This window comes from Clytia hemisphaerica, unplaced genomic scaffold, assembly GCF_902728285.1.
Source record: "Clytia hemisphaerica strain Z4C2 unplaced genomic scaffold, Clytia hemisphaerica genome assembly, whole genome shotgun sequence".
NCBI lineage: Eukaryota > Metazoa > Cnidaria > Hydrozoa > Leptothecata > Clytiidae > Clytia > Clytia hemisphaerica.
Genome location: NW_027104378.1, coordinates 1,275,035 through 1,382,616, shown reverse-complemented (window position 1 = coordinate 1,382,616; position 107,582 = coordinate 1,275,035). Strand labels below are relative to the sequence as shown.

General features: G+C 36.3%; 3 protein-coding genes and 1 long non-coding RNA gene across 5 annotated transcripts; 2 read left to right on the top strand and 2 right to left on the bottom strand.

The window, feature by feature from the left end:
• Window positions 1-7,952: 7,952 nt before the first annotated feature.
• Window positions 7,953-69,467, top strand: LOC136819063 (uncharacterized). Of its 2 annotated transcripts, none has more exons than XM_067075228.1 (19): window positions 7,953-8,001; window positions 19,508-19,723; window positions 20,187-20,430; window positions 20,910-21,105; window positions 57,263-57,335; window positions 58,002-58,166; window positions 58,825-59,023; window positions 60,011-60,179; window positions 60,439-60,675; window positions 61,693-61,808; window positions 62,427-62,536; window positions 63,970-64,252; window positions 64,740-64,919; window positions 65,976-66,258; window positions 66,647-66,697; window positions 66,910-66,960; window positions 67,160-67,198; window positions 67,648-67,695; window positions 69,086-69,467. In XM_067075228.1, exons 5-19 carry the CDS (start codon window positions 57,301-57,303, stop codon window positions 69,163-69,165), a joined length of 2,046 nt encoding a protein of 681 aa, XP_066931329.1. In that variant the 5' UTR covers window positions 7,953-8,001; window positions 19,508-19,723; window positions 20,187-20,430; window positions 20,910-21,105; window positions 57,263-57,300; the 3' UTR covers window positions 69,166-69,467. The 2 variants fall into 2 exon arrangements, with proteins under 2 accessions (XP_066931329.1, XP_066931328.1); XM_067075227.1 differs by lacking the exon at window positions 7,953-8,001 and adding an exon at window positions 9,949-10,110.
• On the bottom strand, window positions 8,506-8,815 carry LOC136819064 (uncharacterized). The gene is made up of 2 exons (XR_010848390.1): window positions 8,783-8,815; window positions 8,506-8,563 (listed from the first exon to the last, which is right to left on the bottom strand). It is a non-coding gene; the product is annotated as an uncharacterized lncRNA (long non-coding RNA).
• Window positions 46,672-48,504, bottom strand: LOC136819090 (uncharacterized). Its single transcript, XM_067075258.1, has one exon. It carries the CDS (start codon window positions 48,502-48,504, stop codon window positions 46,672-46,674), a length of 1,833 nt encoding a protein of 610 aa, XP_066931359.1.
• Window positions 69,468-70,275: 808 nt separating the features above from the next.
• On the top strand, window positions 70,276-78,590 carry LOC136819015 (uncharacterized). The gene is made up of 4 exons (XM_067075173.1): window positions 70,276-71,230; window positions 73,218-73,521; window positions 75,374-75,673; window positions 76,309-78,590. The coding sequence occupies exons 1-4, from the start codon at window positions 70,277-70,279 to the stop codon at window positions 77,466-77,468; spliced, it is 2,718 nt and encodes a 905-aa protein (XP_066931274.1). The 5' UTR covers window position 70,276; the 3' UTR covers window positions 77,469-78,590.
• Window positions 78,591-107,582: the final 28,992 nt, after the last annotated feature.

The following is a 107,582-nucleotide window of genomic DNA, read 5'->3' as shown; positions in this document are numbered from 1 at the left end:
TTTGTGGAGAACACGCTCTGCCTCTTTGATGCTTTCGTCAATTAGGGCAATATCGTCTGCGAAGTCTAAGTCGGCAAGATGAATTGAAGGGTGACGGCGGCTTCTTCGTCTAAACAAAGTCAATCCATCAGAACTCTTTATGGCCTTTCTTAGTGCGTAGTCCAGAACGATGATAAATAAGAAAGGTGCAAGTGGATCGCCTTGTAATACCCCTGTTTCGATTTTAAAGAACTCAGTTTCACCTTCCTGAGTAAGAACTGTCGCAGAGTTGTTTTCGTACATTATTCTGATGGCATCAACTATCTTCGGTGGAATTCCGTATGCATGCAGGATTTTGAACATACGTTTTCGGTCGATGCTGTCGAAAGCCTTACGGAAGTCGATGAATGTGATAACCCCTTCCATTTTGTGATTTTTCATCTCTTCAATTATTCGTCTGAGGGCAAGGATCTGGGATGATGTCGATCGAGAGCTACGAAACCCATTTTGGTTTGGTCGAAGTACTTTATCAATTTCAGGACGCAGTCTATTTAGAATCAAGCGATTATAGATTTTAACCGAGACTTGACTGAGACTGATTCCGCGATAGTTATCGGTTTTAGTTAAATCACCCTTCTTCGGAACAGGTACGATAGCAGACAATCCCCACTCAGGAGGTCGAGCGCCATCTAGAGTTGCATTGCAGAAGTGAAAGATGTGTTTGTGGAGAATAAGTTGAATTCTGCAATGAACTCTTGGAGATAATCACCATTCTGGTTGCAGATGCTATGGTATGAAAAGTTGCCGGTTATACGGGCGTTGAAATCTCCACATATTGCGAGGAATGAATGACTTGGTATAGTAGTATAGTCTGTTTCGTAGACTCCCCTTTGATTTCTTGGCTTTCTCTTTTATTTTGTACTTTTGAATGATATCTCTAGCAAATGAAAATGAGCGCACTCTAACATACAACTCTATCAAACATTTGAGTAATTCTCTCAAAATATCTTCAGGGACATTGTCAAAACTTTGAATGATATTTTGATAATGGCCAACAACAGTATCATTTTTAGACAGAACACTTACAATGAAGGGTATATCGATCGATCTTATATTAGCCTTAGAGGTCTCTTTTCTGAATACTTTTTCTGTTTCAATGAAAATGGCTTGAAAATCTTCATTTACACAACATAAACCACCCCTGTTTTGAGCTTCAATCAATGTCTGTCCTTCATCGCTAACGATACCATTTTCTAATATACTTATAATGGCCTGGTTACGTGTTTGGGAAAAAATTTTGTTTCTTGCCTTTTTTACTAATTTACGCACAACATATCCTGACAAGTATTGCAGGGCATCTCTCTCAGTCTTAGAAATGGGCTTGACTTGGTTTTTTTCTTCATCAGGCTCAGCTTGAGGTGATTTATAAAAATGGACAATCTTCTCACCTAACCTTGTTATCAAAAGAGTAGCAGCAGGAAATGATAAGGATGGAAAGTAACTGCAAGAATCAAGGGCAAACGCATCAAAAAAGCTGTCGAGAAACTTACCAACATTTCCAGATTTTTCAAGGATTTTGAAAATTTCTTTGGCTTCTTTAATGAGCGTTTCACAGACTTGGTTGTTATAGCACTTGAAATTATCTCGAACTTCTTTTGGATAGCAGAGGTCTTTTTCAAGCTCTGCTATGGCTTTCTTGATCAAGTCATGCAACGAGCCACGATCTAACTTAGATTGATAGTAATTTACATAGTTGTACTCTACATGCATGCAAGACATGTGCCTCGTTAACCCCCCTTTTGATTTTACCACAATATTTACAAACAAACTGAGGTTTTGATGATTCCCCCTTCTCTTCTGAAGAAGCTTCACTAGTGGAGACTTCTTCGACCATGCCCACGACAACCTCACCCAATTCGAGATCCTCATCTAAAACCTCAAAGAATGCAGAAATATCCTCATTGGGGTCCAGTAAGTCAAATTCTGTGTCAGATTCAACCATTTCTTCAAAGATTTCAGTTCCAAGGTGCTCAGCCATCTTGTTTCCATGAAAAACAAAAGGTAATGTTTACTTTTTTGAACAGTCCTAAGGTAGCAGACTCGCCTCCGCCGAAAACCTACCCATGCGTTTCGATCACGTGACCAAAACAAAATGAACTTCAACCTTTTACCCGGGACTTCCTGACCAGGTAGAGAATTCAATTGACATTGCTTCCAGGTTTCGATACATCTTCTGTTAAACCTGAAGTCACCATCGATGGAATCGAATGTCAAGTCAAATATGTTTCTTCAAACAGCATCATTTGTACTACACAACAGTCCAATGTGACGTCATTAAATGCTGACGTCATCATTCAATTTGCAAATAGTGGACGTGCCGTCGTATCATCACAAGTCACCTTTCAAGTTGTCGATGTTTGGTCTTCCAAATTCACATGGGGAAATAATGGTCCTCCCAAGAAAGGTAATAATTCTATTTAACTCTCTTTCAATCAAATTATTTTGATCGCCCGACGGGGGTGCTCCGTTGAGGTTCGAAAAATGGACCCTACGTGGGACTAGTTTTTTTTTAAATTTGCTGAAATTTTGCGAAAGAAATGACGCTGAATGGGACTGAAATTCCAAAGAATTTTCAATTTTCTACTTTTTCCCAAAATTTTCCAAAAAAGGCACCCTACGAGGGACTGATTTTTCTATTTTGGTGTTTTTGCGACCCTACACCTGGGACTTTGGGAGGTTAAAAAGGTACCCTGACCAGCGGCGCATCTCCGGAACCCATTTAGCACCCACCCTCATCGAGAAAATAGTTGTATTGGATAGTTTTCAAAGTTAGCACACATGCAAAATAAATGATTAGCAAATGACACAAGGTTGGTACTCTCTTTGATTGGAAATAAAAACGTCTTTTTAAAATCTAAAATAAAAAGTCTGTAATAGTTACATCATAGAAATGTCGTCAAAATCTATAATAGTTACAAAGCTATCAACGAATGTACTAAAAAGCACCAAGCAATTTCTTCAGCAAATTTTAAATCTAAAACAAAATCAGATTGTTTTGGAATAATATACCAAAATGTGAAGCCGTTAAAGTTACGATACATTTTGAACCAATTTTTGTTTTGTGGTACGTTCAATCCAGTCCACAGCTCGTTTCACATTCGCATAAACTCCAGGAAAATCTGGTGACGCACAGCCTTGACCAAACGATGTCACTCCTTTAAAACAATGCAATGTTAATTACTGCTGCCACTCCCTACGAATTGCTTCTCGCACATTGTTTAAAAGACATGATTTGTAGGCTGAAAGTGGCTGGCACACAACGTTGTTTCAACGTTTATTTAACGCTATATGGACTTTGTGAACATTAGATAAACGTTGAAACAGCTGGGAAGTAACTCCTTTTCCACTCAGACTTGGTTTATGTCTCTAGTGAGAAGGACAGGAGCAACCTCGTCCTCGTCCTCGTGTATTCCAAGCTTTATTTACGTTACTGATAGACGCCAGAGAATATTATCTGGTGCTATCAGTAAGTATTAAAAAGCTGATAATACGTAGGGAACGAGGTCAGAAAATGAGTCAACTCGAACTGTGGATTTTACAAAATAAATTTAAACTTAAAATTGTTTGAAAATGCCTACGAACGAATTTTTTTACTCTTAGAACATTTAGTTTTCTTTGTAATCGAACGCTATTGCTATGAATCTCGTGCAAAGTTTTGGTTTTAAAATGTCGTAAATTTGTGATATTCATGTTACGTAATGTTTTATACAGAAACACCCAAAAAACGGAAAAAAAAAACACGAAAAAAAAAATTGGAAAACTCACCTCTCAGATAGTATCTGTTATCTCCTTTCCGTTTGCTTTTACACACCAATGGGCCACCACTGTCACCTTGGCATGCGTCCACTCCTCCGACATCTAAGAGACCTGCACATATCATGTTTTGTGTGATCTTTGTGTTTAGTATGGCGTATCGTTCTCTGCAATCTTTTCTTTTAACGATTGGTAATCGAGGTTCTTGTAGAATCTGAATGTTTTTCCAAACAATTCATGATTTGCACCATTGTAATGTCTATCACGAACCCAATAGCTGATTGGTTGAAAGTGACGTATTAACTGATTTTACGTCACTTTCAACTAATCAGCTGTTAGGTCCGTGGAAGACATTGTAATTGTGCATTTTATGAATAAGAATTCATTAAAATGATACGCAGTTTCAGACCATGCTCACAGGTGGGACCATGTTCGCACGTTACGGTTCCGTTTCGCTCCGAAACGAAATGAAGCCATTCTATTGGTTACATTCAAGTTTTACGTCACTTCCAACCAATGTTTATGTTTCTTTTCTTTAAAGTTGATGCAAAGTAGTACAATGTGTACTTAGCTCGAGGCTAATCAATATCAACTATTAATTACAAATCTATCTAGAAGGTTGATACTCAAGATCAACTATTATTTACAAATTAATTTAAATTCAATCAATGAAACCAACGCCATGGATAAAAGTGCGAAAATTTCGGCAAGGACAAGTAGTTGGGCCTCCATTGCTTGATTTCTTTTTTAAATTCATCTAGGTTTTTAAGTTTTTTAAAGTCATCGGGAAGGGTAGCCCAGATTTTAGGTCCCAGGAAAGCTAAAGACGATTTTCCATTCATTTCACTTTCAACTACTCTACTACGAAAGGAATTCCTTTTTCTCGTTTTGATCTTACATTGGTTTTTGAGAAATATTTTACTTTCTGATTCATTGAGTTTTGATTTAAATAGCTCTGTGGATAAGGATTGAGTTGCTCGTTGATGGAAGGTGGAACCGTTGTCAAGTTTCAACAGATCATCGAATGATGAGTTGTAGTCTGAGTAAACGATTCTCAAGCATCTTTTATGTAGATTGTTGATTTTATCCTCTAGAGCTCTGCTATGAAACATCCATATGAGAGGACAGTAATTGAAGTGGCATTTAATGAAAGCATTCATCAAGCGTTTCTTTTTTTCTAAAGTGAGATATGTGCTCATTCTGGCTAAGGCGGTTATTTTCAAACTAGCTTTCATGCAAAGATTTTCTATATGCGATTCAAACGTCAAAAGATTATCGAAGGTTACTCCAAGGATCTTTGACGTTTTGGTATTGAAAACAGTTTCTTCTCTAATATTTAGATAGAGCGAGTCGTCAATGATGTTAACTATTAGCTGACATTTGTCAGCATTACCAACCATTTGATTAATCGAAAGCCATGTGAAGATTTTTTCTGCTACAGAGCTTAGTTTACCACTTACTTCAATCCAGGTAGGAGCACTAACATAGGGTGTCGTATCGTCCGCATAATTCGCAACCTTAGTATCCTCAATGATGAAAAAGAGGTCACAGATATAAATATTGAAAAACAGAGGGCCAAGGATTGATCCCTGGGGAACACCATCCTTGATCTTGATCCAGTTACTCAGTTCGTTGCCTACTTTTGTCCTTTGTTGCCTATTTTCTAGATAACTCTTGACTAACCCAGTGGAAAGGTCATCGAACCCGTATGCACTGATCTTTGCTACAAGTAATTTGTGGCACATGCAGTCAAAGGCCTTAGAAAGGTCGATGAGCAGTGCCCCAAAAACATCTTTTTTGTCATTGGCTAGCTTCCAGAGCTCTTCCATTGGGAGAAGAGAGGTTTGAGTGGAATATCCTTTCCTGAAACCACATTGTTGTTCATCAAAGTAGTGCTCAAAGTATTCTGATATTTGATTGTGATATACTCTTTCGTAAATTTTGGATATTACCGGCAGTATACTTATTGGTCAATAGTTACTTTTATCGTTTTTAGAATTTTTCTTGTAGACTGGGGTGACTGTCGCGAACTTGGAAATGTTGGGAAAAATACCTGAGCTGAAGGAGTCATTTATGCTTATAGAGAAGCAGCTTGCAAATAAGTGAGAGTATTTTTTAATTCTTTTTGCTGGTATATCATTTTCCGCTTGAGACTTATTTGTCTTAAGGTTACTAATTATCTTCTCTAATTCGTCTTCGGTGGTGTTTCTAAACTTGAAGGAGTTTTCGTTGTTTGATACCTTTTCTTTTATTTTGAGTATACTAGGGTGGTTTCTAAAAAGCATTATTTCATTTTGAAGAATATTATCAGAAAGTTCATTGAGAGGCACTGGTTCTGTTGGTGGTTGATTGAGATCTAATTTTTCAGTGATATTTATGAAGAACTCATTAAACATTTTTCCAATTTCTTTATCATCTTTAATCAGTTCATCATTTTCGACTAAGGTTATTTTCTCACTTATTGGTCCTTTATTAGAGAAAAAAGGGCGCACAGTTTTCCAAAATCTTTTATTGTCAGTGATTTGCTTTTCATCCAGAGATTCATAAAATCTTCTTTTAGTGTTTCTCAGGAGATATAAGCATCGGTTTCGCTGTTGGTTGTAATTATATTTGTTGATGTTAGAGGGGTCTTTTCGTTTAATGTTATTAAGTCGAGATCGATGCATCATGGCCTTTCGTAGTGATTTTGTCATGAAAGGTTTATCATTACCTCTTAGTATTTTAGTTTTTATCGGTGCTTCAGCGTTTAGAAGATTTACTACACTTTTCATTTTATGTTCAAAGTTGCGATTCGACTCTAGTACTTGTGTTAAAAGATCTTCGTTAAGATTTTTGTAGCATCTATATTTAATGGCTTTAGGTGGACACTTTTCAAAAGTGGTTTTTAAGACGCTTATTGTGATGTTGTGAAAGTCCGATAGGCTATTAGATACAGAGGAAGAGCCCTGAAAACTTCTTTGGTAATTTGTTAGCATCAGATCAATGCATTTCGGATTTTCTGCGTTTTTGAAGCACGTAGGTTCATTTATCAAGCTAGAAAGCTCCCTACTAGCAAGAAACTCAGGCATTTTATGTTTGTCGATTTCACAATTGAAATCCCCCAGTAGTAAAAGTCGGTCATGATCTCCTATAGAATCAAGGCTATTTTGTAAAAGCTCTAAATGTGAATTTATATTGTCTACATGCGGATTATAAGAGCAACCCAGTAGCCATTTTTGCTTCTTCAGATTGACCTCGATGAATATAGCTTCATAATTCTTGTCTTTTAATACGAGTTTAGAAGGAATGCCCTGACGTACGTAGAGTAGAAGACCTCCTCCCTGCTTGTCCCTGTCCAAGCGATATGGACGCGAGTAGTTTTCAATAATGAAATGATGGTGATTTACCCGTGACGTCATTGGGTCCCTTTACCCCTTATGTTGTCAACGGTCAATTCGCAAATTTTGAAAATTTTGCGGTCAACAGGTACCTTATGCCCCAAGGGTCCCAAAAAACTAAAAAACGTCAATTTTTTCCAAGGGAAAGTGGGTTTTTAAATTTGCGAAAGATTGACACTGCAACGACTTCTTCTTAAAAAACGCTAATTTTCACGAAATTTTTAAAGTTGAAACATTCCAGAGGCTAAACATGTTGGAATAGCGGCTAGACGAAAAAAAAGGTGAAAAAAACAAATTGAATTTCCATTTTTAGTACCCGCATATCATTGAAATTTTGTAAATTTTGCTTACGCGCATGCATGCGTTTGCCAAAAGAGTCGCACTCCGCTCGCTTACGCTCGCTCGGTGCGTAATGAAGCAATGTTTTTATTTGAGAATAAGGGATTGCAAATCTGTTATTGATGTTTGTTTCTCATTTTTGGTTATATCTTTCAACTCCAAGTAGTTTTTTTGTTATTTGGATTTTAAACATTCTTTTTCAAAATGGCGACCTCGCCAAATGCTCCTAGTCCTACTCTACTCAGCGTCATCAAAAATCATCAAAAAGCAAAGTTCAGCCAGAAGCTGACTCTAGTCTAACCAGGAATGTGAGAATTCAAGGTTCAGAACATGATGAATGGAATGGAACCATTACAGCATGTCCGGCAGAATTTGATCCTGACCAATTCGCCACACAAACCTGTTTTGATGGCAGGTTCGGTCAGGAACGTGAGTCGGACGAGTGGACGAGTTTGGTGTGCAAATCATGATACACTCGGATCAGAAAGATCAGGTAAGAGTTTAAACCCTTGCTATCATAAGATGTTGTTTCAACGTTCACTGAACGCTCTACCAGAGTGTTTTCTAAGGGTAGGTAGAAAACCTGGCCCACCTCTCTGGGACGGGCCATGGCCTACCCTTGGTAGGGTGCGCACTCGTCGGGATTTTTTGCGCGGAACGAGGAAGAGTTTACAAAAATGAACTTCAATGCATTAGTACTTACCTTTAAATCATCCAAATCTGTTCATTCTTTTTTTAAATCAATCAGGAATTATCAGGGAAACAAGTAAAAAAAACTGCATCCAGGTATCTTTTTTCTTTCCAAAGATATTCATGTTTTTCGACGTCAAGGTGAAAACGCGATTTAGCGCTGACCACGGCTACCGTGAGTATCACAGCGCGAATAAATTTTAATATTTTCTCTTTGAAAACTTGACCTCTGATACTCAGGGTAGACCCATTGAGTTTCAAGCCGAAGGTGTAGCGTCAGGATGAGATTGAATAAACAATAACGCCGTGTTTGTAACACTGTTCAGTGCATTAATTTATTGATGTGTAGTAATGTAGTGTTCAAACTGAAAATAAAAATTGAAAAATACTAAGTCTAATGAATGAAAATAAAATAATCTAACTTAGGTACAAAATGATGTAAGTCTATGAGAACAAAAGTAGAAGTAGAAAACAGCAAATGTATAAATGAATGATTGAAGTACTAATATAATGTAAAAGAAAATCTAACTTAACTTAACTTAGGTGCCACAAATAGAGACAGAGAAAAGAAACAAAAAACTCACCAGCTGGCCTGAGGTAGAATGCTGTAAGCAGGCTCGAAGCAGGCAGCAGAACACAGGGTGTGTCAAGACTAACACCAACTGTGTGAAAATGAAAATTGAATGTGCTTGTATATGTGAGTAACTAAAGAGACTATTGATTGATTTCATTTGATTTGAGTTGACATCATGTCAGAGGAGGTCTTCACTCCTTGAAGTCTCTGTTGAAGTGAGGTCTGAGTGATGATGTGGCATTTATATAGGCAGATCAAAAAGTCTAATTTACAGACCAAAATAAATTATAACAAAAGGAAATGCATATCAAATTGACATAAAATTAATGAATAAAATACTGACCAAATGCTTATCAAACACAGAAAAATGCAGAATAACCAAAATGGTGGGAAAAGTGAAATAAAATGCAGACCAAACAAAAACAAACAAAATGGCTGCACACTGAAAAAGGTGAGAGTGTTTGATTGACCAAAAATGGATTGAAACTAAGGTTTATGCCTTAACAGAAGGCTAGAGGTCAATCTCCTTGGTAGGATTTGAAGCCAACAAATCCTACCAAAGTTGCGCGGCCTTGAGCGACCCGCCTGGTTTTTACACAAATGACAGATTGAAACTAAAATTTACCGCTTAATTTCGAAAAATATATCACTCGAAAACAAAGGAATTGCTAGATTCAATCCGTCATCAAAAATACGGCGCATATTTTAAGGCTTCAATTTTTCTTGCCTGAGAAAGGTTAGAGATTGACCTCTAGCCTTCGGCTTGAAACTCAATGGGTAGACCACGGCACCGGAAAATTGTCGACCCACATTGAAACAAATGGCTGTCGCTATTGAGCTGGTTCATCTTTTCAATCGCGGTTTTTTTAGTAAACCCAGGGTAAGATTAGGCTACAATCTATCACAACCTGCTTTATTTGAAAATCTACAGGCCGTCTGGAATTTTGAAAAACAAGAAGAAATTGCGATTTTTTAACAAGATTGCGGATTTTTTCATTTAAGCAGCATACACCATCTGAAAGCTGAGGATTTTAGCTTTCTAGTGAAATTTGTTTTTAGCTATCATTTCCAGCTCATTAGCGATAAGCTAAAGTTTTTAACAGTCATCGGGCCGATTTTCAGACTGCGCCAGCAAAACTCCTCACGCCCCGCCACGCGGAAGGCTAGAAATCACCCGCCATCTTTAATGTTTTTCGGTGCTGTCCAAAGGTCATTTCTTGGTTGCGCGTGGTAGGGAGACGATTCCTTGAAAATGTGGTTTTTTGTGGTTTGAAAATGGAATAACTTTGGAACTACTTAACCAATTTTAACAAATGACCCCTCATTTTTCTCACAAAGGTAAGGACTTTCAAATAAAATTAGTTTGGTTTTCAAAATTTGAGGGGAAAATTTTGACCTGTCCACCCAACCCTAGCTGGGAGACCCGACTTCTCTGTCTATGTGGTTTCAAAAAAATATCAAAGTATAGACAGTAGTAGCCGGGAATTATACAAGATGCAAGAATTAATCGCAGAATTTGATTGGCTAATATCTTATTGTTATGATTTGATAAACAAAAGTATGACGTCAAACAGCTCTATTGTTTCAAGAAGTGGCGCGAGCTTTTGAATTGTTTTGAAAAAATAACGGTTTTTTCTTTTGTGATTTGAAGTGATTTGAATCGAGTCAATAATTCCATACTCTGTATTTCAGTGAAGTTGTTGGGATTTTAACAGGATAGAAATATTTTTGTAACAGAGTATGGTCTCCAGACTAACCCAACCCTTGACCTACCCTTACAACTCTAAAAAAGATTTGATTCTTATCAATCTGAAAATCTGCAAACCAATTCTGAGGTTGGACTTTGGTTTTTCTGGCATTTAGAAAAACAATGAGACTGAAATAAACAAAAAAAATAAAAAGTTTTGAGTCTGCATTTTATACACCTGACATAGACCAGGCGGTGTCAACCGAACCCTATCGAACCGATTTTCGTTATCGAACCATCAAACTTTATCGAACAAACTCGAACAATAGCTGTTCGATTACCAAACCCGATCGAACAGCTATCGAACTTTACGAAAATTTCTTGATAAGTTCGATTTAGTTCGATGAGTTTTCTTTGTTCGATGAAGTTGGATTGATGTTCGATGAGTTCGATTTAAGTTCGATGTGGTTGTTCGATGGTTGTGTCGGATAGATTCTACTTTTCTTTACCTTTCAGAAAATTACGAGGTTGTTTAATCAAAACACAGGCACCGAATGCTTCTCTCTGTAAAGAAAGTAATAAAGATTAAAATCTTATTTTTTACAAATTAAACTACCAAAGAGCTCGTAAGGGGCGACGTCCATATTCAATCTTGCCACACGTAACGGGAAAAGACCGTTAGTTTTCAAACATACCTACCCACCACCTTAACGGTCTTCATGATTTGACCAAAATTTTACCGAAGCTTTCATTCCCGCTAAAATCAAAACAAACGGCCCGCTACAAAGGTCGCCATTTTCAGAGGGTTTACAACGGCCAAATTCCATCACAATTTTTAAACGGCCTTTGTTTTTAAAACTCCCAAAGCAAGAATGTTATACTCTGAAACCACCCCTAAATTGCTCAGGGAAAGGATTTTGGATAGCATGCTAAAGGAAAAAGCGAAGAATTGAGCGCTACGATAAGCGATTTTTGATTTTTTCCTTGGAATTTTTAGTGGAGTTTCATTTTGGTCATCAATGCCACAGCTAACTCTCAACATTCCGATATACCTACCCACTAACGGTCTTTTCCCGTTACGCGTGGCGACTTTGAATATGGACGTCGCCCCTAAAAGCTCCAGCTTGTCCCATCCGATGGGATAGATATAGGATGGCCCGCGAGAATGGGCCGTGGGCGGCCGCCAATACGCCCTCGGAATATAAATAAAAAATTGGGCGGCAAGGTATAAATCGATTTAATCGAACCAATCGAACTTCATCGATCTTAATAGAACTGATCGAACCTCAATCGTAGACATCGAACTGCGATCGAACTATAATCGTATACCGTGAGAGGTCCTAAAGCCGACAGCCCAGCCTAATTCCGACCCCCCAAATAACTGTTATGAAAAAAAATTCTATGTTTACAAACATTCCCTCTCCAAGTTGAACGATAAACTATTGCTAGAACTCTTGAAACGAAACATCTAACAAGATAGCTGTAATGTCAAGATGTCAATTAATGTAATTAAAAAGTGCGAGTTGTAAAAATAATTACCTTTTATTCTGGATCAGTTGCTCGTGTTTAATTAATACGATAACAGTTTTGTAATAAAAGTGACTTGTGCGGGAAAAATACGAAACAACTTGGACTGGTTTCCATCAAGAAACAAACAGACTAAATTGTAAAAATGGCGCGAAGTTGAACAAAGGGCGGATGCGGTAGCACTAATTTGAATAACAAACATCGAATCAATGAGGCGGCAACCATCAACGCCCTCTTTACCACCTATAAGTCCGGATGTTTATTTACGGAAGGCCCGCAATTGGACAGCTCTTCATTTAAGTGTACTCTTTGATGAGATATATTATCTTTACTAGAATAGGGGCAAGGTGTCATGTAATACATAATAATTGTAATATACATCGTCTATTTCTATTCTTATCATGTAATATATAATATAATGTAATATACGTCGTCTATATGTATCCTTACACAAAGTCCGCAATCAAGCCAAGTTCTAGTGTAAAGTAATAGAAACCAGGCTTGATTACGTAACGTTTCAAAATGAGCACGCTCGTACACAGACCTCTTTTATATTTTCGTGTGGAAAATCGAAACATCTCGTTACTTTTTATGATGCTGTTATGTTACTACTGTTGTCATTTATGACGTTGTGCATATTGCAATAAAAAATATGTTTTGTTATAATAAGAAGCAATCATTGTTATTTGGTTCAATTGGTTCAATGTATCAAATCTCTCAGTTTAGTTGACACTTTGGTATCTTCGTTGCGTCACAGCGAAAGGTTTGTTTTTATTTTAGTTTGTATCTTTGAAAGACCCCATCGGCTTTAGGCTGGGCTGTCGGCTTTAGGACCTCTCACGGTAATCGAACAGTCATCGAACTTTACAAAAGTTTTCCCGGTTCGATAGGTGTTCGATTGGGTTCGGTAATCGAACAGCTATTGTTCGACAGGGTTCGATTAAGTTCGATTAGTTTGATAATCGAACAGTTCGATTGACACCGTCTGGCATAGATTGGGAAGTCGTCAGTGAAAGAATTGATACGGATCGAGTGATTGATAGTGTAAAACCCACCAAAGTGTTAATGTACTACTCTATAAAATATAAACGTAAGATAATGTAGAAACAACAGGAATGTTGACATTCCCACTCTTTCTTTTGTCCTAGAGAAATATATCAAAAGAATATACTAATATAAACTAAAGAATGCAGCTCCAGAGCTGTCCTTATAAGCAAACCAATGACAACAAAAACAAAGCCAGACAAACCAACTTCTATCAAAAACATATGGCGACATGCCTACTTTTACATGCCCCTATGGCAGCATTTTTATAAATGCTCCGAAAACACTTTCATAACGCTTTTATCAATAAGCACCAGTATTATCCAAATACTGTAAGTAAATTTCATCAAAACCATCAAGTATCAAAACAAGCCATCAAAACATTCAAACAATACACTTTCCAGATTCCAAAACATTCAACAGCTTTTTCGCATCTGCTCCCTGTTTTGTAAGAGAGTCAGCAAGTTGGGACTCACTAGGCAACCATTTTAACGATTCAATTTCATTCTTTGTCAACATATCTTTGATGATCGCGATATCGACACGTAAACGACGCTCTTCAGCCATTGTCGTAGAATGAGCATTTCGGTAAAGTGATTCATTGTCCGTCAATGCGTGGATTGGTATGGTATTAAATCCTTTAGGCACCAGGATTTCGGTTAAGACGGTTGAAAGGTAGAAAGCTGTATCGAGGGTATCCACCATAGCACTTGTTTCAGCAGCCAGTGTGCTACGAACAACTCGACGTAGTGTTTTACTTCTCCAGGATAGCGGTGCAGCATTCCCTTCATTATCGTGAAGAAAGACGATATATCCCCCTGAACTTTGACTGTTTTGGAGATTTCCCAATGAAGCATCACTGAAGCAAGTAATGAAGCACTTTTCGAGATTAATTCTTGGAAATTTGATTTTCAAAGGATTGGATTTGACTTTTCGTAACACTTTGTTTGCTTTCAAAATGTCATTGACGGTAGGTGATTTCATTGAAGAACTAAGGCGAGATACATCAAATGAAATATCTGGACGGGTTTGTGTTGCAATCCAATTTAGTTTACCGACTAATTTACAGTATTCGTTGGCTTCAGACACGGTACAAGGTGAATCCTTCAAGGTTTGACGATTCCTCTCCATCACGATCGGTTCAGTTTTCTCAATATAGTCTAGCTGGTCAAGAGTGATACTGCCATCACTGTTTTGCTGCATATTGGCACCGACATACTTGAAGGATTTTGAAGCTGTGTGACTAACTTCAAAACGATTACAGATACTATCAATAATTTGTTTGAACTCAGGTGTACCCGCCCAAAGAAAATCGTCTACATGGGCAAATATCACACCAGAAAGTTTATCATTTGAGTCTCTCCAGTAAAAGATTCCATAATCGATGGACGATCGCTTACATCCGAGACGTTCCAATTCATCCCAAATTGCAAAATACCACATACGGGCTGCATCGTTTAGCCCGTAAACACATTTTTCTAGCTTCCACAGTTTATTCCCTTTGGTTTTGATTGGAGGGACAATATAAACATCACGTTCGATAGGTTTACCTTGTAAGAACGCAGCTTTAATGTCTAGTGTTTGTAGCGTCCAGTTCTTACTAGCCACGATGGAAAGAATTAAGCGATTGCTTTCTTTGCTACCAGTTGGCGAGTCAGCAGGGATTGAAGATTTCTCTTGAAAACCTTTCACAACAAACCTTGCTTTAGGGACTGTTTCACCATTAACAGTTTTACGAGTGCAAACCCATCTGCCTGACAATGTTTCTTGGCCGACATCATCAACTTCAGTGTATGCTCCATACTTTTTCCACTTTTCAAGTTCTTGTAATTTAGCGTCTCTGAATTCATCAGGAACGGAAAAGGCTACGGAAACACAAATCTCATCTTTGGAAGGATCGATATTGCTAGATAGTTTCCACTCGTCCACCAAACTCCAATCGATCGAATAAGTTGATTCGTCACTTCTGACATTCAACCAGTTTTGATGGACTCCTCCTTTCTTTCCAGCCGGTCCTAGAACTTTAACGGTTTTCCATTGACTGGTTTCTGGACATTTGTATGACACGGTCTGGTTTCGTTTTGGCAGCATAATTTGGTCAATGATAACTGGAGCAGTTTTGTGTCCGTCAGCATCTTGAACCACATCCTCAGTTGGCTTTTCGACAGTATTTTCAATACTTTCATCAGGAATTGGAGCTTCGGGATCAGTTTGGGTCTCAATGTTTTTTATTTCAGTTTTTTCATGTTTCTCAGAAGTCTTTGGTTCTGTTGTATACTGCAGTCTACATGGATGTACTCGACGAACAACACTTCCATGTCTTAGCATAACAACCTTTCCGTCTACTCCAATTACTGTGGCGGGTCCTTGCCATCTACGGTCATCGGGCAATTTATAAAAAACATGATCACCATATTGATACACACGATCACAATATTCACGAATGGGATGTTGTAATGCTTTCCTGAGTTTCGAGCTTGTCTGGGCATGAATGAAAGCTTTCCGAGCAGAAGCAATAGCATTTAGATGGGTAGCAATGTTTGGACTAGTTGTGACTCCTTCCAGAGCAGGCAAATCGTCATGGAGTGCTGATGGTAATCTTGGGTTTTGTCCAATGGCGAGCTGTGCTGGGGTAAAACCATGTACAAACATGCACGTGTTACGGATGGATGTGGCATATTGCAGGGCAAGAGATTCCGAGAGCTTTGGATTGTCCTCTAGCATTTTCTCCATCATAATGTCTATGGTGCAATGATTTCTCTCGTTAAGACCGTTAGCCCACGGGCTGTATGCTGCGGTATGTTTGATCGATATGCCAAATTGATTTCCAAGTTCTCTCATTTCATCATTTGCAAATTCTCCCCCGTTATCCATATGAAATGTATTTGCAGCTCCAAAAATTGGTAACCATAGTTCAATAATTTTTGAAATAACAACATGCTTTTCCTTTGATTTGACGAAATCTGCTCGAGTGTAACGCGTTACCATATCAATGAGGTATAGTATATGTTTACCGTTTCTTTCTTTGAGATCAATGCTGACAACTTCATTAAATTTCATTTTATCGGGAGTAAACAAATTACCGACAGCTGGTTTTGGAATCGATGGTTTGTAGCGTTTACACACTTCACAGTTCTTGGTGTAATTTTCAAGGATGTTCAAAAATTCCTTGTCAGGATCATTCAAGCCACTCAAGACTTTTTTCATAAATTCGAAAGTTGGATGGCAAAACTGTCGATGAATTTGTTTGGCTGCATGCGTTTTTTGCTCTCTGGACATTTCTTTGACGGAAAACATAACATCAACTACTTCAACGGGAAATCCAGGTTGAATATTAATACACCAGTGACCAGACGGAGCATTAAACAGCTCTACATTGTTCTTAACCGAATTTATTGTAATTTCTGCAGTGTCATCACCTGTATTTATCAAAACGTTCCACTCTTTCATGTTGTGTTTCCCAAGAAGTAGTGGAAGATCGGTTTCAACAACATCAAATTCGATGAATGTTATTTGATTTGAAATCATGATAGGTGCTTTGATTTTCTTTATCGATTTAAAAACTCGTCCACCACCAAATTTGAATTTATTACTACTACTCTGTTCAGTGACCTTTTTACGCATACTGTCACTCATTGAATCAAGAAAGCAATCAGTCCATACAGATCCTGCAACATTCTGTGGGCAACCTGTGTCTAGGATCATGTAATTCAAAGCTCCTCCAGCAGATGTGTCAGCAGATCGACATTCAATGATGTTGTCGTTCTCGGTTTTACTCATGGATGCAACAAATGTATGGTTTTCATCTGAAGAATTGTCTCGATTTTTCTTCTTTTCACGATGCGGGCAATCTCTTGCAAAATGTGCGATGGATCGGCAGATACGACATGTTAACGGTCTACCATCCGAGTTTAGTGGATTAGTGCGAATTGGGGAGCGTGGGGTATATCGGTTGTTTGGTGGCGGTTTATCCTTTGATCGATATTGTTTCCATGCCACATACGATTCATATTCTTCAACGGATGTAAACAATGTTTCTGTTTTAACATTTACAGCTGCAGATTGCTCTGGTTGCGGTTGGTTACTTGAAACGGCAGATAACCCAAAATATTTCTTTAGTGCTTTCTTAGCTTGTTTATACATCTCATTTGGTTGGTCACCGTCAACCTCTCTCATAGCTAATCTTAGGTCAGAGTCATTTAGATTGGCCCCACAAAGAAGATTCAGGCCATGAATTCTATCACCCAGGTTCATGTTGTATCTTTCCATTCGAACTTTGTACTTTTCATAGTGCATTATATATTGTTCAATTGTCTGTCCTTCTTTCCGAGAAAGAGTTCGAAATTCCTTCCATGTTTCAAATGCGGAAGTATTATCATCCTTACTATAGTAAGTCTCAATCAATTCAATGACTCTCTCCCAGCCATTATCTCCTTTCATTTCATTAGTATCAAAGGTGTCAAAAACCTGGCGACGAATTTCACTATTGTTCGGTAAGTGTAATGCCAGTTGTAAACCATGAACATTTTTAAGTCCTGCAACTCCTGCAGTAGCCTCTTTCCAGGCTTTCACTTCACGTAACCATAAAGAAAACTCCTTGTTTTCTTCGTCCCACTGAGGTGGGTTTAGAAAACCACTACTTGCCATCACAACCACCCTCTGCTACCATGAAAGAATTGATACGGATCGAGTGATTGATAGTGTAAAACCCACCAAAGTGTTAATGTACTACTCTATAAAATATAAACGTAAGATAATGTAGAAACAACAGGAATGTTGACAGTCAGTAGTCCGACACTTTCTAGTCCGACAGTAAAAATGCCCGTGCCGACGTTGGGTTTTGACAAATGCGTCAGTATCCCGACAGCAATTTTGTCCGACATAAAGTAAAAAAAAACATATTAATGGCCAAAGATGAGGCACATTTTTTATAAGCAACCACGTGCTTATAAAAATCCAAAGTTCCGACTTTGAGGTTGGGCCCCTAAACCTGACTTAAACGAGAAGCTTATTAGGATTAGGCTTTCAAAAGTCAAGAAATTGGATTAAGCTGTTTTTACGACTCTTCTTTTTTTGGCGGGGAGGAGGTGGGGCTAGAATTAAAGTTTGCGATGTACAACCCTTATATAGCATAATTCTGAACATGCAAAAATTGGTCCTTTATGCCGCCAAAATGAACTGTTATTAATATTATCTCAGTGAAAAACCCTTATTCAACATATGACACTCTAAAATCTTTCGTTTTTGGATAAAAGTGACGTCGGAAAAAAAGATTTCTAAATTGTAAATTTATTTTATAGATTCGGACTATTTTACTGTCGGGCTAGAAAGTGTCGGACTAGTGACATGCACCCCATAGATTAAGGGGACCCCCGGGAGAGGGTCTGGTTAAGTCCTGTACGGGTGCCAAAAACCCCCGTAGCGCTGTTTCTTCAACTTTTCAGGACTTCCCTCTTTTCGGAATCTTCACCCAAAAAAACATAAAGTATCAAAATCTGGCGAAAAACTTTGATGTTGACCCGAACCCGACTCGAACTCGGGATCCCTAGTGCAAGAGCACAATGCGCTCCCATTAGGCTGACTTCTATAGAAATAAATTAAAAAATTTAAGGGTCTTATCCCTTGGTCAGATAAACAAGACCTACGTTAAGAATATTTCACCCTCAATTTTGGCACTTCTTAAGAATAATTGACGCTCTCATCCGAAGTACACTATTCTTATAAAAAAAGTGTTTAATTCTTAGAGCATTTAGAAGATTTGACCAATTGTTTGTCGTAAAACGGTAAAACGGCTGATGCAATAACGCCAACGCGCTTTATGATGAAATCATAATGAAATTATAGATAGCGCATCCCGATACGCACACATATCATTATAACCTGGCTGTCCGAGAAAAAAGTCGGGGAAAAAAATGTTTGAAGGTGGGCCAAAGGGTGGGCCAAGGGTAGGCCATATGGCCCGGGCCAGAGAGGTGGGCCAGGTTTTCTACCTACCCGTTTTCTAAAGTGTTTATCTCGCTTTTAAGATTATGGAATAACTAAAATTGTGCCTATAAGGTTACTGCCGATAAAGAAAATAAATAGTAATATATTTTATACAAAGAGAAAACTGTGTATAAAGAAGTTTACGGTATCAAATTTCCATTCAGGGGGTGGACGAACTTTTTCAAGTCAAGAAAACATTTTTTGGAAATGTGTGGATAACCACTGTAAAACTGTAAAATTTGAAAAAAAAACTTTTAGAAAATTTCCTTTTTACTTTAAAGTGACGTTGGACGAACTAAAATCAGTCTTTTACCCCTTGGAAATTTTGAAATATATAATTCTTTATCCCCTGGAAAAAATGAAAAATCACTCATTTAGACATCTTTAAAATGTTCGTCCACTCCCTCCCCCTGTAGGGGTATAAAATGGAATGGCCCATTATAAATACAACAAAGTTTAAAATGATTAATTTCCAAAATAATCGTTCATTAGGGACTAGCGGTTGCACATTTCAACCACATTGAAAGAAATCACGAACGCTGGACAAGCGTTCCGTCTTGGTCGTTACCCGATTCATTTTCACATGGAAGGCGACGTCAGAATCGTACGTCAAAGGATGTGCTATCCACCGTTCCTTCAATCGTGCGGTGACCATGCATCACGTCCATAATTTGGTAGTAGAAAGAAACGTCATTTATGATATCAGAGGTAAGTCAACGAAGCTCTCAGTCTGTTTCTCTAAAGAATCCTGCATTATAATACGCATGTGTAATTTGTCGTTCTTTTAAACCATATGTGGTTCTTTGTTATAAACAAAGAGGAATGAATTCGTAGGGTTGGGAAAACTAACTGGGTCGGGGTTGAGGATGGCAAAATTTGTAGATTAACCCCCTCTCTAACTACGTCACTAAATCGGGGCACCATTCAGTTGTTCATTATTAGAGAGTTACTCGTGGCTTTCAAGACAAGAAATGACATAAGATATCTCTAAAATCCTCAACTACCTAGTCATGAGCCTTTTGCTTCGAAACAATACCAATTCATCAACCTTTAGACTACGATCAATTGCCAGATCAGTTAGATCAAATAAGTTGCTCAAGAAGTTGGAAAAAGTTTTCTGCCTTTTCAATGTTTTCATAACACCGACATATGATTTTTTTTCCTCACACAGGAAATGCCTACTTTATGGAAGATGGAATCAAAACGGGCAACGTAGTACGTTACAATCTAGCCGTATTTGTCATTCCGTCAAGTTCTGGCTTAAATGTGGATATTACACCAGCGTCGTATTGGGTTACCAATGCTAATAATACTGTCAGCCACAACGCAGCTGCTGGTGGCAGCCATTTTGGATACTGGTACCAAATGTTTAAGCACCCTGATGGACCATCATTCGATGTCAACATTTGTCCTAGGTATATTTTGATAATTGAGCTTTAGATTTCTTAGCATTAGCTGGTACTTTTCCTTGTTTAAGTGAAGAAAAGTTGAAAAAATGCACCGGTTATCTCTTCAGCACATTCTTTAAGAAATCTAGCAGGTTAGGTAGCGTGAAAAGTGTCTGTAACTAATAAGACATTCCAGCCGTTTTTGTAGTACAGAGAGATCTTTGAACAGCGAATCTTAATCACCTATGATATGGAAAATTAAAAAAATATCGGCCTAAGTTTCATCTCATAAAAATCTCAAAGAAAGTTATCTCTGTATCTTTATATTCATTTTGCCTAACAATTTATTGGTCTGTTAGTGCTGTTAGTCTAGAGGGTCAAGAACTGGAACAATGCACTGGTTTCCTTTATGACCTCGAGAATTAAAATTTGGCTCAGAAATAACCTCTAAGCTGGACAGCGTTAAAAGTGTCTTTTTCTAATCCTACGGATTTTCTCCTTTTTAGAAACGTTCCAATGCTTGAGTTCCAAAACAATACGGCTCACTCGTTCGGTCGTTATGGTTTATGGATCTTTCCAATCTATCATCCGATGGTCGGAGGGGACTGCAATTCAAGAGTACACGAACCGGCTCATTTCCATTCGTTGACCGGTTTAGAATAATATGAAAACTGTGGAATGCGTCGAATGCGGTTCCGTCAGGTAAAGATTTTTATGATCGTGAAATCGTGAGGTTAATTAACTTATTAATTCTTACGACTATATTTGAGACCTTACTGTCGCACACGGAGATTTATGTGTGGAACTCCCTGGATATTTCACCAGACAGTTTCACTAAACCCCGAGGCGCAGTGTACCCTGAAAGAGTACAATTTAAGAAGATAGTAAATGGACGATAGTAACTTCGATCGAATGAATTTTATATTTACATAAAAGTGATCACTAATATTTCAATAACTCCAAATAACTGTTCCTTAATATAGTTGTCTAAAAAGTCGATAACACGATAATATCTGCAATTGATGTTATGGAAGGTTCCAGATCTAAATCAGTAACAAGTCTCTGTTACTAATAGTACGGTTCGTAACTCTCTAGCTTTCCAGCATGTTTCAACTCTCAGCACGCTCTCCGACTCCAATAATGATTTTGTGATTCCGGTATTTATAGTTTTTAGTTCTATGAGTATTTAGAGGACTGGATTTAGAGCCTGGGATCAATAGTCACGTTGGTTTAGTTGTCCGCGTCCATTCATTTGGTTGGGATTGCTTCCTCGATCCCAACTCATAAATCTTTCAGTGTTGTGCGTAGATTGATTCAGTCTCTTGGTTTTGTTCTCGATTATCTCAGTGTGTCAGTGGTATGAAAGATATTAGTCACGCTTGGGCTAACGGGGTTGCAGTCCGTTTTCCTCGATGATCTTCATGCGTAAATCTATTCAACGTGAATGGTATATGATGATTTTCCATTGACTGAATGCTGGTAGCTAGAGAATGTCTTTTCATGGTCTATTCCTGCGTAAGCACGTTGGACTTGAATGGATAATGTAGATTGTTTATTTTGGGATGAGTGATGTTTTCTCAAAATATCTCTACTGTCACACCTCCATATAATGATAAGTGACGTCCTCGTCACTAAAGTATTTATTTCAAGTATAAAAACGATTCTCATACCATGTGCACCTTTTCAACATCCATTCCCATATGTATATAAAAGTCACTAGTATATGCTAGCTTACCAGTGTCTCGTCAATACACATCAAAATGAATGTCTGGTATATGAACATCATTTCGTATTCTTAACAATTCGCTTGGGTACCCTTTCCAATTTCGACTGTCTCTATTATTCATCATGTATTTTTGGCCTTATCTATTATTTATCATATTTGATGCTTATCGTGAATTAGTTCGTAATACAACGCCACGTTCATCGAAACGATGTTTATCGTGAATTAGTTCGTAAAAATACGCCACGTTCGTCGAAACGATGTTTATCGTGAATTAGTTCGTAATAAAACGCCACGTTCATCGAAACGACGTTTATCGTGAATTAGTTCGTAATAAAACGCCACGTGCATCTTTGTGTTATCATCGACTTTGATTGTTTACCAAATTAACTAACCAGTTTCCAATTTTAAATTTAATTCACCAAAATTTTGCTTCTTTAAAAATTATTTCCCATTCTCAGTAAAATTCAAAAACAAAAACAATTAAAAATCCTTAAATTATTCCACAACTTACGAAAAAATAATTAATAATAACGAAAACTCGAGTTCCTAAAATGCCAAATCTAAATATCAAATTTTACGTACAATATGTCAGAAGAGAAGAAGTTATGAAAGAAAAAAAAGAGTTAATTTTGAAGTTTATCGGCAGTAGGACACCCATTCATATTGATTTCATTCCTCTAACCGTCTTTTTAATGTAGATGTCATGTCCCAAGGTCTTCTGTTGTAGCTGTAAATTTCTAGCTGTTGTAGGTCTACTTCGGAAAATTCAGGGAGTGAGACATTTGGATTAAAGTGGCTTGGGTTCCAATCCATTCGGTTGGTGATGTGAGGCCTGTTTTTGTATTTCGAAAAACGGCTGCTAGGATGGCCTACATTTGATTTCAACATATCAGCCGCTCTCAGGCCAATATCAATTAGTAGCTCATGGTTGTCAATGTTGCAAGGTTGTTTTGGAGGTGTCTCATCTATAATCAGGATGTTGAGAACTTTTTCCGCAAACTCTTCTCCATAGCTTGAATTCATAAGTTGGCAAAATACTACTTTTAACATTTCGAACACTCCAAACCACTTTTGTCTTTTGATTGATGACTGTATTTTAAGTTGGTGAAGTTGGAGCGTGTATATATTGGTGACGTAGGTATCCCAGTAGTAATGTGGTGTAGCTTTGCCATATCGGCACATTGTGTATGTTAGTTGGTGTCGAATATTAAATAGTAGAACTATGTATTTCTCCCTAGATATTTTACGGGAATTTTTTATGTGGATGTTTTTACAGTCTGAGTCAATCAGAGCCATATAAGCGAGCGATTGAAGAGCATATGGATCCGTTCGTGGTCGTTCGTTTGCCCATACCACTTCCTCGTAGCATTTTAGCCAGGTGAGTTGATCGAGCGATAAAAGTTCATTTTCTTCTCTTCTTTAAAAAATTCAAACATTTATATCAAAGTTCACATTAGTTACAATTAAATACTCATACTTCTCTTCTTTTACAGTAACTTCCAGTAGTAAAACAAAACAAAACTCCTCAAAAAAAAATTTTACCCATATAGTTATATATACAAAGTTTTTCCTTTCTTTCATTATTCATGTAGGGTTCGAATTCGACATTTAGCATTCAATCTCTGGTATTCGGTTGTACCATTGGATTTTGATGTATTATGCATGATACCAAGGATCATTTTTTCGGAATTAGATATGTATTGGTTTAGAATCCTTGGTACCGGAAATTCGATAACCACAATATGTTTTGTTCGCTCTGACAACACTTTTCCAGCTCGAACATGCAAAATGGTTGGTATCTTGACAAATTTACTTGTGAGATTTCCATTTGGTAAATATTCTTCGTCTGATGGATTCTTGATCAAAGTGAGAACGTACAGGGTCGCAACCGTCAATGCAGTAATAGAGGCTATAACTGCTAGGATACTCCAAATTCTGGGTGTTTCTTTTCGTTTGTTACTCGCAAAGAATCTCTTTCTCCTGCTCGCACTGGTTATGGTTTGTTCCGAAAAGTTGATGATAGCCTTCTCCGAGCTCAAAATATTCATTCCAATGATTACATCTTCTTCAATGTTTGGGACAACCATAAATTCCTGGGTTTTCAATGACAGTGGTTCTGCTATGCTAGCTGGTATGATTGCACTTCCAGCAGTCTCAAGGATACCTCCAGTAACTGATGCTAATATAGTTCCTTCATTGTGGCTCAGGAATGGAGCGATTTCAGCCTTATCCCAAATTCTTTTGTTCAATAAGGAATGACTAGAACCAGTGTCCACCAGAGCAATAAAGGTCTTTGTTTCTCCTTCTATGGATAAATAGACTTCTGTCTTGATGCCATGTTTTTGCTTTTCTTGGTCAGTTGATCGGCAATGTATTGCCAGTACATGTCCATGGTGTCGTTTGGTCTTATGGATGTGGCTTCTTTTCTTTCCAGTATGAACGTACGTGAAGAGATCCCTCGTAGCAGGTTCTTCTGTTACTGTTTCGAATGTTTTCCCATCATTAGGTGTTTTAAAGCGATGTCTTTGATGATGACGGTGGTGACGTCGTTCCCTATGCATTTCTTTATGGGAATGTTCTTCGTCTTTTTCTAACCGTTGCTGGGCTGGTGAGAATTCCATTTTGGTATTTTTCTTGAAAAGTTTTATTATGGAGCCTCGGTTCAGGTATACAAAAGCTCCAATTAAAGCTAGAAGGACGACCCATTTAATAGTTCCACCGATTCCACCAAAGATGTTGAGGATACTTCCTATTCCTTTCCCAGCAGATTCCACTGCATCGCCAGTAGAAGTGATGATATTACCTGCAGCTGAACCAAGAGAAGTAACAATCTTTTCATCCAAGTTACCAACTCCAGTTAGGACACCTTGTATTCCACTTCCTAAAGCTCCAATGATTTGGCTTGTTCCTCCTGCAGCGGCTTCTAAAGCTCCTCCAAGTCCAACTCCAATACCAGTGAGAAGGTCGCCATTTCCACGTTCTATCTGTAGTTGTTTTACTTCCTCCATAGCATCATGGATTTCGGAGAAGATGTTTAGCATGGAGTATGGTGCCAGGTGTTGAGGTGGTTTCTGAATCATTCTTTCATCGAATCCTCTAATCTTTTGCAACTTCACAAAACTGGATCCATGGAATTGCTTCTTTGTTTTTGTCTTGGTTACTTCTCCTTCTTGGTCTATCACATCATATGAGCCTTCGTTGTTTTGTAAATACGTAATAGGGGGTCTGGCTGAGCAGTTGATTTTGTGAGATTTTTCTACTACCTGTCGATCCATAATTCGTAAAAATTTAACTTGGTTATGATAGGGTGCTTTTACTGGAATATCGAAGTAACATGAATTTTCTACTCTTCGATTGGTGATTAGACGGTAGTTGGAAATTTTCAAACAGCGATGTACTTGAAGGGCTTCTCCGACTATGTGGACGGTGACTCCACTTTCTTGGTGAATCCATCGGGCTGCAGTTGTAGGAAAAACTGCTATTATCCATCGTTGAATTCTCGACACTTCCTGTTGTATGAAACAAAGTCTTTCCCATTCTTGAATAATGTCTAATTTCTGGTTAATAAGGGTACGCACAATATGAGCTTGTAGGATAGGTCCAAGAGTGTCGGATACCATTCGTTTGGAATATGCAGTCACCATGTCTTTAAGGGCTTCGAACATGTTTCCTTTCATCACTGGGTCCTTCAGTAATAGACCGTTATCAAGCAAAAGAGTAGTTTTGCTTTCGCCATATTCATTTTGGATGCTTCCACCAACTTTGAGAGAAGGAATTAGAACATGACTCTCCATTTGCTTTACTTCATGTTTTCCTAGTGAATGCCAATCGATTGCTGGATGATGTGGGTCATTCCAAATTAGAGCACTTTTTGGTGCATCTTTCATGGTACAAGAGCCGTATGATTGTCCTTTTGGAATTTCGCTTGGGCATTTGCTGTTGGTTAAGTGTTGTTCAATGTACTTTTCTTTACCAACGACTTGAGCATCGAAGGTTCTAAGGGTCAATTCCTTGATTTTTAACGTTGTCTTCTTCCAATACTTGCATTTAGCCACTTTTCCATCAGGGTGTGTACTGACAAAACGATGTCCACTTTTTCTTTCAAGAGGGTTTCCATTGTATGTTTTCGTATTGAATGCTTGGATACAATCAGATGGACTGATAAAGATTTCCTCCGAATTAGACGTCTCCTTTTTGGAGGAAACTTTTCTGCTCCAGGCAACTCTTGGTTTCCAATCGCAAATTGTGGTGGTTTTGTATAACGTGCAGTAATGGATGTTAAAGTGAGTGATGTTCGGCGAATACTTAAAGACTTCCATTTCTTTCGTTATAAGCTCTGATTTTTTTGTCATAGAATGAGTACATGTCGGTATTTTTGGGAATTCGTATATTCCTAGTGGAGTAGTGGTGGTGCAATCGTAGAGATTTCCCAGTCTTGATCCAAATATTATTGGCATGAACATAAGGACCAGAAATAATGACCATTTCAGCGAAGTGGGCTGGCTTCTTCTGTATGAGATGGTGTTAATCGATAGATTGGGGTCTAGGAATCTCTTGACCAACTCCGCGTTTAAGTTCTCTTCAGGTTCCCAGGTGTTTTCGTCGTGAGAATATCCTTGCCATTTTATTAAGAAGTATCTTTTGTTTCTCTTGAGCTTCATTTTCAAGATTTCCTCCACCATGTAGATCGGTTCATCTGCTTCCATTTCTTGAGAAGTTTCAAAAGTTTGGTCTGGATCAGGTTGAGTTTTATCTTCTACAACAGTGTCATTGACCTCTTTTGGTCCAGTCTGCTCTTGATTTTGATTTCCAGATGTGGATGAGTCTGTCTCTTCGTGTTTTGATTCTTCATTCTCTTCAGATACGTCACTCAAGTCATCAGAGGAATCATCGTTATTAGCACGAAAGTTTGGATCATTAAATGGCTTCATTCGGTTGACATGGACCACAGTCGTTGGTTTTCTTTTATTGAGGGGATCATTCAGCTCATAATTTACTTCGGATATCTTTTTCGTGACTCGATATGGACCAATCCACTTTGCCATCAATTTTGGACTCAGGCCCTTATAACGTTTTTTATTGTGTAGCCAGACCTTATCTCCGACTTTGAACTGAGTGTTAGTGGCCCCTCTGTCGTAGTAGTACTTGTCTCGTCGTTGGGCTTTTCGTAGGTTCACTTGTGCTAGCTTCTGAGCGGTACGCACTTGATCAACTATCCTTTCACGATGATCCTCAATTAACGGTGATAATTTTCGTCCAGGATTGAACTGTAGGTCACTTGGTAGCGTAGCCTTTCTTCCAAACATTAAGTAGTATGGCGAATCCTGTCTGGATGCATTGATACTTGTACGGTAAGCGAAGAGTACTGAGGGAAGATACTGGTCCCAATCATTCTGTCTTGAAGCAACAAAGTGGGAAATGCCTTTAACAATGGTTCCATTAAGTCTTTCTACAATGCCATTAGATTGAGGATGGTATGGCGTGGTGCTAATTTGTTTGATATTCAACATCGCACAAACTTCTGCCATCAAATGAGACAAAAAATTGGTACCTTGATCAGTGACAAAGTATCTTGGAACGCCAAAGCGAAATATGATATGATGTAGTAACAATTCAGCAATAACGTGTGCTTCGGTCGAGGCAGTCGCGAATGCCTCAGGCCAAGAGGTGAGTCGTTCAATAAAAACCACTACGTATCTGTTCCCAGCGTCTGTTCTTGGGAAAGGTCCAACTACATCACAGTGAAGTGCGCTCCAGGGTTCTCCAGTTGCTATAGGTAGTAATGGTGCTTTCTTTGATGGTGTTCCTTTATCCTGTTGGCATATAATGCAGGTGTTGACCCAGGTTTGGATATCAGTCAACATCCCTGGCCAAAAGTACCGTCTTCTGATTTTGTCAGCGGTCTTGGCAAAGCCAAAGTGTGCTGCGTTGGGTTCATCGTGATTGTACCTCATGATAGTGGCGCGGAACTTCTTTGGGATTACCAATTGTTTCCATACACCTTCGGGTGTAGTGGTCTTTGGGCTATAGATGTGGTAAAGAACTCCTCCATCCATGAGATAGTTGTTTCTCAGAACAGTATCTTTTTGCTTGCCTTCGGGTAGAGTCTTCTTTTGCAGATATTCGATTTTTGCTTTCAAATCAGGATCCGCAATTTGGTGTCGTTGAATTTCGTCTTTGTCGAAGGTATTATTCGTAATAGCAGCGAAGAAGAGGTTGTTGGCTGCTTCTGATGGACTTTGAAATGTTTCCTCATCATTGATATTTGAAGGACCGTCTTCAGCCTCTCTGGTTGTATGATCAAAGGAGTTTATTTCTTCGTTCATTCTTTCCGGAATATCTATTGGTTCGTTTGGTCTTTGATCTTTGACGGTTCTTGGCTGTGGGAACTCTCGTACTCGTCTGGTGTTCTCCTCGTTTGGTCTAATGCCATCTGATGAAATGATGTGGCCTAGAAATGTTATTTCCGTCTCTGCAAGGTCACACTTTCCAGGGTGAGCTTTAAGATTGGCTTCAGCTAGCTTGTCAAAGACAAATTTGAGATGGATAAGGTGCTCCTCAAACGTGGATGAATATACGATAATGTCATCCAAGTATATGAGGACAGATTTCCACAGTTCTTCCGTAAAAACGTGTTCGATAAGCCTTTCAAACGTCATAGGACTGTTTTTAAGTCCCATTGGCATGATGACACATTCGTACAGTCCACGGTGCGTGCAAAATGCTGTCTTTGGAATTGAGGACTCTTCCATAGGAATTTGCCAAAATCCACTTTTTAAGTCAATTTTACTGAAGTATTTTGCGCCTTTTAGATGATCTAGCAAGTCGTCTACACGTGGTAGAGGATGACTGTCGACGGTTGTGACTTTATTGACTGCTCGATAGTCGAAGCATACTCTGACCCCGCCTCCTGGTTTCGGTACAACGACCACAGGTGAGGCCCATGGGCTCGTTGACTTTCGGACCAAACCTCTTTCTATCATTTGGTCGAGTTCTTTGTCGATAACTTCTCTTTGTTTTGGGGAAACTCTGTAGGGGCGTTGTCGTACTGCGGCTGCGTCGCCAGTGTGAATTATGTGTTGAACAAGTGGCGTGAGTCCAATTTCTTGGAGGGTGGCTGCAAAAGTTTCTTCATAGGTGTTAACCAGCTCTTGAATCTGTCTTGTTTGGCTGTCTGACAAATCGGAATTGATTTTCACTTGCGAAGCATTCTTTCCACCTGCCGTCCGTTTGCTACTCGTTGGAATCAAGTTTGGTTCGTGTTGTAAGTTGTCTTCTGGACCAGTTACTCTCCTATCAATTTGGCTTGTCTCTTGGATCGGTGCAATTGTTGTTATCTTTGTTAGGGTGCCCAGAAGAGAACCAGCAGGAATTTTGACGGGATTCTCATTGAGACTTGTAACTTTCAAGGTAACTCTTCCACTGCTTCCCCGGAAAATGGCCGGAGTTATGTTCAAGGATGTTTGTTGTTTCAGTTCCTCTGATGGTTCGAAGAGATAATCGTCTCCAGATGAAAAATCATATTCGAATTGCCAAATCGTCTCGCAAAGTGGTAAAATGTTCTTCTTCTTTCTTGAAAATAGTTCAGTCGTAGGCTTGCGTTTAGACATTGAACGTAAAGGTATCGCCTCAAGGTGTTCTTTTGGTACCGGAAGTGATGGTTTATCAATTTCGAGAGTTAAACTTTGTTCCTTGTAATTGATCGTTCCATTGTTTTCAGTAAGAAAGTTATGCCCCACCACTATGCTGTGGCTCAAGCCTTCAACGATGTATAGATTGGTCATATACTTTTCCTTTTCGATTTCCAAGGGTATAAATATGGACCCTTGTATTGCTAGTTCTTCTTGGTTGGCGGTTACGACACTAGGAAGATTATTTGTTGAGGGTGAGATTGTTGTTAAGCTCTTGATTTCATCCCAAAAATCCCGACTGATAGCTGTTATGGCAGCCCCACTGTCTATCAGAAATTGACAATCTAATCCAAATATTTTACCCCAAATTCGGACTGAGGTAGGACTTTCTTGGATGAAGCGACTTTTAACTTTCTTCATCTTTTGTACAAGGACATTTTGAAATAGAGTTTTGTGGTTTCCATCGACTGTTGTTGTGTCCTTTTCATAAAACTGTTCCTTTTGAACGGGGATCAGTTCGATGCCAAATAATGCTTCATTACTGTCTGTTGTTGATGTTCCCTCGACCGTCTGGACTTGAAAGTTCTTCGATGTGGACTGAACTTCATTTTCGTCGTGTAAAGATGCATTAATGTCAATTAAGTTTTCAACTTCATTGGTCTCACTGCTCTTTGCTGCAAAGTCAGATTCTTCTTCATCATCGTATGTTGTGTCAAAGTTGGCCTCTTTTCTATCTTGATTGTCTTCAAATGATACTTTGAGTCCGTCTGGTTCGGAGTTTCTGCTTTGAACATCATCTTCTTCATTCTTTTTGTCTCCAGAGCGAAGGTAAGGGGTGTCGGAGTGGGAGGAATAACTGGGAGGGGGAGAGCGTGGAGTATATTCTATTTCAACATCAGAGTCGCCACTGTCACTACAAAGTTCAAGCTCTTCATATTTGACAGGCTCCTCAGGTTCCATTTCATACCAAGGATATGGGGGATCTGGAAAGTTGGGTTGGGAATTAGCATTTAAATCGCTTTCACTCGACGATCGATGGATCATACAGTTGAAAGTGTTCCTTTTAGTCGTATATGCATTGTTGTTGCCATCTCTTTTCGTATATAGTTGTCTAAAAAGTCGATAACACGATAATATCTGCAATTGATGTTATGGAAGGTTCCAGATCTAAATCAGTAACAAGTCTCTTTACTAATAGTACGGTTCGTAACTCTCTAGCTTTCCAGCATGTTTCAACTCTCAGCACGCTCTCCGACTCCAATAATGATTTTGTGATTCCGGTATTTATAGTTTTTAGTTCTATGAGTATTTAGAGGACTGGATTTAGAGCCTGGGATCAATAGTCACGTTGGTTTAGTTGTCCGCGTCCATTCATTGGATAGAGTGCCTCGTATCATTGGTCTTAATATATAATATGCTATACTATTATACCTACTACAATATACTATAATACTGATATATAACATAATATCTACACATCTATGTATCTATGTATCTATGTATCTACATATCTACATATCTATATATCCACGCATCAATGTATCTATGTATCTATGTATCTATGTATCTACATATCCATGTATCTACATGTCCACGTATCTATGTATCTATATATCTACATATCTACGCATCCATGTATCTCTATATCTACATATCTACGCATCCATGTATCTACATATCTATGTATCTATGTATCTATGTATCTACATATCTACACATCCATGTATCTATGTATCTACATATCTACATATCTACGCATCCATGTATCTATGTATCTATGAATCTATATATCTACATATCTACGCATCCATGTATCTATGTATCTATGAATCTATATATCTACATATCAACGCATCTATGTATCTACATATCTACATATCCATGTATCTATATATCTACACATCTACACATCTATGTATCTACATATCCATGTATCTATATATCCACGTATCTATGTATCTACATATCTACGCATCCATGTATCTCTATATCTACATATCTACGCATCCATGTATCTATGTATCTACATATCTACACATCTATGTATCTACAAATCCATGTATCTATATATCTACATATCTACGCATCTATGTATCTATATATCTACATATCTACACATCTATGTATCTATGTATCCATGTATCTATATATCCACGTATCTATGTATCTACATATCTACGCATCCATGTATCTATATATCTACATATCTACGCATCCATGTATCTATGTATCTACATATCTACACATCTATGTATCTACATATCCATGTATCTATATATCTACATATCTACGCATCCATGTATCTATATATCTACATATCTACACATCTATGTATCTATGTATTTATGTATCTATGTATCTACATATCTACATATCCATGTATCTACATATCGCTACCTTAATTCAAAAGGGGCCTAAGTCCTGTGAGCCTTAATTCAAAAGGGGCCTAAGTCCATTTGGGTCATTTTGAGAAAATTGCAATTAAAGTTTTTCCTTGATTCTGAAACCATTTTTGATGGTAAAGCTTTGAAGTAAATGTTTTCTGAAAGCCATAGCTATAAGTTGTTTCTCCAATGAAAAGGCATTCGTTTGAAAGGAATGTATTTTTGTATGTAACAGGTGCAACTTAGTAAATCTTGCAGAGTGGACTTAGGCCTTTTTTGAATTAAACATGAATTTTGAAAAACGTGTGAGGGTTAATTTCTGCCTTTTAGAGTTCAAAACCTGCACATATGACACTCCAAAATAAAACCACTTACACCTAGATTCAAGATAAAGAGAAAAGACAATCTCAGTAAAATAAAGAAAAACTCAATTAAACTTTTTAGGATGCATGGACTTAGGCCCATTTGCAATTCAATTATACTTAGGCCTCTTCAAAACTTAACAAACTTATTTTGGTGGACTTAGGCCTTTTTATTGTAAAAAGTTGATGGACTTAGGCCCTTAATTGTAAAAAGATCATGGACTTAGGCCTCTTTTGAATTAAACATCACTTTTATCAGAGCTTCAGTATGAAGTTTTGAACCTTTTTAACTTTAAAAACTACTTGTTATGTACATCAAAAGAGAGCAAATGAACCAGAGATTGAGAAAAACTAAAGATCTCAAATTTCATAAAAATGGACTTAGGCCCCTTTTGAACTGGGGGGTACCTGGACTTAGGCCCCTTTTGAATTAAGGTAGCGATATCTACATATCTAAAAATCTATGTATCTATGTATCTACATATCTACGCATCCATGTATCTATGTATCTATGAATCTATATATCTACATATCTACGCATCCATGTATCTACATATCTATGTATCTATGTATCTATGTATCTACATATCTACACATCCATGTATCTATGTATCTACATATCTACATATCTACGCATCCATGTATCTATGTATCTATGAATCTATATATCTACATATCTACGCATCCATGTATCTATGTATCTATGAATCTATATATCTACATATCAACGCATCTATGTATCTACATATCTACATATCCATGTATCTATATATCTACACATCTACACATCTATGTATCTACATATCCATGTATCTATATATCCACGTATCTATGTATCTACATATCTACGCATCCATGTATCTCTATATCTACATATCTACGCATCCATGTATCTATGTATCTACATATCTACACATCTATGTATCTACAAATCCATGTATCTATATATCTACATATCTACGCATCTATGTATCTATATATCTACATATCTACACATCTATGTATCTATGTATCCATGTATCTATATATCCACGTATCTATGTATCTACATATCTACGCATCCATGTATCTATATATCTACATATCTACGCATCCATGTATCTATGTATCTACATATCTACACATCTATGTATCTACATATCCATGTATCTATATATCTACATATCTACGCATCCATGTATCTATATATCTACATATCTACACATCTATGTATCTATGTATTTATGTATCTATGTATCTACATATCTACATATCCATGTATCTACATATCTACATATCTAAAAATCTATGTATCTATGTATCTACATATCTACGCATCCATGTATCTATGTATCTACACATCTACACATCTATGTATCTATGTATCCATGTATCTATATATCCACGTATCTATCTATCTACATATATACGCATCCATGTATCTATATATCTACATATCTACGCATCCATGTATCTATGTATCTACATATCTACACATCTATGTACCTACATATCCATGTATCTATATATCCACGTATCTATGTATCTACATATCTACGCATCCATGTATCTCTATATCTACATATCTACGCATCCATGTATCTATGTATCTACATATCTACACATCTATGTATCTACAAATCCATGTATCTATATATCTACATATCTACGCATCTATGTATCTATATATCTACATATCTACACATCTATGTATCTATGTATCCATGTATCTATATATCCACGTATCTATGTATCTACATATCTACGCATCCATGTATCTCTATATCTACATATCTACGCATCCATGTATCTATGTATCTACATATCTACACATCTATGTATCTACATATCCATGTATCTATATATCTGCATATCTACGCATCCATGTATCTATATATCTACATATCTACTCATCTATGTATCTATGTATTTATGTATCTATGTATCTACATATCTACATATCTATGTATCTATGTATCTACATATCCATGTATCTACATATCTACATATCTACACATCTATGTATCTATGTATCTATGTATCTACATATCTACGCATCCATGTATCTATGTATCTACACATCTACACATCTATGTATCTACATATCTACATATCCATGTATCTATATATCTACATATCTACACATCTATGTATCTACACATCTATGTATCTATGTATCTATGTATCTATGTATCTACATATCCATGTATCTATATATCCACGTATCTATGTATCTACATATCTACGCATCCATGTATCTATATATCTACACATCTATGTATCTATGTATCTATGTATCTACATATCTACGCATCCATGTATCTATATATCTACACATCTATGTATCTATGTATCTATGTATCTATATATCTACGCATCCATGTATCTATTTATCTACACATCTACACATCTATGTATCTACATATCTACATATCCATGTATCTATATATCTACATATCTATGTATCTATTTATCTATATATCTACATATCCATGTATCTATATATCTACGTATCTACATATCTACGCATCCATGTATCTACGTATCTATGCATCTACATATCCATACATCTATATATCTACGCATCCATGTATCTATATATCTACATATCTACACATCCATGTATCTATGTATCTACATATCTACACATCTATGTATCTACATATCCATGTATATATATGTCTACATATCTATGCATCCATGTAGCTATGTATCTACATATCTATGCATCTATGTATCTACATATCCACGTATCTATGTATCTATGTATCTACATATCTACGCATCCATGCGTCTATGTATCTATGTATCTACGCATCCATGTATCTATATATCTATGTATCTATGTATTTACATATCCATGTATCTATATATCTACGCATCCATGTATCTATGTATCTACATATCTACACATCTATGTATCTACATATCCACGTATCTATATATCTATGTATCTACGCATCTATGTATCTATGCATCTATGTATCTACATATCTTTGTATCTATGTTTCTATGTATCTATGTATCTACGCATCTACATATCGATGTATCTATGTATCTATGTATCTATGTATCTATATATCTACATATCTACGTATCCATGTATCTATGTATCTATATATTTATGTATCCATGTATCTATATATCTACATACCAATTGCAATGTACAGTGCGACCCTTTCTTCCCGCCAATTGCAATGTTTAGTTCGAGCGGCCGTTCAAGCGACTGTTCAATGCCCCTCGCAATGTCCTTCGATTCACTGGGGGAGGGGGTTTAACTTTTATATTCTACTCTTGTCTTGCAATTTTCCACCATGCTTTAGCCAGAGTGTCAAACGCGATGTCCAATCTAACTTGGGTACATCTTAAGACAAAGGATGCAATGAGGAGAAGATCCATTAAGATCTGAAAAGAAATCATGTAAACGATTTTTCCAATTCATTTTAAATGAGTAAAAAATTGGAAAATGATTTTGATAATGACGATGACAACTACTCAAATGACTTTTTTGATCAAGCTTTACTATGTAGCATGAACTTGTATGGTGTCCAGTTGAAATGTATAGACGGTGTGTCCGGAAAAAAAGTATCGAGTTTGAAAATGATTCTAAGTAGAAGATTGTTGCGTGTGTTTAACAATATGTTAGTATAATTGTTTTTACAACAGTCATTATGATTAAAAAAAGTTACACTTCTTTACAATTTTCTTGACGTTAAAGTTATTGAGAATTGTTTTTTGTAAAAGTTATTCATAAAAGATGTCTCGTGACAATTAATATGTTAATATGATAAACATTGCAAATTTAATCAAACACACACAAGAACTTTCTTTCTATAGAAGTGGTACGACTCGATACATTTTTCAAGACACCCTGTAGAAAAACCATATTCGCATTCTGTAATAAGATTTGAACCAATCAGAAGGCTTAGTGAAAATCAATTGTGATTTACAAAGGAATCGTGATGGAACCAAAAGAATTCGTGCTGTTTTCATTGTATTCCTTAATCGATTTTCCCCCAGATGTCAACCCATCCGTTGCTATTTTTGCCTTTGATAACAAAATATTTTTATTCACATTGCCTTGGGTATACCAGAGGAATGTAAAGAGATGGAAAAGAGCTTCTTGAAAACAATGGAAAACGGCTCGTCATATACCAGGTCTTTTGCTCTTAAGGGAGTTTATGTCGAGTAAATAGGTTTCATTTGTTGTCGCTATAAAAATTCTGCATAATTAGCGTGTTGTGACAAAATTCTTTTGTTTCAAGCCTGATTATGTGCTAACTTTTAGGGCTTATATTTTGGGTACACCTCTCCTATACGAAAAAGTACCTATTTCTTCTTGCTCAGAATTTCCTAGCAATTCTACTGATATAACCGCATCATGACTGCACCATAATGGGAAAGCTAGAGCTCGAGAAAATTATAACTTCATCTTGATTTTACTCGACTTCTGACAGTTTTACAAGAACCAATTTAATATCATTGTGTTAAGAATTTCTTTTGTTATACATTGGTAAAAATATTGCTCCTTATTCTTAAAAATTGAACTAGTAAACGACAAAAAAGGAAAAACTAATTTTCATTTTTATCGTCAAATCATGTAGAAACCGTCCGATTTGTATGGCAAGCCGTCTTTTCTGGACTATCATTTAATGACCTAATCAACGTTTTTACAATGGAATTTTCAATAGAAGTGATCGTTGAACTTTGAGTAATAAGAAAAGCTGTTTTTCTATCTCTTTACATTCCTCTAGGTATACGAAAAGTTTTCGGCAAAGGCGAGAATGTTTTTACTGACTTTGTATGCAACTAAGCTAATAAATACTATACATCTTTTTAAAATCAAAATTATACTATAAAAGAACCTTGAGGCCGTCAACATAGTACGTACGCACTAAGGGGGAGGAGGGTCTTCTCAGAAGCATATGCTTGCGTACAGGGTAAGGGGAGGGGTCAAAGGAAAATGGAAAGGAAATTTTTCTTTCATAGCCCTTTTTTGCTTGTATTTTTGTCGACTTTTACGCTTCTTATACGCATGAAGGAAAAGAAAAAGTTTCTTAGTAAACACTGAGTTTCATGTATGAAATAAAGATTTGAACCAAAGGATTTGAATTAGAAATTTTCTTCAACCAAGGGGGGGGGAATGAAAAATTACGCACTCATCCTCACCAGGGGTATAGCCATTTGCATACGCGTGCGTGCAGGGGGGAGGGGGTACTTGACCATTTATTAAATAAAAAATAATTGATTTTCTTATCCCAGGGCTTACTTGACCCCCCTGTGATGGCACCACGTCGCACGACGCAGGATAGTTTATTATTTATTCAGCATGCGAGGTTGAAAATAATCACGAGGCTGATTTCAATTTATGCAATTCTTATAAAAAAATTGTGTATATATAAGATAACTAAGATAAGAAGAGAGGGTTTCATGGCTGGCGGCTGGAGGAGCGGAATCAGCCCTTTTTTCGGACAAGTGACAGAATTTGACGAAAATTTAGACGGAATTTCAGAAATTACGTTCTCCGACGGAGACGGAAAATTACACAATTTTATTTCATAAAAACGGAATTTTTAGCAAAAAGTTTTGCCGAATTTCGGAATGGGATAAAAATATTCAAAATTCGCAGAATTTTTGACAAAAACCTTGAATTTCAAAGGCATATTTTCCGTGGCGGAATTTCGGTAGATTTTTAGACGGTTTGACGGATATTGGAGAAAAAGTTTGTAGAATGGCGGAATCGGGTAAACACCCCCCAAGAAGAATACAGTGGAACCTATAATTAGTGGACACCATCGGGGAAAGGGGTTAAGTGTCCGCTAATTAGAAATTAGGCCATCCCAGGGTGTCGAAAATACAAAATTGGGGTCTAAAGTACTCATCTGCGGACACTAGGCCATAGAAGAGCTCGAGTGACTGGCAAGAGGTTAAATGGAGGTGGTGGGTACGGGCTTGAAGTACCAGTGATTTATGATTTCTTTGGCCCACCTAAATTCGTTGAATGGGTCTAGGGAAAATCGGAAATTTTTAGAAATAATTTGAATAATAAGACTAATAAGTGCTTGAAATAAAAATATCTAAAAGAAATTTTTTCGATTTTGGACGTCTGTGACGCGTTTGATATTTAATGTCCGCTAATTGGAGAGCTAAAATAAATAGGGGTTTTGGCCATTTCGTGCGAAAAATTTTGTCCGCTAATCAGAGGGTCCGCTAATTGAGTGTCCGCCTTTTAGAAACTTTTTTATGAGTATTTGACTAGGAAACGGCCGGGGGAAATAAAATTGTCCGATAATCAGAGGTGTCCGCCTTTTAGAGTGTCCGTTTATTAGAGGTTTTACTGTAAAACAAATTTATTTTAAATTGCGGACATAAATTTTGCGAACCGAAATATATGAATTACCTAGAATTTTCGAAAAATAAATCCTGCGAAAATATCTTCTCTAGCTTTTTATTACACATGCCTTCACTTGCCCTAACTAAGCTTTTTCTCATCCTTTTAGGTTAATGGTGGGTAGCGAAAAAAAGTTTTCTTATCTTTAGGCACTAAAAAGGTCTGCGAATCACTACATTTACACTTGCCCGGGCGCTAAGTGGCGTTCTGTGTTGATTGTGGGGGATTGTGGGTAATCGAACGTTCGAACGTTCGAATGTTGTATATCGCCCACATGTGGCGAAACATACTTTCTGTGAAAGAACGTAAACATTTTGGTGGAAATGAAGATTATGAAGTTAATATTTTTCATAATAAACTCAGGTGTCATCAATACTTTTTTCCATGGGTGTTTCATATTGAGTGCTTGAAAGTGGTGAACAAAGGTATCACACAATTCCTTTTATGTAAATTTTGACGAATGGTTGAAGATGTCAAGCATAGATATGTAAAAGCTACGCGCTTTTTTTATCTATGCTTTAAGTTAAGCAAGCCAAGGCGTTTAAGAAAAAACAATCAATCCCAGGGAATAACATCTAAAACGAAAATGGATGTTTGAGAAGATTTCCATTTCAAATTTGCGCGGTAATTTGCCGTTGTATTTAGGAAATATAGCATAGAATACAATTTTGACAATTAGGTTTGAAAAGTACGTGACTTTCATCGATGTAGGCTGTGGCCAGCTCCCTCAAAACGTTTCACTTTTTTTTTTAATGCCGGTGAACAAGCTTTGACCATTGATGTTAGTCAATTTGAGGGTGTTGATTTGGAATTTAAATGTTACCAAGCTTGAAACCCGCAGGTTATGCGTAATTTGCGATTTTTGTGTTTTTAGTCAAAATTGTAAATTGTAAATCCTGAAAATTCGTTGATTTTTTGGGGGTCTTCAAAATCAAAAAAGACCTACACCACGTGATAGAACTCCTCAAACTGAGCAAAAAAATGTATAATATCAAAGTCTCAACTTTTCTAGATCAAAAGTTATGGGCGTTTTTGTGGTAAAAAAGTGCTATAATTTTGCATAAATTATGCACATTGTGGGGAAATTCCCTGTTTTCAATCAATTTTTGACCACAAAATCGTCTAACATTTGCATACATATTATTAAATCAACATGTTCTGCTATTGACTGATTGAGCACTCCAGGTTATATTAACTTTTTTGTGAAAGAAGAAGACGCACTGACTCGCTCCACTCGCTCAGACATCAGAACAGACCTTCAGCGCACATGTGGGTATCTATGTGGTTAAACTCTGTAGGTAAACTGTTGCCAGTACACCAAGAAAGAACATACATGGATTTGGAAGGAAGAATACAACTGTAAGTAAAGTTACCAAATATATTTATATCATTTTATATCGTACTTGACTTTAGCATTGTATAATAAAAACATTTATGTTATGGTTTAAAGTTCTTTGTACTGTATTGAATTATTCCAGCTATCTGTTTTGCCCATGTTGATGCAGAGTTATAAAGGCAGTTTAAAATTTAAGGGGTGGGGCTGGACTTAAAAAATTGTTGGTTTGTCGTCACCCGACCAACCCTACCTTAAAATCTGCCGACCCAAAAATATTTATTGCCATTTTAAAGAAGAAATTTTTTTCCCCTTCAAAAACTTCAAACAATTGAATCAATTAAAACTCGTATCTTGTCTGTCTCAAGCATGAGAATCGTGAATTCCCTGCTAGCTCTTTTGTTTTCCATTCAAAATTACCTAAATGCTAACAAACTGTTTTAACCCTTCCATGGACGAAAATTTCATAAATTGTCAATTTGATAAATAAATTTCCGTCCGACCGACCCACCTCCAAAATCTAGGGTCAGGTGACAGCAAACTAACAATTTTGGTTCAGCCTGGGTTTTTAAAGAAAAATAGGGAGTTAAGTTTTAAAGGGGGGGGGGGGGCTATTATCCAGAAAATGTCAATCTGTCAATCACATTTAACAATGAAATTATTGAGAATGTTTCATTGCTAAACGTCAAGCCAAACACCAAGTGTTTAGTAAGGTAGGTTCACCTATTATGGACACCCTCCCTATTATCCAGACGGTTGTAATCGATAAAATCGATCATCGACTGATCGATTTTATACTAATCAATACTCAACAATTTTTTATCTTTATTATTGCTATTGACTGATTGATCCAATCAAAATGTGATCGATTAGTTATTGATAAATTATTAACTGATGGATGTTGTATATACTGTGAATGGTCCTAAATGTGACAGCCCTGCCTAAATCCGATGGGGTCATTCAAAGATACAAATTAAAATAAAAACAAACCTTTCGCTGTGACAATTATCAATTATCAACGCTCAACTATCTATCAATTTAAATCAATGATCAATTTTATATTAGGATCATCTGGCATAGTTTGAACCCCCCCTTTCTTAAGGGGGGGATGACACCTTCCAAAAAAGTGAAGAAGGGGGGATCAGAAATTTTCACTAAAAAGGGGGGATAGTAAGGAGGGGGGTCGTTGAAGAAGGGGGGGCTTACATATATTGTAGATTATTTTCCAGCTGTTATGAAATTTGGTCTGGATGAAAGGAAGTTCTTTATTTTCACTAAAAGTGGTATATATTTGCCAGACTTAATTTTTCTTTACTGTTTCCCTTCCCTTTTTACCATAAAAAAATTTAGCCCGAAATCCTTGGGGATGGGTATTTCTAAAGGTTGCCAAGAAGGGGTGGATCATTTAAGAAGGGGGGGATCAGACCCCTTTCTGCACTATGTCTGGTATTGTGGACACCCCCATCTAAAAACATTTTTGCCTCTTTACCTTTTATGGACACCCAAGTAAGTAAGTAAGTTTTTCAGGGTGTAGCTCAGCTGTAATCACGAGAAATGATGTATCCATAAATTTACCTTTTATGGACACCCACCTGTTTTTTGACCAATAAAGTGAAAAATATTTGAACTTTTTTGTTATCATTACGTTTCATAATCATTATACGGTTTACATATGGAGTAATCACCCAAGTTGAAGTAATTTAAAAGAAATTTATGGATACATCATTTCTCGTGATTACAGCTGAGCTACACCCTGAAAAAGCTTACTTACTTACTTGTGTTACTTGTGTAGTTGTTTGAGCATCCTGCTTCAGGTAAGGTTCTTGGTGAACCACGCCTCTGTGTGATCAATCTGTCGAGAGAAAAAGAATCTCAGCAGATATTTTTCATGTCAATTATTGAATATGAAATAGCTCTCCTGCACCCAGTATATCCATGGATCTGGGGTTCATCTGGGATAGACTTAAGGTCAGGGGGGGTCAAGCCTCAGGGTACTAAAGCATAGCCGGTGGGGTGGGTGTTTTTCCAAAAAAAAATTTGATAAGTACCCGGGTACTTTTTGGGTGGGTGGGGAGCCAAGTTTGTTTAATCAAACAAGTACCCGGGTACTAATTGGGTGGGTCTTATTTGAATTTTCTTTGTAAAGTAAGTACCTTGACTCAATTTTGGTGAGTACTGGTGAGTAGTTTATTTTGTTTTCAAGATAATTTAAGGGCTTTGAGACTTAAGTATTGCTAAAAACCTGTGACATTTTTTATTCCATCATTGGATGGTTAAAAATAAGTTACTTCTAGCATAAAATTTGACACGAAGAACAGATAAAAACATGATTCTGCCATATAAAAATATTATCGATGAAAAGAAAGTTTTAAATTGTTTTATATTGTTGATGTAATATCAAAATATAAAAAGACCTGCCAAGAAAAAGAAATTTAGGGAAAAGTTTTGAAGTGAAAGTGAAAGCCAAGGTCCTGTTTTGTTTGTTTTGATCGAGCTCCATCTGAGTGTTTCCCATTCCTTCTATTCTATTATGTTTTCACGTGAAATAGTGATGTAATGAACTCCTTCTGAGTGTTTATTTTCACTGATATATTTTCTTGAACACCTAAGTCCTCATTCATTATGATTGCCGAGTAGCTAGTTAAGAAAAAAGAAACAATGTATCACTTGAGAACAAGGTTGATCTCTCAATGTAAACAGAGCACTAAGTACTTTCGAATCATATCATAACAAAACAAAGTGTTCGAACGTTCAAACATTTTGAAATCAAAGGTTGATCTCTCAATGTAAACAGAGCACTAAGTACTTTCGAATCATAACAAAACAAAGTGTTCGAACATTTTGAAATAAAAACAAAGAGAAAAATTTTTATTTGTGGATTGACATACTTTGAAATTGACTTTGGTGGGGCTTTTACTTATTTACTCTGGTTTATACTTTTTATATTTCCAGATATTTCAGAAACTAGATCTTTTGTTAAAACTGTTCTAAGATTTTGAAAGATTGTGAAAAAGTGCTTTTACATTGTTTTCATCTGTTTTCATGTTTAAAAAATAAGGCAATCAATATACCCGAATGTATTACTGTAAATTACGCCTGGCTTATTAGTTGGGCTAATAGTAAAGGAAAATTAAAATTAACAGTTATAAGGGTGGGTTTAATTTTGATGAGTGTAGAATTGAGAAAGATTAATAAGTAATAAATTTATTTTTTGTAGGTATACAGAGGTATAGGGTCTAAGAAGGAAAAGTCCTTAAGTACTCGGGTACTTTTTGGGTTGGTATGGGGTCTAGAAGAGAAAAGTCCTTAAGTACCCGGGTACTTTTTGGGTGGGTATAGGGTCTAGAAGGGAAAAGTCATTAAGTACCCGGGTACTTATTTGGGTAGGTGGTATGGGTCAAAAATTTTTTTAGATAAGTACCCTTTCTAGGCTATGGTTTAGTACCCTGAGGCTTGACCCCCCCCTGTTAAGGTGTGTGTCCAGGGCTCTTTTGAATTTATCGATAGAAATGTTTTTGAGGTTTCTGATGCTCTTTGGCATAGCATTAAAAAAAGTTTTGCACCTTGCACTGCAAGTGTGCTGTCTCTAAATTTTGATGTTTGGTTCTTTGGAATTGACAGTGTACACATCCGGCCCAGCCGGGGGTTTTCAGTGGTTTTGATACCATTTACAGTAGGTACAATCTTTTCCATCACCTTCCAGACATACATTATTCTGTAGCGTTCTCTTCGCCTTTGAAGTGAGTAAATTTTTGTCTGTTTTAGACACTCCCAATAATTGTTTGGGGTGCCATTTATCTTTTGTAAGAAGGACTTTTGAATATCTTCAAGTCTCTGAATGAGCAGGGTGGCCAGCGATACTGGAAATACTTGAAAATACTTGAATATACTGGAAAAAAATATTGGTAAGACTTGATTATACTGGAGTTTTTGAAAAAATGCCCATTTTTCCAGTATATACTTGAAAATGATAAATTGGAATACTTGAAAATACTTGAATTTCTTTTTTCAATCAAATCTTCTATTTCCAGGGCTCTTACAGGCTGTTTTGAAGTATAAATTTTCCAAAATTTTCTATTCGGACCCAACCATGGTGGGTCCTCTTGGTAACAATGTATTGTACCCTATTTGTAAGGTTAGACATTCTTGGTTGGTCTTATTCACTTAACCTATTTGATATGGCTTTTTTTAAAAAGATGAACCTTAATGGGCATACAAAAAATGAAAAAAAGTAAAAGCAGAATCTTAGATATTCTTCAGCTCAAGTTATTTACTGCAAGATAATCCTCATTGAGAATTTCAAAAATCTAGCCTTTGGAGCATACAAAAAATGAAAAAAAGTAAAAGCAGAATCTTAGATATTCTTCAGCTCAAGTTATTTACTGCAAGATAATCCTCATTGAGAATTTCAAAAATCTAGCCTTTGGAGCATACAAAAAATGAAAAAAAGTAAAAGTAGAATCTTAGATATTCTTCAGCTCGAGTTATTTACTGCAAGATAACCCTCATTGAGAATTTAAAAAATCTAGCCTTTGGAGCATGTATTGAAAGAATATATCCAATGTGCACATTTCCACTCTTTCTCTGCCAAATGGATATCTGATATTTGCAAATCAAGCTACTGCTGGAGGAAAATGGAGCCCATGGTAAATGAATTGTGCAGGCTAATGCTAAAGCGGTCAGGGAAAACCTGGAAAAAGGGCTATTTTTAGAAAAAGTCAGGGAAAACATGGAAAAGCCAGGGAATTTTTGTAAAATTCTTCAAAAGTTAGGGAAAAGTCAGGAAATTTCTTTCTAGAGTCCCTTGAAATTGATGGTTTTAGCCAATCTTTGAATCCCTATTTTTCAAAATTTTCTTTGTCGGACCCAACCATGGTGGGTCCTCCAAGTAATCATGAAACTCACTAATATCAGGACACTTGACCTATCTAAAATTGATGGTGATATTTTTGAAAAGTTTGAAAGGTAGTGACATGAAAAGTGCTACATGAAAAGTGCTTGCCAATTTTCTATGTTAAAAACTCTTACTAGAGAATAAACCTTCTGGGAGCAGTGAGCCATAGGGAAATGATTCTAGAAATAAGAAGTTGAAAATTGGGAAAATGTCAATTTTTCAGCAAAGTTTTTGATTTGACTGAATTGACTAAACTCTTAATTACACAGTTTCTTCGTCTGCTTGAACTGGAAATGTCTTAAAAGTCTTGAAGTCTGATATTTGAAGAAAATATTTCTGATAGTCTCTAGAAAACATTCTGGGAATATCGGAACATTTTTTTCTATTACTTAGAATTGCAAAAGAAATTCTACCCACTTCGCTCGCAACCAAATCTTCTGATTTGACAACCTTGCTGCGTAAGCTGTTAGTAATAAAATTCTAGAAATTAGACAACCGCTGTAGTACGCCATGGTGTCATAAATCCACTAGTTTCTAGAGCACATTTTGATCTGTTGTTTAATTTGAGAAAATGTCAAAATAATTCTGGCATCAGTGACATTATTTTGTGCACACAATTTTGTCATAATATTTTTAAGAAAGGGAAGCCCATAAAATTTCTGGCAAATTGAGGATCCGGATATCCCTATTCTAACGAAGCACCATACGTAAAGTTCAAAATATACTTGAAAATAGCAAAGATATACTTGAAAATTATCAAAAATGCTCCAAAAAATACTTGAATATACTTGATTTTCAATGACTAAAATCGCTGGCCACCCTGATGAGACCAACTGCATTTGGGCTCCACAGAACGGAGCAATATTCTAATATTGGTATCACCAATGATTTATATAGTACGATCATACAATTTAAAGATCGTGATGAAAAAGTTCTCAGGATCCAAGATGTTAAGTTTCTAGCCTTTTCGATTAATGCAGTAATTTGCTTCTGAAATGTGCAATTACTGTCCATCAGGATTCCAAGGTCTTTCACAACATCTTTGTTTTCAATCTCAACACCAGACGGTTATGTATAGCTTGTTTGAGCTTTGTTCCATAGCGCAAGAGTTCAAATTTTATATCATTCAGCTTCATATTGTTGTCATCCGTCCATTTATACATTCTATCAAGATCTTTTTGAAGTAGGACAGCATCTTCTAGAGTTTTGACTTCCTTTGTGGCGCGAGTGTCATCAGCGAAGGATTTGAGAAAGCTGTGCACCACTTCCTTTCCTTGTCAATATCCCCAATCAATATGAGGAAAATTAAAGGTCCCAAAACACTACTTTGAGGGACTCCTGAAATGACCTGTTGTGATTCAGAAGTGACACCATTCACTAGCACTGATTGTTTTCTCTCTGTTAGGAAGGACTTAAGCCACTGTAATAATTTTCCATCTATTCCTAGTTTCTTTATTGTTCGTAGGACAATTGAATGGTCTACTTTGTCAAAAGCCTTTGAAAAATCTAGGTACACAACATCCGCATTAGCATCTTCGTCCAATATATTTAGTATCAGGTCATATTGTTCAAAAAAAGTGACTGAAAAGGTGACTCAAACATGAACGCCCGCTTCTGAATCCATGTTGATTGGGATTGAACAGATTATTTTCATCCATGTGCTTTACAATATCAAATATCTTGATGACATGGGATGTTAGGGCTACTGGTCTATAATTTGATGCCAGTGATCTGCTACCTCCTTTGTAGATTGGTGTGATTGTGCATCTTTTAAGTTCGTCTGGGACAATCCCTTTTTCCAAGCTTTGTCTCCAGAGGATACAAAGAGGAATAGAATGTTCTTCTTTGCATTGTTTGAGAAAGGTTTCAGGGAAACCATCGGGACCTGGTGCTGCAGTTTGGGACAGATCGTTGATTGCTTTTATTAAATCGTCTTCTGTAACTTGTAGATCTGAAATGATATCTACGTTGACTTCATCATTTTCACTCTGCATTATATCAAATGGTTTTGGTGCACTGAAGACGGAAACATATTGTCTTGACAGAATTTCAGCCATTTCTTTGCTTCGTTGTGTCAATTCACCATTTGTGTTCAGCAGAGGGCCAATTTTCGTTTTTATCTTTGCTTTCTTTCTCGCATAAGCAAAGAAATATTTTGAGTTTTTCTTTATGGAATTGATTGCTATATTTTCAACATAACACTTGGAATCCCTAAATGATTTTTGTAAGTCCTTTTCAATTGTCAAAAGTTTCTTTGTTATTTTAGTCTTCTTTGATTGGGACGTGCATTTTAAAAATTGCTTTGTAATTTTTCTTCTTCTTTTCGTAAGAGAGCGGCGATATCTTTCAACTTTTGATTTCTTCCTGGTATCTTTGGTTGTTCTGATTGGTATTCGTCCTCTGCATACGTCCAAACATATTTGATTGATACTTTCAAGAATTTCTTGTGGATCATCACTGTTAAGTTTTACATCCCAGTCAATTTGATTCAAATCTTCCTTTAACTTATTCCAATCAATTTCATCTGAGAAGAAATTCAAAGCGTTGAATATGGAACGTGGTTCTGGTTTATCATCATTACTAGCAAAATTTTGAACTTTGAGCCTAGTTGATACCATAACAATACTGTGATGTGAAGTGCTTTGTAACACTGGTAAAATTGAGTAGTCATGTATAAGATCTTCATTATTTGTGAAGACAAGGTGTAGGGTGTTCCCATCTTTGTGTGTGGGTTGATTGACATATTGGGACATGAACAACTCGTTGCAAAATCGATTTAGATCATTCAGCATTGATCTTTCTTCCATAGAGCATCCAGTTTTGGGTAGTCCATCAGGCCATGTTGACTTTGGAAGATTGAAATCGCCACCAAAAATTATGTTTGGGACAGGTTCCAAGGCGGAAAGGGCTTGTTTCGCACCTTTGAGCGGTGTAAGAAGGTCTTTAGCTGTTGATGGATTTCCATTACTCTTGTCGTCAGGCTGTCTATATATTACAAGCATAGCCAAGTTTACAGTCTTTGAGTAAACACAAAGGAGTTGTACACTTGGTGATTTATGGGAGTAGATTATTTCACATGAAGCAGCTATATCATCTCTTATGTAGAAGCAGACTCCTCCAGTTGCTCTCCCTCTTGATTTTTTCTTGCGTGATGAATCACATTTGAACAAAGTATAACCTTCTACTTTTAGTTCTGCATCTTTATGGTTGTTGAGCCATGTTTCTGATAGGCCAACAAACAGTAAACTTTTATGACATATGTTATTTTCGATAAAAGGAACTTTGCTTGGTACAGTTTGCGGGCACAGTCCTTGTACATTAAAAAAAGCAAAGTTGTTGATTATTGGAACTGAATTGGATTGAAGTTTGCTTGGTGAGGAATTTGCCTGATCATCACACATTTTAATCTTAAAGTCTTAAAGGTATTTTTTGCCATAAAGCTCACAATGTAATTCAAATATGTCAACATCAATGATTGTAATGTAGATGCTTTTATCACCGCCACCCTGTTCCCATGGCTCCGACTGGGGTTCTAGGTCCCCCCGCCAAATTAAGGTCCCCCCTGAGAACAAGGTCCCCCCAGCCTGATAAAATTTTAGGTCCCAGTATAGGGGAAAAAATTTATGGCATTCACAAAGCTCTATTTACATGTGTGTACACTTTTAGAGAATGCAATAGAATGTCTTCATTTTTGCATTTTAACCCTTTAAGTGCCACGGTCATTTTTTTGCTAAGCTTTTAAAAGAAAATCGCTGGTTCAAACTTTAAAGGCTTATATCTCCAGATCTAGAAGGAGTTAGAAGCTCGTTTATAGTCCGTTGGATAGCTTAAGAGTCTCCTCTTTCTTTTAGGGGACTTCGGCGCCGCCCGATTTAGGTGCGGACCTGACTGAATGATAGAAAGGTGCCGAGTGGTAAAACTTCAAACTAATTCGCTGGATGACAGAATCAAGTTTCTCAGGGCCAAATTTGGCTTCGCCCTCCTACATAGCCCATGTCTGATATATACGACATTGGCACTTAAAGGGTTCACACTTTGCATGAAAACAAAGGTTTAGAGAAAGTAAAAACCAACAGTAAAGAAAAATATTTAGGAAGTGTTATTTAGCCCCCAGAATTACATAAACTAATGCAGGTCCCCCCCCCCCCAAGATAGAGCTCCCCCCCGCCTGTCAGGAAAAACAAGCAGCTCCCACCTCTTATATGGCAAATTTTAGGTGTAGCTCCCCCCGCTCAGTCGGGGGGGGGGTGCGAGCCATGGTTCCTAATTCCGCCACCACTCTTTGTTGCATCCAGTATCAATTATCTCTCTTTGAGAGCCAAATATAAAAATTTGAACTTTCATATTTCCACTCTCATGTCTCAACAAATTTCTTATTATCGAAAGAAATGGTTCTTTTTATAATAGGGGTGATGGAGTTGGGATTAGGGGGCAGTGATGGGGTGGAGCTGGGGCATCTACCTTTTTTAACATCTGTATAGTTTACTGTATGATTTTTCACCATAATTGGGTGTCTATAATAGTCCTGGGGTGTCCATAATAGGTTAGGGTTAGAGGGTATACTTTAAAGAAGGCAAAATTTTCAATTTTGATCCTTTATATTGTTGCTTATTCCTGTTGTATGATTGTTGAGGTTTGGAATGCTGTTAACCCTTACAGTGCATCTAAAAGATCTTGAAAATCCTACCCATAAGGTCGACAGATGCCGTAGGTCAGACCATCCCCCAGGGATTTTTTTAAATGACCAAAATTTTGCTCACGTTATAATTAATAAAAAAGTCCGAAATGAGTCAGAGCAAATTCTGTGTTAAGGTCAATACACTTCACACTTGTCAATATTATTAAAAAGTCAATATGCAAAAATTGTTACTATAAATAGATCATAAATGTTATTGAGCTAATATTGCTAAATATAAAGTAAAAAATTTAATTTAGATGATGTTCAAATTTGAGAAAGTGCTCCACTCCATTGTTCGATTATTAAGCGATAGCAGATTTAAATTGAATTTTTCAATTGAATTTTCATTCATTTTTTCTCCAAGAGAGTTATAAGATTTCTTCTACAAAGGCCAAGTTTTCCTATTGTTTGCAATATTACCTATGATATTGGAGGCCCCCCAGCGGACCTTCAATTCACGCAATCACGCAAATTGTTTTCCCAAATTCACACATTCATGCAATGTTTTTTCGCAATTCACACAGTTTTTGTTCACGCAAAGCTTTAATTCACGCATTCACGCAGCTTTTCTTTAATTTTCACGCATTCACGCAATTGAAAAAGCCCATTCACGCATTCACGCAAACCGCTGGGGGGGGGCATATTGAGCAAGTGTAAAGGGCCCAAATTAAAATAGATAAATATTCTATATATAACTGAATATAATTTAGATTATTGATAAGTGTAAGGAAGTAATCAATTCTAGATTTATATCCACATAATAGTAACAGGTTTTGAATATTGATTTGATATTGACAAGTGTATCCTTTTTTGTCTTATTTATTTGAAATTCAACGGTTGTAAATGTTATTTTTGTATGGGCTATTGCGAAACAACAATTTTTTCATAGTACAGAAGTGTTAACAAGATGGGGATGGATTAATATTAAAAAAGTTTATGATATTGAAATTTAGAATAGGAATCAAGTTACTATCTGGTACTCAAAACGCTGCAAAGTTTAAAAAAATGTTCTTTCAGTTTCTATTTACTTATCCAATTTTTAAGAATATGAGTTGAAAAGGGAGCCTTTTTCAATTTGATAGATATTCTACTCTATCTGCTATTTTGAAATTATTGGGGGTTACCCCCCCCCCTTCCAAAAATTCATTTGAAATTTCAAACCCCCGTTCAAACAAATTGAAAATTACAACTTTATTCCATATCTGAAGGACCCCCCTCCCCCCCACTTTAAATGGCAACCCCTTCTTAGGAAACTGAAAGCAAAAAGACCCCTCCCCTTACGAAAATCTTTGAAATTCATGACCGCCCCTAGGATAAGAGGGGAGTAGAAAAACTTGGCTGTCATCCGACTCTGTATATAATTGAAATTATTACTAATAGTGACTAATTCTGTTTTCAATATGATAAATATTTGATTTACTATAAGGTTTAAAAAATTTTGAACGATTATTGTCTCATGAAAAGTTTTTGATTATATGGAACTGTCAGGAATCATAATTATAGAATTTCTTATTTTTTAGGATGATTGAATGTTACAAGTTCTGCGTATACGTGCAGCTGTTGTCATTATTCACTGATTGGTGTGATACCATTTACTGTTTTTGAACTAAAGAAGGAACATTCTTTGCGATAGCTCCGATAATTGGATCAAAAACGAGGAGAAATTTTGTTTAGCCAATTATGGATAGTCTTCACGAAGTTTCATTGGAACAATGTCTTCCTTGGTTTAGTATTTTATCTTAAGTGCAGTGGATTCTGGCTTGGAAATGATGTCTATTAGGTTCCCGAGAGTATTTTCTCTGAAACAGAAAGTGACTACATGACATTAACATGATTGCAATGAAAGATCAGCCTTTAAAGTTTGAAACAAACAAGAATAATTTGGCTGTAATTTGGGCACCAAAAAAAGTATTTAATTTCGACCTTCAGTTTTTTTTAATGTGTTATATTTTATTATTTACAACCTATTCTATAATATACAATGTTCTAGGGTTTTTGTTCTCTACCAGTAGATAAGCCTTAAAAAGTACACGCTTTTCGCACTGCTTTTCTATCCTAATGGCACTTTTGCATGCATTGACCAAGTCTAAGAAAATTCAGACTTGTTATATTTCTATCAGCTAAAGGTGATAATGTTTTTTTTTTCATACTAGGCCTTACCTAAAATTGAATTTTTATGTTAGAAAAAGTCTAAATTTCAAAGCTAAAATTACATGGAGGCCAGATGTTTAATCTTTATTTAAATGTATTGGTTGCGATCTTAATCTTAGATGTCAGGATTCTAGAGGACAAAACGCTCAATTTTAACAGCCTTTAAATGTAGTAATTTCGGAAATAACTGTCATTTATAGTGATATAAATTATTAAAAGTTTTTGTATTTTCCTAATCAATAGTCTCCACTATGGAGATTTCCCGTGGATCACAGAGCGCCTAAATATACCATTGTACTTTTTAAGGCTTGTGTTTTTTAAGGCTTGTTAACTGGATTATGCAGTTTTTTTTATCTATTTTGTTTTTACAATACAGATTGAATTTTGGGGTCTAAAGCAAAGGCCTATTGTTAAGAACAATGACGAAATAAGAGTATACTGACCCTCAGCGAAAAAAGACTATTCCTTTAATAAAAAAACATGTACCAGGGGGGGGGGTCAGTACTAAAATGTAAGACATACATGAGTACTAAAAGGATTTTCACTAATTTTTGACATACCCCCACCTATTTATCGAAAATGTTATTTTAGTACATATGTACTAAAATTATTTTGAGCAATTTAACATAGATACCACCCATTTTTTGCCCTTTTACGCCTTTAAATTTACCAAAATGGGGTCATTGTTACAAACCTAGTCGAATTTAGTGCATCAATCTGCAAAATAATATAATTTTATTACTGAACTGTGCTGAATTACTGTACATAAAAATATTTTTAAATATTTAAAAAATTGGAAAAATTCTGAAAGATGTCTGAAGATTTTTCCGAAAATTCCTGAAAAAAAAATGTTAAAAATTGTTAACAAAATGCTCCATTTTGGCTGATTTTAGAACAAAATACTAAGATTTTTCAAAAATTTCTTTAAGGGACCACCCTTTTTGGTATTTTAGTACACATGGTACTAAAATTATTTTTGAGCTTTTTTGCAGTACCCCCCACGTCACTAAATGTCATGATGTTTGAGATTTTAGTACCGACCCCCCCCCCCCTGCATGTACCGCTTTTCATCATTCATTTTTTTGGAATTTTAATTTTAAAACCAACTCGCAGTTTTGATATCTTGATTTTTTAATTTGCAAATCGTAAGTTTACTTGCTTTTAAAAACAGAATAAAATGTCCAAATAATACCATATTGTCATATATTGTTTTCAAGATTTTGGCCATAATACCTTGACTCTGTGATATTGTATACTTGATATTATCCTAGTATTGTAGTTTCGATTGTTGATTTAGTAAGAAGGTAAAAGGTGAAATATAGATTTATAGAAATATAAATTTGAAACATAAAAAAAAACAGAATGATCTTCTATTCTTTTAAAACAATGGCACAGCATGTCAGAAATCATTTTAATGAGTAGCTTGACAATCTTTACAATTTCAAAAAAACTGACCCTTTCAAGGCCTTAAAAGAAATAACATAAGGACTGTTAGCTATAGGTTGTACGGTTACTTGCTGGGGAAAATTATTTTTCTAGGATTTTATTTTGGACAATTTTTTCTGATAAGTTAACCTATTACAAGACTTAGCACTATTTTCAGCTCTACATACCCAAAAATAGATAATTTAAAGCAATAAATGTTTTTTTTTGTACGTCTGATGGTTGCCGTAAGGCATTAAACTTGAAGTGATGTAGTTTTTTTAACAGCGAAATTTGGAAATAAATTTATAATTAAATATTTCCCGTTTTCCAAAAGGGAAATATTTGTTGAAACGGGCTTTCTCCATCTTAATAATTTCCAGTGTCAAAACGCCTTCCGTACGCCCTGACTGACGCCCGTTTTAGCGCCTAAAGAAAATCTACTTTATAAGAATCAAATCAATAACTCTTGATTGAAGGCAATATATTTTTCGGTAATTAGTTATTAGAAAGTAAACAAAGGATGGCGAAAAAGATGAGCATATTTATTTTTATTATAAGCATCTACTTTATAAGAATCAAATCAATAACTCTTGATTGAAGGCAACATGCCTTTCGGTAATTAGTTCTTACAAAGTAAACAAAGGATGGCGAAAAAAATGAGCATATTTATTTTTATTATAAGCATCTACTTCATAAGAATCAAATAAATTTCAGAATTTTTGGCGTTTTCACTGTGATATAATGTGAGCGATAACTTCTCTTTTTGAGATGTGAGCGACCGTCTATCCCATGTCATCTCAAAAGTAAAGTTGAAACCAAGCTTTCTTTCTCCAACTTAATATTTTATCGATAAAACAAATTTAAAATCTACACATGCGTAATTTTGCTTACTTAGGGATATTTCGATAGGAAGCTCTGCGGGGCATTCTTAGCGACAGCTACTTGCTAGTATATGTCAACAATGACCTTAATTTTTGAGGAAATATTTAGTCGCATTTTTGCGAATCTTGTTAAAATTAAAAGCAATATTATTGTTAGGTAGCTATTTTCATAAAAGAGTTATTGCAATTTAAAATCATACTTTTTTAAGATTTGCTATGCTGCCCAAAATAGGCGAAAGAACAGCCTACATTAATTCCCAAAGGTTTTAGCGCGACATACTTTTGGACAAAAAAAGTGTCTGAAGACTTGTAACGCCGAAAACAGCGTTTTTTTTTTCGTTCGCGACAGTTGATTTTAAACACTCCGAAAAGAGCAATGGCGAAATTTTATAACTGTGAAAAATGTTTGGAAAGTTAAAATTTCTCGTATTTGAAACCATAGTACGTATGAAAAAGTTAAATGGACATATTTATGTTAATTTTAAAAATGAGAGGCCAATTCACCCTCACAAGCCAGGGCCGATAAACGATTCTGCGACTTAAAGAGGCCAGTACCGTATACTTTAATGGGATAAACTTTCGCGGGGATTAAATTTCGTGGATTTCGCAGGATTTCGCGGATTTGGGTGTCATCCACGAAAATCCGCGAAATTAAGTCCTAATCGAAATTTGAAAAGGCCTGATCCGCGAAATAAGCAAAACTCAAAATATGTCAAATAAATACTATTTGAATGGTCACTTGCATCAAAGAGGCGCAAATAATGTGTATTTCATCAAAGACTTAGATTTCATCAACCAACATGCAATGATTTGACAGTAAAAGTCACAAAATCGTGAAAATATTGCCACCCAATAGTGCCACCCGCGAAATTAAGTCCCCGCGAAATTTTTGAATTTCACAGATAGTCCCAACCGCGAAATTTAATCCCTGCGAAAGTTTATACCATTAAAGTAATTGGAGGAATCGTTTATCCCCCGTCAACGCGTCCATCAGAATCATCAATAGCGTAAGGGGGCTGCTACTAGATTTGAGCTATTTTCCGCTTTAATTCAAGGGAAGATTTTGTCCGAAATATCTAGAAACGCGTCCGATAGTTTTTTTCCGACGTTTTTTCGCCGAAAAAGTATATTAAGCTAATTAGAGTGCAGCTTTTTCCATCATATCTTGTAAGACTTCAGCCCTAAAAATAATTCAAAAGATGTTTGGAATATTTTCACACTTCCTTGCATAACCTAAAATTAGTTACCCCAGATGACAATTAGCTATTTTGGGGTATATGAAGCTGAAAATAGTGCCAAAAGTATTACAATACTCTTCTGTGCCCAATTGTAGGGGGTAGTAATTGTAGTTGCTCTCACTGGAAGGGTTTCCAAACAGTCAAGTTTAGAAAATTTAAATATTTTTTGAAAAAGAGTACTTTTTAGGTCAAAAGTAAGTAAATAGAGACATTTCTTTCTCCCTGGATTGCTCCAATTACCTTGATCCTTCTCTTAATTGCTGAGCATCAAGCAGATAGGCATCAAGTACTATTTTGAGAATCTTTGGTTTGATCCGGCTGGGGGTTGAACCCACAACCTTGCGAACCGTAGCAGGATGCTCTACCACTGCACTACGGTCGCTATTAGGTCAAAAAATGGTCAAAATTCGGCATTTTTTTCCCCAAAAAATAGAAAATAACCCCTACAAGAAGAGTAGCCCAAATTGTCACAAAAAATTGTACCGTGAATAGACCGAAATCATATATCGACCTGTGCTGACCAGTCGAGATTCTATTCGGCGCGCAACCAAGGCAAAGAAAAGTAACTATAACGACAATCTAAGATCTTGGATTAAGTTCAAAGTTGATATTTTTTTTCTCGCTTCGTTGAAAACCCAACTCGGAAATGTCATCAATGCTTTTTAAAAAGAGTCAGTGATAGATAATCATAACATAAAAATTTGTCTATTATTTCGATTCCATTGAAGTAACATTGCCATGATTAATAGTGTAGTAATTACTGAAACTCATTTCAATTACACTTGGAGGCTTCTGGGGAATTCGTCAATGTTAAACATGTATATTGACACATTCTACTAGTCATTAATATGGTAATATTTGTTCTTCATCTTTGATTCTTTCTACAGTGATTAGACTGACACATGCGCGATAAAATTTCTTTACATGGTCCTCAGAGGTTGATATGTTCTTTTGAAAACTCAACTTCTGATACTCAGGGTAATAAAATTGTGAAATCCCAGAAAAACGCTATCTCACAATAAACAATGGATAAACCTCTTATTTTTTTGGCCTTTTCTTATTTAGCTTTATTATAGTATATTTAATTTCGCAATATCTTAAAAGTTTCATGCGATCTTAAATCTACCGCTAAAACAATTCTTTATGTGCAACGCATGTGTAAGAAACCGAGACTTCATTTTTAACAAAACCGACCAATACTTGTGAATGCCTCTTCACTTATTCACGCTTATTGCGGTGGCAAAAACAAATCAAATATCTGTTAGGGCCAGGGCAAACCATTCCAACATTTCATCCAACATGATTTTCCGATGTTGGATGAAATGTTTGATGGAAAAACTTGCGTTGGATGAAGCGAAAATCAAGGTCGGGGCAAACCAATCCAACATTTCATCCGACATGACTTGGAAAAAAATTAAAATTCAAAAAGTGAAGAAAAAAGTACCACCAAACCAATCCAACACGAAAAATTACACAATTCAATTAGAGAGCTTCTTTGATCTCGACGAATGTGGGATGTTGGATGAAATGTTTGATGGCGATCAAACTTCATCCAACACCGTCCAACACGATTTTTTTCTTCTTTTTTTGAATTTTAATTTTTTTCCAAAAATTTAAATTGACACAAACCGGTCCAACATTTCATCCAACATAAAAAAGGTATGTTGGATGAAATGTTGGATTGGTTTGCCCTGGCATTTAGGTTATATGCTCGGAAAGCTCAAAATCGTTGTTTTTTATTTAAGGACTAAAATTTGATGAGTAATACTTCAACTTTATTTTCTAGAAAACTCACAGTTAACGTCAGAAAATTTAAGATAAGACATGGCAGATGCAAAAGAAGAACAAACGAAAAAAAGGTAAACACTTAAAAACTCGTGAAAAGCTAGACGATAATATCAGGAAAGATTTTTTTTAAATTGTAGGCTTATTTTGGTAAAAATGGTGCTTCAAAAGATTTCGTGTGGATTTAATTTCGTGAATCGACGATCCCAATCGCGAAATTTGATTTTAAAAATTTAAAGATAATTTGAAATTTGAAATTAATATACAAGTACAATTTTACATTCAAAATTTTTACTCCCAATTTTCGTGAAATCGAAAAGAGGTTTTAGTTTGTTCGATTATATTAATACCTTCTATCGCAAATCGTACTTTTAGCGAGCAAGGCATCTTTTCGTGGCTATCGAAAACGTAATTCTTTATTTTTCGTTATCTAGCAAAAATTGGTAAAATCCGCAAAACGCTAAAAGTGAAATTTTGCTCTATCGTTATCTACAAACATGCAGTTACTCCGTGACACTACGATGAGTAACTGCCATTTTGGAAAATTTCTTGTCACACCACCACCACCATTACTTACTCCACTTTGGAGTAAAATTTTTCATAACACTGATTTTTGAAGCCGGATTCTAAAAATTGTTTTTAAGCTCTTTTCCATAATCTCTCTCGTTTAGCTAACTTTTATTATCAGGTAGGTCCAATCAGCATCCAGCTTGTTTGACTTAGACTTTTTTTTTTTTCAGAACAACACTGGAGGTAGAAATCAGAGACAATCGTATGTTTTTGGGGGAGAAGAAGGTGACAAATTGGGCCGTTAAAATTATTGGGGCTGTTTGTTTTAATGGCACGGTAGAAGGCTACATCATAGAACACCCCCCGTGCACTTTATATGATGAATCCAAAAAAAAGTAAGTGCTATTGTTAAGTTTGAATGTGACAACGTTTAGTTTTGAATACCTAAGCTTTTTTGGGCCTACCTCGGCTTTAGAGGAAAACTTCGCCAAGTGACGAAAATTTTACCTGATAAATAGACTAAATTTTAAATCTGTTTTTCCCAAAGATTTTGACTTTTAGCGATTTCATTTGCAAGAGCAACACCACATTAAAAGTCTATTTTATCGATAGAAGGCTTATAATCGTTTTCATTGGCTTGTAAGAAGAGAAAAGGACAAGTACGAGATTCTTCCTAATCACAATATCTTTCAGAATTTTTTCTATCATAGTTTGATAACTAGTATAATAAATAACTATTTTAAAAGTATTTCCGCATCGTGAATAGGCAAATAATAATCGTACAAAGTTCCAGTGGAAAAGGAGCTAAATTGAACTTTCTTTCTGTGAAAAGGCTGGGTAGAATTTTTTGGCCAAGTGACGACATTTTTGGCACAATGATGCAAAACGGCAATATCCAAAATGAAACGGAACCCGATTTTCAAAATTTTTTTTTTTTTTTGAACTTCCTTGAGATTTTATCATTAGTTTTTAACTCTTAATAATAGAAATTAGCTGTTTTCGTGGTAAGAAAACGAATATTAACCGAGTTTACCTGTTTATTAATTTGTACAGACTATGGAGATCCTACTTCACCAATGACAACCTTTCCAGCTACACGGGGATAATGAGTAAAATCGAGTGCAAGTCGTCATTGCAGACGATCCAACACCCCTTCAAATACTGTTCGGACCAGTACCTGTCCGATTATCTATTGAAGATGACGGAGGATTATTTCAATTCGCCAGATTGTGTGCGCTTGAATAAACTTAGTGTAAGTTCAATTTCATACTTTTTACACTGTTCCTGTGTGCTGTAAAATTACTTAAGAGCTCTGACAAAAGTCAGAAAATCGTTTAAGGTATTTAAAGATAAACTTTTTTCTTTAGGTTCCTAGACACTTTTAACCCTTAAAGTGGTACGGTCCTTTTTTCTTTTAAAGCGCTAGTTCAAACTTTAAAAGATTACATTTCCGGATCTAGAAGGAGTTAGAAGCTCCTTCACAGCGCATTGGATAGCTGAGAGTCTCCTCTTTCTTTTGGGTGCCTTCAGCACCGAACAATTTAGGAAGGGCGGGTGAGTGGCGGCTAAGTTAGTGATAGGTTAGGGGAATTAAAGCTGCGCGGACCTGACTGAATGATGGAAAGATGTCCAGTGGTAAAACAGGGCCAAATTTGGAGAGTTTTGGATCACTCGTTGAACAAAAATGGTCGTGGAATCTAATTTCGTTTAATGGGATTTTATAGTAATTCGATGACCTAATTTTGCCTAAAAAGGTCAAATTTAGGGTAAGCAATTATGTAAAGAAAAACCTTAAAAGGGAAGTTATTTTGGCGGGAACTACTTTTGACGAGCTGCAAAAATTTTAAATCTCGGTGAGAAATTATTTTGGCGAATGACAGTGTAAATCTGTTCTATTTTGCCTTATTTGGAGAATTTTTTGTGAAGTCGAGAAATTATTTAAGCAAAATACCAAAAAGTTTAATTTTTGCGAGAACTTATTTTGGCGAGCGAGTAAAAGTTTTAATTTTGGCGGGATAATTTTGGCGAATTTTGTCTAAAGACACAAATATTTTGCTAGTAAACTTCAACACTACCAGCTTGCGAGGGCTTTACTGAGAATTATCTAATATGCCGAAACGAATACAAACCGATCGAGGAGCGGCCGAATCGATATTTCAAGCTGTCTAATATTTTTGAGGGAGGTCAAGTATACCCTATCCGTTTATGTAATAATTAATAAAACGTTTATTATTAACAGCACCAAGGGAAGCAATCAAATGAAGCGTGGGCGTACCTCGTAAAACAAGGATCAACTTTCACCGTCCGTTTTTTTAAAAAAGATGGGCTTACTGTAAAGGAGGTGTCAGAAGAAGAGTCTGGCTATGTTGTTACAGGAAAGACCTTCACACGTCATATCACTTTAAGCGGTATGCTAATGTTATACATTTTATAAATGAAAGGAACAATATGCAATAAAGCTAGCTTGCAAGTCAGCATCGCATGTCATTCATGTAAGATGAAATCATATTCTGTTGAAATAACCGTCCTAGACCACCATCTAAAATTGTCATGTAGTCTGGACGCCTTAATTATCTCATTGGACTAATAATTTATGCAATTGATTAGTCTATCTTTTACTGAGTAATAAAAAGAAAATAATTTAATTTCCTTCCACATTTTCTTTAGAAAACTTGGACGGTGGATTTCACAACCTTATCCATTTTGTTAGAAATAACACCGGTGCTAATTTTCCGGCAGCTGCTCAAATTTTTGGAGCAGCTTTTATGGCGCTGAATTTTCAGTCCATTGTTAAATGCTTTGGGTTTGCACCAATCCCCATTGTCATTGGTTGTCCAGGGGTGACAAAATCAACCATGACAAAGCTAATTTTACGATCAGTGGGAGTAGAAGGAAATGTCTTTGGTAATTTACGTCATAATTTTTTTAGCATTTTTACCAGGGGAGGGTCAGTGTACCAGCTGGTACCAGAAGGTGGCATGTATCCTGGGATGGGTCAGGATGGGTGGGTGTTTGAGAAAAGAATTTGTCATGTACTACCTGTGTACTATAATTTGGGTGTTGGGTCCAAAATCGATTTTGATTTTTACTACCTGTGTACCAAAATAGGGGTGTTGGGCCCAAAACCGATGTTAACAGTATGGAAACAAAAAGTTTCAGAAATTATCTGCTAAAATAGAAATGTAAAGTTGTTCTATTATAAATTGATCAAGCCAAGTTTGTCCAAGATCATTCTTCCAAACTTCTTGAAATGAATTGAAATCCTACCAGATCCCACTGAAATGAAGGTTTATCGAGTCAATGTAAACATTCGAACATTCAAATTCGAACATTCGAACATCAGAGGTGCCAACTCTCACGCATGGGGTGTGAGACTCGCGCATTTCCACATGGTCTCACGCAATTTTTGAAAAGTTTGATTTCTCACGCCTTTTGGATTTTTGAGAAAAACTCTCCTGTTTTTCCGATTTTTGGAAAAACGTTTTCCCGATTTCCCGAGTTTCCGAAAAAAATTTTCCCCGATTTCCCAATTTTTGTAAAAATATGTACCCGATTTTCCGATTTTTTCTAGGTAGTACCCAGTAGTAAATGGGGGGTATGGGGTGGTTTGGGTTTTTTTCCAGGTACTACCCGGTAGTAAATAGGGGGTATGGGGTGGTTTTTGGATTTTTCCATGTAGTATGGTGTATTTCAGGGGTGGGTGGGTGTCAAGTTTTGAAAAATACCTTGTATTACACATACATGCCGCCTTCTAGTACACTGACCCCCCCTGTTTTTACTCATATTCAATATTGATCTAAGGCTTATCGTGACCAAAAAGGTGTTCACCGTCACTCTTGAAAAACCTCCCCTTTATATCACACCTCAAAATTATTATTCAGAAAATAAAAATATATAAGTTCCATATTGTGTATTTTTTAGATCCAACGTATCCATCTTTGGTAGAACTGATATCGGGTTCCCCGATACCACTGTTATGGGAAGATGCAGAAAATTTTTCTGTTCTCGGAGACTTGGTCATGCTGATTTACAATAATGTGAGTTATTTTCAAATTTATTTTTACTACCGTGGACTCTCTCTAATTCGAACTCGAAGGGGAAATCTGATTTATTCGAATTACAGAGAGATTTAAATCATAGTAAGTATTTTCTGAGTTTCTCCGTGACGGGGATCTAGAATTAGTTCAAATTATAGAAATATTCAAATGATAGTCGTTCAAAAAGTCCGAAACGGGAGTTTTGTAATTCTGAATCTAAAGAAAACTCTATCAAGGTCTAATTTCGATTTCCATAATGTTGGTTGACAAAACTTCTATTTTATAAAACTCACAATATATATTCTTAAAAAATTCTTACAATTTAGGCAATTTTCAAATGACCAACATTTTTGAGACTTTTTTTCTGTTTCCAAAGTTGGCCATGCCACAAACCAGCCAACGTTGTTAGCCAACTTGGATGTCAATAGAAATATTGACCGGTCGTGTCTAGACTAGAGCCTACTCTTGGCTTAACTTTGCTTTTTGACAATTTTACCTTACACCTACCGCATATGGTGTGGAATCAGTTCTCATCTATCACGTTACGGAGATTACCTTCATCAGCGTGTCGAAAACCGTCTATAATTTAGCTTATTTATGTTAATCATGTATTTTCAGTCTCAACGATCAAAATGTGATAAAGCAAGCCAGCCTCCACAATCTATGCCAATTTGTACCACCAATGGCTGTTTTTTGAAGAAAATTAACGATCCTGTTAAGTATGACAGGTATGTAGGTTTAGAGGTCAGAAATCTCAAAACATAACTATCTTTCTTTGAGAAAGCTAACTTGCAGCTTTTTATTTGTCCTGCTTCAAACCTGCCGTGTGTGGTTTTGTTACGTTTAGAAGATTTGCTTGTTTTGTCTGGTTTTGATCAAAGTTAAAAAAGTGCAAGTTGTAGTTAAAATTTAAAATACTCACGAAGGAATCTATGCAAACACAATAAATTTTTCAGTTAAAATTTGGTCTTCAATCTAGAAATGGATTTTGGTGTGTATACTGAGCCCTTAGGTCTTTTTGTTACATTTCTCGAATAAGGTTTATTAGTGAGGTCTGGTAACATATAAAAACGTAAAAATACTTCAGATGGTGATAAAAGCATGAAATTTAGCCCAGATGATCCTTAGAGGGTCTGAAACTTAATTTTAAACAGTAACACCAAATTTTGCCACCTGGCCACCTGCCAGATGACGTCATCGGGTGGCTGGCTAAAAATCCCGTAATAACAGAACTAGTTGACCAACCAAATTTGGTGTTTTATACATGAATTCATATCAAAATTTATTGCTCTTTCTGATTCTGATGTTCAAATTGAATCAAAAGCTTTAAATCCTACAGAATACTTAAACTTAGATTTTGAGATTTACAAGGCAAATTAACGCAGTGTTCTCCCTTCAGGAACACAGTGTACAACCGACTAATTTTTTTGGATGTTGTAAGCCTTCCTATGTCGTTTAGACTTAACCATCAGAAGGAATTTCGAATTTTGACATGGATGCATGTATAAAACACCAAATTTGGTCAACTAGTTTTGTTAGTGCGGGCTTTTTAGGTTTTGCCTGGAAAGGCTTATGATGACGTCATCACAAAACTTTCAACCTTCATAACTTTTGATAGGATAATTTTCAGGGCATTTTTAATACCTCGATTTTCTTCAGCATTTCATGCTCTTTCCACTGGACCCAACAGATTTTGAATATTTTCAAAAAAATATTTTTAGCCAGCCACCTGATGACGTCATCTGGCATGTGGCTAGGTGGCAAAATTTGGTGTTACTGTTTAAAATTAAGTTTTATACCCTCTAAGGATCATCTGTGCCAAATTTCATGCTTTTACATGTTTTTTCTTTTATAAGCATAACGTTTATAAGCATATGCAGGCTCAGTTTTTGGTACCTAAACATTGGCTCTATTGTTTGAGAACAATAGAATGCTAAGCATAATGCAAGCCTGATGTAGGGGCAGACACTTGCTTATAAAAAAAAAACATGTATCACCATCTGAAGTATTTTTGTGCTAACAGACCTCACTATATCTCCTGGATTTCCCTCTAATATATAATTCGAATTTTTGGCATTTTTGTTTAACGATCTATATAATACATTTCATGGTAATGTAATTACAGTAAAGGTTAGACATAATCTTATTCATTTTTAAACAGGTTTGTCACACGGGTCAATTTTATTCCATTCCTCAAATTGAAGCGAAAGAGACAGACACCTTTGGAGAAGTTGAAGTTCGCAAAACAACTGACGACTTTAATACAACCAGAAGCTTCATCAGTTTTTCTAAAGTATTTAGAATTAGAACCCGTTATCGAATCCGCCCTTGAAGATGACCTAATGATATCAATCAATGAAAAGTTAACCAGCCAAAGCATCTTTAAGGCAGATGATTCGAGGTCGGATCAAAATTATGCATTGCTGTTTTTTTTTACAGGAAAGGTTAGTATAAAATAGCAAACTCAAAGGTCTGCCAGGATTTCGATCATTGGAAAATCATCCAGATTATCTATAGAAATTCTGATTCTCTTCGCTTTGTTCACTTTAGTCACTGAACCACTGAACATAATCAGGGTATTTCGATGACGTTTTTATATTAAAAGTATATATTTTCAGAGAGCTTATGATTTTCTACATCTGATCAGCCTATTATGACAATTTTTGAAAAAACGGAGAGAAAATTATTTTGGATGCCAAAATTAACGAAGAAACAGACATAGTCCGCTTCTAAGAGCCACGAATCCGGAGTCGAAAAGTTTTTAGTACTCTGATAGAAGAAAAGCTCGTTATTTCAGCTAACGATTTCAAAAGAAACAAAATGATATGGTATACGAGCATATACACCTTTTCGACCGTAGTCGCGTGCCGCTTTATTATTTGATTTACCACCCTCAACTCAATCAAATCCTGATTATTATTATTTATTTAGATACTAGAGAGGGCAGGCTTCCAAAAGGCAGAAATACTCAATATCATAACAATCTTCATGGAGAAACACCTTTCTCCCTTTTTAAATGGAAGTGACAAACCCACCGAAGAAGTGGTAAAGGACGACGCCCTGGTGCAGGAGATGCTCGTATTAATAAAACAGGCGTCCACTTTGAATGAGGTAAAACTCAATGAACAAATTCTATTACCTTAAGGGCTCTGACCGTTGTGAAATTCTCATTTTTGTCATGTACCAAATTTAGATTTCTGCCTATGTAGCCAACAAAACTATGGCATGTTATATATATTTTAGTTAGACCAACTATTCCTGAATCTGAAAATTTAAAAATTGACATGAAAAAAATTGATGAAGAGGAAAATGTAGACCTTCGCGAAGAAGAGTATTTTAAACATTTAGGACCTTATTTTCGGCAAAGAAAAAAACATTTTGAAAAAATATTTGCGTATTATATGGTGTATCTTTAACCAAACTAAAAATGTATTTTCGGAAAATTTCTTTGTCTCGAAATCTGTAAAAAAAAATGTGGCTTCCAATAGCATACCGTCGCGAATCTAAAAATAGACATTGATTTTTATGTTTGACTGAAATTCAATCTCATCACCCTTTGCGTTTATTACGCTTGCACGCAAATTACACCCAATTACAAAGGACTGTGGGATTGAATTTCGGTCAAATGAGAGAACTAATAATCATGACTTTTGCATGACGAAGCGCTATTTTTCGTAGAAAAACGATCATTATTCTTGATATATTTCCGAAAAATTTCAAATAGTTCAACTTTTTGCGGACAAAAAACTTCGAAAGAAAAGCTTAATTAGCCATTGAAAGGGTAATTTTATCAACGTCTTTTTAAAGTCGTTTTTACGCTAATTGCTCTGGGGATTTGAAAAACATATCTATGTACAGTACAGGGTGTCCCTAATTAAAGTATCGAGTTTGAACATGCGATTGAGTAGAAAAGTTTATGTGTGTTATAGCTAAAATATAAGAACGTTCTCCATCACACAGGCTTATTACAAAAGGTAGTTACAACGTATAAATTAATCGTAATGACAAAGAAAAAAGAGGGAGAGCTTAAAATACAATTTTGTGAACACGCACATAAAACTTTCTACTCATAGTTGTGTTTCGACTCGATACTTTGATTAGGGACACCCTGTATGTACAAGGCACAAAATAATGAGTTATAATACTTTTCTCTCTTTCTCCTTATAGAGTCGCAAATTTCAAAAACGTTGCTCAAAGTCGAAGAACAAGGATTGCAACGAAAATTGTCTGGTTGTTAGCCTCAGCAAAATCAACGCCCTTGTCAATGGAAAATTCACTGACGCAAAGATCAGACGAGTCATTAAATTGATTCCTACGAAAAATTTGGGGTGCTGTGGAAAAAAGTTTTTTACAGGAGATTTGAATGCAAGCGGCAACAAAGAAGAGCTTAATTGCATTCACATCAAGTTGTCGGTGTTCGATGACGCGTTCAAGAAGCTCTATCCTAAAGGTATCATAAATATAATCTTGATCAATTAATTGAAAACTAGCTTTTTGGCACAAGGGGCCTTAGAGAATTCTCTAAAAGATTCAATGCGTCGATGACGATTCAACCTTTACCTGAATTAGACATTAGGCATTTCTTGAACCCCAAATCTTTATATGGATTTACAGAAACAAGATGTGGATATATCACAGGGAAAAAACTACCTAGGGATGTTACCTTATTATTGAAAAGTGTTTTTCTCGAGGGGACCCCACTAAAACTCCATATGGTTACCCATATTCATATAAAATCCTTCCTTTGATAAATTATGGAAAGCTGGTAAAAAATGTGGCATTTGGTATTTCGAATAATTGAGGGTTTGAATAACTGGGAGTCTACTGTATATTTCTAGGTGCATCCAGTACGGTCATTACGAAAAATCAAAACGAAAGTCTATCAGAAGGTAAAGCTTCCTTTTGTCATTACCAGGGGTGTGCCGGGTTCGAAATATAAGGGGTTATTAATCATATTAATTTTCTGAAAGTGTTTTAAAAATTACCATTATGGACCTTATATATAGATTTATGTCAAATATCAATAGGTCACTCGTCTTTGAGAAAGAAATTTCGAATAATTGAGGGTTTGAATAACTGGGAGTCTACTGTATATTTCTAGGTGCATCCAGTACGGTCATTACGAAAAATCAAAACGAAAGTCTATCAGAAGGTAAAGCTTCCTTTTGTCATTACCAGGGGTGTGCCGGGTTCGAAATATAAGGGGTTATTAATCATATTAATTTCCTGAAAGTGTTTTAAAAATTACCATTATGGACCTTATATATAGATTTATGTCAAATATCAATAGGTCACTTTACCAAAATTTGACCCCAAGACTACAATTTTTTATCAATATTTTTTGTATATAGAAGAAGAAGAAGTCGATTATGACACCGCTACAAACCTTGGTAAGCTTCTAAACTTTGAATCGTAAATGAGCACACGCGTCGAATCCTAGACCTAGAAGGTTAAGACCTAAGGAATTATCAAAGACACAGGAATAGTAACAGACTATTTTTTGCAAATTTCTCGTGTACAAGCCTTGTGTTCACAGTGAGATGTTTTGTCCCCCACCCAGATGGGGTTAAAGAGTGAGATGAGTTGAGATTGGGAGTTTGGCTGTGTTGTATTTGTCCAGGTGTGTTTGACATTTTTTGTTGTGTGTTTGCTTGTTTGCTTTTTTTAAACATCACTCTACCCCACTACCACCTCTCTTTCTGTTTCAAAGTTCAGGTAAAATCCTGCCAGCCGAAAAGAAAGTCTTGGACTCTACTTCCTGTCCATAATTGCGAGAAAGTTATACGTATAAAATCTACCAAAGCACATATGCCATTTTAATTTAAAGTATTTTTTATAGACATGCTCTTTGATCAAAGTCCTGAAGAAAGTACATCCGGTAGTAGAGGTATTAGCTAAATTTTTAATTTTTGTCCCCAAAATAATATATTAGTTGACATGGCATCGCATAATGGCTGAATGGCATATAGCTCCGCTCTTTTCAGTCAGTATAGAACATCATAGCCCGATTTGACGAAATATCCGCATTTGACCTCGTTTTTGAACTTCGATCAGTTAAAATGACTAAAACAATAAAATTTAAATTCGACCAAAGATTCGCTATATTTCTTCTTTTAAAAATAGAGAATAAAACTTGAGTCAGCTAAAATAAATTAACAGTAAATAACAGTAAACTTCAGGTTGCTGGGATGGAGCATGTTGCATTGCACCAAAGCGAAAAAAACTTCTCGTATCCCCAAGCCCTAAATGTACAAAATAACAACAACAGAAATGCAGAGCTGCCGTCCTGCTCTGAACCTGTTATTAAGCTTTCTTTTATTATACCTATTACAATATAATTACCATGTCAGGTCAGGCCTCAGTTATATAAAATCATTGGATCCTAAATAGTGGACACAACTCATTTCTTTTTTTAAAACACCCCCTTCTCACAGACCCGGTAGAATTTTTTCAGTCATTTTTTAAAACACCCCCTTCTCACAGACCCGGTAGAATTTTTTCAGTCGTTTTTTATGACCGAGGATTTAAATTCTTTTGTTTTCAAGTCAGAAAATTCAGTGGGGATGGTAAAAATAACATAATATTTTGCAGTGGGGATTGGTTCATTTGATTATTTTCAGTGGACACAAAAATTAGAGGATAATTTTTCCGCCGGCGACGATATTTTGGCTAATTTTTCCAGTGGGAAGCGTTCCCAGTGGGTCTGTGAGAAGTGGGTGTTTTGAAAAACCCTTTTGGAAGTATCTCTAAAAAGAAGATGCCTCTAATTAGTGGACATCTCCCTGATGCCGTCCGTTAATTAGAGGTTTCACTGTATTCTAAATGTAAAAAAATTTATATGATAAGATAAATGGTACATTGTAACAAATCCTTACACTCAGCCGCAGACGGATTGTTCTGGAATAAGGAGTGTCGATTTCCTTGTTTCTATTTTTAACACATTGAGCAATAAAATCATTATTTTTGAAAGGTCTGCAAGAAAAGCAGCGTCTAAAATCAAAATAGGGCCCACGTGAAAAAGTGCCGTTAACATAAAAATCGCTATCGAAAACCATCACGCTGCAGAAAAGGCTTCACTTCTCTTAGAATATTTTAATAGAGATTCTTGCTAATTTGCACCTTTTTTTGCTAAATATTGTTTTGAAATATTTTTATGCGATTGCAACAAGCTTTCCAGCGTCTGTTTAAAATTTTAATGATTTTAGATTTTCTGCTACAGTCTGTTCTTCTCTGTATTAACACTTTATATACTTCATATACTTTAATATGATTTTTAGAGTTGAAACGTTTAACGGACAATTTGTCAAAGAATGAAACGGTCCTGGGCAAAAGAGCAAAAAAAGCGAAACCATCTTAGACATGGGATGGGATTCATGGAATATGCTTTGAGATTTATCACTTTACACTGTTTATATTGATATTTTCGTTTTGATTTTCTGGTTCAACGGACTGTACAGATGGCCCTACGTCCGTTTCAACGTGCAGATCATCTTGCGCTGCCTGATCATTTATAATAGGATTAATACTATTATTATTACCATACAGTTGACTCGCTCTAATTCGAGTCCTTTACCATTCGAACAAAATGAAAATCACCGTCCTTAGGAAACTTTTATAATTTACCTTTTACTATTCGAATGTCTCTATAATATTTTTCTCTCTTGGGATTGACAAACTTCGATTGGAATCAGAGAGAGAGTCAACTGTATCCTATTATTTTATGGATTATTATTATAATATTTTATCCTATTTTTATCTTCGAGTTTTGGCCTAATTCTTGTAAATTTTATGCAAAAAGTTAAGAATAAGAAGACAAAACTGTGACATTTTCTAGTGTGATTTTAAAAAACGATTTTGTAAATTATCTCACGTTTATTTTTTACATACGAGCTTTTTAAACACGTCCTAATTTAGGTGTACAAACTTGTTATAAGTGTTCGAAAAAGTAAGATTGTCAAATTTGAAATTTTAAAAATAAGTATGTTAATTTTAGCTCTAAAAAGAATTTTTAGAGTCACTCTGATAATACCTTATTGGAACTAATTTGAACGGTTTTCACCTCTTTGGACCAATATCTTTCATTCTTTTCCTGAAGGTTTTTGAAGAATTAATGTTTCGCTGGTTTAGTTTTCGCGATTTTGGCAAAAAGCGAAAATTAGTAAGGTATTGTTTTTGAATTTATCACTTCTGAGCCATTTTTCAGCTGAAAATTCTTTTCTCATTAAATTCAAGAAAATATCTTTAAGTGAGAGTTTGTATGCCAAAAGTATACGTTTTTATTTCTTCGGTATTACAAAGAAACCGGATTATCCGTTGTTAAAACTAGTAGCAAGTGTAAAAGAATTTCTAAAAAAGAGACTCTTGGAAAACTCTAGTCCTTGACGGTCTTTATAAATTTTCACGGTTTTCAATATGAAAGTGGAAACCTTCCACGGTAATTAAACCATTGTTTTTATATTTTAGTGAAAATGAAAAAATTAGATGAAAATTGTTTCCGGATAATACGACAATTGATCAATGAAGGAAAGGCATCACATTTGTTCAAATATAATGAGAATGCGCAGAAAGAATTGTCGCTAGATGATGTGAAGCTTCCAAACATATGGTTTTGGGATCCTTTGGAAAACACGGAGCTAGTTTTATATTGCCCACTTTGTGATCAAGATAAAAAACCCGGAATTAGACTATCATCTACATCACGATGGGAGACTGGAAAATCAACATCCTCTATTCCAAGAACAATTTGGGATAGCAATTGGTATGTCGCCTTGGTTGGAAAACAATATAGATGTGAATGCGATCACATTATAACTTCGTACCATGCTGGCATTCTCCGTCAACTTGAACAATTTCAAAAACCCTTTTTCTTAAGCCATGATAGTGGTTTGACTAAAGCTGCTTTTGATTTGATTTCCCGGCTAATTGATCATGGTAACTCTTTTGCGACAGCTCAACGGATATTCACAGAAGGAATAGTTGACCAGTTTTATAGACGTTCTTTCATGCACTTCCGCGATCTAAATAACCTCCCAGCTATCGAAGAAATTATTCCAAAACCCCCTTCAGAGAAGTTCCTAAGAAATTGTTTTGTCCTGAATTACCACAATTATTCAGAGGTCTATAAGTCATTAATGGCAAGTCTAACATCAGAGTATATCAGCTGTGATCACACTTTCAAATCAGCGTCAAACATCGGTTATACTAAAGATGGCAAGTGGATCAAACTTGTGGATTCAATCTTCTTGACAATGAACGAATTTGGTCAAGTGACTAGCTACCAGCTTTGTAATGGTCCTTCATTTAAAGAAGTGGAGAACTTGTTCAAAAATCTCTCGGAGAAAAAGGAAACTATAATTTTCATCTACGTAGATAATTGTTGTCAATGGAAAAACAAAATTTTGGAATACTTTCCGGATGCTATAGTAAGTAACAGTCTTCGAATAAAGAAGATAAATAAATAGAATGGAATATTCACAATCAGAAAACCCGGAATATGTACTTAATGAGCCCCTCAACCCCCCCCCCCAGCGGACCCTCAATTCACGCAATCACTCAAAAGTTTTTTAATCTCATGGTTGATTGAAATTTGATTGACGTTTTTGCTTACGTTAATTTGTAATTTCCCTCCTAGCTTTTGTAATTTCCGTCCTAGATTTTGTAATTTCCCGCAAAAGTGAAATTTTCATCGTTTGGAAATTCATCACCTTTTTAGACTTTCTTACTAACTTCGAAGGCTTAAGTAAATAGAATACTATCCAATTAAAACTCGATTCGCGTTTCTATGACGTTTTTGAGACCTCTTTTTAAATTTTCAGATTGATTTCCAGTGCTAAATTGACGTCTTTCAGAATTGTTAGAATTTCGATCCAAACCATGAGATTAACCATGAATCCCATGCTTGTTTTCGTGAAATTCTTAATAAATTACCCTCGGGAAATTTATCCCGAATTTCCCTCATAACCATTAGATTACTACCTTAAGGCGAGAAATTTTCGCGGGTACAAATTTTCGCGAATTTTAGTCGATTTCGCAAAATTAAATACCTTACTGGTATATATTTTCGCGTGTTACAAATTTTCGCGGGTGCTTAAAGTCTATTCACGATAAGTGTGCACTCTTTTTTCTTTTACCTATAACTTTTGAAGGAATTCTTCAATCTTTATAAATTTGGTATCGTTGGAGAGATATTTGTGAGTGGAACAATTTGAAATAAAAAAATCTTCAAAAAAATTCTAAAAATGAAGATGAAAATGAAGAAGAAAAAAAATGAAGATCTTGTAGAAAAGTGCTATAACTTTTATTTTCACTGGAGATGTTCTTAGATCTTTGGAAGTCATCACTGTGAAAAAATTTCACAAAAATATTTATTCAATACAAAGTTATGATACAAAGTTAATAAGTGAATGGCCCCAAAAAACAGCAGAAAACAGCAGAAAACAGCGTTTTTAGACGTCAATTAGCTTATAACTTTGTTTGATATCTTTTGACTGAATGATTATTTTTGAGAAATTTTTTCACAGTGATGACGTTCTATGATCAAGGTTTTACTCTAGTGAAAATGATAGTTATAGCACTTTTCTACGAGATCTTCATTTTTTTCTTCTTCATTTTCATCTTCATTTTCAGAATTATTTTGAAGATTTTTTTATTTCAAATTGTTCCACTCACTAATATCTTTCCAATGACACCAAATTCATAAAGATTGAAGAATTCCTTCAAAAGTTATAGGTAAAAGAAAAAAGAGTGCACACTTATCGTGAATAGACTTTAATTTCGCGAGCTTTTTGTATTTTGTTAGTATTTTTACGTCAAAAACGTTGTGTTTCAAGCAAAATCAGTCTTTTTTTCGCTTTATATTCCCACTTTCTGAAAATACCTAGTTCAGTGAATCGCGAAATTTAATATACGCAAAAATTTTCCAGAAGTCGGCAACACGCGAAACACGTTCTTTTGGAAAAAACTTTTAGAAAGATTATCGCTTTTTCCAAGTTGCAGACAAAAAAGAAGATTAATTTTTCGCAAAATTTTCTGTTTGCATCCATTCGCGAAAATTAATACCCGCAAAATGCAATTTTTTTTACCTCGCGAAAATAAATCTCCGCGAAAATTTCTCGCCTTAAGGTAGTACAAATTCACGGAGTAATTGCTTTTTTTTGTGGGAAAAGCTTTCGCAAAAAAGGTTTATCTTCAATTACCTTACCAATAACTTTTGAAGGGATTCTGCAATCTTTATAAATTTGGTATGATTGGAAAGATATTAGTGAGTGGAACAATTTGGAATAAAAAAATCTATAAAAAAATTCTAAAAATGAAGATGAAAATAAAGAATAAAAAAATGAAGATCTTGTAGAAAGGAGCTATAACTATAATTATCATTTTCACTGGACTTTAATTTTTTTATTATTTCAGATTAAGTTGGATCTTTTTCATGGTCTACAAAGATTGGTGATTACAATTAAAAAAAGACATCCATTTCACGCCGAAATTTGTCGGTTATTGACACTGGTTTTTAGAGCTACAGATGATATCGGGGAGGAAAGAACAATGGCCACGCCGGCTCCTGATGTCATTTTGTCAAACATGGAGAATTTTATCTTTAACTGGAAAGACGTTGCGTTTAAAGGCTGGAAGGTACTTCAGAAGCCCTTTTTTGATGCATGGGAACTTTTGAAACAACATGTCAATAAGGGATGTCTGTCCAACATACCAGTTGGTAAGAAAACATATTTTTAAACTATTTGATGAGAGTGTCTTTTCCGTTTTAATTTGTGTGTCACTCATAAATCTCAACTCCAAGCAAATCTGAGCAAATGTACGTTTGGATTAGCCTGGATATCCTAGCTCAAAATTTTAGAAAAATAAGTTTTACCTCAGCCAGACAAAGTTCTAAAATTAAAGAGCTTGGTTCACCTAGAAATCAAGTGAACCCCTGTTGACAGATTTTCCTGCATGAATCCCATGGCTTCAAATAAATGTATGCACATAATGACATAATTTCAAGATGGTACCCCAGCAGTGTTAAATCAATTTAAAATGGCAGCTTTAACCATAAAATATAGACAGTGTGGTGGAAAGTCTGTTAGACAGAAAGTGCAAAGTGAATTTTGGAAATAAAAATATAGCTAAATATTTCAAATTCCAAGGTTTTTAAAACAAAACTTCCAACCCAAAACAGCAATTCGAAATTGGCAAACAGAAAAGAAGAATTGAAGCAAAATAAAGATATGCTTTTACATGTTTTTAAAAATCCGAAAACAGGCCCAGAGATGCTTAGGTTGAAAGCTTAATAAAGCTGAAAAATGCTTGAGGGATGCTTATATCCTAATACCTAATACTGCTTATACTGCTACTTTAATGGGATAAACTTTCGCGGGGATTAAATTTCGCGGATTTCGCGGATTTGGGTGTCATCCGCGAAAATCCGCGAAATTAAGTCCCAATGGAAATTTGGAAGGGTCTCATCCGCGAAATATTTCTAAACAAAACTCAAAATATGTCAAATAAATACTATTTGAATGCTTACTTGCATAAAAAGGCGCAAATAATGTGTATTTCAACAACCAACATACATGATTGGACAGTAAAAGTCACAAAATCGTGAAAATATTGCCACCCAATAATGCCTAACGCGAAATTAAGTCCCCGCGAAATTTTTGAATTTCGCGGATAGGCTCAACCGCGAAATTTAATCCCCGCGAAAGTTTATCCCATTAAAGTATACTACTATAATACTACTTATATCCATACTACAAATTAGCTTATACTTTTTTCATAGGTTCGACGTAATGCTTAGCATATGCTTAATTTCCCCCATATCTGAGCCTACATATTCCTAAAAGTGCAATGCTTATAAAAAAAACATGTAGTTCTTTACACGGCCCAACCATACCAACCAAATACCAAGTATTTAATTAAGCAAAGAAAACATCCGGAAGATCTAAAAATTCCCATGTTTTGATCTTCCCACTTCTTCCCTACCATTATTGCTATTTTTATTTGGATGCGTGGTTAAACACCCAGCCAAGGGAGATAATTAGCGATTCTATTATTATTTGCTTCGAAGAAGAACAATCAGGGAGATTTGCAAAGTAGCGTACGCGCCTTGCTGATCGCCCGCGCGATCCATCCAAATATTTAGGTGAACACTTCAATGTTTTGATAATATACCGTGGTTTCACTCGTTCGCAAATGTAGAAACTAAATTTCTGGGATTTTAGCTGTAGTGCGCCTGTCCATGGACAACTTGCATGATTTCTTATACGCACTCCATTCAGATTTCTGATTCGCTTTGACCCAACCAATCAGAATATCCGCATAATCATCCTAAGATCAGAATGCAGACGATCTAGGCAAACCAGACCGTAAACATATTAAGAAATATCAAAATCAAAAAAAAGCTGGATATCCAGGCTACGTTTGGATTGGATGAAATAAACTTTTTCTTGCTGATAAGTTAGTAATGTTTATTTTCTTGGGATCTTATAAGCTATCGGAAGGTTTCCTTAATTAAATATATCAAAATCAATCAAAGAGATTTATGATGGATACATTTATATTTTATTTAGGCCACGGGACAAATCGTAATGAAAATCTTCATCGCCAAATGAATAAAATATTACCAAGAAATCGCCTTGGTATTGAAACAGCCCATGCCCTATTAAATTCCGTCTTCTACTATCAAAACGCTAAAAAGAAAGACGAAAAGTACGTTCTGCCGATATGGACACGAGGCAAGCCAATCCAAAACCCAAATATATCAGCTGAGCAGTGCAATGAAAATGTGGAATTAGCAGACGATGATATCCCGTTTTTGGTGGATACAGATGTGACAAATGACGACCACTCATACTTAACTGGAGGAAGAGGTACAGTTAAATTTTAGAATGGAAAGTCTCTGAAAGGGTCCAAATATAATGGCAAATTTATTTGCTAAAAGGTTGTCAAAATTAATCTCTGACAAATTTTAGATTTTCAAGTTTCGAAAGATTTTATTTGAAGTTCTAATCTAATGTAGTGGGGGTATTATAAACTTAATATTAAACTATTCAATTGTCACAAAATTTCAGGGTATTTCTAAAAACGTTCTTGTAGTTATTAGCCAAAAAAGCATGTTCGTGGTGTAAAACCGCCCCCTGGCGCTACTAGGGTTAATGGTATCGATCTTCCCGGTATTAAATCTCGCGTATTTTCGCGAAAATCTGCGAAATTCAGTCCTAGTGAAAATTTGAAAAGAGGTCATCAAGGAAAATTTGTCTCCGCGAAAATTTTGAAAATCGTCTGATCTGAAAATTTGTTCTCGAAAAAAAACAAAATAGTTGTGCTCGAGAGATTTTACATTTTCGTGCATCTGAGTCGATTTTAAGATCTGAGTTGATTTTAAGAGAATATTTTGTTTTCTTCACTGTAGTGAAACTTACTTACCTACTCGATTTTACTTACAGCTTACTCATCAATGTTTTTATAAGATATTAAATGAATTGTACAATATCTCTTTTTCAAGGTTGGAAAACACGAACGATTATCTCTATTGCCAACCAATTCAAAGAAGTTAACTCCAAAATGGATGGAGATATTTTGAACAGGCTATTCGGTCCTAAGGGTTTCACATCTCTACCTTTAGATGTCTGGAAAATCGATGAGTACTTGGAATCAAGCCATTCGGGAAATGAGTCATTTCCTATCAGCGGTGTTTTAAAGGCGCTCAGCCTCACTGAAATAAAGTATTCTGGAAACTTTATATTTTCCTTTGCACGTCAGATTGTTGACTTGCTGAAAGACAAAAATCTGACACCAAATTATAAAAACTTTTTAAATTCAATCGGAATTAACGAAAAAAGTTCTATCGAGAAAGTGTCTACTATTTTGGAAAATATCGTTTCTGAAGAACTGAAGTTCAATTTTGAAAATTATGGCTTCCCAGAGACCTCGACGTTTGATCCAACACCTACATCGCATGTACTTCAATGTCTTGTGAATTCCCTAGGTGTCATGATGGTATTGATACCTTCGAGAGTTGGTATGCCTTTTTACCCCCTTGTTCCTGGCCAAGGTGTTGCGGTAAATCAGGTATTTTACGTATGGTGCTGCCCAGAAGCTGACAAGTTCACTTGCTTGGTCAGTATCAAAACCATGAATATACCAACGAGTTGTCGATGTGGAAGAAGAGGGAATAATGACGATATGTTTTGCGTGCGTGAAGAACGATGTTCGTGTTTAAAGAGGGGAGTTAAATGCAACTCAGATTGTTTTTGCCGGAATTGTCAAAACCACCGACCTGAATCAATTGTAATTAGACGGCGAAAACGAATCCAACCAGAACTTAACCAGAGAAAACCGCTAACGTCGTACAGTGCTGCTATTGGCAGTCAACAACAAGAAATTCCAAACCCACTGACCAGTAACCAGTCTCTGCTGTTAGAATCGATTCTATTTCTGCTCCTTCGAGACATGAATACCACTCTTCTTGAAATTGAAGAAGATTTAATTGTTGAACAATTATCACTGGAATACATTCAATTGGTTAAGGAATTTTCGAGAGATGGTACTTTGAAAGATTATATTATAAAAGACTATAAACAGTTGATTGTTAAATGGGTAAAGTACCGAAAATTTCGAGTTCATCTTGAAAGTCAGAAAAAGAACGCTACTGTTTCAGTATAATATTAATGTATTTGTATTTTAATCAGATTAATTTTCGCGATTTTAAATTTGAGGCTGTTCTCTTAGAATTGTTTGTATTAAGGCAGGAGTGAAGAAACCTTTGTATACTGAAAACTGAAATTTTGGTTGTTTGTTTATGACTTGATTTACTCAACCAGATTTAATGATTTATTCAAACTTGCATACCTTATTGGAACTTATTTTCGCGGGATATAATTTTGGCTTGAACCAGCGAAATGTGAATTTTCCGAAAATGAAAGATATTGGTCATTTAAAAAAAATCGAAAATTACATTAGGGAGAAATTTTAGCGGGAAGAAAATTTCACGGATTTTGCGGATTTGGTCAAAATCCGCCAAATTAAGTTCAAGCCAAATTTAATTTTTTCCGTCATCCACCAAATTAAATTCCCGCCAAAATTTCTTCCTTTAAGGTAGTTCCTGTGAAGTGCAATTTTCCTGATTTTGTTTTTTCGACTGCGAAAATTAGGGATGAGCTGGAGTTTTTACAAGATGCTTAGCTGATTGGTTATTTTTAAACAATAGGGATGACTCGTTCTTTAGAAAAAGTAATAAAATCGTTTGTCTCAACATTTAACGACCAACAGAGCCATCAAAGAACTTGTAAAAACTCCAGCTTGACCCGAAAATTAGTCCCAATAAGGTACAGTTTTTAATAACGACAGGAATATTTTTTGCCAGCCTTGTTATAATGCTCTTTCAATTAAATTTTAATATTTCGGTTTAAAAATTCCTGCAAATTCGTAAAAATGACTTTGCGATCATAAATTTTAATTTTTGTATCATTTTGTGTTTACTATCGAAAAATGTTTCATACTTTTTCAGCAAAAATTTTTAAACTGTGAGGATGTCTTTATAAAATGCAAATTTAACCCTTCCCCTTACAATGTGACAAATCTTAAAATGTACCCTTACCACTCTCGCACACCTTGAACAGACTTTTTATTGTATTATCCTGTTTTTATATGTTTTGAAATAATATTTGGATAGCATTATATTTTTCTATTGTTGCAAGGCTGTATCTACATTATTTCTCGCTCATTTGATTGACTCATTTTCATACCGTCTGGTTGTGTTAAAATAAAAAAGCATTTTCTGTATCATATGACGATCTCCGTTTTTTCTGGTTTCTAATGATAAATGAATAGAAGTCTTAGAGTACAATACCTTTATAGCATTATAACTTCAAATAGTCTTCACTTCTCAAGAAAAAATAATATAATTCCAAATAACTTATGATATGGACCCTTATGAAGACGGCCCTTTTCAAACTACATACAATTCAATACCTTAAGCGGAGAGAGAATTTTTTATTTATTATTTTAGAGGTGATTTTTTAAATCCTGAGAATGGATTGTTTGTGTTTCGCAGTGTTTAATTTCGCGGATTTGTTAAAAAAAACCGCGAAATTGTTTCACAAAGATTTGTTCAAGCCAAACATTTTGCAGAAACTTTCTCGATCTGCGCAAATTTCGGCCCTTTTCTCAAAGGTAAATGTCTTTGAATATTTTTAGAAGAGCCATCCGCGAAAAATTCGTGACAAATAGAAAATCTGTAAAACTTCAAACTTTGAAAAAATTTAATATTCATGGCACTTTTTAGCCTGTTAAAAGCCTAATAGTAATAAGTCAAAGGGCAACAGTTTCAAACCAATCTAAGAAGCATTTCTCCATCTAAGTCTTTTTTATGTTAAAATTTTCATTTTTACGTCTTGATTCACCTAAGTTTATGCTCGCGAAAAAGATTTTTTCTTCGTCGAATTTACGTAAGTAAATATCGCAATTTTTCAACCTCACGAAAGTTTCTACTCGCGAAAGAAACTTCTACTACTGAAGTAGTGACATAGAAGTTAATGTTATATAACAAAACAGAGTTAAGTCTGAAAACAATGGTTTGGTTATTAAACTACCTTATCAGCCCTTTTTACGCCGGCCCTTATTACGCCACAGCCTGAAGAATGCATCATTATTAATCTTTGAATCATGATTATAATCCTTTTTTTTTAATTTTAGATTTTTAAATAGAGAAAAATGATCAAAATTAACGCCAATTCTAAGTAAAATTTGCCAAATTTTGGCCCTTTTTACACCGGCCCTTTTAACGCCGGAATGAAGACATCATACTGTGAACAAATGTCGTTCTCATAAGTTTTTAAAATATGACTAAAGATTGCCTGAAAAACACAAAACTCTGAGTATCGGAAAATACATTTGTCTCTATTCTCGACTAATAGATGCATTGATACATAAGTACATAGATACATACAGTAGATACATAGATACATGGATATGTAGATAAACGGATACATAGACGCATGGATGCGTAGATATGTAGATACGTGGATATGTAGATACATAGATACATGGATGTGTAGATATGTAGATACATAGATACATAGATGTGTAGATATATAGACACATGGATATGTAGATATGTAGATACATAGATACGTGGATATGTAGATACATAGATGTGTAGATATGTAGATACATATATGTGTAGATACATGAATACATAGATACATGGATGCGTAGATATGTAGATACATAGATACATAGATACATAGATGTGTAGATATGTAGATACATAGATACATGGATATGTAGATATGTAGATACATAGATACGTGGATATGTAGATACAGAGATGTGTAGATATGTAGATACATAGATACATGGATGCATAGATATGTAGACATATAGATACATAGATACATAGATGTGTAGATATGTAGATACATAGATACATGGATGCGTAGATATGTAGATACACAGATACGTGGATACATAGATACATGGATGCGTAGATATGTAGATATATAGATACATAGATACATAGATACATGGATGTGTAGATATGTAGATACATAGATACATAGATACATATATGTGTAGATGTGTAGATACATAGATACATAGATACATAGATGTGTAGATGTGTAGAAATATAGGTACATGGATATGTAGATATGTAGATACATAGATACATAGATACATAGATACATAGATGTGTAGATGTGTAGATACATAGATACATGGATGCGTAGATACGTGGATATGTAGATACATAGATGTGTAGATATATAGATACATACATACATGGATGCGTATATACATAGATACATAGATGCATGGATATGTAGATACATGGATGCGTAGATATGTAGATACATAGATACGTGGATATGTAGATACATGGATGCGTAGATATGTAGATATGTAGATATATAGATACATAGATACATGGATGTGTAGATATGTAGATATGTAGATACATAGATACATGGATGTGTAGATATGTTGACACATGGATGCGTAGATATATGTAGATATAGATACATAGATACATGGATGCGTAGATATGTAGATACGTAGATATGTAGATACATAGATACATAGATGTGTAGATGTGTAGATGTGTAGATACATAGATACATAGATACATGGATGCGTAGATACGTGGATATGTAGATACATAGATGTGTAGATATATAGATACATAGATACATACATACATGGATGCGTAGATACATAGATACATATATACATGGATATGTAGATACATGGATGCGTAGATATGTAGATATGTAGATATGTAGATACATAGATACATAGATACATGGATGCGTAGATATGTAGATATATAGATATGTAGATACATGGATATATAGATACATGGATGCGTAGACATGTAGATATGTAGATACATAGATACATGGATGTGTAGATATGTAGATACATGGATGCGTAGATATGTAGATATGTAGATATATAGATACATAGATACATGGATGCGTAGATATGTAGATACGTAGATATGTAGATACATAGATACATAGATGTGTAGATGTGTAGATACATAGATACATAGATACATGGATGCGTAGATACGTGGATATGTAGATACATAGATGTGTAGATATATAGATACATAGATACATACATACATGGATGCGTAGATACATAGATACATAGATACATGGATATGTAGATACATGGATGCGTAGATATGTAGATATGTAGATACATAGATACATAGATACATGGATGCGTAGATATGTAGATATATAGATATGTAGATACATGGATATATAGATACATGGATGCGTAGACATGTAGATATGTAGATACATAGATACATGGATGTGTAGATATGTAGATACATGGATGCGTAGATATGTAGATGTATAGATACATAGATACATAGATACATGGATGCGTAGACATGTAGATACATAGATACATAGATACATAGATACATAGATGTGTAGATGTGAAGATACATAGATACATAGATACATAGATGTGTAGATGTGTAGATATATAGATACATGGATATGTAGATATGTAGATACATAGATGCGTTGATATGTAGATATATAGATTCATAGATACATAGATACATGGATGCGTAGATATGTAGATATATAGATTCATAGATACATAGATACATGGATGCGTAGATATGTAGATATGTAGATACATAGATACATGGATGTGTAGATATGTAGATACATAGATACATAGATACATAGATATGTAGATACATGGATGCGTAGATATGTAGATATATAGATACATGGATGCGTAGATGTGTAGATATATAGATACATGGATGCGTAGATATATAGATACATAGATACGTAGATACATAGATACATAGATACATAGATATATTGATACATAGATACATAGATACATATATACATAGATACATAGGTACATGGATATGTAATATATCCAATAGATAAAAAGTATAGTATGTATTAGATAAAAGGATAATACATAAAGACCAGTGATACGTGGCATTCTATCCCATTCATTTGGTTGGGATTGCTTCCTCGATCCCAACTCATAAATCTTTCAGTGTTGTGCGTAGATTGATTCAGTCTCTTGGTTTTGTTCTCGATTATCTCAGTGTGTCAGTGGTATGAAAGATATTAGTCACGCTTGGGCTAACGGGGTTGCAGTCCGTTTTCCTCGATGATCTTCATGCGTAAATCTATTCAACGTGAATGGTATATGATGATTTTCCATTGACTGAATGCTGGTAGCTAGAGAATGTCTTTTCATGGTCTATTCCTGCGTAAGCACGTTGGACTTGAATGGATAATGTAGATTGTTTATTTTGGGATGAGTGATGTTTTCTCAAAATATCTCTACTGTCACATTACTCTTTGGAATAAAGTTGTGAGCCATAGAGTGACGTGGGCTTATGTGGAACAGCAAAACTCTTCTGTAAGACCTTATGTAAGCTTGTTAGAAATCGTCATTTTTGTCTAGCTTGAATTACTTTGATTTACATCCAAAAAAGATCAACTTTGTCGATATATTACGAAATGTCTTGATGAAAACCACTTCATTTTCAGTAAAAAGCCCCTGTGTATGTTTTAGAAAACCTAACTTTCCAATATTTAGCTTACAGGTTTTTTTACGAGCCATTAAGTTACATAACAATGTGTCTACGAAGGAATTTAAGTTGCGATTAGATAGCGAAAAACACACTTTTATCGCAATTAGAACCAAAATGTATAAAAAATACTTTAAAGTACCATGCTCAAACTTTAGAATCTCATTTTATCGAAACGTTTCATTCATTGAAATTCTTCTCCATGGAAGTATCATTTTTCATGTTTGGTTAAGTTGCGTAATTTCCGCAATTTTAGAAGCAAACGTTCGAATCTGTAGAAGCAATCTCTTACGCAAATCGAACATTTGTTTCCATAATTGCGAAACTTACTTAACTTAACCAAACATGAAAAACCTCTTTTGACTATTGATTTCTATTCTTTCTTGATCTGCTTCTATAGGTTTGTTGATTTCATCTCGTTGGATAGTGATGCTGCAGGAATCGAATACATCGACGCTTCCTCACTAAACTCCCCCTGGGATGGAGCGACCATTGAAAACTCACTCATGGTTGGTCATTCTCCGTACGATCGGTAGCTATGAACTGAAAATCGGTAGCAATACTAATTGCACCACAAGTTAACAGTCAAAGACACTACTTCAATTTCGTCAATGAAGACACGTGTCACACACTCAGCACATGCGCACATTGTAAACCATTCGACGGAGCAGCCATCGTTAGAACCAAAGGACTGACTTTAAATAACGCTCCCAATAGAGTTTCCTTCCCTTTCGTTCACGCAACTGTGATTGATGATTTGGATGGTTCGCTATCAGGACATGTTGGTGCATCTATCTTGCCGACGTCGGGTTATCTAGATCCGGCTGATTGTACACAGAAACCTGAGTACCCGTTCGGTGTTGATGGTTCCGTCTGTAAGACAACCAAATTTGCTGCAATATCTTGGAACGACAAGAGGTGCAGAATGACGCCCATCATAGATACTATAATTTCAATAATAATATTAATTTCGCTCCTTTGATGCTTCTTTTCACCTTTAGAATTACAGTTTCAGCCATAAAAAAGAGAAAAAATTACCCAAATATTTTCGTGCTCGCTTCGCTCCTGTTTTACAAAATATTTTAGTTTTAACTTTCCACCATTTACCCCGGGTGACTTTATTTTGGTTGACCCACAACACTACTGAACATATACAGGTATACACATATACACTACTGAGCAGAGAAATTTCGTTTTATTTCTTCCAATTGTTACCAGCACAATCTGAAAATCATAAAACCGATAGCATGGTGATTGTGGGGGATATTGGAAACCTTGAGAAAACAATATCAAAGATGAAAACACTTGTCTGTTAAAGCGCTTTTTGCTCAGCTTAGGGAGCGGTCATAAAGTATCTACTAGAGGGGGTGGAGGGTTTTAGGGGGGTGCCAAAAACTTTTGCCACCCTTAGGGGGGGTTCGAAAGTTTTTAGCAATCCTTAGGGGGAACTTCCGCCAGATTGATTAAAGATCATTTATCAGAGCCTTTCTTTCGGCCTAACGGCCAATCAACTTTTAAACTTTACATCAATCGTAATCTATTAGTATTATTTGTCTTTGCATGCTGGAAAAATCTCAATTTTTAAGAAATCTAAGAAATTTTAGTCTTGTTTTAAACAACTTCTGCACTTTAAACAGGAAGCACAGGGTCACCTAGGAGGTGCATTTTCCCTGCATTGTAGTCATTTTTAAATTTTTGTGATGGGCTTTTTAAGAACATGGTTTTCAGGTTTTAGCTAAATGAAAATTTTAAATTTTCTCTGTCGGCACAAACCGGTTGCGCCTCAGTTATAACACTCACAACAATAAAATTTTCCAAAAAGAACACACAAAGATTAAAGGATATAAATGAGATTTTAAAGTTTAGGAAGCGATGTTTGAAATCCAATTTCACATTTCATCTAACTCATGAACAAGCCAAAGGATTGCACGAGGGGGGATATTTAAGATTTTTTCTTAGGAAGGGGTGCGAAAAATTTTTTGACTTTTTTTTCAGATTTTTGGAAAAATCCTCCACCCCCTCTAGTAGATACTTTATGACCAATTAATCCCTTAATACAGCAGTCTAGGGCTGGGATAGAATCCTCGAAAATGTTTTTGCTCCCTTCGCTCGCAATTATCAATTTACAATCCTGTATAAAAAACTGTTAATAGTTCTCTTTAAACACCTCATGTTACAACTTTAAAAAGTGTCTCAAGAACAACCAAAAATTGTTGAATACTACAAAAACTTTGGAAAGGTGCACAAATTTGCATTGAATGAAGCGAGGACTCTCTAAAAATAAACAAGGGACGTTATATTTACCGCTATTTACTTTTTTCATCCATTTTCCTCAAGTTAACATTTGATCGTTATTTTAAACTGCCTTTAGATCCGCTATTTTAATTATGTATCATTCCATTGTTACAACTACGAGCGTTCAGTGAAATATGGGTATATCATAATTAGCCTGGAGTTCCATGCTATGATTTCTTATTTTATATACTGATTGCGAAATATATAGCATTGTATGGGCTGAGAGTTTCAATTTCCCAGATCCTAATAACGGTTGAAAACATAGCCAATCAAATTTTCTTATTCTTCTACTGGTCACACTTACTTGGAGAAAGCGCAAGTTCCGTAATTTGGTTTTTATTTTAGTAAGTGAGGATAGCTCTAAATTCAAATTTCCCACTGTAAATCTTTCGAGGCAGATATCTGCCTCACATCTGTATACAGGAAAAATACAGGACGGTTCTCCTGTCTATATCATATTATGCTAATTAAAACTTTGAATTTTTACAAGTTTACAAAAGACTATATTTGTAGCTTAGGTTCAACTGTTCTGATTTTTATTTCTAAGAGGTAGTAAAAAACCACCGTTAAATTTCTCTTACGATCCTTTATAACACGGGACCAATATTTGGCTCAAACATCAACAAGATTTCGGGATTTTTCTGAAACTTTAAACGGATATTGTGTGATAGAAGACTCCCGTAAACTTCACCTACTTTGCATTAATGTCTTTTACACATTTTCCGCTGGAATCTCTACAACAGTTTAGTCTTGAAATTTTTGTGCATTTATATGTGTGGCACAGAGAAAATGTCACTGTTATTTTTCTTTGTCGGCCATACCCCGGTCTTTTTATTTTTCATTTTGTTATTAATATTATTATAGAGACTTTTACAGTTATTTATAGGCGCACGGTGGGCCTCTAAACCGGTCGTCTTTACAATACCTTATCGAGGAAAAAATGTCGGGGGAAAGTGACGAAAATTTTGAGGGGGTGACGAAATTTTTCACCGACGAAATATTTCCCCGATATTTTATCACCCGACCAAAACTTGCACCCGATTCTTTATCCCCGACCAAAACATTTACCCGAAGTTTTATACCGCAACCAAATTTCAAATGTAATTTTTTTACACCTTTATTTACCGAAATTAGTGCTTTAAACGTCGAATTACAAGATCCATTTTCGAGTTAGTGAAGGAAACCATTTCTTTTGGACATTAGTCGGGGGAAAGTTACGAATTTGAAAATTTTCGAGGAAAAGTGACGAGTTTGAAATTTTGGTCGGGGGAAAGTGACGAAAATACCTCTTGGTGACGAAATTTTCCCCCGACGAAAAACAATCCCGACTAAATAAAACTCCGCCATTTTTTTCCCTGATAACCTTATGTATACTGTATATCCAGCTGCCATCATTTTGTAACTTTGTTTTCTCCTTTGCCTTCCTGCCTATCCCATTTTTTGATGGTTTCGCGTTCTTTCTTTTAGAAATCGTCAGTTACTTTATTTTAGCTTTAGTTTAGTTATTTGAGCCTCCACGAATGAATAGGCTTTTTATTAAAATATTAAATGCTATGAGATAATTAGTAGCATCTAGAAACTTTTGGTGAGGATATCGACCTTTCAGGACTAACATTCGCTAACCCTCCCTCTCCCAAATAGAAAAACGAGACAATATTCTTTAAAAACGACTTTTTTGACGATCTCCTTAGAGAGGTCAGCGCATTGGATGAAAAAGCTTCCTTTGATGTAGACTAGTAAACTAGCCGTTGAAAACAGACTCTATCTAAAAATTCAAGCTCAAAAGAAAAAGCATCGAAAAAGTGATGTTGCGTGTCTTTTTTGAATTTCAATTCTCCTTTTGCACGTACATTTATAGTTTACTTTTTATTATTATTATTGTATAGTTCTTATAGCCAGAGTAATTACAGACTTGTTTACAAGTCTACCTTTGATGAAAAATTGATTTTGGGGGACAAAATGTTTTCGATGAAGGCGGGCCGACAATAGCCAACTACCAGACCTTTTTGACAGAAATTAAAAAGTGGGGATGGAAAAAAGAAATGATTGGATTTACACCCTTCTTTATTTATAAGAACAATTCTATAAGAACATGAGGGTCAGATTTAGGCCCTCGGAACAATATTTATTCCAAAGAATAGAGGAACAAAAGAAATTTAAGAACAATCTCAGGTTAAGACCAAATTGTCCAAATTTATTGGATCTTATAGAAAAAACAAAACTTGTAGAAAGAAATATCCTTTGTCTGTGAACGAGACACCGACAAGACAATCGAATGTTGTAAACGACATTTTCGTTCGATTTCCTGATTATGTCATGCTTTCATTTATCAGTATTTTTAGTTAACTTTTCCAAACAAACAATTTTAATTTTTGTCTGTATTTTTTGGAGTGATATTTTTTGAACAGTCACTGCATGAAAAACTGGGATTTCGGTTTTCTTAAATCTGTAGAAATCCGTTTGAGAAAGGTCAGAAAACGTCTGAATGTGAAATTTCTGTCGCGTTTACTTTTGTAGTAAATATGATATTTATTTTGAGGAAATGTCTGAATGTGAAATTTCGGCATGTGAAAATATGAATGAACATGTGTTTATTTTATATTTACTACAAAAGAAATATCATATTTCCAAGAAATGATATTTCTACTGGGAAATGCCAAAATAAATCAAATTTACGTACAGTGCAGAATTGGGAAATCCCAGTTTTTCATGCAGTGAGTTGTTTTACAGTAAGTACACGTTTTTTTTTTATTAGAACCTAGTTTATAAGAACATATAGGCTGAAATTCGTCGAAAAATTAAGAACATCTTAAGAACATGCCCAGCCTCAGTTTGGAAAAATGACAAGAAACTACAATTTTTTCCTCTTTTTAAGCAGTTTTAACCGAATTTAGGGGTGGATCTTCAAAATTCGAGAGTCAAATATTATCCAAATTTTGCCAAATTTAAGTGCTCTTTATTTTGTATCATATTGTCGATTTAGAGTAGTCTGAAAAATTAAGAACGCATTTAAGAACATTTTAGGCTGAAAATTGCTAAAAAAATAAGCACATCCAGGCTCAGCCAAATTTTAGGTGTTCTAATAAAAAAAAAAACGTGTACTCTGCATTTATCGTGATGAAGACACTAGCAGCAAAGACAAACAGCAAACAAGGTATATTATTACATGAAGATTTGCTCTTTCTTTTATTGGACCTACCGGGAGGTCCTTTAATTTGACTGTTGTCCGTTCGTCTGTTAGCAGCTTTTCTCGGGATTGGCTCATTAGTTTTTTTTTATTTTTTGCACAATGATACAAATAGTCAGGCAGCTGAGGTCACATAAAAAAGTGCAGTAGCTACAAAGTTTGCGAACAAACTTTGAACAGTTGTTTTCAATAGATACGACCTTTCTGAACACAAAATCATCAACCGGACAGTTTGAAAATAATTACCGGACACGTCCGAAAATATTTTCGTATTTGATGACGTCACAAGCAAAATGAAAATTTTTATGAAAAAAAGCATAGACATATTATATACCAATCGACGCATTTTTTGACGTAGATTAAGAAAAAGGTCAGTAACTATGTCTGAAAATTTGATAATAAAAAGTTACAAGCTTCCGAAGTTTTGATGACGTCATATTTACACTTTCTTTAGGATCGATTTTCTCGAGTTAGGTTGAGAAATCATATATATCCACTTAAAAGTCTTCTATATCAATTTTTGAGAGCTTTCGAATGGCGGTCTTAGATTTCAATTTTGATAAGTTTGAATTTTTGATTTTTTTTTCGTCTCGGACAGGTAAAATTGAAGTACGGACATAAAGGAAAAGCGTTCTAACTTTTTATAGCAAAATTTTCAGATATGGTTACTGACCATTTTCTTAATCTACGTTAAAAAACGCTTCGATCGGTATATAGTATGTCTATGTTGGTTCTCAAAATTTTTTCAGTTAGCTTATGGGCACGCATGACGTCATCAGGTACTAAAATATTACCGGACACGTCCGGTAAGTAATTTCAACAACTCCGGTTGATGGTTTCTAGATATTTAGGTTGTATATTTTCAATTAAAAGTGGTTTGGGATTGTTCGCACCCCGTCCAATTTTTTTGTGACCTCAGCTGCCTGTCTAAAAATAGCAATGCCTGAAAAGTGACGGAGCCCGATTTTTGAAAAAAAATTTTGGGGGGCAAATTTGGGCCAAAAACTACCTAAAAATAAGGTTTTTTGGACTTTGTGCAAAATTGCATCATTAGTTTTTCCTGATTTTTGGTAGAAAGATAGAGTGCAAGGTACCCTAAAATGTGGCTGAAGTAATTTTTCTCGGAAAATTTTTTTTCGTCGTCAAATACGGATTTTTGCAAATTTGGGCCAAAAACTACCTAAAAATAAGGTTTTTTGGACTTGTTGCAAAATTGCTTCATTAGTTTTTCCTGATTTTTGGCAGAAAGATAGAGTGCAAGGTACCCTAAAATGTGGGTGAAGTAATTTTTCTCGGAAAATTTTTTTTCGTCGTAAAATACGGATTTTCGTTTTTTGGGGAAATTCCTTTTTACCATTTTCATGTTAGCATAGCAGCTTTTCTCGGGATTGGCTCATTAGTTTTTTTTAATTTTTTGCACAATGATACAAAATAGCAATGCCTAAAAAGTGACAGAGCCCGATTTTTGAAAAAAAATTTTGGGGGGCAAATTTGGGCCAAAAACTACCTAAAAATAAGGTTTTTTGGACTTTGTGCAAAATTGCTTCATTAGTTTTTCCTGATTTTTGGCAGAAAGATAGAGTGCAAGGCACCCTAAAATGTGGCTGAAGTAATTTTTCTCGGAAAATTTTTTTTCGTCGTAAAATACGGATTTTCGCAAGTTTGGGCCAAAAACTACTTAAAAATAAGTTTTTTTGGACTTGGTGCAAAATTGCTTCATTAGTTTTTCCTGATTTTATGCATAAAGATGGAGGGCAAGGTTCTCTAAAAAGTGGCTGAAGCAGTTTTTTTTCGGAAAATTTTCTTTGGCTGTAAAAATCGGATTTTCTTATTCGGGGAAATTCCCTTATATCATTTTTAGGGAAAAAGAGCATTTCTTGCGATTGGATTGATATTTTTTTCTGAATTTTTGCACTTTGATGTAAAATGGTAATATTTAAACTCTGATGAAGCCTGATTTTCAAAAAATAATTTATTTGGGCAAATTTGGGCCAAAAAGTGCCTAAAAATGGGATTTTTGGACTTTGTGTGAAATTGCTTCATTATTTTTTTCTGATTTTTGGGACAAAGATGAAGGGCAAGGTTCTCTAAAACGTGACTGAAGTAGTTTTTTTCGGAAAATTTATTTTGGCCGTAAAAATCGGATTTTTTTATTTGGGGAAATTCCCTTTTGTCATTATTAGGGAAAATGAGCATTTCTCCCAGTTTGCAGAGTATGGCGATGCTGCACTCGAGGAAAAATTCGGAATTACCAAGTTCCGCACTGGAAAAACGCACCTGATGAATTTTGGTCCGGAAAAGGTGCACCTATACCTCGGAAATTCGCCCAAAAAGAGGCAAAAAATTGCTAAAATTACCTGCACTTGAGGAAAAAATAGCTGAACTCTGCACTTGAGGTTAAGAACTCGTCTGAACTTGCACTTGAAAACCTCAAATTTTTGCACCTGCACTCGACTTTTTCCGAGTTGTGCACTCGAGATCTCGAGCAAACGTGCCACACTCTGCAAACTGGCATTTCTCGAGATTGGCTTGGTATTTTTTTCTTATTTTTTATATAGTGGTAATTTGGGTAGAAAAGTGCCGAATGTTTGTTTTTTTTAGACTTTTTTGACTAATTTGAGCTCTGATACTCACGGTAATCTATTCAAGCTGCTCACTACACTTTCTTATTCCCTTGCTATTTGTCCTATTTTTTTCTGATTTTGATCGACAGGTAGGTCCATTCAGCATGTTGCTTGTTCCTTCTTTCTCTCCGTGACAAGAAAAACCCGAATTTTTGTGAAATCTGTCACCCTCTCTAGGGGTGCTCTAGGGTATGTTTTTCCGCGTAGACTAATGGAGATACACTGAATTTATTTCTTTTCTGATTCTAAATATGGGTTTAAAAAAATTACATACGTTAATTGGGTATGACTCAGCCTCATTTCCACAATGGCAGATTTTAGAATTTTTCACCTTTTCTAACCCTCCAGCTGGGAAAAAATTATTTTCTAGACATATTATCTTATTATATACCAATCGATCAAAAATTTTATGCTGATTAAAGACTGGTCTCTGCGATTGCGCTTTTTCGGGAAAAAGTTTCCACCACGTTGTTCTGAGCAAAGGATTGTTTTCTAAAGACTGATTTGTTTATTTGGCTTTCTAGCACTTTAAAATTGGCTGAAATGTTAATTTCGTTGAGAAATTTAATAATGAAACTCAAAATCGTAATGCCGAGTTATAACTCTTTAACTCGGAATTTTGAAAAGGATTCGCAAGTTTTGCGAAATTCAATGTTCTCGGAAATAAATATTTTGACTGATTCGCGAATATTCATTCCCAGCAAAAACAATTCTACAAATCCCTTAGTAGTATTTCGCTCCCTACAACTTAAAAGAAGCTTTTTAAGTCTTTTAACCATTATTTTTGTTGAGGAAAACCCAATTTGGCGAAAATTAATTCCGACAACATGAAATTTTGCAAAATACACAAAATTTCGCGAATTACTTGACTCGCAAAATTTTTTGACATTAAAGTGTACGGAATGGATGTAAATTGAAACATTATTATTGTGTAAGAGGTTTATGTGAGTTTTTTCATCCACATAATCCATAATTACCAGATCAAACTTTTAAGATATTATTTTTACAAGGCTATATTTAGCCATTTATTGGGCATTTTCCAAGATTTTTTGGCGGGCCTTAAATTGATTACGATAGCAATCTTACCCGTAGTAGTAATTTCTAGGACTCGCACCAAGACTTTGATAAGAACCCGAGCCATAACGAGACAAAAATGAGCGAGAAAATTCTTACTATTGGTCATTACAGCTTGAATTTCGCAGAAATTTGAAAACCTTTAAAAATCGTACTTGGGGGGGGGGGCAGACTCAAACAGACTCGAGGGTGTCGAGGGGACGAGGAGATCGGAGTTTTTGGGATTCTTTTGTGATTTATAGAAATGAGATTCATAGAAATTTCTGAGACAAGAGATATTTTCGGTATTTTTTGAGAATTTTTTCGAGAAAAAAAAACTCAACCCCTGATACTCAGGGTATTCGGGTGGTGGGTAAAAACTCGAAGGGGTTCAATGTCTTTGTCAATGTCAATGTATAATTCTTCACTCCCACGGCATTCTTTCTCTACAGTCATAAACGGCTTTAACCTCCGCATCATATTTTTCCGGGCGCTAATCTTTACGGACGATCGTCTAATTAAGCCCCATCGATAAAGGGAAATTGCGTCAAATATAAGAAAGTTTGGACCCCCTAAAAGAGCAACGCAGGCTTTTTAATCCCTCCAATATGGCTAAGATTAACTCCCGTATTAATTTTTAGTATTGAAAGATTCAGGTTAGCTTGACTTCTATTTTGGAAAAAAGAAATTCTTAAAATGGTTCTACAGTAATCGTCCAATTAACGGACGCTCTAATAGGGTGTACCTCTGATTAGCGGACAATTCTATTTTCCCGGGCCTTTTCCTAATCAAATTATTATAAAAAAGGTGGATATTCAATTAGCGGAACTTCCAATTAGCAGACAGAAAGTTATATTTTTCTCTCTAATTAGTGGACTTATTTTTGGGCCTACCTAGAGGTCCTATAAAATAACATTTCCTTTCGTCTGTTCGTTCGTCCGTCCGTCTGTTACCAGCTTTTCTCGTGACCGGCTCATTACTTTTTACTGATTTTGGCATAAAGATGCAAAATAACAATGCCCGGAATGTGATGGAGACCGATTTTCGAGAAAAGAAATTTTCCGGCCAAAAATCCTGGAAATATGCCGGAAAAACTGTTGTTTTTTTTTGCAATTTCTCGAGATTGCATCATTAGTTTTTTCTGATCATTGCACAAAGATACGTATCAGCAATGCCCAAAAATTAACCGAGTCCGATTTTTGATGAAACTGGAACATGCCGGAACAGTCGATTTTTCTTGAATTTCTCGAGCTGTAGTTGACAATACTATCCTGAAATTTTGAACACTGATGCTAAATGGCAATCTCTGGAATGTGACAGAGACCGATTTTCGAAAAACATTTTTTCGGCCGAAAATACTGGAAATATGCCGGAAAACCAGCTTTTTCGCAACTTGATACTTCATCATTGTTTTTTTTTCTGATTTTGCTTGAAAATGTGTATTAACGATTATTCGATGAACCTTTTTTCTGAAAATGACGTTTTCCAGATTTTCATTGGTCTTAATTATAACATTTCTTTATTTTTTTTTCACACAAAATATTGTTGATAGCAATATTCCCAATATTTTCAAGAAATTTCCGGAACAGCCGATTTTCGTGCCAGAAAAATAGTTTTCTACAATTTCTCAAGTCTACTCAATATTTCATTCATACAGCAGCATATGAACAAAACATACAAAATGTAGTAATTTTGAGACAGAAGTGCCATGTTGAAACTTATAGTTTATAGAAAGTCTTCCAAGATCGATATTCTGGAACGCAAAGAGCCTATCATTTAACAAGAGTAAAACGGATGCAAAGAGTAAAATATTTCTATATTCTTTTTCTAACTTACAGAACATTGGTGTCACATGGTAAGAAGCCTGGTAGTGGAAATTGTGGGCTATGTGGAAAGATATACACAAATCGTACCAAATCAAGACACTGTGAATGTGGTCATTTTTTGGGAGGAAAATATACTCCAAAACTATCGAACCCTGCTGAGCCAGGCAACGTCAAGGTCTACGAAAGTGAAAACAGAATATTCATGTCCTTCCGGTCCACTGCTGGAAAAAGAAATTTTTGTTTTTTGGATCCATCCACTGGTGAATCACAATGCTACCAAGCAAAATGCCAGCAACATAGGTCATCACTTGAAGCAGATGGGAAGTTGAAGGTATTCACCTGCGAACACCTGAACACCCCGTTAACCGATCCGGTGTATGTGGTAGAACGACCGTCATCAAGACAGGGAAGATAAATTATATCACAATTTCACCCAAAGGTACCGGTGCTCAAGATGGCTATGTACACGTTTCATGTGTGAAGGGGAAACTTGTTTGCAGTCTGAAGTCCTGTAAACCTGAGAAAAAATTAAAGACAAAACAGGTAAATTTCTATCAGTAGTAACAAGCCTTTAAGTGTCAAATTCTGCCGTCACCGTAGATAAAAGTTTCTATTCGTACAGTTTGGTTCCAAAAAATCAACAAAACAAATTGCTATCGTCCTGTTTATTATCAGTGGAGGGCCTTTATACTACTTGATCGAATTGATTGTTAATGTTACCCGGGGGGGGGCAGTGGGTTTGCGGACTGACGGTATGTGCGGGCCAAAAATTGGCTTTTAAAATTGCACCCTTACAGTGCAGCAAAAATCAGTGAAAATCATACCCTTAGAGTGCATTTCCCCCAAATTTTCGATCCCTTTCGTTCAAAAAATGGTCAAAATTCTAGCATTTTTGGTCAAAATATCTAGATTTTTCAAGAATTTTCCGAAATTTCTACCCTTACAGTGCATCTCTAGTTTTTCCGACCCTTACAGTGCATTTTAAACATATTGGAAAAGGTACCCTTAGGACCCGCACATACCCGTCGGTCCTTTTGCCCAGCCGCCCCCCCCGGGTAATGTTATTACAATTTTTACAAAGAGGCATATATTATTTAGTCATGGGGACCCTATTTTTAAGGGTAATGTATAATACGATGTGATTTTTTGCAGTTCAATTTCAAGACCTAAAGAAAAAGATTAAACACCCGTGTCACAGACCCGGTGGGGCCCCAAACCCACCGGAAAATTCGGCCTAAATTTCGTCCCCGGCGGGAAAAATAGCCTACAATTTCAGCCCCACTGGGAGATTGACTTTGATTTCATCCCCATTCGAAATCAAATGGAAATAAATCCAAAACCAAAAGTCCAAAACCATCCCCACTGGATTTTTGGAGCTGGAAACAATAGGTTTTCTATCCCCGTTGGGGTTTCAATAGAAACTTTTATCCCCACTGTGAGAAAAAGTTCTACCGGACAGGACAGGGGTATATTAAAGCTAAAGACATTTTCAATGTTATGAACAGAAAAAGTCTTGTCAATATCTTTCATTGGGTCTGAAATATCTAAAACCGTTCAATACGCGTTTTATACTGTAACTTACTCAAATGTGACAACCTTTTGTAACTTTAGAGGAGTTATTCATGTTATAACTAACCTTTACCAATAAGGAACCGCTTTTTTATCGCGATTTAAAAACAAAGAAAAAATTTGGTTTGTGAAAAGGCACTGGCTACGGAAAATAGTGTCTTACTTAAAAACGGAATTTTTTTTCAAAATCGAAAAACTTATCGCGATTTCTTACCAAAAAACTTATGTTCAAAGTTTCTTTTGCTGTAAATAAAAGGCAAGTTGTGATTTGCATACTTTTTCTATCACGTTACCATGTTCGACCCTTGGGATTGGTTCCTTTTCTAGTCACATGATTAAAAACTGTGTAAAACGAATCCATTTACGTACAAAAGCTCTAAATGATAACAATAGAAAGAAACAAAAGCCTTCTGTAGATCGGGGTTATTTATATTGAATGCTTTTTGTAAATTAAAACAAAAAGCCCGTTGGGCGTGAAGGCCCAGCGAAAAGTAACGTGTTGAAAACGAGCGTGCCAAACAGCAAATGTATGACCCTGTTGACATGGATCAAAGTGTACTCGGGTACCTAATAGCTGGGGTTTGGAACAAGCGGGGGATGGGAGGTTCGAAACTTAATAAGCAGGGGTGTTGGAATAAAAATGTCCTAGGTGGAAAATTTCCATAAATTATGCGCGCCCATAGAAAAATATAAAAAAAACCTAAAGGCCCTATCGCTAGCGCTAGGCCAAAAAAAGAGGTGTCATGTACTGACTGCTTGCCTCTTCTAATCAGCGAAAAAACAATTAGGTTACACATCAGGTTAGAAACTACATTATAGTACCCTTCATGTTCAGTCATTTGTTTGGTCATTTTCTGTCGACTAATGCGATCTAAAAATTATGGTAATTTTAAGACATGCCATAACTTACCCGAGAATCCATAACTCGGAGTTTCATGCTCTAAGCAATCATCAGATGTAACTAAAAAATTAAAAAGCTGTCTGAAAACATATGTTACAAAATTGGTAAAATACTGATTAAAAAGTCGTAAAAAAGTGATAAAAAGTGATAAAATCGTACAACTATGAATTGTCACGAGGGACATCAAATGTGTCCGGAGGGACGTCTTTAAAGTTTTTTAAAAATAATTTGCTCATATGACAGCACGTGGAGATTAGTTCGGTTCTTTTGTTTATAAGTTTGTCTTTGGAAGTAATTATGTGGTACTTTTCGGTCATGCAAAGGTTGCACGATTTGCCCCCATTTGAATAGGGTTTTGCGTGATCGATGACGTTCCAGGATAACAGGGGCGAAATGTTTTGCGCTGTAGTTTCCATACGTGCTTTGAAAGTTCAGTGGAATTCTCTTTTTCCTCATACCTAAAAGTATGTTTGTGTTGGTTCCATTGGTTCCATCTCGTTTTGAAGGTATTTTCGGTAAGGCCGATGTAGTTGACACCCTCGTCGTCTGGGGAGGATTCATCCATCCGTTCATCCATTGATGAACGCGGGTCATCTCGTTTTGAACAAAGCAGATACGTGCCCATTCTCGCATCATTAGATTTTTCTGGTTCATTATTGCAGATGACAGGTGTGCTTCGAGCATAGGCGCTAAGGTGTTGTCACCTATTTTCTTGCTGTAGTACTTCAATCCCCACTTGAGCTTTTCGTATAAGCCCTTCGTTACATTCGAGTCTTTCAGGACGATGCCATTGTCGAGTTGGATCAACCGTCCTTCGTCAAACTCTCTCTGAACTGCTCCGCCAAAGAGAAGATCTTCTACTAGGACGTAATCTCCAGATCTTTTCACTTTGTGCACCCCTAGGCTGTCCATCTCAGTTGTGTTATGTTTCGGGTCTTCCCACACAATGACTTTCTTTATTTCGTAGAACGGCCGACAGGTTCCGAACCCAATCATTGGAAAGATTTGGGAGGAACAGGTCGATTCTGTTAGGTGTTGTTCGATTACAGCAGAGTCCCCGATAATTTGTGCGGGAAATCCTTTGATTGTTACGAAGTAGTAGAACATTGTTTCTGTGTAGGCAGCGGTGCATTTATATTTCTCATCGTAGTCTGATTGCCACATGTTTTGTCCAGTTTGTTTCAAGTCAATGGAGTCGTCGGTGGAGCTGAGATAGAATGTTTTCCCACTTCTTACTGCTTCCATACAGTCTAAGGACGCTACACGAATAGCTTCAGTTGTTCTTGTCTTCACTGGTGAGACGAAGAAATTCTCATAGTCGCACTCCAATGTAACTTTTTCAAGAGAGCAAAGGTATATTTCGAATTTGGTCACTTTCGGTGAGTATTTAAGGATCTCCGCATCCATGGTGAACATGTCATCTCTGTTGCCATCCATAGTATGATCGCAATCTTTGAGTGTAGGGTACTCGAAAATCCCGACTGGTTTCACTACGGTACAGTCGTGGAGTACGCCAAAATGAAGTGTCGAGTTGCTAGTTGCTCCAACACTTCTGAGTAGCAGGCAAAGAAGGTAGAAAATGATGGTTACAACGGACGGTGTCGTGCTCGCACGAGGTCGTGCTCCCTTTTTCTCCCAGTACTCTTTGATGAGTTGGCTGTGGACATTTTTGCTTGGTTCCCAAGTGTCGTCACTCTCTTCATACCCCTTCCAGCGAATGAGGTATTTGAAACCACGTCCATTCTTCTTGTGACTCACTATTTTGTCTACAACGTATTGATCTTCGGGGAGGGTATCTTTGATATTTGCCTCTGGTTGAGTTGGACCATTGATCTCAGTGCTTGGCTGCGTTGCCGCCACCGTTCCAGAATTATCGATGGTGGGCAAGGCAGGCGTATCTCCTTCATTATTATTTTCTTTATCGCTACTCTTTCGTTTGTTGGTATGTCGTTTGAGTCGATCGTAATGGATGAACTGCTCCTTTTTCTTTATGATCATGGAGTAAATTGGATGCTTACACCTTTTAATTGTGTAGGGTCCCAACCAAATTCTTTGAAGCTTGAACGATTTACCTTTGATTCGTCTTTGGTTTTTGACGTATACGAGGTCGCCTTCTTCATATGGGACTTCGGCCCTAAATTTCCGTTGATGGTCGACTAACTGAGAGGCTTCTAAGTTCCTTTTTGACTGCTCCCAAAACTCCGAGAGTGTCTTTTTCAGCCATATCAAATACGTTGGCAATCCCCAAAAGTCGCTGTCATTATTCTGAAGCTGAGTGTTTATGGGCAGATTGGCTTCATATCCGTAATTTAGCATGAACGGCGTGAACTTTCTTGATGCATTGATGGAGGTTCTGTACGCAAAAAGGACCATTGGTAGATACTTGTCCCAATCATCCTGGTGCTTGTCCGTGTATTGTGCTAAGCATCGGGCGATAGAGCGATGGAACCTCTCGCACATGCCATTAGTTTGGCAATGGTATGGCGTTGTTGTTAGTTTTTCCATCCCTAAGATGGCGCATACCTCTTTCATAAGGAGTGAGACAAAGTTCGGCCCGTTATCGCTCAGGATGCTTCTTGGTACTCCGTGTCTTGTTATGATTTCGTCCACCATGATTTGAGCTAGTACTGGCGTTTCGCAGCTGGGAATGCAAAAAGCTTCTGGCCAAGAGCTGAACCTGTCTACGAACGACAGGATGTATTTGTTACCAGTGATAGTCATTTTGAACGGTCCTAAGATATCCACGGTGATGTCTTGCCACGGAAGGGTGCAAGGAATGCTTTGCAAACTAGCTTTCAGTGCTTTCCCTTTGTGCTCTCTGCATCCTTCGCACTTCTCAACGTAGGTAACCACATCTTGATACATCCCGGGCCAGAAGTATGATTGCCAGACTTTATTGATGGTCTTTTCCACTCCGAAGTGTCCACCTGTTGGGTGCATGTGGACGGCGTCTAGTATATCTTGGCGGTGCCTTTGAGGCACAGCAAGAGTGTGGATCACTCGGTCTCCTCTCTTTGACAAATGATGCCATACCCCTATCTCGTCTCTTGCGTATGAGTTTTTTCGTTTTGCGATGTCGCGCATGAGCTGGTTGTCCTTCTCTTGGTCCCCTTTCATGTCTACGGTAGATACCAATTGTAAGCTGTTAATGGTGACAACCTCGTTCTGGATTGGTGGCCTCGTCATAGCGTCAGCATCACTGTGCTTAGCACCTTTCTTATAGTGAATTGTAAAACTGTATTGTTGGAGTAGGACACTCCATCTTGAGATTCTTCCTGTTTTATCCCGAAAGGTTAATGCGTGTGTCAAAGGTTGGTGATCAGTAAACACACGGACTCGGGTGAAACAAGGCATGTCCCAAATATATTTTGCGTGACGCAAACCGCTTCCCATTATTCATTAACTTTCATATATAACTTAAAAGAATCGTATCAACGAGAGGATTTCGAAAAGTGCTGGGTCAAAAATTTACATCAAGCCAATCTAGAGATATCGACCAAAAACTGATTTTGACGTTATAAAATACATCGAAAAAACACGTCAAAAAGACAATTTAAATGACGTCATTATTGAAAAAAGGCGATAATTCCGATTAACTTACTACAATCAAAGCAAAATTTTGACTGGAGATGTAAATTAACGATTCTAAAATATTTCATGAAAAGAATTTTGAAAATTCATGATGACGTCAGCATTTTCGACGTATTTTAATTTTTCCCGACAACAAATGACGTCATTCAGATTTTCTGAAAAATTTTGAACAAATATTTCAGAATCATTAATTTACAACTCCAGTCAAAATTTGGTGTTGATTGCATTAATAAAATTGAAGTTATCGCTGTTTCCCAATAATGACGTCATTTGAATCTTACATATGACGTGTTTTTTCGATGTATTTTATAACGTCAAAATCAATTTTTGACCGATATCTTGAGATTGGCTTAATGCAAATTTTTGACCCAGCACTTTTCGAAATCCGCTGGTTGATATGATTCTTTTGAGCTATATATGTGCGTTAAGGAATAATTGGAAGCGGTGCGCGTCACGCAAAATATATTTGGGACATGCCTTGTTTCACCCGAGGAAGCACCTCCCCTCGAGGTACTGATGACAGTCCCGAATTGAGTACACCAAAGCCAAGAGCTCCTTCTCCGTTATCGTGTACCGTAACTCAGCGTTCTTTAAGATGCGGCCTCCATACCGAATAGGATGCGCGGGGTCATCATTTGCGGATTGAGCAAGTACATACCCAATGGCAAAGCCAGACGCATCAGTATTCAAGATGAAGTCTTTGCTGAAATCTGGGAATTCAAGTAAAGGTGGATTCGTTAATTTCTTTATAAGCGTTTTCCAAGCTTCTTCTTGCTCCTCACCCCAGCAGAACTTTGGGATGCATTTGTATAAGGGCCGGGCAATAGCCGAGTAATTTTCCACAAATCGCCGATAATATCCGGTTAATCCAAGGAACGACTGGACCTCCTTCGTAGTGTTTGGTCGTTTGGATTTCATCAGCGGCTTTACGTTATCCGCTTTTGGTTTAATTCCTGACGCAGACACTTCGTGACCGAGGAAGTTTAACGTGGGGATACAAAAGAAGCATTTTGATCGTTTCATTTTCAGTCCAGCTTGTCTCAACTTTTCAAACACAGTTACGAGGTGTACCACGTGATCCTCGAAGGTGTTTGAATAAATGATTATGTCATCAATAAAAATTGATACATAATTCCAGAGTTCTGCGCGGAATATGTCTTCCAGGAGTCTCTCGAATACTGTAGGACCGTTGGTTGGACCAAAAGGGAGACGGAGATATTCGTAGTGACCTCGGTGGGTCACGAAAGCTGTTTTCGGAATACTTTCCTTCGCCAGTGGGACTTGGTGAAATCCTGACTGCAAGTCGATTGTGGAAAACACCTTCGCTCCCGATAATTGGTCGAGTACATCCTGGACTCGTGGGATTGGATAGGCGTCTTTTTTAGTGACTTTGTTAAGTCTCCTGTAGTCGACGCAGAATCGCCATCCTCCATCCATCGCTTTTTAACAAGTAGGCATGGGGCACCCCATGGACTTCGACTTTTCCGGATTATGTTTTGCTTCAAGAGTTCTGCTAGTTGCAGGTCAATTTCCTCTCTTTTCGTCGGGGTCGTGGCATATGGACTCATTTTTATGGGTTCCGCTTCACCGGTGTCAATCACGTACTCCATTAAGTGAGTGTGACCCAGTTTCTCATCACTGTCTGCGAAGATATCGTTGTTTTTCTCGATGAGCTGTTTGAGTTGACTTTCATGTTCCGAACTCAAATGAGCCATCTCCTCTTTTCCGTCTACTAGATTTCGAGGGTCAGGTATCCCCGCTTCTTCGGATATCCATTCACCGATCATATCTCCTTGGCAGATTTCGACGCTTTCATCAGTACGGTTGGAGATTAGAATTTTCACACCCTCTTCTGATTTTGCCACAACTCTTACGTCTATAGGAGCGTGTGGAAGCGAGGTTATGTGGGTTACGCCAAGCTGGGGAAAAGAACAAGCTGTGGAAGCTTGTGGAGGCAAGTAGAGGTACCTGTCCGCTAAAGCTGGCTCCTTCTCGGTGTGCTTACTCAGTCCTACAGGGACCGTGATTGTAACTGCCTTGTGATTCAGTGAGATGGTGTTGGCACTAAGGTCTATCACCGCTCCAAACTGCTGTAAGAAGTCGGTCCCGAGTAGAAGTGGATGAGTGACGTCTTTTATCACCATCACTTTGACTGGGAAGGACTTGTTGGCGATGATCAATTTCACATCCGCATTACCAAGTGTTTGCAGGTACGCTCCACTTATCCCTCTAGCTCTTTCATTGGACTTGTTGACTGTCAGTTTCAGTTCTTCTGCAAGTGAAGCCGAAATGACTGTCTTCTGTGCTCCGGAGTCGCACAGGGCTGCAATCTCGGTCCCTCTAATAACCACGGAGATTTTGGGCCCTGAGTCTTCGGCTCCTTCCAGATACCTCATATTGTTCGCGTTGCTCCGACAATGGGTAGCTTTGTGTCCTTGTTTACCACAATTCCAACAAGTGAGGTTATACTGTCCTGATCGACATGCTGTCTCCACGTGACCGAACTTGCCGCATTTCTTGCAGGTTTGGCTATTTCGGTGCCCGTCTCGGGGTCCATTCGATTGTTTATTATCCTGCTTTAGGCGGTTGATCTCTCGCATTAAGGCGGCAACGTCGGCTTGCTTATTATCCACTGGCCTTCGTCTATCGCCCATCAAGCCCTCCATCGTATTTAATTTCTCCCAGATCATAGATAACTGGGTGTCCATTGGTTTATTCCTTTTTACAGATTCCTTTAGCTTGAGATCTTTCACTGCGTCGTTGTAGGTCTTAAACTGTCTGAGACAAACAAAGTCCTGAAGGTCCGCTCTCAGCCCAGACGTCAAAAAATCAAGTTGTAGTTTGTCCGGGACTTCAAGCTCCGTGAAGAGGAACTCCAACTCCTCAAGATAAGCGAGCAGTGGTGTTTCATTCTGCTTGATGCTATGGAGCTTCTGCCGCCTAATGGAAGTTTCCTCCGGCGCATCAAACATAGCCTCCATTTCATTGATGGCTACAGCAAAGGTCTTTTTAAGCTCAGGTTCAAGCCGATAGAAGAATAGCTTCGGGCGTTTTTGAAGAACGGATGGAAGGGAGGCAAGTTTCTCCTCTTCAGTCCATTCCCCGAGTCTCGTCAAGTCATTAAATTCTCTCAAAAAACTTTTGAAAGATTTTGAGTTTGTACCATCGAATGTAGGGAGGTCAGCCGGGGTGATTTTTGGCCGACAAAGTTTGTTTAGGGACTGAACAAAGGTTGTCTCCAACGAAGCTTCGGGACCAGTAGGTTCAAATCGTCTCTCTCTCAAAGGGATCGATTCTTCTCGAACTCCTCTTGGGTAGGGTGTTGACTCAGACTTTAGGTGTTGGACCTGAGCCGACAGTCTATCAATTTCGTCAGACAATAATCTTGAATTTGAGTGGGTCTTTTCTCTTTCGCTGATTAGTAATTCGGAGTCATCGTACAACGGGCTCCGCCTTCGCCGAATGTTCTGCTTCTCGGGAAGAGGGGGAGTAACGCTCCCACAATAGGCGTCGTTGTCATACATTCCTCAAAATCCTAATTGGACACCACACTCTGATGTCAGAAAAGGAATGAAGGTTCGTTGGTGCTCAATGGTGATTAACCAATAATAACCACAGTTAAGCAGGGCGAACTGTCATTAAATTTGAGGAAATCAACAAATGTCTCGTTCGTGACGAAATTTTGAACGTCCCTTGAGGTTTTCAATCTCTTTAACGAGACGTTTCTCTCTCGCGACGAGTCCTTTTATCCTCTTCTGTACCCGTTGGAGCTTTTTCTGCGCATCGACGAGGTCACGCTCTCGTTTTGTTCTTCTCATTTGGTCCGGCTCCTTTGTGGGCTTCGGGTCCTGTGCACTCGCAGATGATTTGCGAGGCTTGGACTGTGACTGGTTCTTCTCTTCTCTGTTAATGGGGTGTGTTCTCTCCCCAATATCCTTCTTCGGTATTCTGTAATTCTTGAGTTTTTCTTCGTGATTGGAAATTATCACACTTCTAAGTGATTCGTGTTTTGTTGTTGACACTACAACGCTCCTCATCCTGACTGATGCTTTCCAGTTTTGTTTAAAATTAAATAGTTGTCTTTCCAAATCACTCACTCAGATTGCGGTTTTTGCTGTTCAGCTTTGTTCAATTCGACTTTCATTAGCACTAGAAACGCATCGCATGCGTAAACCATGAATATTTCAGTGGGTATCGGTATGGTGTATTCTCTTTCAATTATTCAGAGAGGTATTGAAACGATTATCATACCCATTCTGTTGAATTATTGATAATCTGGTGGAACGTTTTTCGAGTGAGCTCAATTTCAATAATTCATTAGTTCTTGGTTAGGTATTCTTCACAAGTTTGCATGTTCGAGCTAAGATGACTCAGCCATCGATGTTATTGAAGTGCTCTCTTCTGAATATAACCATTCATGACTAATAGTTCATCAATAATTTGGTACTTGCTTACTTCAAGGTTAACCCTTGACGTCATTGGTTTCCTGAGTCATTTCGACTGAGATAAAGTTTTTCAAATTGTATCTTGCACGTAACTTAAGTTCAATTTTCACATTAAAACAATTGCTTTTAGTCGTACTTTATTAGATTGTCACAATCAGATCTGTGCCTCTGACATTGAGCCCCCAGTTGTCGCGCGGGAAGAGGTTTGTGCACGGTCCTCTCCTGGCACGATAAGCAAATATTTATTTTTATGCCCCAGGCGTTCGTGATCTGACCCGCCGTTAGAAGACGGGGAGGACTAGAATGTACAGTGGAATTCAGAGTGACAGTAGAGCAAAGTAGACATTAGTTTTTTCAATACATGTTTCACATAAATAGTTCCATTAAGATAAACTAGCCGTCCCGGCGTCGTCCGAGACGACTTCTTACTCCTTTTAATACGCTCGCTTCGCTCGCTTTTCTATTTTTCAGAAACTTGTAGGGATTTGTATACAAATGTACTTATTTTGCGAGAAGAAATGTTCTTAAATTTAGGACTTTTTTCGTAAAAATTGATGTTTAAAATTTTTAAGGGGACACTAAAATTAATGCACATTAAAAAATATGGTGAAAGTATTTTTAGTTGAATTTTGATTTTTCTTCTCCTTATTAAATTGTATAAATTTGTCATAATTTCTTTTGTTGAAAACCTTCAAACAATAATGTTCTTGACTCGCTAAAAATAATGCTCATGCAAATATTGGTGAAAATTGAGTTAAAAATTTCTCGCGAGAAATCGGTCATACTTTAAACGTGCTTTTTTTTGGGTTTTTGGGAGAGGAAAGACTATTATTTTCCTCACGCAAGGATGAAGATAAAAAACAAATAGAAATTCAAATTCAGTATTAGAGGTACTTGGCAACACCGATCACTCCAAAGACCACAGTGCTTTACGGTGGAATATAAAGAGTGCCTTTTTTCAATACCTCTTAACAGAGTCAACAATTATTTAACAATTAAACTCAATGCGTAAGTAAAAGCGTTTTCATTTTGCTATCTCAATAGAACAAAAAATAGCAAACATTGATTAAAAAATTTCATAATTGAATTGGGAATAAGTCATCAACTTTTCTCATATTGTCAAGTCCATTAAATTGAAATGTTTTTATTAGAGTATCAAATAGAAGGGAAATGTCATCGGAGCTTTATTAATCTCAAGGGTAATCATAAATATGATGTCTTTTTGAAAACTCAAATTTTATCTTCGACGTATTCCCATGTGAATCAAAATTATTTCATAACCGACATAAACTTTTTTTTTTTAAACTATAAATTATGCTGATAGTGCTATTGCACAGTCAGTTGTGTTTCTCCATCAAGGAGAAATGTGCTCTCTTGAATGGAAGTGCACTTGGCGAATAGAATTGAATATACAATCAAAAAGGCGCGAAAAAAATTGCCGTGTATTTAAAAATCGCTAGCGAAAAAGCCTCATGCGAGAATGGGAGAGTTCCGATTTAAGCGTATTATAATATAGATAATAATAACATTCAGCTTACGATAAATTAACACTTCTCTATATACATATGTCTGCGTCCAGACATCATCGATATCTCGAGATGGCGCGATGTCTCGAGATAGTGATCACCTTCCGACCTACGGTTCGGGCATCTTCTAAAAAGGCATCCTCTGGGCTTCCGTGGTTCCTCCACAGGCATCCTCTACGCGGGCATCTGCTAAACAGGCATACGACCATGGTTCGCGCATCACCAAACGGTGGAACATTGCGATCGATCGCGGAAGTAGGCTTTGGCAGACCTGGTTCCTAGGACGGGGTCTGCTGAAGCCTATGTTCGCGCGACTCTTGATTCTCTGATTGACTCTGGGTGATCTTCGTCCCAGGTCTTGCTCGGCCGAGCGCTAGTTTAGAATACTCGAGTTTTCCTTTTCGTTGAGATATATTAATCTCATTCATAATTCATTTTTATTCACATTCAACTACGTATTTTTTCTACAAATAAATCCCTCACGACATTAGTTAAAAAGGAATAATAAGAGGCAAACAAATCAAGTATCACACATCCACATCATAAGGATAGTGGCATAACCTTGCGGTCACGCCGGGCGCAAAACAAGGGGTTAACGATAATGCAAAAGTCTGAAAAAAATAATCTCAAAATCGACGAACAATAAGAGAGATTGACTAAAAATTTCTCCTAGTAGGCCTTAACAACTAGATTTTGACCAACACTAAAGGTGGTCGAAAATCTTTCTCATTTTTACCACGCCACTTTAATTTTCAAAAAATATCTTGTTTCAAATTTTTTAAATCCTACCACACTGGGTTCTCAACACTGAATTTCCGACCCTTAGAGAGACTTTGAAAGGTGAAAAAACCGACCCTTACCGTCCGCACATACCCATCATCCATTTTTGCCTAAGTACCCCCCCCCCTGGGTTCCTCTGGCACAAGGTGGCCTCTTAGAATGCTAATCGGCTAACAATTTCTATTGTAAGCCAGTTTCCTCACGTTTTAAAGCCAACCTATACATATATGAAGCTGTTTGCTGTTCTTGAAAAAGCAATAGAAAACATTTGCTATAGACCATTTCTTTCAATTCTTATCCAACATTTTTAACGTCACAGCGTTCTAATTAAATAGGGAGGTTAAGCAAGAGGATATTTAGTACGTAATACGTCATATTAAAGCCCTATACAGAAAATTTTGTTTACCTGTTTTGCTTTGGCAAATTATGTACAGGCTTAAAATCTCACGCATTAGAGCATTTTACGTTTTTTTAGATATCCTCTTGCTTAACCTCGCTAATGGATACCTTATTGTCTAATTTTAGAAAGAAGACATTCTTTTGTCAAATAGAGCAATTAACTGACGTAACGCGGTTGATTCGTACTATTTGATAGCCTATATTAGACGTCACCCGCGTTTTTTTACGCAATTAACGTCTATACCACTTTGCGACTTTTTCGAATGTTTTGAGCCCGGGTTTTCGGGCTCTAACTAAACATTCGATTTCTTGACGTAACTTTTAATTTTCGAAACTCCTGCAGTAGCAAAATAATCGAATTTGCGTCAAAACACTTGAAAGGCTTCTATTTTTTGAAAATCGTCAAAGTGGAACTCGCTAAGAAACGAGATGATAAATCCCGGTTTTTAGTGAGGTGGTCGCTAACTATTTGACGGTATCCAGGATATGT

Coding starts and splice junctions, on each gene's coding strand:
- LOC136819063 (XM_067075228.1), top strand. CDS start 57,301: ATGGCAGATGCAAAAGAAGAACAAACGAAAAAAAG. Junction 59,024..60,010: donor TGCGCTTGAATAAACTTAGT/GTAAGTTCAATT, acceptor TATTATTAACAG/CACCAAGGGAAGCAATCAAA. Junction 67,199..67,647: donor TGACACCGCTACAAACCTTG/GTAAGCTTCTAA, acceptor TATTTTTTATAG/ACATGCTCTTTGATCAAAGT.
- LOC136819090 (XM_067075258.1), bottom strand. CDS start 48,504: ATGTGTGATGATCAGGCAAATTCCTCACCAAGCAAACTTCAATCCAAT.
- LOC136819015 (XM_067075173.1), top strand. CDS start 70,277: ATGAAAAAATTAGATGAAAATTGTTTCCGGATAATACGACAATTGATC. Junction 71,231..73,217: donor AATACTTTCCGGATGCTATA/GTAAGTAACAGT, acceptor TTATTATTTCAG/ATTAAGTTGGATCTTTTTCA. Junction 75,674..76,308: donor ATACTTAACTGGAGGAAGAG/GTACAGTTAAAT, acceptor CTCTTTTTCAAG/GTTGGAAAACACGAACGATT.